Consider the following 135,116-nt stretch of genomic DNA (forward strand, 5'->3'; position numbering starts at 1 on the left):
ACCCTGGCCACAGGTGGTTTCAACAAGTTCCAGACAGAGTACTCAGAGCATTGCGAGACCAATGTGGACAGCTCGTCCTCACCAAGTGGCTCACCACCCACCTCAGTGCTGGGCCTGGGGGGCCTACGGATCAGCTCCGACTGCTCAGATGGGGAGTCAGACCGGGAGCTGCCCAGCAGTGCTACTGAGTCGGACGGCAGCCCCGTGCCATCCAGCCAACCGGCCTTCCCCGTCCAGATCCTGCCCTACCTCTACCTCGGCTGCGCCAAGGACTCCACGAACCTGGACGTGCTCGGCAAGTATGGCATCAAGTATATCCTCAATGTCACGCCTAACCTGCCCAACGCCTTCGAGCACGGCGGCGAGTTCACCTACAAGCAGATCCCCATCTCTGACCACTGGAGCCAGAACCTCTCCCAGTTCTTCCCCGAGGCCATCAGCTTCATTGGTAGGTGCTGCTGCGCTCTGGGCGGGGTGGGCGGGCAGGTGCGTCGAGGTGTGTGTGGGACTTGGGTGTCACTGGCGCCCGACTGGGTACCTCTGGGCCTGTCGAAGCCTGTGTGTGCCCTGCGTGTACCAGCATGTGCCCGGGGCCGAACCCATGCCTGCTCTGAGTCACCAAGGCCCTCAGGACCCGAGCGGTCCCCTGAGCCCTGGACTCCCCCCAACTGTTGGCACTCCACGGACTCTACTGTCCAGCTTGTGTTTTTCTGGCTCTGCTGTTTTGGGCTCAGCAAGCTGAAACATCACAGCTCTTAGACCTCCCACAGGTCTTGCTTGCTCTGCATCACGCCTCGGCACACATGTTTTCCGGGAGGGGGCTGCCACCGTGCCTCTTTGGGCTTTATTTTATACCTGAGGGGGCTGAAGGGTGGCCCTGGAGCCAAAGGCCGACCCCGAATGGGCAGCTATTGGAATGTTGTGAGCCAGAGTGACTTGGTAGGGCCCTAGGTGCTCCCGGCAGCCTGTGGGGCTTGCTTGGAGTATAGAAGGCCTCCCCCGGAGCAGTATGTTCTGCTGTTCGGCTTAGAGCCCTCAGCCCCCGACATCCCCAGCTGACTCAAGATCCACGAGTTGCCTTATCTTTAACCTCCCCATCCTGCTTCCTCTGTGGCCAGCTGGAGGCTGTTAGACTGCAGGTCATCTTCCTGGCCCCAGCTCTTACCCAGGGTGCAGGGAAGGGATACAAGATCAGGGTGAATGTAAACCCTTGGCTCTCTGAGCCTGGTGACCCTGTGTTTCTGCCCAGCCTCCAGTGGCAGAGAGGAGGTGGCCTGGGCAGTCCTCTCCTGCTGGCGGGCCGTGTCCAGTGGAGGGCGTTTTGGTGTCAGCTGGGCCGGGCTAGCTTTAATAACAGGAAGTGGGAGGCTTCCCCGCCTCATCCGCTTACTGGGAACCAAAACTAGGTGCCTGGCTGGGAGGAAGGAAGGAAGCTGAGGCCTGGGGGAGGGGCTGTGACCAGGGCTGTCGGGAGCTTCCCAGCTCTGCCCAGGAGGACAAGGCCAGGAGGTCTCTGGGTCCTGCCTGAGCATTCACTCTGTCCCCCAAACAAGACAGGGGAGCAGAGAGGGGGATCCCAGGCTCCCAGGGCTGAGCCTGGCTCATGGGTGCCTTTATGCTTTTTGAAGGCCCCTCTGCATCTGGGGAGGGGGACAGAACAGGGTGTAGGGGTGGGTGGGGGGGACAAGTGAAGGAATAGAGGCCCAAGCATCCCCTAGGACTCAGTGGGACAGGATCAAGCCCTAGCCCGTGCGCTGCTCAGCCACACCCTGAGAAAGCTAAAAATAAAGCCAGCGGAAGCAGTTTCACTTTGGATCACCCGGGAGTGGGTTTGGGGGCCAGGCGTTCCCCATACTCTGGTGTGTCACCACTGGAGGCTCATCTCCACCATGCCGTTAGCCCCAAGTCTCAAGGTCAGACCGCACGACTCTGCACCAAGCTGCGGCTACTCTCTCTTCCCCTGCTAGTCTTGCCTCCAGGCAGTCCCTGGATCTGGATTAAGTACCTACTGCATGCTTAGCCCTGGGCACCCTCGTGGGGGTGAGGAGGGAAGCTCTGCCAGGCCCGAGGGAATGAGCACCGGAGACGGAACAACTTGTGAACCTGTGCGTCATCTTGTGGGAGTGCACTGATTGAGCGCCAGCTGTGTGCCTGGCTCCCAGTGGGCTCAGAATCAGAGAGGTGGGCACCTTGAGGGCCCCAGAGAGCTGCCTCTTGAGGGCACAGCTGTGGCACAGAGAGAGGCGGCGGCCCCGCGCCCAGGGGAGGAGCGCTTACGGGGCCGATTGTTCAGTGGCTCAGCCATGTTTATTGAGCTCCTACTGTGTGCAGGCCAAGGAGCCTGAGAGCGGCACTGGGAGAAGCTGGGACAGTGGGCAGAGCCTGGTTGGTGGTGGTGGGAGATGTCACTGGTGCATGGGCCTGCCGGGGGGAGTCTAGTAAGCCGGGGGGGGCCACCTAAGCAAGCCTCCCTTGCGAAATCTCAGGTGTGGCCTTCCTCCCAGTCCCTGGATGTTGAGTAAAGCTAAGGGGCGGGGGACAGGGCAGAGTTGGCTGTAGGGCCAGGCCCCCCATTTCCTTTCAAGCGCTCCCCTCAGGCCTGTTTCCCAGGAGGCCCTCAGGGGGTCCCCCCGGGAGCCGCACCAGGAGAATGAGCTCACTCCCCCCGGCCAGGTCGTGGGCTGACAGTGGTGTGTGCTAGGAGTTAGGAGGAGCCTCTCTGTGGCCTTGGGCTTGTCGCTCTGTCTTTGCACCTGTGACCTCATTTATAAAATGAACTTGCTGACCGTGGTGCAGATGGCCTGAGAGGACACGGGTGACACCCTCAGCACAGGCTGGGCATTCGGCTGTCGCGGCAGCCGGCCGGGCAGTGACTGGTGGCCATCACTGGTGCCAGGGTTTGGAGAGCCCTCTCTTGGCTCAGGTCCTTATAAGGGTGCTGTGAACACGGGGGCCCATTTTATGGATGAGGAGACCGAGGCACAGGGACGCCCAGTGACCTGAAGCGAACGCGTGGCAGAGCCCTCTCCGCAGTCATGCTCTTGCCCTCCACCCCCAGTGGCCGTGCCACCCGTGTGGGCCTTCACCAGGTCCCCCAAGAGTCGGGCAGCACCAGCCAGTGACCCTGCCGCCCTCTGTGCCCCAGCCCCACCTCCGGCTCCCTGGAGGAGGTGCCCTCCTGACCCATGCCCGTGTGTTTCAGACGAGGCCCGCTCCAAGAAGTGTGGTGTCCTGGTGCACTGCCTGGCAGGGATCAGCCGCTCGGTGACGGTCACCGTGGCCTACCTGATGCAGAAGATGAACCTGTCGCTCAACGACGCCTACGACTTCGTCAAGAGGAAAAAGTCCAACATCTCGCCCAACTTCAACTTTATGGGGCAGCTGCTGGATTTCGAGCGGACGCTGGGGCTGAGCAGCCCGTGTGACAACCACACCCCCAGCGAGCAGCTCTACTTCTCCACGCCCACCAACCACAACCTGTTCCCACTCAACACCCTTGAGTCCACGTGAGGCTGGGGCACAGGTGGCGGGGGCCGGCCCCTCCCGACCACCCCCCCCCAACCCCCTCGGGCCAGGTGGGCGGCCCGCTCCTGCTACGTCCAGCCGGAACCCAGACAGCCTCGGACATGGCCGGTGCCCGGAGGCCCCGGGTGGGCAGGCGGCCGAGCTGCCCTCGCTGCCCTCACCGCCCTGGGGCGGGCGGACCCCACAGCAAGGCCTCCCTCTGCAGGACTTTCTGGAGAGGCCCTGAGCTCTGGGACACATGGCCTCGGGAGGCCAGCAGGGCCTCATCCTTGTCCCAGGACACTCCATCGGCAGATGGGCCAGCCAGTTTGGCTGTTTTTTAAAGACACATCCACGGACCTGAGTTTACTTTTTACTTTTGGCAGGTGAATCCAAGCTCGCTGGAGCACGGCAAGTGTTCAAGCTCTTCTTGATTTTTCTTTTTTAATGAAAAGTGTTATTATCAGGCTACATGCAACAGTGGATTGTATAAACCAGTATTTCATCCCTTCCTTGATCCTGTGAGAGAGAAAGAGAAGTGTTCTCAGTTTTGTTTTTCTTCCTATTTCAAAAAGCAATTATTGGTTTTTTGGTTTTTGTTTTTAATGGAAAAGACAAACCCCGTGTTGATCTTGACCAAATGCGTTTTGCACATGTGTGAAGCCTCCCGTTTCTGCAGCAGCAGGCCCTTCTCGAAGGGGTGGCTTGCTGCTCCCTTGGCATCAGACCCCCCAGTCGTGCCCACGTCTCTTGGCCCAGCCCCCATGGCACTGCACTCGCCCGTGATGACCTCTGCAAGTCATGATGGGTGGGCTGACGGGTGGCCTTTGCATTCTCAGCCCTCCGGCAGCCCCTGCAGACTCCCGGAGGCAGGAGATGGGAGGCCCTGCGGCAGGCCGGCTGGAGGTGGGGCTGCAGGGGACTGTCAAGCAGTAGCATTAGCCCTCTGGGTTCAGCCCGTAGGAGGGTCTGAGCCCGGGCCCTCTCTATAGTACCCACTACTTCTGTCTGTCTCTTTCTCTCTCTCCCCGCCGTTTGTTTGTGACTGAGAGTGGAGGCCCAGCGGATGGGGGAAGCCTAGGTGGTGGAGGCCCAGCCCCGCCTCCTAGTTTCTGTCCCTCACCCTGGCTGTTGCTTCGGTCCAGCTGCCACCCCGAGCCCCCGTGTCCCGTGGAAGCTGGCCCTGCGCTCATCTTGCCCACGCCTTTTACTACCAGGAAACTCGCACCCGTCTCAATCCCAGGGCAGGGGCGGAAGGGGCGAGGATGGACAAGAGAAAGGGGCGTGGGGCTCTGTCCACCCCCCTCCCAGGATCCACAGAACAAAGCCACGGATTCCGTTATCCTCCTCCAGTTTTGTTCCTTCTCCAGCCTCAGTACCACCAGGTGTCACGACTGCACAGGGGCCCAGGGAGAGGTGAGTGGTCAGGCCGGGGTCCCTGAGCGAGTCCGCACTTGGCATGCGAGCGAGGCTACGGAAACTCTGCCCCACCGCGTCTTACCTCACGGGGCGGTTTTCAGGGATTCTTAAAGGCAGCGGATTAAAATCTTGCCACAGTCGAGAAATTGACAAAAAGCTTCCATGCCGTACATGGTTCTTTCTCTTTTTTACTTTTAAAAAGAAAAACCCGGAAAGATGCATCAGATTTGTGTAAATGAGAGTATGCCAAGAGGGTGGCCAGTTTTGCTTTATGATCTTATGAAGGAAAATTTGTGACCCTACATATATATACCACACACATATATATATCCCGAACCAGCAACGGGACTTTGTTTATATTGCAAATAAATATTATTTTTTCTTTAAAACAAGTTGTGGTGTCCAGTAAGGGCCTGGGCCAGCCAGGCGGGGGTAGGGGGGAGTTGGGGGTGGGAGGCGTCCCAGCACCTGTCCTGTGTGAAGGCAGCTAAGCCAGGAGGAGGAGGAGGAGAGGCAGGGCCTGGCGGGGAGGGAGCTGATGTGTGGCATTTCCCCAGCCTTCGGGCACTGCAGGCAGGGATCTCAGGACTTTCTCTGGGGGATTTTAAAGGCTGGTTGGTTGGCAGGAGATGGAAGCTTGGAGAGGTTTTGGGCCAAGGTCACACAGCTGAGCCCCTGCTCACCCTGAATGGCTCAGGGCTGTCCACTCGGGCATTGGCCAGATTTGCCCCAGGGCCCCGGGCTATGGACCGGGCCCTGGGGCCCCGACCTTTCCTCTTGCTGCTCTTGTGGGTGGAATAGGGGGTGTGCGCGTATCACCTCATCCTCCCAACCCCCACAGTCCCTGGGAAGTCAGCGGGATGTGAAACCTGGCTGGTGATGGGTCAGCCCTGCTTTGCTCCTTAGGAGCTGGACGGCCTCAGGTCCCTCAAGCCTCCCTAAGCCTCCGTTTCCATCTCTAAAGTGAAACCAATGACACCCAGATACCCAGTGCTTTTTGTGTTCGGGGCACGATGAGCATGTTCTATTCGTTTCCTGGTCTGGGCCTACAGGGGGGCCCTGGGGTCCATGCCTGGCTTCTCCAGAGCAAGTGAGTGCCCACCCACCATGCCGGGACCCCCTGGGTGGAAGCAGGGAGCAAGAAAGAGGGAAGGGGCCTGGAGAAGGATGGTGGCCATGGCCTGGGGGTGTGAGGCCCTCTGTAGGCGGCCTAGCTCCATGTGGAACGGGGCTCCAGAGCGGGGAACGGAGGCTCCGGAGCGGTTTATGTTTCCTTTGCCTCCGGCTGGATTGAGTGAGCCCCAGTCAGGGACCAGGTGCTGACTCAGTTTCCTCATCTCTGCCTCTCATCTAGCTTTACCCCTTCCGCCGTGACCACACTGGGCTGGCCGCCGGTAGGCAGCTGCAGTGGGTAAGGGCAACCCGGCCCCTTTCCAAAGACTCCCAGCTGGGCTGTCCAGACTACTTTTTGGTCCCTGCCCCGTCTCTGCCCAGGAGTCCGTTCAACCGGAGCACAGTGATGCCTTCAGGCATCTGATGAGGGGTAGAGGGCAGGTCCTTCAAGCAGAGGGACCTCAGTTCTAATCCCAGACGTGTGGCTACCAGCTCCTCGCCCCCTCAGCTTGCCCATCTTTAGAATGGGGGAACGCTTGTGCAGCCAGCAGGCCCGTGGCAGGGGGAAGGGGGCTTCTCACAGCCTCGGCGAAGGGGCGGGTGCTGCTTTTGCACTTGGGCTGCCTCTGGGCCCTGGCCCTTCTGTGCCAGGGGCAGGCAAGGGGGTGGGGGCCTGCGCAGGCAGAGACTGGGCCTTTGTTCCCTCTTGCTGCCCTTGGCCGGGGCTGGGGAAGCCCGCGGGGGCCGGGCTGGGGGCTGGGCCCTCGACAGGCCGAATGAGCGCCTGGCAGTACCAGCATGCCCAAGCACAGGCTGGGGCGTGGGAGCGGCATTGCCTCCCGAGCCAGCTCCTCGAATGGAGGACGAGGGGGCTTGACCTCCTGTGCAACCTCAGGCCCGGCGGCCTCGCCGACCCTCCGTGTCCTCATCTGAGGAAGTTCACACCTCAGCACCATGCCTGGCTGCGGGTTCCCTTCAGCTTCTCTCTGGTGGGGACAGAGGACCAGGTCATGGCTGGGCCATGCTTACTCTGGCTGGCTGTCTCTACCCCGGCTCCCAGGTTCCCACCTCACGGCCCACTCTGAGCTCCTGTGACTCCGCCCTGTTTCTACTGTGCTCCTCCCCCGTGGGCTCTGGCTCGCCCAGGCCATCTCTGGCGGAAGCCCTTGATGCCCATGTCCGCTGAGCTCCAGGACGCTGGCTCTCTGAGAGGGATCTGTTTAGTCCATGTGCTCTCAGTCCCAACTCTCCTCCTGACCCCCTCTTTGCCTCCCTTTGGATTCCTGTCTCTGTCTCTGTCTCAGCCCAGGCCCCAGGAGCGCCCCCCTCCCTCCTCGTCTTAGCCACTTCCCAGCCTTCTCATGGGAGGAAGATCTGAGCCACTCACTCACAGGCACATTCATCCAGCAGCCATTTCCTGTGTCGGCTGGGCTGCCCCAGGAGTGGGAACATGCCTGAGGGAAGTTTGGTGATGTCAGGCTGGGTGGCGGGATAATGGGGCCCTCAGCTTGTCCTCTGATAAATAAATCAGGCGCAACAGCAGGAGTGACTAAGGCTGGACACGAGAAAGAACTTGCAGCACTACGGAGCAGTCCCCCTGCAGGGCGTCTGACAAGTTGACCGCAAAAGAGATGAACATTTTCCTAGGGTAGTCCCGCTCTGAGCTTGGGGGAGGGGCAGGCAGCACTCAGGAGAGGGGTTGCCCCCCCCCACCCAGGGCCTCTCCCCAGGGTGCAAACACAGTCATCCCTCATGAATGGGGCAGGGTGGAGGTGTGCAGCGAACCCGTGCTGGGACCTGCCCCTCCCCTACCACCACGGCTGCCTGGCATACCCAGGCCTGCCTCCAAACACCAGGTCTACACTGGGCTGTCTTCTGCGTCAGTCTGGACGTGGCGGGGACACCAGCACCCACACCAAACTCTTAGCAGAAGCTGGAAAGCCTGATGTGGGAGCCAGGCGTCCCTGGAGCCTGGGCACCCCAGGAGCCTGGGTCCTGATCTTTGATCTATTCCCCCTGCTTGTTCTGGACCCCACCTGAGCACAGCCCTCTCACCTCCTCCCAGAGTTCTTCTGGGATTGGTCCCATCTGACTCCTGATACCCAGCAGACCTGAGAGCCTGGAGACGGTTCAGAATTGTCCTGTCCCCCCCCCAACCCTATGCAGATAGGGAAAGCGAGGCTCAGATGGGGTCATGGAGTGAGTCAGGGAAGAAGCTAGGCCTCCCCACGCTGCTGCCCTGAGTCTTTCACCCACATCCGGCCTCCCCAGTCGGGCTGGGAGCCTTCTCTATCCGGCCCTGTGAAGGACCAAGGACATATGCATGCGTGCACATGCGCGCGCTCACACACACACACACACACACACACACACACGGCCCCCTCATTTCTCAGACAGGACAAGCCCAAGCAGGTCCCACAGTGACAGAGGAGCCGCCTGCCTCTCACTCCAGCCTCCTCTCATTAGGGCGCGGGTGGGGTGAGGTCATCCCTTCCCAGGCATGGCCATTAAAGACCGTCATTAGCAACTCTCAAGAGGTAAGATGAGGCCTCAGCCCCATTGTCTCTGGCTGGGTCAGATTAGCCTCCACAGGCGACATGGGACAACAGTGCCTGCTGGAACACCCTTTGCTCAGGCAGCCAACCCCTTTCCCCAGGGCTGCCCCATCACACACCTCCAGGAGCATCGGCTACCTTGTGGCTTCTGTGCATCTGTAGGCTCTCCATCAGCCCTTCCATACCCGCACCTCCTCTGGCCCCAGGGTCCTTCCACCCCTGCTGCAGGCAAAGGAGAAGCTGCAGCCCCTTCTCCAGGGCTGGATGGGCCAGGGAGGACCAGGTGTGGTCCAGAGAACCAGGGAGCCCCTAACGAGCTTTAATCCTAAGCCTGATAGGGTCTGGTTGTCACTAGAAAGATCCCCCAGCTACTAAGTGGAGAACAGCCTGAAGGGAAACGTGCAGGACAGGGGACAGTGAGGAGGCTGAGCTGGTCACTCAGGGTGGTGGGGGGCTGGGCCGCTGTGGACAAGGAGAGGGTGAACCACACCGGCAGGACAAGCAGCGTGGGAGGCAGCTCATGGGAGGCAGGACCCGTTGTGTGGACAGAGGTCCCAGCCTGTCTGACTCCACGTCCATGGCCTGAATGGCAGCCGCCACGCCACGTCCAAGGATGGGCCTTAGCCAGGACAAGCGTGGGTCCACTGGAACCCTGGCCACGGGGTCTGAGTTCCCACTCACCTGCCCCCACCCCTCATCGTGTACTCACACATTGAACACCCAGAGAGAGGCAGGGGTCACCAAGTTCCCCCCCTCCTACTGAAGACTTTTCTGGGACAGAGCCTTGCTCTTCTGTACAGCAGAGATATGAATCGTGGGTCCTAGGGCGCCTGGCTGGCTCAGTTGATGGAGCATGCAACTCTTGATCTCGGGGTTGTGGGTTCAAGTCCCCTGTTGAGTGTAGAAATTACTTAAAAATAAAATCTTAAAAAAAAAAAAAAAGAACTGTGGGTCTAAGAGGAGAAAACAGGATGAAGGGCCTTCCTTCCAATGAGGCCTTGGGAAAGTGAGTCATGATGATGCCAGTTTACCTATGACGACCCCCGAGGGCCACCTCCCAGGGCCAGCCGTCACTGATGGCTGTGTGATCTCGGACAGGCGTCCTCCTTATCCAGTCCTCAGGTTCTCTGTTTGCACAGGTGAGAAATGAGAATGACTCCGAGGGACCCAGCCTTCAGACCCGGGACTTAGGGATTATGGCCCAGACCTTGCCTTCTCTCCCAAGGGCTGGACAGCCTGGCATCAGGAGTAACCTAGGAACCAGTACCCAGCCTAAAAGGAGAAGGCTGGAGTTCAGGGCTGGGGGGCCTTGGGCAGGGGGCCTGCCTGGGGAGGGGAGGGCCAGGCCCGGTGCTTGTCTGCTCCAGTAGACTCCTTTGCTACAGCCCCTTGAGGACACTTGCTCCTTCCATCTACCTGCCTAGAGCACTCTCTCACAGTGTCCCCTGGTCCTGAGGGCCTGAGAAATTTAGAGTGTTGCTCCCAGATGAGCCCTGGTCCCTGGTCCTAGCTCTATGGCCTGCGCCTCCCTGCTCCCAGCCTGCCCGAGGATGGTTTGATCAGGGATTCTACGTGTCTTCCTGGGGATGTCAGAAAGGGCCTTGAGCTCAGTCCCTCCCTCTCACTCTATTTCTTTGCTCAGCCTGTTACCCTATATTGCTTGTCCAAAGCCCCTCCTCACCAGCCCCCCAAATTCCCAAGTCCTGCTCATCCTCAGCACCTCACCTGGGCGCCTGGCTGGCTGGAGTCGCTTCTCTTCCCTCCTCTACAGAGCATAGTGTGGGGGGCTTGGGATGGTGCTCCAGGTCGGGGCACAAGCGGGAGCAGAGGCCTGGTTCACACTTTCCCCAGATCCCTGGAGCCAGGCGTCTGTGGCCCTCTCGCCTGCCCCTGAGAAAGAGAGAGGCTGGACACCACTGCCCCTCCCTGGCCGCTGGGCACTCAGGTGGCCTCTGGTCTTCATTGTCGCATCAGGACCTCTGGGCCAGGACTCTGGGTGTAGTGTTTTCTGCATCTCAGGCTCTTTCTCTGGGCCTCGTGCCCAGGAGTGGCATTTCCGGGGCAAACACCTGTGCTCCATTTTTCCAATTGGTTTCCGAAAGGAAAGCAGGATCATTTATCTTTTATGTTTGGCTATTATTGTAGCTGATTTGGAGAAGCCGAGTGTCAGTGGCGCCAGGCACCCAGCAGGGGCCCAGCAAAGCACTGGGGACTGGACCATTCCTCAGCTGGAGCCCCTGCCCGGGTCAGCAGCCCCAGCTGGCCCTCACGGCCGCCCTGCCTGGGAGTTTTGCTGAGTATCTGGTCCTCAGGCAGTAACAGTACTAATACCAACGCAGGTACATGGCCCTCGCTCTGGGCCAGGGGGCCCTGCCGGCTTTACGTGATCAACTCAACTGATCCTCCCAGCAGCCCTCAGAGGGAGGCGCTGGATTATCCCCGATGAACAGAGGAAGAAGCCAGGACAGAGCAGCGAAGCCTGGAAGGTGCCCCGCTGGGGTCGGGGTGCAGGTCTGGCTGGATCGGGAGTCCCTCCTCTCAACTGACCCATCTGTGGGTTCCCCAGGACGGGGCAGGGGAGGTAGAGGAGGAGAGCTGGTAATGGGTCAGGAGGCTTTGGGAGGAGGGTTGAGTCCGGGCTGTCCTGGAGTATGCAGGCTGGAGGGGCAGAGTCTCAGGGACACCAATTCTACCAGGTAAGGCCATCTGGGAGGCTTCCCAGAGAAGGCAACGTCTTGTGGTGGAGAACCTCCTGTGTTCCTGCCTCCGGGCCTTTGCGTATGCTATTTCCTCCTCCTGGAATACTCTGCGTCACCTACAGCCCCTCCAGTTGGCTACCCCTCCCTACTCTTTCCCTGAGCCAAGCTCAAATACCTCCTCCTCCAGAAAGCCTTCCCAACCTCTTCCCCCAGCCGGGGTTCTGTGGCCTTCTGTGCAGCCCCATCCCCTGGAGGCCTTGCTAGCCACGGTGCTGGGTCCAGCTGGGCATCATCAGCCCTCTGGCCATTGTCTGGGGGCACTTCTGGAAACTTGCCTACCTCCGGATGTCAGTCCTGCGTGACTTGTGCCCATGGAGGTGGACCTGGAGTACACGCCTCACTGTGGAGCCTCACGTGCCCAGCTGTTGTGATTCTGCACCTGCTCAGGGCTTTGGTGGCGCCCAGGAGGTGGCACTGGGCCCCTCTGCGCCACCGGCTGGGTCTCCTGCTTCTGCAGCCCCTGCTCTTGCTGCCTCGGCGCCCACCGTGATCGCCTGCTTTCCCCTTCAGTTCCAGCCAGCCAGAGAAGGGTCTGGCAGCTCCTGTTTATAAATATCCGTCACTACCACGGCTAAGTGGAGGGGTCTGGAGGCCACGCTAATTGATTAATTAAACCCTCTCGGTTCATTAGCTCCATCCCTCCAGGGAAAAAAGTCTAGAGCTGGAGCCAGAGCTTCGCCTGGGCTGAGGGAGGGTTTAATTAGCCTGGGTCAGGCTGAGCCTGATGCTAGCTGCTGGGGGCAGTGGCGAGTCGGGGAGGAGAAGAGTTCTAGGCCGTGGAGCCAGCTGGGCCACCTGGGCGGAGGAGAAGGGGCTCCAACTTGGGCCTGCACCAACCCCTCCTGACCACCGCTGCCTAGCGTCCTGGCTCTTCACCTGAACCCCAGAGGCTGGAGGCAGCAGGACCTGGAGGAGCAGCGGAGAAGAGGATCCCTCGAGGGGGCAGGACCCGTGGGAGCAAGGAGTGAAGGCTGGATCTGGAGAGAGAAAGTAGTCTTTGCTGTGGTCAGTGCTCCCACACAGGGGCTGAGGGACACTCGGCACTGTAGACAGGGCCTCTCCCCGCTGACTGCTCCGGCACGGTGAAGGCCTTGAAGGCCAGCACCGAAGCTTGAACTTTCTCTGGATGTGGGAGGCCATGACAGGGTGGAAGCCAAGGAGGGACCCGATCAGGTTTGGGTTTTGGAAAGATCTCAGGGCCGGCTGCTCAGGGGAGAATGGATTGGAGGGGGCGGGAGAAGAGGACTGGCAAGGAGGGGGCTTCAAGGGTCCAGAGGGAACGGAGGTCCATCAGCCAACTGCCTCGTGCTTTGTGACCCGGGGCCACCCAGTTCCCTTCTCTGGGCCTCTTTCCCATCACCTTGAAGGTTGGGACAGGGGTTCCCTGAAGCCACAGCCTCCGGATGTAAATGTCACTGGCAGGTTTCCTGCCCCAGGACCCAATACCTTCTTTACTCCCCAAGCCTGCAGGCGTCCGGCCTCACAGGTTGACATGTACGCAAAGAGCAGAGCCTAGCCCCCAACACTGCAGGTGCATCGCATTTGTGACCCGCAATATCATTCCGGATGGAGAGAGCATGGAGAGTGCAGCGGAGGGAGGGGGACACTGTGGTGGGCGGACACCTGTGCTCGGGCTGGCCCTGCGGGGCGGTGGCCACGGGTGGGAGTCGGAGAGCCCAGGACACTCCGACAGCCGCAGGCCACAGGCGGGGCTGCAACCTTGGCATGGAGCCCGCTCTGGGTCGGTCCTCCAGCTCCCTGAGTGGCCGCCCAAGTGGGAACAATGACCCTTTCACGTCACGCCTCCTCCAGTCACAGTAACTTTGGCGCCGCAGGACAAAGGGGCCATTTCATCATTGTTGGGCTGGATCAACAGCCCACCAGCCTGAGCCCCGCTGCCCCCGCCTAGCCTAGGCCCCGGGCAGGGAGGCCGACTACCCAGCCTGGCCAGAGCCCGACACCTTCGCTCCATCTGGCCCAGTCCCATCTGTCCCGGAGACCCTCCTGGCCTTCCTTACCTTTCCCTTTCGGCTCAGTCGGAGCTGGGGCAGAGCCAGCCACTATGAGGGCACCAGGCCGTGCCCCTGGTTCTTTCCCTCCTGGAGCCTCACGGGAAGGGTGCTGGGTGTCTGGGAGCCTGAGGGGTGAGACTTCCCACCTGTATCCCTGCTCCAGCCAGTGCTGGCCCCAGTGAGAGCAGAGGCAGGGAGGGGCCCCCAGCCCAGGGAGAAAACAGAGGAGGTCTCCCCAGTTCAGTCTTCACCAGGCCCCTGCCCAACCTCTGCTCCAAGGGACCTTCCGTAGTGTGAGCTAGCTCAAGGCCACCTTTGCTTGTCCTTGAGCTAGTCTCAGACCCTCAAGAGCACCTGTTGGTACAGAGGCCAAGAGGATTAGGGCTCTCGGCACACACAGCCTCACCTCCTGCCTCCCTTTGTTAGGGACTGGAGGTTGGAGCCCTGAGCCCCCAGGCTTCCTCTCTTTTCTATTTGGCCAGGGTTTGCTAGGCTTCTCCAGTGGGAGAGGGGTGGGACCTTGGGGAAGAGGTCCCTGACCAAGGGCCAAAACAGAAACTGCTTCTTCTATCCACTGTGGTCAGAGCTGGGTCATAGAAAAGCCTGAGAATCCAGACATCAGGGGCCCAAGGCACACTCAGAAGCAGGGGCTGTGGGATGGGGAGTGGTCCTGTGGCAGGTGCCCACCGCCTGAGCCTGCAGGCAGCCATGTTTTTGATAAATCACCAGCCCGTGGAGGGCCCGGAGGCTCATTGGCCTGGGCCCCAGCCAAGGGTGGGGATGCGGATAGCTTGGCCAAAGCCGAGGGCTGGGGGATCACCGCTGGGCACATCTACACTGTGGGAGCAGCCAGTTCTTGAGAGGGCTCTGCCCTCTGGGCCTGGACTGCCCCTTCTGCTCAAGGTGGGCATAGACTCTACCCTGCTCGACTCTTTCCCCAGGACCTGGGGATGGGCCAAACCGGGAGGGTGGGCTCCTGATGTTGGGGCAGGGGAAAGCCAGGGGCGTGTGGGTTCCCCAACTTTCCCACTTCACAGATGAGAACCCCAAGGCTCAGAGGGTTGAAGTGACATGTCTAAGCCACACGGCAGGTGAGCAACAGAGCAGAGACTCAGCAACTGGGTAAGAGGGAGCCGGAGTCAGGGGCCGGTCATGGCTGGGGCCTGGTCTCTGGGGAGCTGCCTGGGTGTGGGGCAGTCGGCTGGCTGTTTGGGGCAGACCTGGTGTGCACGGCTATCGGGGAGGTGCCGGGCCCGGGCTGCCCCCTGCTCCTACTGCTGCTGTCCTCCCAGCCGGGCGGCACCGCACACACATCGCCCATTTGCCCTGCCTCACTTCCTCTGACTAAGACTAAAGAATCATGCCTTCAGGGGACTGGAGCCTGGCACCCGTCGGCAGGAAATGCCCGGCCCAGCCCTCCCTGGAGCCTGCCTGCCTTGGCACCCCTTCTGGGCTCCCAGGAGCATGTGGTGGGGGTGGGGCTGCTGCTTCAGCTAGAGGGTGCTGGGTTCAGCCTGGGCCACATCAGGCAGCCGGGGATAGAGGTGGGTGCTCTCCCATCCAAGGCCGGCCAAGGGCACCTTCTCTCCCAGCTACCCATCTTGCCGATCTCCAGCCTCAGAATCCCTCGTGCCTAAGGCCTCCCCCAGCCTCCTCAGGCCCAGGACCCTGGGAGGACTTAAGGGCTGAGCCCCTGCTATAATTCCAGCCGAAAAAGGCCAAGACCTGGACTCTGAGCACAGTTTGACAGTCTTCGGTTCCAAGGCAGCCCCTGAGCTGTGTCTCTTCAGGGAACAGAGAGCTTGAAGCTGCCTCAAGATACCTTCAGGTCTGAGCCTGAACTCTGCGTTGGGGTAGTCTTGGGGCCTCAGCCAGTGGCCAGTGGGCTCAGCCACCCTCCCATTCCCAGGAACATTCTGCTTGCTGGGTGTCTGAGGCCAGTAGTGACTCTTGCTCAGAGATGGAAACTTCACATAAGTTCTCCAAACTCCTCCTTCGGGTCCCTGTTTTACTATATGGGTGGAAACTGAGGTCCAGGGAAGTTTGGTCCAGGGAAGGGGCCGGGTGAGGCTGTGGGTCTGGAAGTCCGTAAGTCCTTCTACCACAGGGTGGGGAGCCCAGGTGACTCTATCCCAGGCCACAGGTAAAACGGAGCTGCCAGAGTGGGGTGGGGTAGCGCCTCCCCTTCGGAACTGCCTCGCAGCCCACCAGGGGCAGGGGACCCGGAGATACGTTCTGGAGGCCATTTGACAACTTAAGTCTAAAGGCCTAAAAATACACATAACCTTTAACCTAGCAGTCCCGTTCCTGGGAATCTGTCCTAAGAAAATCCGCACTTGAAGGAAAGTAGGAGCAGTTAGCCCCTAACTTGCTCTGTGGTCTTTGGAGAGTTCCTCTTTGGACCTGAGTTTCCCGTCTGTATGAAGAAGGGCTGGGAAAAAAAAAAAAAAGAAGGGCTGCAAACATAGAGCTGTCAGACCTCATCTGGTCCACGGGCCACCTTTGGCAGACATGGCTAATCAATCACAGACTCCTTCAGGGACCTGACTTCTGTGTCTTCTAATGGGCTCCAGATGCCCTCGACCAATGAAGCAGAATCCCCCCTTTATTCACAGGATGGTCCTTCCAGTGCCCTCCAGCTGGGGTGCTCTGTGGGGTCTAGAAGCCTCTGGGGGACTCAGCAGACCAGGCCCTCTCTGGGGCTACAGGTGGGTGGGGCATGGCAGTTCTGCAAGCTGTGGGGAAGAAGACTGTCCTTCCACAAGTACCCTTCTCATGGTGGGGGGTGTCAGGGCACCATGTCTAGAAGCAGGACCTGGGTCTCATGACCCTTGAAGCCACCCACCCTTGCTCACATCAGCCCCAGAGGCTGGTGTCCAGAGTCCCCTGAGTGGATCGTTCCCTCCCACAGGAAGCTGTCCTCTAGTCACACCCACCAACTCCCCACTGCTTGGGCCTATGTCCCACATCCGTGTCCTTCCCGGTCCTCCTCTTTCCTCTCTGGGACTCAAGCCTCCTGTCTCCCCAGTCACGGGGCTTTCAGAGCTCCCCTCCTCTAGGGAGCCAGCTCACACTTCACCCTGAGTCTTCTACCCTGTTGCCCACCCCCCACCCAGTGGAGGCCATTGGGGGACCGTGCTGGGCCTGTGGGTCTTGACTGGGGCTGCGGTGGGAGGGGGGGCGTGGGCTCTGCTCTCCACAGAGCTGTTGTGCCACTTCCCTGCTTATTTCCAAGAATTTCTGGAAAGGGGTGAGACTGATGTCCCTTTCCAAGAGGGCCTGGTGGCCACTTTGACAGCACTCCCCACAGGGACACATTCCGTGGTCACCGGGACCTGCCCTCACATTCCCTGTCTTTGGCCATTCCCCAGCCTCCACATGGCATTAGCCCACGGCTTGCCCTGCCTGTCTAGGTCCTGAGAAGGTTAGGTCTGGACAGGCCCTCCCGAGGACATTTGTCCCTCCCTTGCCTCCGGGCCCTGCTGCCCGCAAACCTTTTGTTTTCCCAACAGGAGGGGAGTGGAGCTTCTGGCCTATGTGCTCTGGTGGGTCTGTGGGACAGAAGTACAAGCTGATGGATGAGGAGGACAACCCAGCGATTAGGTGATTAATCCCCCGGCACCATAGGCTCCCCTGGAATGGTTAAGCCACGACACCTGCTCCCAGGGCTCCCAGGCCACCCGAGTCAGGGAGGAGGAAACTACATGGATTCACCTCCCTGTGTGCCAGGCTCTGTTCCAGGCACACATCACCTCATTTCATCCTCATGACGAGGGATTCTTTTCCCCCATCTTTTGAGCAACAGAAGGGAGGCTGAGGCACTGAGCCACGGAACTGAGCTGTGATCCCGCAGGTAGTCGGGAGGGGGCCCCAGGAGTTACGAGAGCAGGCGTAAAGGCCAGGTAGGGGTCCCGTAGGCACCCACCGCACCCACCCTGCTGACGGTGCTGCCGCAGGTGCTGGGGGGTGGGTGTCTCCTCTGGCCTCTCTCCACCATGCAGCCCGGGCCCTGGCTTCCCCCCCAAGCAGCCTCTGCTGCAGCCTCTGGATGTGCCTGGAATTCCAAAGTGGAGCCGCAGAGTCCGCTTGCCCAGCGCCTCGGCGGCTCCAGGCCAGGTGCCGGCTGCTGCAGCCCCCGCCCCGACCTCAGGGATCCCCGCCTGGAGAGAAGGGGAATGAATTCAGCTGCAGCCCACCCGTTCTCCCCACCTGGGAGAAGGGTGCGGGGGCAAAGAGGGCTCCTGCAGAGCCCTTTCTGGAGGGCCACACAGAACCACACAGCTTCGCATCCGTGGGTTCAGACACTCTGAGATGCAGCCCTGAAAACCCAGGGCAAAATAGGCGACCCTCTGCTGAGGACCACGGGTGCCCTCCCTGTGTGGGTTGAGCAGGTCATGGGAATGGAGCTGTGGCCGCAGGTGACCTCGGGCCCGTTGCTAACCTGGCAAAGTCCCAGATTCCTCATCGGGAAAATGGGGAATGTCACACCAATACTTCTGAGGTTTCCATGGGCCGTGCAGGGCCTGGTGTGATCAGGAGAGCACTCCCCTGGAGCGTGGTTTTGCTTTAAACAGGCCCTGCTCCAAGCATGATGTATGCTCCACCTCACTTCAGCATCACAAAAATCCCATGAGATGGGCGTCATCCTCCCCATCTTACAGATGAGGAAACCGAGGCTCAGCAAGGCTGAGACACACTCTGTTCTCGGGGAGTGATGGGAGTAGGGATATGAGGCAGTGTTGTCTTGAGGGGGCAGGCTGTTGCAGCCACAGGCTGAGGGCAGGGATGGGGCGGGGGTAGGAGCATGGGGTCTGTTCAGGTTATAGGAACAGGGAGGAGGCAGACCAAGCAAGGGCCAGTATTAGACTAGCTTGTTGAGAGTCCAGGGTAGGACTGGTCCCAGACAACCTGCCACACTGCTGAGGAGGAAGGTGGTGTAGGCAGGGGCCGAGGTCCTGGGTCTAGGCTTAGCGGACGTCTCCCCTGAGACCCCAGCCCCTCAGGTCTCCCTTTGAGCCCCCAGGCCCCCAGGAGATCCTCATCCTCACTGCTCATTAGTGCAGCTCAGCCTGACCAAGCACAGACAGGCATGATCATGGCAAGGGAGGAGGCAAGCAGACCCCAGGAGGCCAGGGATGGGGCCTGGTCCAGACCGAGGCTGCCCCTGGGGCATCATTGCAGCCCCTCCCTCACCCCCGAGTTTCAGCCCAGGAAGACCGACAACTCTCCAGCCTGCCCATGGGAGCTGGCCAAGCTCTCAGGGAAGTCATGGAGAGAGAAGGGACCGCTCACGCCACCCCCCAGCAAGGGGAGAAACAGCCAACACTGGGGATCTGGGCAACTGCCGTGAACAGGCACCAACTCCAGGCTGGAGACCCCAAGCTAAGCGCCAGCCTCGCCTTCTCGTCCCAAAACCCTGCCGAGTGAGTGTTCTGAGTTAGGCTTAGAGCAGGCCCACAGAAGCACCTGCCTCCAGCCCTTCTGCTCCCCCCACAGTGTGGCATCCTCCCTGGTCCCTTGGGCAGTCACGGCCGGGTAGGGGTCCCGTAGGCACCCACCGCACCCACCCTGCTGACGGTGCTGCCGCTCTGAGAGGTTCTGAGTTCTCCTCGGTGGCACCAGCCCCACGGGTGACACGTCACGCTGCCTCAGGCGCACACAGTCCTACCTCCCATCCTGGAGTCCCACACTGCCTCCGGGGGAGCTCCTAGGAGGAGGGCCTGGAAGGAGGTGACACACTTCCACTAGAGAAAGGGGGCAGGAGGGCACCACACCAAGAAAAGGCACGGAAGGGACATGCCTGGGTGTTGGGGCCTCGGGCCGCGGGGGCTGCTGCTAGGACAGAGAGGTGGCTGGGTTCCTAGCCAGTTCTTGGCAGGCTCCAGGGAGGTGCAGGATTTCCTGGCACCTTGTCGAAATCAGCACTGCTCTGAGAGGGGTGGGTGGGTGGACGCGCAGGCCGGACACGTGGGGCCTCCTCTGGCCAGCACAGGTTCGGGCAGCCCTGATCCTGGGCTGGTGCCTGGTAGCCCCTGGCTCCACTCAGACTACAGGTTGCCTGAGAGAGGTAAATGGTTCCAACCCCGGCACCAGCACGTTCTAGCTGGGTGGCCTTGGGCGAGTCGGTTTCCCAGCGGAAGAGAGTGATAGTACTGAAGCAAAGGAGCTGGAGACAGGGAGGGAAAGGGCCTGGCTCTGGATAAGCCTGCGGTTGGTGGTCGTTGTCCCCCTGGTTCCTGGTGGGCATCCCCAGGGCCTGTGCATTCTCCTTAGTCCATCATCACCTTGCTCCACTTAACAGATGGGAACACTGAGCCTGCCGTGGTGCCCTGACTGGCCCAAGACCACAGGAAGTCTGCACCAGAAACTGCCTAGCTTCCTACCCATCTATGTCCTAGGGCCGCAGGGAACGACCGGACAGGCATTGGGCTAGGGGCAGAGATGGAGAAGCACAGGGGGCCATGACCTGCCCCCCAGGAGGCCTATCTGCAAGGGCACAACCCTGCCCCTGCCTCACCCCAACCTTCATTTCACCCCTCCACCCTCACACCTTCTCCATCCTCCATGCCCACCCTGGACACTGCCACTCCCCGGGAAGCTTCCATCCTCCGACAACTCCCCTGGGCCCAGGGCTGCCACAGGAGGATGGGAACATCAAGGCCAGCCAGGCCAAAGTGCAGCTTGAGTGAGGCTGCAATCACCACAGGTCAGCCTGACCCCAGATGGATGCCCGGAGGCAGTGTGGGACTCCAGGATGGGAGGTAGGACTGTGTGCGCCTGAGGCAGCGTGACGTGTCACCCGTGGGGCTGGTGCCACCGAGGAGAACTCAGAACCTTTCAGAGGAGAGAGGGCGGTGGGAACAGGCAAGAGAGAAGCAGAGGAGGAGAGGGGGCAGGAAGCTGCTGGGCAGGGGCAAAGCCACGGCCAGACCTCCACTGTCTGGGCCAGCTCTCCAGCCCCAGCCCGGACTCCACACCCTGGACCTGGACCCAGAATGAGAGGGGAGGGGAGGCGGGAGAGGAGAGAGGGAGAGAGAGAGCATGCAAGAGCACTCTGGCGGGATCCTTGTGAGTGGTCCTTGTGTGCACAGGCATGCTGAGGCGCCGGGAGGTGTGGGCCTTGGGCCCTGTCTTGGTGCCCCGCAGCATGCATGTAGGAAGGTGTCCCAGGGCCAGCCTGGGGCTTATAACACATACATCAATGGGGTCCGTCTGGGCCACCTGCAACTACCTTCCCCCGATGATAGGCTCGGACTGCTTTCCGCACCGGCTTCCATGTCCCCCTCATTGAGGTCTTGTCCTGTGTATAAGCCTGATCGGTGGACATTTCACGTTACCCAGGGATCGCCCCCTCCCCCACCCATTAAGGATTCCACGATCACAGACACCCTTGTCAGGAGTGTGCTTATGAGCAATGGGACATACCCTGGAAAAGTGTCATGGCCCCTTTGAGTGTGTACACATGTGCCTTTAGGATTACTGATGCTCTGTGACTCTGGGCCAGGATTTTAACCCCTCTAGACCTTGGCTTTTCATCTGTAAAACAGGGATGAGTCATTGTGCAAAGCTCAAGAGCGCAGGTCTTGAGATTTAAATGAGAGTGGCATGGGAACTCAGCTCAGCTGTGATTGGGGCACATGGAGAGCTCAGCAGTGCTACTCCCCAGCGTTTTTATTATGGTCAATATTATTGTCGTATGCCTGTCCTGTCCCCCGAGGGGCTGGCCCAGCTCAGCGTGGGGCTGGCCAACCCCTGCCCCTCTTCCCACACACCACCACTGGGGCTACTTCCAAAGATGGGAAATTTTCTGGAGAAGGCCTCCCAGGGCTGGTCTCTGCTGGTTCAGGGGACAGCCTGGTGCTTATCTCCTGAGGACTGGAGGCCTCTATCTCCCCTTGGGTTGACATGAGGTGACCCAATCAGTGTCAGAGGGGAAAAAGCCCTTCCACACCTGGAGATCCAATGCCCCCAGCCAGACTGAAGGAAGGGGAGGACCTGGATGTAGGGGACCCCTGAAGGGCTGGGGGATGAAGCTGGCAGTGCTGCACCTTCCTGTCTTCCTCCCCTCCCCAACACAGTCCCCTATGACCTCCTTTTTGTGCAACTGTCATGTTCACAGCCTACCTCCCCAGCCCCCAGGGCCCTCCCTTGCACCATATGTGGCCTAGGCTAAAGGGTACCCAGAACCCCGCCCCATGAGAGGTGGTCATGGGCCACAGGGCCCCCATCTTCTCAAAGCCACCCTCCACCCCAGGGCCTGCCAGATGAATTCCAAGGCTCCCTAGCATGCCCCCTTCAACCCTTCATGTAGAAAATACTTTCCAGAAAAGCCTCTGCAGTTCTGGATCAGATCACTGCCTGGGACACTAGGGCCGAGAAAGGAGAGCCAGGGTTCATCCCCAGACCAGCCCTGGTCCCCCCAACACGCTGAAAACACCAGCCCATAGAGCCCCCGCTGACGAGGGCTGCAGAGGTGCCCACATGGGGCATGATGATGAGTCTAACCCCTAGCCCAGGAGAAAGGCCTTCTCCTTCTTCCTCCTCTTCCTCCTTCCCCTCCCCATCTCTACAATCCAAGGCCTGGGCTTGTCTTGGTTCCCAAGAGTGACCCCATGTTTTCTGATCCAGCAGGTAATGGATAGGCATGTCCCAAGCAGAGAGATATCGAGACCAGTGAGTACGGCCCCCAGTATGGGCCTGACCAACTCCAGGAGCTCACGAAGGGGGGAAACATCATTATTGATGCTCCTGCGCAGCTCGTTTTTGACTTGTTGATTTCAGAAATATTTACTGAGCCCTACTGAGTGCCAAGGTAGGGAGTTGGGGTGAGCAGAGCAGCCTCGGAAAATTCTGACAGTTTGGGGGTATCAGATTTTAGCTAGGCAGAGGGATCCCAGAACTGTTCTCCACCCAGTGGGTTGGTTCTGGCCTCTGCCAGGCACCCAAGGCCCCTCCGGGCAGACAGTGCTGTTCACTGGCCACAGCTCAGGCTCTGGAAGCAGCTCTGAGAGCCCCAGGTTTAAACCCTAGTCGAGCCACTTCCCAGTGGCTCAGCCTTAGGTTGGTGACGTCTGGAAAAGGCAGGCGAGGCAATGCCTGGTCCACAGCGGGGAGGGGACAGGACAGAGGCCACGCATGAAGGCATCTGGGACATAGGAAGGGCTCACTAACACAGTGCCGTGCGGATTTCCCCTCCCACCCTGTGCAGGAGGGCTGAGGGCCAGGGCGGGACAAGAGCAGCCCAAAGCCCACCCCTCAGGGCCTCAGTTTCCCCATCTGTAAATTAGGTGAGGCAGAATCATAGGGGCCCTGCAGTGGTTCCGAATATTAAGAGGAGTCCTACTCTATGCCTGACAGAAGCATGAGCTCCTTGTTCTTGGAGGCCAGCAGCTTTTTCCATGAGGCAAGACAGTCAGATGTCCGAGGTCAGCAGGTTTAGGGGCAGGTGTTGAGCAGGGTCTGGGGCAGGGCCTGGCTGGCCTGAGGTTGGGGACAGAAGCCCTCCCATGCCCTCTGAGTGACCGCAGGTTATCTCCTGCAGACAGCTCCTTCCGCCAACTCTGCCCTCTGGCTACTGCTTATCTCCCTGATAAATGGCCCACTGTCCTGACAGGAAGAGCCCTCTCTGTCCTTCAGAGCCCTCGCTGCTTGGGCAGGGCACAGCTGGGTGAGGACAGGAGCCTCAGCACGTTAGCACGGTGGCTGACGAGTCCAGGCCACTGACCCAAGAGTCTTGCGAGGTAGGGATGGGGGCTCTGGTCCCGTTTTCAGTCATCTCCCTGGTTAAGGCCCTTGGGGCCTTTGGTTGGAAGCAGAAGACAAGGCCCTGTCTGGGGGAGTGTGAGGGGAAGGCAAGGCCTTGTTCTTCCAGAGCCCCCTCTGTCTCCTGCGTGTCCCCTACCCAGATACACACATACACAGCAGGACTCACTGAGCCATGACCCGGCAGCAGGGAGGGGCTGCTTTGAGCCGTGACCTGCACATGTCCCTTATGTGACCCTTGGCAGAAGCTGATCGAGGGGCTGGATCCCGCGTACAGGCCTTGGAGTGGTGTCCTGGGGAAGGGGAAGGAGGTGAGCCTGCCTCTGTGGGGTCCATTGGCCCATCCCAGCTCTCACTGCTGCTTGAACACTGGCCCCAGAGCATGAGGGCACCTGGCCCAGGCCCCCAGCAAAATGACTGGAGTCTCCAGGGTCCCAGGGTGGCCTGGGCCTTTCAAGGCCCCGCAGGACAAGGGTCAGTCTGTGCCTCTTGGCAGACAGAAGCTATGCTCAGAGATGGCACATCCCGTGGGAGGAAATGTCTTCCCTTCCCTTGGTCAGAGGACCAAAGGTGAGGTCCACTGATCCTGCTTTTGTTCCTGGCTTCAGGCTGACGCAAAGGCAGGTCTGTCTGCCCACCGCCAAATCCTCAGTGCTCAGCCAACCCTTGGCACGTAGTGGGTGCTGAAGAAATATCTGTTGATGAATGAATCTTGGCTTCACATGAATCTTTGATACCCTGGGTTCTTGCATCCAAATATAATGTTTCATTGAAAAAACATTCTGTACTTACTTGGTGCTGAGGCAGCTCCCAGCACATGGCCAATGTCACCGCTGTCTGTTAACTTCAGGGCTGCCTGGAACCAGCCGCGCGGGTGACGCTGGGGCAGGCCAGGGCTCGGTGATGCTTTAGGAGCCAGTGTAACCATCTGTGCAAAGTCCAGCACATGCATTTTCAATCTTACCAGCCCCTGTCCCTGAACTTGAATTTCTATTAATAGAAACACTGGTTTTTACATCCATTTACTCATCACTCAACATGTATTGATTAAGCATGAGGTCCGGGCTCAGCTGGGGATGAGACAAACCGGCCCCTCTTGCTCTCCGAGGTGGGGGCAGATGCCAATCGAATGAGCACAGGATTAAAGATCTGATGGAAAGTTCCATGAGTGCTCCAAGGGCAATGCAGGGGGTTGCAGGGACAGGAACTAGGGGGCTGTCATGGTCTGGAAGGCCGGAAAGCTGCCCAGGAAGAGGGCTGGGAAGCTGAGTCTGGAGAGTGAGTAGGAGTTAGCAAGGGAAAGGGAGAGGACATTTTCCAGGCAGACAGAACAACCTGGGCAAAGGCCAGAGGACTAGAGAGACCATTAAAACCTGAGAGTGCTCAGTGCTTGAGAGGGGTTGAGTTCCAGGAGAGGCTGGGGGGTGGAGGGAGCAGAGAGCACACAGGGCCTCGGGGGCCCGGCGACTGGGAGCCATGGCCCCTCAAGCACAGGGAGCAGGAGGCCAGAGGTGACTTAGAGGTCCCTCTCTAGCTGCTGGGTGCAAGCTGGATTATGTAGGATTTTGCTCCCAAAACTCTGAGCTGATTTTGCTGGTAGAGCCGGTGATGGAGGCTTTTTCCTGTGGTCTGTTGTCTCTCCCATGCCTGTCCAGGCCATGGGCTTCTGAGGGCAGGGCTCAGGTTTGTGACTAATTCATTTCTGAGGGCTCAGCAGCCATCCCAGGACGAGACGCAGAAGCCCGCCGAGTAAGGCAGTGCAGGGATCTGGTGCCTGGCCCGTCTGGTCATCTGTGCCCCTGGAATGGTCTGTCAGGGCCGTCCTCTACACACTGGCCCACGTCCTCAGCCAGGCCAAGTTGGGCCATTCAGAATGTGCTGGACAACAGGCCAGGCATCCAGGAAGCTGACCGTGTGCCTCTCTTCATGTTCCCATGCCGGCCGCAGCTAGGGAGGCTCTGGGCCGGAAGCCCTCCCCGACACCAGGCCCAGAATTGCAGGTACCACCCACTCAGGACGGAATACTGACTACAGACTACAGACTACAGATCCAGTGCCATGCAGCCTACAGAAGCCCAGGGCCCTGCCCATGGAGTCTACCCTGGCCCCAGCCTCACCCCAGGCAGGGGTGAAGATGAGAGGGCGAGGGCCGGGCAGAGGTTAGGATGCAGAGAACCTTGAGTGGGAGCTGGAAGCTACTCAGGAAGGATGGCCAAAGAGCTGCAGCTGGCCAAATTCACCACAGGCAGCCGGGAGGCAGTGAGCTCTCCGTCCCAAGAGCTATGCAAGCAAGACCAGAAGCTGGAGGAACTCTCAGGTCCTCGCCTCCTCTCCTGCTGTGAGAAACCCCCACCAAGCATCCTCTGCTCTACTGAACCCTGGAAGCCACCCCACCCCCTCCTGCTCTCGGGGGACAAGAGCTGAGGTGGGGTGACTGTGTGGCCTGGTCCTGCCGTCCCTCCGTGTCCCCGCCTCACTTGCCTCTTCTGCCACACAAAAGTGGGCGAGCTCAAGGAGGTGTTCCTTTTACTCTGTGCACTCAGCACCACACAATAATTGCATTTATTCTCAGCATCTACAGTAATTTTCTTCTAAAACAAAAACATGAAAAATCCCACACCAATTAGCAAAAACATGGAACGTCACCCTAATTTCAGGACACAAAGAAATACAGTCATGCTCCCATGTTTTCCTTGCAGCAAACTGGATTATTTCTCCACAGGTCTGAGGCCGTCTGGAAGGGGTTTGAGGGAGGCCAGTGTGGGAGGTTCCAGAGACCCTCCAGTTCCCTTTCTACCTACCAGGAGCCCTCAGGCTGGGACTATGGGGCCAGCTCTGGTCTGCGCACACACACCCATCCTCCTCCTAACCCCTGCTCCCAGCCTTCCTCCTCCCTCGTGCTGCTGATGAAAACCACTTGCCCAACATGGCTGACAAGACACTGGAATCGGAACAGACCAGGGCCTCCACCCACTTCTTGAGGCCACCCCTCACTCTGCTCTGGGCCTTTGCACTTACTTGATGTTCTTCCTCCTGAAACTGTACCCCATCTTTTCTCCTGGCTAAGGAGAGATTCAGCTTATATACCCCTTTCCTCTAGGAAGCTCTCCCTGACCCCACGAGGGGTTCCCACAGCCACTGTGTACCCCCCCACCACAAGCCTGTTCATTCTGTCCCATACCTGCCTGGTCACATGTCTGTCAGTGCCATGCCACTCAGCATCTCAGGGCCCAGCACAAGGCCTAGCAGAGAGAATGTTTCCAGAAAGTGTTGAATGAATGAGTAACCCCCAAAATGTCCTCAGGACTCTGAACTGGCCTTGACGAGATGTCCTGGTTCCAGGCTCATTGTCAAACCCCAGGAGAGGACAGGCTTGTCCTGAGCCTGGATGTTGGTCTGGGGCCTAGAACCTGGGGATCCCTGTACCCTGGGATGGGAGAGTGTGCGCGCCCAGAATTGTTTCCCAACGTGGTCCTGTTATTTGTGGACGGACCAACTGAGAGTCCTCGGTGAGCAGGAAGAGGAAAGGAGAGCTGGGCCTCTGTTCTCCCACCCAATCCTCAATTTGGAGGATGTGCAGCCTGTAATTTGGAAGGCTAATTTGGTCTGGGGTTAGGAAGGAGCTCTGTGTGTGCTGGATGATGCCATACTCTCCCAGGGGAGGAAGTGTCCTCTCGCTAGAGACCTGGGGCCTCTGCTCTCAGGCACAGGCCACATGGCTCTAGTGTACCTCCCCCCCGAGGCCTGGTCTGAGGCCCCCTAGAGAACTGGGTAGCCAGCCCTCAGCCGGGGGAGATGGAGGGAGAGAACTGGATCCCATCTCCTTGGCCATTGACTGCTCAGACACGGTTTACCTTGGGTCAGTGGGTCCCAGATATCAAAAAGAGCTAGCAGAGGGCCTCCAAGGACCAGGGCCACGTGGTACACAGCGCCTTAGGGGCACCCAGCAGGTCATGCCCCTTCTTGGCCTGCTCAGAAGAAACATGGGGGGATGGGCACCATAATGACCTGGCCCAGAAGCCGTGCTCTCCAGCAGCCCCTCCCCACCTGCTGCTCCCTGAGCCCAGCCACAGAGTCACCTATGGTCCCTCCAGGCATGATGGGCCACAGTGCCATTTGCAGCCTTTGAACACCTTTCGCTTCCTCCCGTGTGAAGCCCTCTGTGACCACCAGCCTGAATCAGGAGCCCCCCCAAGCTCCTGCAGCCCGGGGCTTCCCACTTCATGGCACTGGGCGTCTGCCCTGCAGATGCCTGGTTGCCTCCCACATCGGCATATGGGCCCCAAGAGAGGAGGCCTGGTCATGGTCACCTCAGGGGCCCAGGGCCCTGCCCAGGGTCTGGCTTGGCATAGTTGGCGTGACAGGACAGGCGAAGAAGCTGCTCCACTCACAGCTTTGTAGCCTTGGGCCTCAGTTTGCTTGTCTGTAGGCCAGGCACAAGCAGTATTTCAGCATTTGATGAACCAGGGAATGAATGAATGAATGAATGAATGAGAAGTTGGACTAGATGGTTTCCAAACCCCGGGCAGCTCAGACCCTCTACAGTGTCTCCCTCCTCACCCGAGCTGCAGGGTCTCTGCCCAGGTCCACGTCAGCAGGGACTGGCAGTGGTGTTGGGGTGAGGGGGCAGAAGCCCCGGGGACGGGCAGACGGGAGCTGCAGGGGAGCCGAGAAGCTGGGACTCGCAGGAGGCACTGGGTTGACAAGTCTGGGAGGGGAGAGAGCAGAAAGACTTTGGGGTGACAGGTGAGGACCCCAGCCGGCCCGCACCCCGTCCCCAGCTCACCCACACCCCAGCGGCTTCTCCCAAAACTTCTGCTCAGCTCTAACAGTCTGTCACTGAAGCTGGTGATTCACACGCGCCGCTCTTCTTTCCTTTTCCCGACTAATTATAGCTCCTGCGTGTTTCTCCCCCTGGAAAATGTCTTCTTAAAAAAGTATATCCCCAAGCCGGCAGTAATTAATTTGGTGAGCACCATGGTGTGCAATTCAGACCGACTCTGAGGATAGGAAGGTCCCAGGTGTGGGGGGATGTCTTCTGTCCCCCAGAGGAAGGGACGGGCGTGGGACTCGGGATGGACATGGGACACTTCAAGCAGCAGAGGTTCAGCCCATCCCCCACTCCACCCATCATTGGCTCTGGGGACCCTGGGGAATTACAGTCTCAGTAACAGTAACGGGGACTCTATTAAGTACTACTACGTGCCGGGCACAGTGCCAAGTACCTGCTAAGTGTGCTGTCATTTCATCGTGTGGCACCTGCCGCAGCCGGCCCCGTCGGCCCTGGGAAAGAGGAAACTGAAGCTCAGAGCGCACCCAGGGTCACGCAGCCCTAAGTGGTGCGGGAAGTCGGGATCCTTGGCACAGCTCATGGCGGGTGGTCTGAACAGAGGGAGGCCCTCTGAGGGACAGGCAAGCACACGGCCCTCTGGTCTATCTTTCCCTCCTGCCTTCTGGGAATCACAGCCACTCCCCTGGAGCTGGGCCAGAGCTGAGACCACAGGGGTCACCTGAGATCTTCCTGGGGTCCAGCAAGTGGATGTCAGAGCATCCCGGCCAGGTGGGCAGAGGAGACACCACCAGGACAGGGTCTCAGAGCAACAGTGACAGGAAAGCTGAGCTATCTGAGACTGGATGGGAGAGAGCCAGACAGGGAGAGAGGGCCGGAGATGGACACTGAGACGGAGTCACATCTGAGTCAGCAAAGGACAAAGAGAAATGCAGACAGAAGGGACAGAGACACAGGGGAGGAGACTGAGCAAAGAGGGGGCAGTCGGCGCCCAGGCCGAGCAGCAAGGACAGCTGAGATGGCAGCAAACCCCAGAGCTGGTGTGGTCAGCGAACCAGAGGCCTGGGGTCCAGGAGAGAGCCGGGAGGGAAGGAGCATTGAGAGGAAAATGGGAGAGGAGAAATGGAGGCCCAAAGCCTTCATAAGGTCAGGGTCTGCTGGCTGGGGCTCCCAAGGAAACAGGGCGGGCAGAGCAGGGCCACTCCAGGCCTGGTGTGGGAGTCATCTCTATTAATCCAGGAAGACTGCCTGGGGAGGCAGTTCCAGACAAGTGAGCACGTGGGCGTTAGGAGAGCTGAGGGTGCATGAAGATGAGCGAGGGGTGTGGCCCATTCTGGGAAAGACTCCCCCAGAACCAGTTTTCTAAACCTGGGCTAACACTCAGGACAGAGGCAGAGACCCTCCCTCAGGACAGGAAAGTCCAGGCAGGGCTAGTCCATCTCCTTTCTTTCTTGGATGGTGAAGGGAGGCCCTGGGGCTGTCGGTATGGTCAGCCCGAGGCAAGAGGGCCCCTGCCTTGTCCTGCAGAGCCATGCCCTTTCAGCTGCTTAGGAGAAACACTGGGGAAATGCAGAGCCACCTGCCAGCCGAGTGGGGACAGCGGGGAGGCAGGTGCAGAGCTTCCCCTGTCAGCCCAGATGGCAGACAGCCTTCCCTGTTGTGAGACTGGGACAACCCCCTGTACCCCAGTCCCTATCAGCCGCTGGGAAATATGTCCCCTCTACTAGACCCCAAGACTAGAGGTCTCCCCCCTCCTCAGATTTCTCAGGCAAGGGCGGGTCTCTTTCAGCCTAGGATAGGACTGTTGCTTCCTTTCCCAGACCCTCAGGACGGGGCCTGCCTCCGCCCTCAGACAGGGCCCATCTCCCCTCCTCAAACCCTCCAGGCCAGGGCAGGACGCCTCCCCCCACCCCTGGCCCCTCTCTGCCTTGGCAGCCCAGGAGGTGTCAACAGCTTCCATAACCACAGGCAGACTGCCCCTGGCTCTAGCCATCACCTCCCCCAACTCCTCTGGACACCTGACACGGCCACGGCCAGCCTGGGGTCAGGGCCCAGTGCCCAGGTCCTGCGACCCAAGCAGCTGTCAGGATTTCTGGCGGGGGGCCTCTGGGGCTGACGCCTCTCAGCCACTTTCTCATCTGGACTCTCCCCCGGCCAAGTCTGTACTCTGCTGGGGTCTGCGTCTGGATCCTGGAGCATCTCCCTTGGGAAAGGAGGGGGACACAGCAGGGAGAAGGTGGCCTTGGGAGGCCTGGAGTCCAGAAAACCAGCACAGGACCCAGGATGTGCCCTTGGGACCCAGGAATGAAGGCGTGACTGTCGATCCCCGGGAGGGGTTTCACCAGTGCAGGAGAAAGGACCCTGTGCATGCTCCTGGGCTTGGTCCAGCCACCCCAGTGGGCCTGGAACTCTGTGGCAACTGGGGCATTTTGAAGGAAACGGCTGTTTCATGAGTCCCCAAAACAAACCAGAAACCTCCTTTTATAATAATGTAACAGGAGGCAACACAGGGTAGGATTTGGAGTCTGACAAACCAGGTCTATGCAGCTCAGGCTCTGGGGAAATGACTGAGCCTCAGTTTCTTCATCTATAAAATGGGGCTGTCAGTAATTCCCGCCTCAGAGAATGCTGTGAATAACTGAGACTTCACACACGAAGTTGAAACATGAATGGCTATGCTTTAGGGGGCCCGGCTCCCACCAGAGGCTCCAAACTTTTCCCCCCACCCCCCAGAGTCCCCTTTCTCCTCCAGGCCCCTCCTGGCAGAAGCAGACAGGCAGCCCTCAGCCCCACTGCAGCCTGGGGCAGACCAAGCTGAGGTTTGGGGGGAAGGAGGAGGCCTGGGTGGGGGCAAGGAGCCAGGACAGTTAGGTGGCGGTCACCTCGCAGGTGGGACCAGTGGCAAGCCCCCGTCCTAGGTCTCCGAGCAAGGCCTTCGGGGGACTGGCCTGGCCAAGCACTTTCCCGCTCCAAGCTGGAATCCTCAGGCCATCCCCAGGGCTCTGTCACCCTCTGCAGCCCCACCCTGGCCCCACCCCCCTTCCAGGCCAGCCTGGCCTTTGGCCCCATCTCCTCCGACAAGAAGAGAGGGAGAAGGCCTGGCTCACCCCCATCTCAGACCGTTTTTAGCCCCCGAGGAACTCGGCGTCCTCCCAACAAGGGTGCGTGGGTCGTAGTTGGGTATTAATAGCTCAGCTGGAGGAGGTGACCGGGACTTTCACAGCCAAACCCTGAAGGCCTCGCATCCTGGGTGGGCAGGGCAGCCCTCTAGTTGTCCACATGGCCTTTGTGGGATCTCCACCGCTCCTATCTCCCAGGGTTTCTCTCAACTCCCTCCAGCTCCCTCCCCTTCCCACATGCTCATGCCCCCCCCAACCTTGGTTGAATCTCCCTGTGGTGCCCTGGGGTGGGGGGACCTCGGGGGTCAGGGCCCCAGTGCCGGGTGAACAGCCTGAGACGGGTCCGTGCCCAGGCCTCGTGGGAGATGAGAACAGAGAGGCCTGTGATAAGGCTTCCTCCTTGGCACCCTTCTCCTCTGCCCGCTGGCCTCTCATTCCTGCTTGCCCGCTCCACCCCCAGATTCCCCGCTGGCTGCTGTGTGGGCTTGTCCCCAAATATCTGTCCATGCTGGGCCCAGAACAGGGAAGAGGCGGGAAAACCCAGCTGGCGGAATGGAGGCCTGGAAAAACTGCCTGCACGCGGCTCGGGTGGGGCAGGCGGGGAAGCCACGGGGCCCTGGGCCACGGCCCTTGGCGCACTTCTGCCCGCGAGGGCCCCCTGCCACGGAGGCAGGGAAGGGACATACATCCACAGCAGGCATGCCACCTGGATGCCTCGACAACGCATCCTCACCGGCAGCTCCCCCACGCGCCACCGGGGCCACAGTCGTGAGGATAGAAACAGGCCGCACCATCCGCTGGGGCAGGTGGCGACGGACAGCTGAGGCTCCCATCCTGGGAGCAGGGACGGCCCTGCCCTAGCAGCTTTGGACACTAGATCCGCTCCCAGTCCTGTTCAGAGTCTCGTTCAATCCCTGGAGCACCCCCCCACACCAGTCTTGCTCATCATAGGCATCCCTCTGTCACCAGTCCTGTCCAGCTCATTTCCAGGAAATCGGAAGGCTTCTCTGGGTCTTTGGGGACCTCCTCCTCAGTCAGCTGTGGCCCTCAGCACCAGGCTGATCCTGACCTCTGACCTCTGAACTTATATCAGCCTGAGTCTTGACCCTGACCTCAGACCGCTCTTGGCTCTCCAGCCTCATCAAGTTCTGAGCAATGGCTCCTGCCCTCTGACCCCACGACTCCAAGGTAGTCTGGACCTTTGGCTGCTAAGACTGAGGCCCAACCCTCTGATCTCTGACCTCAGCTCCAGTTCGTCCGAACCCTTAGGCCCAGGTTGAATCTGGGCCACCAGCCCCTGACTCCCACCCCAGGCTGAGCCCCCAGGCCAGCCCCAGGCCTGGTGAGGACTGGCCCCCCACTTCCCTCCCTGAGCCTCCGTCCTGGGCTCACCCCAGCTCCCAGCTTTGTCTCTCAGCGTGGAGGAGGCCCTGTATGCTCCTTACACTCACTCAGCCACCCCCACCCTGAGTTTTGAAGCAAGCTGACGCAAGGAGCACATCACACCCGGCGATTTATGACTCGGATGAGCAGAAGCTGGAAACATATGCTATTTCGGGGCTGGATCCTGGTGGTTTGGACCGCAGGGAAAGCAGAGCCCACAGCAGAGGGAAGGGCAGCATCCAGGCAGACGGACCCTCACGCACACAGACACCACATGGTGGGGTGCAGGGGCCCTGGGTAACCTGGGCTGGGACCACGCCCCCCGGGGGGGGCCCAGAGGCAAGCATGCCTGCACACCCTGACCTGGAGGAAACTAATTGTGATAAATGCGACACCCCTCCAACCCTTACACCTCGTTTTCTTTCCAGTGTGGAACCCATATCGTGGGTGGCTCGCGCTAGAAACTGGGTCCGGGTCCTGGCCCTCCTTCCCATAAGCTCTGAGACCTAGGACATGCTGCTCAGCCTCCAATAGTCTCAGCATCCTCATCTGTAAAATGGGAATGTGATGCTACCTTCTTCACAGGCTTTTATGAAGAGGAAATGCCATCCCTGGGTATGCCTGGCACGTGGCAGGAGCAGCTACTAACTTTCCGTCAGAGATAAAGCCCATGCTCCAGTGGGAGGGTGGGTAGCTTCTCCCTCTGCTTCCACCTGAGGGCCCCTGGGGGACACAGTTTGGAAACCCTTGACCTAGATTCTAGGCTGGCAGTAGGACCAAAAGTAGCATTAGCTGATGATTACAGGAGCCGGGAGAGCATGGAATTTGTCAGCATGGAATTAGGTCACAGAATTCTTAAAAACAGAGGAGCCACAGAAGCCAAAGTCTCCACATCTGAAGGCGCAGTGCTCTCCTAGTTCAAGAATGGAGTGCCCCAACCAGGAAAGGATGGCCTCCTGCCTTGGATGGCACGTTGGGGCACTGGCGCGTGCCCGTCAACTTTTCCCTGGGTGTCCTGCAGCCTCCAGGGACTGGGGGCCCTTCAAAGCCCCCCATTTCCTGAGGATTTGGGGGATTTCCTTCTTCTCCACTTCTACTCGGCTCAGGTGCCTGGGAAGGTCCAGCCGCCTCTCTTGACCCCTCCCAGGACTGCCTGCCTACATGCTGAGTCCCTTGGGGTGAATCCCAGGCGGCCATCCCTGCCGCCTCCAGGAACCCTGCAGAGCGGGCTCTGGACACATCAGTGACCTCAGGCCCAACCCTCTCCGGGTTCCCTTTCCTTGAGAGTGAAAGTAAGGCAGTTGGCATCATTGGAAGAAGGTGGGTGCCCATGCACTGAGACCCTGCTGTGCACTCAACGCTGATTTGGGAAACGGAGTCAGACGGGGGTGACATGCCCGAGGCCACATTGCTGGGAAGCAGCGGGGGAGGATTTGACCGAAAGCTGCTGTCCCGAGAGGAGGGGCACAAGTGAGTTCCCAGGTGTGGGACGGGCTAGGGCTACCCTGCACGGGGCAGCAGCAGGGATCTACGGCCAGCGCGTCCTCACCCCGATCTCCAGGGGTGGCCCAGCCTCTGCCACGGCTGGCTGAGCCCCGCCCCCGGTGCCATTCCGCATGACCTTTCCAGGTGGCTAATGAGGGCCTGGGCACCACTCAGTAATTGGCCTCATTAGGCGGCTGGGGCTGCCCAGGGGATGGGGTGGCGGATGCTGGGCCCTGTGGGGACAGGCCAGACAGCCTCCCGTTAATTACCTGAAAAATCAGACAATTAGGCCTCCTGCCACCCGCCTGCCCACGTCCTGCTGGCCCCTAATTACCGACGGCTGCTGAGCGGGCCGGGAGTGACCTGGATTTGGACCAAGGAGCAGCCATTGCCGTGTCGCCCCTCCCCCAGCCCTCATCCATCACAGGCGGTGGACACGGGAGGGGGTGGTGGGAGGCAGGGGAGCTGTCTGTCAGGGATCCTCCGGTAGCCCCCTTCTCTAGCCCTGGACCCTTCCCACCCACAATCCTCCTGACAAGGGTGGTCCTGGAAGAAAAGGGATGGATGCCTATGCAGCCCTGGGGGTCCTCAGGGAAGATGGGTGGGCTGCTGGGGCAGGGCAAAGACTCAGAAAGGGGAGTCCAAGAGTTGGGGGGTGATGGCATGACTGACCTCCCCCTTCTGCCTGGTTCCTCTGGGGAAAATATACTGGACTGTGTTTGGGAATAGAAACGGCCAAGAAGACAAAGCTGAGAGCTCTCCTGGGAGCCCCGGCCCAGGCCGGGGGAGGCTGGGGGCCCAAAACTGCCCTTGGAGAGTCCCCCTTCTCAGAGGGGGAGATGGACTTGGACAAAGCACAAGCAGAGTAAAGCCCATGGTGTTGGGGGAGGTGTGGAGAAAGGGGACCTGGCTCGGTTGGGGCCTGGAGATCTTCCCGGAGGCAATGACCTTTAGGCTGAGCCAGGTGAGGGGTGCACTGTTCCCAGCAGAGAGAACAACAAGTGTGGGGGCCTGGGGTGGATGTCTCCCCACTGAAAGCCCTGGCATGCACCGGGCGGTGACAGCAGCCCAGCCCCGGGGGCCTGAGCAGGGGAGCAGGATGGACACAGTGGGGTTGGCTGAGGCAGGTGCATGCTGGGAGCCACCATCTTTGCAGCCAGGGCCTGAAGGAGGAAGCCTGAGTGTTCCTTGGTAGCACTGAGGCAGCTTACAGGAAGTGCCTGGCCTCCCTCCCTGACATAGTTCCTTTCCTGGTTTCTGTGCTAGGATTGAAAGTCCCCTCCCTTGTGTCCCTGGGGGCCTTGGAGGCCCAAAGATGCCGGCTGCACAGAGAACAAGTTACAGTCCAGAGAGGTCAAGAGGCTAAGCTGAGGTCACCCAGCCAGTTGGCTGGAGTGGGCCTCAGAGGTGTCCACCCTGGTCTTCCAGTAGAGATCTGGGCCCAGCTGGGGATGGAGCCACGGCAGCAGGGTAGGGGAGAGGCAGGAAGGAGGCAGGACCACACGGGGAGGCTGGACCCTGCATTTGGGAGCTCATTTCCCTGGCTGCCAAAAGTTATGCCAAACCCATCTCCCAGCCTAGCTCCACCTCCAGATTTTTCTTTCCCCAAAACCGTCCCTGAGAAGAAATGGGGGGAGGGTAGTGAGACCAGAATCCTAAAGAGACCCTGACCCTGCGTGTTTCCGGCAGTGGGACAGCCCAGGGGCCTGCCTCCTGTGGCGGTTATGAGATGGGAAGGGGACACGCTCAGAAAGGCCCGAAGGCAGACAGCCGGGAGAGGCTCAGAACATCCCAGCATTCCTCTGTAGGCAGAAGTTTCTGCTGTTGTTACTTTTGTAAAGTACAGACTCATTGGGTGTTTTTAGTGACTCCCTCACTAATTAGCTATGTGAGCTTCACCTCTGAGACCCTGACTTTCTTCATCTATGAAAGGGGGATATGGAGAAAGCCTCCCTTGCAAGTTGCCATGGGGAAAAAATGAGACAAAATGTGAGTCCCTGGAGGTAAGCCATGCGTACCTGCCCTCGAACCCTTCTGTCTCCCCATCTATGAAACGGGCCCCACAGCCCAGAAAGTCAGAGGCAATCCTCATTCCCCATGTTCTGTCTTTCTGTCCTTGGGCATCATTGAAATGTGCCAGAACTTCAGATGCTGGGCTTCTGAATGGCACCGCGCAGGCGGCCAGACACCCAGAAGGCAGCGGAAAGGCTCCGAGAGACGCGGGGCCTCAAGGATCTGTGGTTCAAGCAGAGCCTACTTGTAGCGGTAACGAGGGAGCAGAGTGGACTGGGGTGGGGAGGAACATGGTGTGGTCGCGCGCACGTGTGTGTGTGTGTGTGAGAGAGAGAGAGAGAGAGAGAGAGAGAGAGAGACTGACTTGGGGTGGGAGGTCAGCGGCAGCCAGGAAAGAAGAAGGCAGGGAGGGAGCCCTTGCAGAAAGCAAAAGGCAAAACAGGCTTTGGACGAGCACAGGGACAGAGGAAGGACATTCCTGGAAGGAAGCTTTGTGAGCTGAGTCATGAAGGCGGGAATGTAGGTAGTCTTGGTGGAGAAGGTGGCTCTGAGATTTGGGAAGAAAAGAGTGAACAGGTGTCAGGGTGGAGGAGCAGAATATATCTTCTTTTTTTTTAAAAAAAAGACTTATTTTTAAAGTACTCTCTACACCCAACGTGGGGCTCAAACTCACAAACCCGAGATCAAGAGTCGCACATTCCACTGACTGAGCCCGCCCGCCAGGGGCCCCAGGAGCAGAATATGTCATATAATCACAACGGCAGTGCACGTGGTGCGGTATGTGCTGGGGGCCTCACACACATGCTGAGTCCTCCCGAGAACTGATGTGATCATCCCCCTTTACAGATGCACTAACTGAGGCTCAGCCAGCCAGTCACCTCCCTGAGGCCCCACACGAGGAAGCAGCAGAGCTGGGCATTCAAGGAACAGTGTGTCCATCCAGCAGGCGCCGTGCTATGTGCCAGGGCCCAGGGGACAGAGAGCATCAGGATGGCCCTCAAGGAGCCACCCAGGACCAGGTCAGAGGTCTGGTCATAGGTGAAGCCCTGGCCTGGGGACTCCAGGTGTGGGCTTAACCTGGACTTGCCACCTTCACTTCGGCTTTGAAGCCAGGTCTCCTGACTCCCCGAGCCTTGCTCCTTCACTGGCCCCATTCTGAGTCTTGTGGGAAACCATCTTTCAAGCCAGGAAAATGGGGATGCACTCACTCTGCAGAGGACACCTGGAGCCAAACATGGGTGGGGGCCCAGCGGCCCCCATTCTAGGCATGTGCCCTAGACTGCCCTCCCCGAGCCTCAGTTTCCCCATCTGTCCCACGAGACCGAGATGGGAGCCACGGAGAAGCGGCCTGGAAGGCCTTGTGAGCTTCCCTGCCGTGACACTCGGTGTGGCTGGAGGTCGGAAGTGGCAGCACCGTCTAGAAGTAAAGTGGCCGAAGCCCCTTCCTCTCCATCCCTTTGCACGGGTCTGGGCTTGCTGACAGTCTCTGGTGTGACTGCTCCGTGCTCCACAACCCTAACTGCCACGGCTACCCAGGCATTTCCTGCTAAACCTTCATTTGCTGCGTGGCCACCGCTGTAGGGATGTGGGGCCTCCGGGCTCCTGCCAAGAGTCAGAGCACCATGACACACGCACATACACACGTGCGTGCACACAGATAAGCACCCACCCCTATGGACTCACGGTTGTCTTGCTGTGCTTCCTGTCCTGTTCCTGCTAGCACGAGTCCTCCCATAATCCTTCCCAAATGCTTTGTGTTCCACCGCCGTATACTGAGGATCGTCACCCTGTGTCTGTCTCCCTCAGTGGATGGGGACCTCCCAGGAGGTGGCCACTGTTCTTTTTCACAGTCTGGCGGCTGCCACAAAGGAGACACTCCTTTAATAGGAATATTTGTTAAAGAAATGGATGGTTGGTTGGATGGACAGACGGATGGCTAAATGGATGGATAGATGGTTGCCTGATGGATTGGATCATTGGATGATGTATCCGTTTCCTCTGGCCACTCTAACAAATTACCACAAACTTAGCGGCAGAAATCAACACAAATCTATTATCTTACAGTTCCGGAGGTTAGAAATCTGAAATGGCTCTCACTGCCTAGAGAAAATCAAGGCGTTGACAGGGCTGTATTCCTCCTGAAGTTTCTTTCTTTCTTTTTTTTTTAAAGATTTATTTATTTATTTATTTGACAAAGAGAAAGACAGCCAGAGAGGGAACACAAACAGGGGGACTGGTAGAGGGAGAAGCAGGCTTCCCTCGGAGCAGAGAGCCCAATGCGGGCTCCATCCCAGGACCCTGGGATCATGACCTGAGCCGAAGGCAGACGCTTAATGACTGAGCCACCCAGGCGCCTCTCCCTTTTCCACTCTTAAGGACCCTTGTAATTTCATTGGGTCCCCCCAGATAATCTAGGATAATCTCCCTATTTTAAGGTCAGCTGATTAGCCACCTTAATTCCATCCATAATCGTAATTCCCCTTTGCCATGTTAAGTAACATATTCACAGGCTCTGAAGATTAGAATGTAGGCATCTTTTGAGGGCCATTATTCTGCCTACCATAGATGGATAGATGTTTGTTTGGATGGATGTATAGATGTACGGATGGGTGGATGGACGAACAGACAGCAGACTCAGCCCTCCAAGTGGACATGAAGAGCTTGAGACAGAGCAAACATGTTAACCTCCCATCTTCTGCATCCTCTGCTTCTGTTAATGTAGTGCAAGAGCCCTGGGCCAAGGGAGGGATCTTTCCCAGGTTCTGCATTCCTCTCTATTGCATTTCATCTTCCCAACCGGCTCTGGCTCTCCCAGAGGTCAGGTATCCTGCCCCACCTACTGGTCTGAAACCCCAAGTCAAATTTGACCCTTGCCTGCCAATGAGTGAGAGAATGACTTTGTGGGATGTTCCACTGGGATTGGAGGTTGGAGGGGTGATAGGGGTGCAGGGGTTGGGACTCCTACTGGATGAATGTGATGGAATATCAGGGTGAGGAGACAGAGAGAGGAGGTCAGCCTCCTGAGCTCACCCACTTTGGGATTTTTTTTTTTTTTTTTGAGGGAGAAATCAACTCGATTTGTGTTTATTCCTTATCTATCTGTTTAAATACAATATTTGTTTAATGTAAAAGAATATCTGGAAGTGACAATGTATAATAATATAATGGCCACCGGTGACCGACCCCACAATACAGGCATAGGAATGAGCTCTGCCTTGCGAGACCTAAGCTCCCTGAGGCCTGGGCTTCCTGTCTGTCTCGCTCTGGCCGCGTCCCCTCCGGTATCAGTAGTGCCCAGTACCCTGTGGGCTCTTGAGAGTTGTTCACGGGTGGAATTTTCCCATGTGTGCCGCCCCCACCTGACTCCTGCCTACCTGAGTGTATCAAGAATCTTGCCTCCTGGACCCTGACACAGCCCCCACCTGCTCTGAGGACAGTCCCTGTCAGTCCTGCACCGAGGGGGTGAGAGGGAGCCCAGTCTCACCAGACTGATGGAGGAGGTGGATCGGGAGAGGCCTCAGCAGGCCCAGGAGTCAAGTGCTTCATCTTGCATTTGCACCCAGTTTTCAAATGAGGCTCATGGCAGGGAAGGGAGAAATTGGGGACAGGAGCCCCGATCCAAGCCCCTGTCTAGGCCGGAGTGAGTGGAGGGGGCTCCTGCCCTGAAAGTATGTGCAGGGGATCTCCTCCAACACAGACTCTGTGCCGGAAGGAGCCCACTGCGACCACCTCAGCCAGGCTGGTCCCCCTCCAGGATGCGAGCCCAGGGGTCAGGCCAGCCTCGGCCCCTAGCTCTGCTCCGTAAGCACTGTGCTCTGGGAGCAGGCGTCGGGGAAGGAGGTGAGAAAGGGCCACATTGCCTGCAATATCCTGCACCCCTGCCCACCTACCAGCACGGCTTTTCTCCATCTCCTCTCAGGGAACCCCCTCTCCGGGCTGCTGCCACATTCCCACCCCCGCAGCCCCCAGGCCCCTCCTCCCGCTAGGGTGGGAGCACAGCAATTCAAGTTATATTTAGCCAAGCCTCATCCTCCAGGAGCCGCAAGTCAAGGGGAAGCCGCCCCCACACCTCCAGGAGCTGCTTGTGGAAAACGATTAAAACCAGAGCTGCCAGGCCCGTGCCAGGCGGGCAGCCGTGCAGAGACAGGCCCATTCAGGCCCACCGGGCTCTCGCTGCTGGCTCCCAGAGCTGCGGCCTCATTGCCAGGAGTGACGGGGGTCTCCACACACCCCTCACGGCTACCACCACTCAGCAGCTGCTCCTCAGCCTGCCTACAGTGAGCAGGGCATCCCAGGGCAGCCCCGCTCTCCCATCTCTCTCCCCCTGGGCAGGGCACCTTGGGGGAGGGCAGCTTCCCTGTTTCCAGGGAAGGTTTGGGGGGTGGGGAAGGACCCCTCTGCTGCCTGCCTGGCCTTCTGGTTGCTTTAAGCCTGGTCCCAGGAGGGCTACTGAGTCAGACAGAGACCATGGGAGAGGCCCTGGTAAGTGCTTGGCTGGAACGGGTCCCTGAAGCCTCACCACAACCTGGCAAGTAGGTAGTGTCCTCATCCTAGTCTTACAGGAGGGGACACTGAGCCACAGGGGTTCAGTATTTGCTCCAGCTCACCCAGCTGCTAAGTGTCAGGCAGGATCTGGGTCGTACTCTCCAACCTTCCCCAGTGGATGGGCTGGGCCGGAATGTGATGGCCAGCTAATGAACAAGCGTGGGGCCGGCACAGAGAGGAAGGACTCACCAGTGTTGTCCTGGGGGGAAGAGGTAAGCCCCCCACTCTCGGCCACTTGCCGTGGGGTCCAGAGCACACTCTACCCCAGAGTCATTCCCTCAGGAGAGGCATCGCCCTCCTTTCCCCAAGCTGTCACCTGTTTGAGAGTCTCCGGTGGTATCCAAGCCCAGAAGAGCTTCCAGAAGCGGCTTTGACCGAGGAGAAGAAGCTGTGACCCTGGGCAAGTCATTTCATCTTTCTCAGCCTCGGCCTCCCCACCTGCAGCATGGGAGTAGCGAGAAGAGCCACTCTGAGGGTATGGCGAGGACCAGCGAGGACCAGGGATGAGCAAGGCAAAGCTCCTGGTTCCAGGCCCCAGCAGGGGGCCCCTTTCCCTGCTGGAGCCCTGGACTTAGGGCTGTGTGCTGGGGAGGTGGGGATAACCCCTGTGGGCCAGGCCTTGGGGCTCTGGGGGTACAGCTCAGGGAGGCCCTGATCAGCTGGGGTCTGGTGCCAGAGAGCCCCCTGCCTCCTCCCCACCTCTGCCTGTTCTCCCCGCCTTCAAGCCCAACAGCGTGCCTCCATTGCCAGGAAGACTTCCAGGTTCTTCCTCCAACCTCCAGAGGCTCCTGGCCTGGATGGACCCTCTCTGTTCCATATCTTGGTGTGCTAGGCCTACAGCTTCCTCTCCTCCCAGCCCTCCAGGCTCTGTGCACAGGAGATGCTCCTGGGGATTGTGGCCACAGCTCAGGTCCAGCAAACATAAGGGGTTTCAAGCTTGGGGTCCATCCACAGATCTCTTGGGTGGATCCCGAGGTCATCCTTTCTCTTTGCTGCATGGCAAGCATCTGCCCCAGCCTGAGTGGCTGAACCTATTACATGGAGGAGGGGTAGAAGGGGAGTGAGGGGCAGCCCCTGGGAAGTTGAAGGGTTTACCCAGTGCAGCTTGGATAGGGCAGTGCCTGGGCCAAAGCTCATTGCCTGTGGCCACAAGCCCTTCTTGCCCTTTAGGGTCCCCAGCCTTCCTGAGTGTGCCCCTCCTCAGATCCCCAGCTCCCCTCTGCTCTCTCTGGTGTCCCTTGTGCCTCCCTAAACAGGGCTGGGCCTCCTTCTCCCTCATTCCATCCATGATGTGCTGGGACCTCGGAGGGGGTTTTACTGAAGCACTAAATGGGGAGGAGACAACGGCAAGCCCAGAGCCTTCCCAAGACCTCCCCCACCCCACCCCCATGGGGTACGACCCTCCTGCGGCCCTCATGGCCTCTCTGTCCTTCAGTCTGACAGTAAGATCCTCCCCTCACCCCCGGCCTCTCTTTAGCCTGGACCCAGACGGTGGGCATCCAGGCAGGACGGGGTAAGGGGAGGTGGAAGGGCTGCGGGTGCCATGGCAATAACACCCTGGCTCCCTGGAAGCTGCTGGGGAGGGAAAGGAAAGGGTCCCTCCCAGCTCCCCGGCTTCATTCTTCCTTTTTAGACCCTCTTTGTTAAGAAGGAGTCCCCTTGGCTGTTTTGTGTTTTCCACCTCAGAGGCGGGGCGGGGGGGGGGGAGCGGGATGGCAGGGGGAGGCACTCAGGGTGCAGTCCTGCCCTGTCCAGCCCCCTCACATGCACCTACTCCACCCCCCCCCCACCCCGCAAGTCAGTTCTCTGAGCCGCTGAGCCTCTCCTCCACTCCCATCCTGCCAGTCCCTGCCCGCCCGAGGCCAACTGACCCCTGCCTCCTCCCAGGGTCACTGCCACCCCCCCACCCCCCCTTTCTAGGCCTGTCCTGGGTGAGTGGGTCTGAGCTGAGGCAGGGGGTAGCCCAGAGGATGCCCCCACTTGGGACATCTGTTGACCGTAGAGGCCATAGGCTTCTCCCAGGTCCCCTGTGGGGAGGGGGGTCAGTGTCACAGGGCTCCCTCTATGGCCTCACGGGGCATACACCATCCCATGCTCCTCTGGGTCCTGGTGGGCATCTGGACCACAGCAGTTCTCCATGTGGCTGTGGGACCTCTAGCAAGTCATGCCCAAGGACTCTTGTCTCTCCATCTGCGAACTACATAATGAGAACCCCATCACCCCCGCCCCTCCAAGGCTGCTGTGAGGTCCGCGAATGCGCAGCCAGGCTCTGGGATGCTTCCCGCCTGCTCAACACTGGGTGCTGCTCTCCCTCTCTGTTACAGATGAGGAGACTGAGGCTCAGAGCTGTGAAGTCACTCTGCAGGTGGGTGGCAGTCAGCTTTGAACCCAAGCCCACCTGATGTCAAAACCACGTCCTCCAGTCACTCTGAAGTGGGCCAGCAGGGGCGGTACCCACAGGCTTCGCTTTCTCTGCCCTGAGCTCTCTTTGGGGAAAACACCCCACCCCCACCCCCATCACCACCAGGAGCTTGGAGCCAGGGGGACCCAACTTACCCCGGAGCACCTGCCAAGAATGGGCAGACCGAGGCTTGATCCATAGGTGGGGTGGGGGGGCGGGTGGAGAAGCAGGTGTATGTGTGTGTGTGTGTGAAAAGAGGGAGAGAGAGAGAGACTGGGGAGGCTCAGAGGGTTCCCAGGAGAGGGGCACTCCAGCCTGCCAGCAGCCGCATCATTCCATCCACGGGCCTGTGCTGCCCCCGTGTGGCCAACAGGCTCACATTCCCGGCTGCCCACACCGCATCCCTCCCCGGCCAGAGGCCCCCCCAGAGGGAAAATCAGTGGCCTGGGGCTGTTGAAGGCATACCCGGTGACCTGAGGGATGGGCCACGCCTCTAAGCCTCTACCTGAACTGTGCTCTCTTCCTGCCAGGTCCTGAGCCCCAGCCTGGCGTCAAACCCTGCCCACCACCTTTCCTTCTCCAGGAGCTTTGAATCCCAGACTCCCAGAGTTAAGCGAACTTAAGAGTTCTATTCCCCATCCTTCTATCCCATACTTCATCCTCCATCCCCAGTAATTAAACCAGTGCTGACACACCTCTTGTATCAGGGAACTCACTGCTTCTGGAAACTCGCTGCTTCGTGGTTTGGGGGAAATTTTGATTGCATAAATGATCCTCATCCATGGAGCTGGTATTTGCCTCCCTCAGTCACAACTCGGCCTTCTGGAGCCACCCAGTGCCAGGTGGCCTCTCACTTGGGCATTTCTAATCCAGTGGTTAGGGGCTCCTCTTCTCTGTCCCCCAGTCTTCTACAAAGAAAGCATCCCGGTTCTGATAATCCACTCACAGTCCCTCTTATTTGGGCACACTGGGGGTCCCTGTCTCTCTGGAACTGCAGGACTGGGGGGACCCAGGACCCCTGAGGACTGTCACTTCCCCCCATCCTGGCCCTCCCTTGGATCCTGTCCTCATTTCTAGCACTCACTTGCCACTGACACTTTCCCTCAGCCTTGTCCCCCTCTCCAGAGGCCCTGTAGGGAAAAAGCATGGATGGGACTGACAATGATTGAGCACCTAATGTGTACTGAGCCCAGTGTCCAGTGCTTTGCTCCAAGTATCCAGTTTCACCCCGTGAGGCAATTTTTTTTTTTTTAAAGGTTTTATTTATTTGACAGAGAGAAAGACAGCCAGAGAGGGAACACAAGCAGGGGGAGTGGGAGAGGGAGAAGCAGGCTTCCCGCGGAGCAGGGAGCCTGATGCGGGGCTCGATCCCAGGACCCCGGGATCATGACCTGAGCCGAAGGCAGACGCTTAACGACTGAGCCACTCAGGCGCCCCCCGTGAGGCAATTATCGTGTTTGTCCCCAGGTTACGCTCAGACTGAGGCTTAGAGAGCAGACTCTTATCTCTGTGAAATCCCTCCAGGCTGACTGGCTTCCTGCCTCATGATTCTGCCATCTGCCTGGATTTGTGAAATGTGTACATTTAATTCCTCAAATATTTATCAGGTCCCTGCATGTACCTGGGGCTGTGCTAGGCGCAGCAGAAACAACCCCGGATGTCTCTGGCCCTGGTACTTTGCTGAGTGGGCCCCACTGGATCCTACTTGGGCTGCGGTTGGGCTGTTGCTCTGGACAAGGCCTGGATGGGTGGGTCACATACTGCCCGGTGGAAGGCTCATCTGGTCTCCAAGCCTCACCTCTCCATCTTGTGCCCAAGACACTGGCAAGGGGCCTGGTGGATAGACACTCTGCCGAGTCCAGCGAGTGGCTCTGCGCACGGCGAGGCCACAGAGGTTGGCAAGTGGACCCAGGCCTCCACATGGACCTGAGATGGGGCAAGAGCTGCTCGCTCACAGAGGGTAGAAGTGTGTGAACCCGGGAGGAAGGGTTAAGTTTTTCACCTTTTTTGTGTCAGAGACTACTTTGACATCTGGTGATGTTTCTACTGACCTCTTTCAGAAAAATGTATGTGGGGGGGGAGCTTGTTTGTTTGTTTATTTAAAGTAATCTTACACTGAATGTGGGGCTCGAACTCACGACCCCAAGATCAAGAGTCTCATGCTCTTCCAACTGAGCCAGCTAGGTGCTCCCAGAATAATGTTTTTAAATGTGTAAAATAAAATAGGATTACCAAGGATTTTCATGAACAAGGAAGGATGTCCACGAATTATGACTGAATGAATAGAATCAGGTTACAACAGAGCTTTTTTTTTTTTTTTTAAGATTTTATTTATTTATTTGAGAGAGAGAGCTCAAGGGAGAAAGAGCACAAATGGGGCAGGGGTGGATGTGGTGGGCAGAGGGAGAAGCAGACCCCCGCTGAGCAGGGAGCCTGATGCGGGGCTCGATCCCAGGATCCCAAGATCATGACCTGAGCCGAAGGCAGACGCTTAACCGACTGAGCCACCCACGTGCCCCAAAAGAGCTTTTATGGAAGGAAGGAAGGAAGGAAGGAAGGAAGGAAGGAAGGAAGGAAGGAAGGAAGGAAGGAAAGGGAGAGAGGAAACTATCCCTATACATAGGGCAGGCCCTACCATCTTTCCTACCTTGAAAAGCATGGCAGGCCAGTGGCTCCAAGGTCATGCTCCCCTTTGGCCCCTGAACAAGTCCCCTCAGATCACCGTCAAAGCTCCTGGCTCTTGTCACTGCTCCCCCTTTGCCTGGCAGCCAGGATTTCACCCTGGGCCAATCCCTCTAGCAGCTCCAACGTCAATGTGTGACCATCACCTGTCTCTGAATCTGCCTCCGCCGTTGGACTATGGCTCTCTGCTCACTGCTTGCTCTGCCACTGTCGTACGAGCCCGGCAAGACTGAGTTCCAAGCAGGTGTCACTGCTCACTTTTTAGGAGCTCACTGTGGGAGCTACTGCTCAGCCGGAAGGCCATGCGGTGGAGCCACCTGCTTCCTTTAAAGTCATTCCAGCCCCCTCTGCTGGCCCCTACCCTGCCTGCTCCTCTTTCTCAAGGGTGCGGCAGTGAAACTTTCTTCTCCCTGTCCGACCCTCCCGGCCCACCTCTCCCACTCCCTGAGCCGAGGCCCTGACTCCCCGACAGAGACTGTGCCACCCCTACTTCCCATAGCCCCCACCTCTGCCCACTGGCACCCCCTCCTGTTCTCAGCAGCCCTCAGGACTGCTCCTCTGGACCCCTTCCCTCTGGCCTCAACCGTTTCTTGGCACTAGGTCCCCCTGCCAGCGTCTAAGCGTGCTCTTCCTTCTCCTGACTCACACTTACCAGATTTCTCTCCCCCTTCTCAGGAATGCTTTGGTAAGGCGTCACTGCCATGTCTGGCCTCCACATCCTTCTTTCCCCCCTTCACTCCCCAACTCTCTGCAATATGCTCCTGTCACTCCATGAATCCACCTTGCCAAAGAAATGTCCATGCGGCCGGTGTCTACTAAGTTCCTGTTCAGCATCAAGTGCTATGTCAAGCAATGGGAAAGGAAAAGTGACCAAAGCATCCTGAACTCATGGCTTTTGTGTCAATGGACACATACACAAGTAAATAAAGAACAGAATTAGAGTCTGGAAAGTTCCAGAAGGAAGAGTCTGGAGAGTGAAGGAAGCAAAGAGAATGATAGGACAGAAAACAACTGGGGAGATGGAGTGGAGTGTATCTATTTTAGATAGGGCATCCTAGGGAGGCCTCTCCAAGAAAGCATGCCATCCAAAGAGCAGGGAGAAGGTAGTCCAGAGGGAGGGGATAGCAAGTGCAAAGGCCCTGAAGTCAGAACAAGCATTCATGGGCGCCTGGGTGGCTCAGTCAGTTAAGCGTCTGCCTCCGGCTCAGGTCGTGATCCCAGGGTCCTGGAATGGAGCCCCCCATCACATTGTATCAGGCTCCCTTGGATTGAGCCCTGCGTCGGGCTCCCTGCTCCCCAGAAAGCCTGCTTTTCCCTCTCCCACTTCCCCCTGCTTGTGCTCCTTCTCTCGCTGTGTCTCTCTCTGTCAAATAAATAAACAAAAATCTTACAAAACAAACAAACAAGAAAAAGAAAGAAAGAAAAGAAAAGAAAAAAGAAAAGTACCCCTGGCTACTGTGCAGAGAATGGACTGTAGGGGGCAGAGGTGAGGCGAGGGAGCTGTGAGCAGGCTGGGGGAACCTGGAACCGAACCGGGGCAGTGGGTGTGGAAAAGAGTGGATAGGTACTGGACTTGGGATGCAGCTGATCAGGGAGAGGATGGAGGCCAGAGTAGCCCTGAGTTTTGGGCTTGAACATCTGGGTGAATGCTGGTACTGTTCACAGAAATGGGGAAGGTTGGGAGGGACAGGGCTTTTATTGCTTTGTTTTGAGGAGGCCAGTGATCCAGATGTTTCTGTTTAGATGCATTAAATGTGATACGCCTATTGGACATCCAAAATGAGTTAGACCTTGCCCCCCCACCCCCCCCACCCCCCACAGTTCAGTCTCCACACAGCAGTGGGGGCTGAGGGCATTGTTAAAGACACAAGGCAGATCTTGTCATTGAAAGTCTTCAAAGGCCTTCCCTTCCTTTGGAAATAAACTCTGCCTCCCCTAGCCCTGGCAACTCCCTCCCTATCATTCACTTCTCTCCAAACCCATGGGCTTTTTTCTTTCCTGCCAAGCATGAATGCTTGTTTTGTTTTGTTTTTAAGATTTTATTTATTTGAGAGAGAGATCACGAGCAGGGGGGAGGGGTAGACGGAGAAGCAGGCTCCCTGCTGAGCAGGGAGCGCGATGCGGGGCTCGATCCCAGGATCCAGGATCATGCCCTGAGCCCAAGGCAGATGCTTAACGACTGAGCCCCCCAGGTGCCCCCAAGGGTACTTTTCAAAAACACGAGTCTGTCACTCCTTGCCTAGCATGCATCCCTCAAAGACTCCCTTCGTCTTCGGGACCTTTCACGAGAACTGGGTCCCAAGAGCTTGGTCCGGGAGGAATAAGCTACGTAAAACCTGAAGAAAGCAGGGCCAGGCTCATAGTACCGCCTTCGCGTCTGGCTTATACCCTCCGGGGCTTCGGAACCTTTCTTCCCGGCGCTGGGGGAAGCTTTTCCAGAAGTACCTTCCGGCCTCGACGACCCTCTTTCCCGTGCTGCACCGCGGCTTTCCTCTTTCTCTTTCTCTTCCGGTCCGAGGTGCTTCGGGAGCCGCGGTCTTCGGTGAGAATCGGCCGCGCGGTATCGGGAACCATCCGCGGCTCCTAGCCGGCGGCCGGACGCAAAACCGGGAAGGACAGGGAGGCCGGCTGCATGGCTCTGGGGAGCGGAGGGCGCGGGTGGTGCTTGTGGGTTCTCAAGGAGTGGATGGGAGAGGGAGAACGCGGATTTGGGGGAGAGCGCAGTCTGGTGAGGGAGGGTTGGTTTCAGGGCCCTCTTACCCGAGTTCGGGAGGCCGGGACCGGCGCCGGGTCGTGCTGAGTAAGTGGAGGCCGGGGGAGGCCGCAGATGCGGGGCCCCTGTGCTGCAGCTTCATTCTGGCTTCTGGCCTCACGTCCTTCCTGATCGGGGCGGCAGTGGGAGGCCCAGCCAGCCTGGCGAGCCCCCAGCCCTCATCGCCGCTCTCCTTCCCCAGGTGCAGACATGGCCAAGTCCAAGAACCACACCACGCACAACCAGTGTAAGTTCCCCCGGCCCCGCCTCCGTCTCACTTCGGACCCTGGCAAGGACTGGGGACGCTCTGGGCCTGGGGCTGGCTTTGTTTTCGGCCAGGATGACCTCTGGGTTGTAGTTTAAGAAGCCAGGGGTCCTCCTGAGATGCCCACAGTGCTTTGCATTCAGGGATAGGGGCTATTCCCGCTCTCGAGAAGACCTGCTCTGGGAAGTAATGGTTTTCCCAGGCTGGCCCGCTGTGATGTTGTGTGGTCTTATTAGAGCAAGTCTTGTTTGGTCTAATACCTTTGCTTCCCCGCAGCACGAAAATGGCACAGAAATGGCATCAAGAAACCCCGGTCACAAAGATACGAATCTCTTAAGGGGGTGAGTGAGAAAGGTGTCCGTTTGGCCCCCATCGCACAGCTAGAGCGCCTCCTTATCTCTTTCCGGCTTCAGCATCTGCCTGAGCAGCGACTGTTAATGACTGTCCCTCGTCTTGCCTGGACTACCAAAGCCCACAGTTTTTCTCTCCAGCCAGCTTTTGCCTGGACTTCAAGTTCTGCCAAAGCCATAATAAACCTTTGCTTGGCTTTTCCCGGCCCAGATTGTAACTCCCTAGTCAGGTGTAACCTGCCTCCGGAGGGTAGTTTGTCCCCCTTGCTTATCCAGAACACTTCAAGGAGAGAAAGGGCCTTACCTTTGTGTACCAGGTACGCTGTGAGAGCCTTGCATTCCACCAGCCTGTGGCCTTGAACTGACCTCATGCAGGGCTTGGGGGCAGCTTTCCTTGCTGTGCCAAGGAGTTCTCAGCTGAGAAGGCTGAGGCCGGAGGGTCTAAGCAAGAGAACGGGGTCCTGTCTGTCCCCTGTGCCCTTGGTCTCTGGTCTGTGGAATGAACCATTAAATCTCTGAACCTCGGTTTCCCCATCTTGGTCTCTTTTTCAACCTCATTTGCTGTGTATCTGTTGGACCAGGCTTGGTGCTTAACTGACACCTTCCTTTAAAGAGGTGGGGCTGGCCCTGAGGGATTTCAGGAAAACCTCAGCCCTGCAAGCCTGGCTGATGGGGCAGCCTTCATTTGTTCTTTCCTTCTGCGCTTGGCCTTTGAGCTCAGTTGGGCTCTGGGCATGTAGCCCTGAAAATATGGTCTGTATGTAGCATTAGCAGGGTGGAGTGGTGGCTTTGGGGGTTGTACATGTTTCTCTGCAGGTAGTTTGTAAGGGGTGTGTATTTCAGCATTTAAGTTTGACTTGATGTTGTCTACGCCCCCAGTAGGCCTTGGCTGGAGCCCAGTAGTCTCCTGGTACAGCTATGGAGAGGCCACCAGCGGTGGCTTGAGGCCCCACATGCTGCACTTAGAGCCTGTACCTTTCCTTGCCTTCCAGGTAGACCCCAAGTTCTTGAGGAACATGCGCTTTGCCAAGAAGCACAACAAGAAGGGCCTGAAGAAGATGCAGGCCAACAACGCCAAGGCCATTAGTGCACGTGCCGAGGCTATCAAGGCCCTTGTCAAGCCCAAGGAGGTCAAGCCCAAGATCCCAAAGGGCGGCAGCCGCAAGCTCAATCGACTTGCCTACATCGCTCACCCCAAGCTCGGGAAACGTGCTCGTGCCCGCATTGCCAAGGGTCTGAGGCTCTGCCGGCCAAAGTCCAAGGCCAAGGCTCAAACCAAGGCCCAGGCTGCGGCTCCGGCTCCGGCTCCAGCTCCTGTTCCTGCTGCAGCTCAGGCTCCCAAAGGTGCCCAGGCCCCCACAAAGGCTCCAGTGTAGAGGCTTGTGTCTGCCAGTGTGGACAGGACTGGTGTGACCCCTGGGCTTCTATCTGCATGGGGCTGGTGTCCTCCTTTGCTCTTTGTACAAATAAACCTGCGGCAGGCTCTGTCACTTGGCCTGTGTCTGTGGTCCAGAGACGGGTATGGGTGGGAGTCGGGGGAAATGGGGCCCTGGAGTACGAGAAAGGGACCTAGTGAAAGACATGGTGGAGGGCCTCAGGGAGGCTGGGGCACGTAGCCTGCTGGATTGGTCGGTCTGGTGAGGAAGGAGAATTCCCAAATATCCTGATAAGTCTTGAAGTTTACCCCGGGGATAAAGAGAAGGACGCTGCTGAGTTCTACGCTCCGGCCCGAGGCGGTCCAGCGTACACAGCCAGCGTCCACCACTCTGGGTTGTGCTCGGGCCCCGGGACGCAGGGCAGTGGGGGCACTGCCTTGTTAATACAGCTGGGCCGGACCTGACTGTGCCTCCCGGATCAGCTGCTTCCTCTGCAAAGTTACAGCAGCCAGTGAGGCGAGTGGTATAGTGGTCCTAGGCATTGTGGAGGCTTTCTGTAGGAGCTGCCAAGCATGTCACCGTTCCTGGGCATGCAGTCCTCGAACTAGTCTTTTGAGTATGGTTGTCGTGTAATTTGTGGACCAACCTTGGCACATGGGAGGTTCCAAAAGGGTTGCACTTCCTAGAGCACCTGGGTGGCTCAGTTGGTTAAGCATCCGGACTCTTGGTTCTGACTCTTGATTTCAGGCTCTGGTCATGATCTCAGGGTTGTGGGATCAAGCCCTGAGTTGGTCTCCCTGCTCAGGAGGGAGTTTGCTTCTCTCTGTCCCTCTGCCCCTTGCCGCCCCCTGCACATGGCACACACACGCTCGCTCTCAAATCTTAAAGAGGCAACAGGTGCATCCCATGATAAATGGTCCCTCTTCCTCTGAAGTAGGTATTATTCTCTTTGTTTCACAGGGAAGGATTGTTTGAGATCATGGAGCTCTGGGATGTAAGTAGCATTGGGACCCAGGCAGCCCATGCAGGACCCCAGAAAGTTTGCCCAACCAGGGCTGGGCTGCTAGCTCATGACGGTCATCCTGGCATGCTCTGGGGGGCCAACTGCCCATTACCAGGGGATGTCGGATAGGTGGGGTCTTGAAATGGACCAGGAACAGGTTTTATGTCCTGAAGGTACTTTGGCCCAGCCTGAGGTCATCAGGTCAGGTGGCTTCCAGTGAGGCCTGTGTTCTAGTCCAGGACAGGGCATGAAGGCTCCTTTCCCATCATCCTGCTGCAATCTGAAGGGGGAGGCCAGACCCCAGGTCAGGGGCTTCAACTAGGCTTACTTAAGGTCACAACCAGGTTGCTGTCAGCTTCCAGCTCCCACACAGAGCCTCCCTTGTTCCCTAGTTCTTGAGTCTCAAATCTTGACTCCCATTACTTACAAGCTATGTGGTTTTGGGCAAGCTGTTCTAGCAGAGCTGCTAAAGGGGCTCAGTGAAACCTGCATCCAGGGGCTTCTGGGAGGGCTCAAAGCAGATGGAGCTGGCCAAAGTCCTGGCTCCTCGGCAGAACTGCACGAGCAGGGGTTGGTACTATCAGGACTAAGCCTGCAGGCCACAGAACCAGGCTGTGGACTTCCCTCTGGCCACAACAAGAACTTCAAAACCCAGCCCTCCCTGTCTCTCACCCCATGCCCGTGGGGGTCCAAACAGGACTAGATCAGATCAGCTAGAGGAGCAAGCTCAGCAATCAGGCCATAGTGACTCTTGGTCCTGCCTGGAGCCCCCTACCTAGCAGGGCTGACAGACTGAAGCCTCACTCAGCACACACTGATCCCTGCCCCGGGTGTAGGGACCCTAAGATGAACATGCTAGCAGCCGTGGCTTGCAAGCTCTCCTACCTGCCCCACATCTGGCAGGGCCCAGCTGGCCTCCGGCTCTAGTCCTGTCTCAGGATCCTGAGTGTGTCCCCAGAAGTGTTTCCCTGAGATCTTTGCTTTGGTTTCCTCCTCAGAGTGGTGTCCCCGACCTTATAAGTCAGATAAGGGCTTAGTGGCCACTGAGAAGAGGAACTATGGTCCCTTGGCACTGGGCACAGACATGGCCGGGTGGTACTGGATGAGTGTGCTGTGTCGAGGGACACAGAGCAGCATGGGGCAGTGGGGAGGCACCCAGAGCCAGGCTCAGTTTTCTCATCTGTGAAACGGGGATGGGAATCGCATGTCCCCAGAGAAATGACAGAATCCCCGCTCCATGAACAGAATCCCTGCTCTTAGAACTTCAGAACTGGCCTCTGTCCACACACAGACTTTATTGTTGGGCGGGGGGCAGAGGGGTCCTTGACACTGGTCCGGTGGATGCTCCTGGGACTCAGCCGTCACTGGGCAGGGCAGGCACGCTGGCCAGGGCAGGCAGCAGCCGTGTGTATATGTCAACCCCACGGAGGAACACGGCCTCATGCAACCGCTCATCGTGGTCGTGCAGCAGCACAGGCGTGCGGTTCATGGGTGAGAAGCCCAGCGCGGGGACCCCCACCTGCAGGGGGCAAGGAGAAGCCATCAGGAGGAAAGCCAGCATCCAGGACCGCCCACCCCCCTGCCCACCCACTGCAAGCCCCTCACCAAACGGAGGTAGCGGCTATCCGTGGCAGCAGGGAAGATCTCTGGCTCCAGCGTGAGGTTCCTGCGGAGGCAAGAGCCTGGTGAATGAGGAGGCAGGGAGGGGAGAGCGCAAGGGGAGCATGGAAAGGGTGAAGGAAGATGGAAGGGAGGTAGGAGAGAGGAAAGGGGAAGAGAAAGGCAGGCCAGTGTGCTCACATGTCCTTGCAGACCCCGCTAAATGCCGCCCACCAGGGGTCTGAGTCATCAATAGATGTCATTCGGGACTCCGTCCACTTCTGGAAGGAGGGGAAGGATAGCAGGATCAAGACAGGGCCTGGACAGCTTGCCCTCTTCTTCACAGGCCTGTCCGTGCCTGCCACAGGCACCCATTCCCCCCACCCGCCACCCCAGCTTCCACCCACCTACCCAGATAGCCAGCTGGCCAGTCCAGCCGCAGGCCCTCTTTCAGTCCCTTACAGGCCACAGGTCTGGGACTTCGCCCTGCCCTTCATCTACTTACTTCCTGTCCAGCTTTCACATCCTAGGCCTCTTCCTCAAAATGGCTCTCCCAGACCTCTCAGACTGGCCAACTACTTGTTACAGGTTCTCAGAGTGCAGGGTCCCACCTTTTCCTGAACCAAGTGTGTTCATACTTATATAAAAGTAATACATTAATGTTTAATTCAGGTCTATTTGTCTCTTCATGCCGTAAGGACTATGAGGCCATGAACTGTGTCACTTTACTCCTACGGCATCCCCAGCACCCAACAGTGGCCTCCACAACGAACGCCTGTTGGTGAATCAAATGTGTCCCTCGTAGCTAAAGAAGCGCCCAGACGTATGCAGGCACGCTGAGCACCCACTGCCACGGTGGCACACGCCTGGCAAGCCCAGTCTCCCTGCTCCCACAGCTCCCGACCGTAGGTCCCGGCTGATACCTGAGCAAACTCGAAGGTGACCCCCTCACCAGCTGCCCGGCACCAGCCCTGCAGCTGCTCCTCGAAAGCCTGTGAGAAGGGAGACGAGCTGACCTCTCAGGCTCTCCCTGAGCCTCCAGCCTAGGACTGAGAAGCCGGCTCCCTGCTCCAAACCCAGGTGGAGCTGGCACCTTCAGGTCCACATCCGGTGCCACACGGAAGTCAAAGCTGGCGCTCAGAGTAGCAGGTACCACGTTATAGGCCACGCCGCCCTCTAGCTTGGTCAGGTTCACGGAGGTCACAGCTCCTGCCTTCAGTTGGGGATTTGACCGCAGCCTGCGGTGGGGAGATGGGGCAGGGGCAGCAGGGGGAGCAACAGATAAAGAGCCTCCCTTCTCTCTTGCAGGGCCGGCCGCCCAGACCCCCATCCTCTTTCCCGGGCTGCCTCACCTCTGCCTCTCCTTCTCCCGGAAAGCCAGGATTGAGCTCACGACCTTGTGCTAGGAGAGTGCGAGGTGGGATGTGAGAGTGGCCCCAGGATAGAGCCCCGGGAATTCCCAAACTCCCTCCCTGTGTGCCACGCACCAGCTTCTCTGCTGCTGTGTCCTCGATGAAGCATGAGCTGTGGCCTGGCTTCCCGGTGCTCGAGATCTGCACCCCTGGGAGATGAGGGAGAAGGGGGTGTCTTCAGCATGGGAGGGGCTGGAAAAGTGATCAGCCTGGGGGTGGGCCCCAGTCTTCGCCTCATCCCAAGCTCCTCCGGCAGGGTGGTCTCCCTTAGAACGCACGGTGGAGAGCTGGTTTCTGCCCATGGGGGGCTACCCTCAGAAGCTCAGGAAGGAGAAGCCCGGGTAGGAAGGGGCTGGGAGGCGGAGGCTCTGGGTTCAAGGCCTACTCAGGCCCTGACCTGCTGCATGACTCTTGGTAGGCTGCCCCTTCTGGCCTAGCACCCCACCACACAGTGACACCCTCCCTCCAAGCCCATACTCACACCAGGGGCTCCGCTCACTGTAAAAGACAGTGAAGGCATCAGTGGGGTTGGCCAGGCCTGGGGAGGGAAAGGGGATTCAGAGGGTAGAGTGGCCCAGCCACTAGCAGCCTCCATATCCCCTCCTCGCCGCTCAGGGGCCTGCCACCCTGCTCACCTTCATCCAGGGCGAAGCCAGCCTTCAGGGCCTGGAACTCGGGCCGCTGCACAAACAGCTCCATGCCTTGGTGACCTCCAACCTCCTCATCTGTAAAAGCAGCAGGGACATGAGATGAAGGAGCTGCCCCTGCCACCACATCCTCCCCCTCCCTGAAAGTGTCCCTCCCCAAGCCACTCCTACCTGGCACAAAGGTCATGTGGATGGTTCTGGGGAAATGGTGGCCCTCAGCCTTCAGCCTCCTCACAGCCTCCAGGTACCTGAGGGGCAATGACAGGGTGTAAGCCAGGGCTGGGGGAGCCACCAGATGCTTGGGCGGGCAGGCTGGAGCCCTGGGCCCCTGCAGCCTGCTCTGCCACAGCCTGGCAGGGGACTCTGGGAAGTCTCTGTCCTTCACTCTCCCTATCCATGTGATGGTGATAATTCCTGTCCAAGATAAAGGGTCAAGATGTTCCTTGGCCTTGAGGCTCTCCAATGACACCCACCCCAGGCCCTGGGTCAATTCAGTGGGCCAGTAGGGACATTGTGGGGGACAGGAGATGGAGGACACTCACTGGATGCTGACACACTTCATGTCCTGGGCACCCCTGGCGTAGATGTAACCCTCAGCATCCTTGAAGGCCTCAAAGGGGTCATGACTCCAGTGCTCCTGGGGCAGAGAGGAGAAGAGGGACCCAAGCCCCAAATTTAGTCATTAAGCTACTCTGCTTAACTGTGGCCCTGCTCTAGAAGCCTACCCTAGGGTTGGGGTGACAAGTGCGGTGGTGAAGAGGGCTGAAGAGGGCAGCTGACTGCAATCCCTCATCTCTGCTCCCACCTCCACCCCCACCCTGGGCACAGAATGGACCACTGGGCAAAGGCTGCTTGAACGGAGTAGTGTCCTAAGAGATCGGGAGTCAGTTTCAGGACAAGCCCCCGAGGCTCCCTGGGGTCCAATGGGGGGTCTGCATCATCTTTGCGTACCCCAAGGCCTGCGCCGCTCCCCGCGCCCCACACACCTTAAAGACAGGCACCACATCGGTGTGGGAGTTGAGTAAGATGGAGGAGAGCCTGGGGTTGGTGCCTGGCCACGTCAGAATGGTCACCACATGGCCAGGTGCCACCTGGAGAGGACCAGGAGGTGAGGAGGTGCCCCGGGGCCACCTCCCCTCCCCATGCCGGGCCCCAGGCTCACCTCCACTTTCTGACAGCCCAGGCCCAGCTGGCGGGCTCTCTCCTCAAGGAAGGCCACGGCAGCGCCTGGGGACACGGAGAGTCTTGGGGCTACTTCTGCCTACCCACCCCTCCCACCGGCCCAGGCAGAGCTGGGGGTACATCCAGAGAGGAAAGCCGACCCTGAAAGGGGCTGCTGCCTCCTCAGTGCAATTCCACATTGCTCGAGGACACCTGCATTTCTGTCTCCAAGGAAGAATGTTCTCTCTGGCCAGTCAGTGACCCTTTGTGGAAGGTCAGGTGGAAAGTCCACAGTTAGAAACAGGAGTGATGGCTCTCTTCCTCAGGGATGGGAAAACTGGCGCAGAGGCATGAGATTCACCTGATGTCTCCCAGCTGGTAAATCAGGGCAGGGGTTTGCACCCATGTCCACCATTCCCAGCCACCAAGGTTGATTCCCTAAGGGCTGTGGTCTTTGTCCTGCCCCGGTAGGCTTCTGGAGCTTCTTCCTTGAGGCTGTCCGGTCTCCCCTCCCCTCCCCCTCCTCAAACCCCGGGGCAGTGAGGTGAAGTTGTTCCTTAACCAGCCACCAGAAGTAACTCTGGGTGCAACACAGCCTGGAGGGGCTGCTGAGCAGTCGGCTGGCCTGGGGAATGGCTAGAGGCGTGGAGGTGCCCGTTTGGTGGGAGTCTGGTGTAGAGCAGTCCCCGCCCCGGGACCCCACCGCAGGCCCTGGAACGGCCGCGTTCTCACCGTAGTCGGGCTTGGGCTGGACGGTGCGGATGCGCAGGTACTGGCGGAAGAGTGTCACGGACGGGTGCTCGCCCTCGCGACCTTCGCTGGCCATGGCGCTGCGCGTGGTGATCTAGGGGCAAAGCGAGTGGCTACCTACCCCTCCCAGCCGCTAGGGCCCAGTGGACTCCACCTACCCACGGCCCTTCCTCAGGGCGGTTCCCCGTACGTCCCACAGGGAGAAGACACCCCGTTTCGGAGCCCCCATTCTGTTTCAGGGGCTGGGCTGGCCGCTTTCAACACATTTCCGTACTGAATCGGCCAAAGAGCCCCAGGAAGTTCGTGCCTCTGTATGCCTAGTTTCCAGACGAGAAAGCTGAGGCTGAGAGGTTCAGAGACAGCTAGAGAGTAGCTGAGCCGGGCCTGAACCCTGACATTGACTCTCCCTACCCTCCTCAAAAAAATTCTCCCAACTGCCCGGATTTTATGCCATGTAACCCCAGATCCCTTTACCCCTCTCCGGGGTCCCACCTCGCTCTCCGCCGGTCTTGGGCCCGCGCTTGCCTCTCAGCTCCCGCCCGGAACTGTGGCCGGGGCTCAGGGTCCTGCGAGGTCGAGGGCTCAGAACCGCCCCGGTCCGCCCACCACGTGGCCGGACCGGATCGCGGGGCGGGGCGAGTTAGGGCCAGCCACCCATCGTCTCTGCTGCGGCGACGGCGAGGGAGTCTCCGCCCGCCCCAGGTTCCAGCCTCCTCTGGGGTTACGGGATCCCTCTCGGGCACCGCCCCCGCCGCCGCCTGCTCCGCCCCGGCGGCCGGCCCCGCCCCCGCCCCCGCCCCCTCAGGCCGCGCCCCGCAGGCCTGGGCTGCGAACTCCGGGTGGTCCCGCCTCCGGAGGGCTCTACCTCCTGCAACCTCCAGATTGGGCGGGAAGAGAGGAGAGCAGACCCTTGACACGAGAGGCTGCGTCTGCCCCCTCGGGCGCCCTTCACTCTTGGGGTACAGCGCTGCAAAGTCCTGCCAGAGCTGGCCCCTGCCTGCTCCCGCACCCCCTCCCGCGAGTCTCTGACTTCTCCCCTTTCCGTGTCTCAGCTCCTCAGGGAGGTCCTCCCTGACCGCCTCAACCCCCCGTGTGGAGAGGTTATTGGTCAGTATCTGTCCCCTCAGACTGCAAGTTCTAGGAGGCTGGCTGGTCCATGTACCCACAGGATTCTGTCGCTGGCCGGGCACAGAGCGGTGTCAGAGCGGACGCCTGGACACGTGCCAGGAGCGGAGGATAAATGGGCAGAGGGGCACATGGTGACTTCGTGTGAGATCGTGCAAATGTGCCGCTGTGGGAGCTAATCCAACAGCGTGTATCAGCATGTATGACCGCGTGTGTGACAATACGAGTGTGAGATGGTGGCCGGGTGTGGCAGCGTCTGCGTGACAGAGGATGACACAGTGAAGGTCACCGTGAGGCTGTATGACCGTGTCAGAGGGGGGGATGGCACAAAAGCACACATGTGGCATACTCTTGGCTGACCCTGTGCCAGGCTCCCTGGCTCTCCCGCGGCCACCGGAGAGGGGGGATAAAGAGGCACAGGTGTCCCACTGGCCACCCCCAGGCTGCACACGGTTGTAGCTGCCCACTTGTGTGCCTGGTTGCGCTTTGTACTCTCGGCCAGTTCTGGCCCCCGCTACAGGGGCTGAGTCGGCGTGGGGAGAGGCAGAGCTGAAAACTTCAACCTCTGTGCCCAGAGGAGGCAGGCTGGGGGGGGAGGGGAGGGGAGGGGAAGGGGGGGGTCCGTCCAACCCTCCTGGGGTTTAAGTCTGATCTGCTTGCTGACCCACACATTCCCAGGGGCAAGCAGGCTTGACAGTTCAGCACCAATGCTATGTTAATTGTTAAATCACATAACCACTTCCGTCCCTACACATCCTGATCCCTTAGGCCATAGGTCCTGCATTCCTGACTCACTGGCTCAACTGCCAGACCCTGGATTTCCCACCAACCCCAGGGATCACACAGCAGTAGTAACACCTGCTCGCCCTGACCCCCCTCAAGCCCTGTGAGGCCAAGCGCTCCATTTACCCAGACTGAGTCAATTCTAAAACCACGTTTTGAGCCAGGTATTACCATCATGCCCATTTTACAGGTGAGGAAACTGAGCCACAGAGTGGTGAGGGCAGCCAGCTAGGAAGTAGACCATCCCAGGCTGCTGAAGCCTCCCTCCAGCTCCCAGCCCCAAAGCAGCCCCGGACTTGCCTCTCACTCCCACCCCACCTGCTGCAATGCCAGGAAACAGGACCTGACACTCCCCGAGCATGACAAAAATGTGTTTCTTTATTGTGCCTGTGAGATGAAATGAGAGGTCCCGACTGGGCCTGGCCCTCTGGCCTCCACCCTCCAATCCCAGGGGCTGCCTCCCTGGTGGGGCGCTGGTCCAGACTCTCCAAGCTCAGGCCAGGCCTGGCGCCTGGTCAGTGGGTGAACTCAAGGCAGGTGGTCAAGGAAGGCGAGGAGGACAAGGTGGAAGTCTTGCGGCTTGTGGAGGTAGCAGGCGTGGCCTGCATCTCGCAGCTTCACCACAGAGTGGTTGGGCAGGTGGCGGAGCTGCCGCAGCGACTCCCGGGCCAGGATACGGTCCAGCTCCCCATACAGGATGAGAGTCGGGGTCTGCAGGGCAAGGCAAGGGGCTGTGATCCTGGGGTCTGACGGGGACTGACCCTCTAGCTACCTCCGTAGGGAATCTTTCCCAAACACCCCATCTCTTTCTATCCAGATGAGGCCATGTGTCCTCCAAGTGAGACCTGAGTCCTTTCCCCCCATGACTCGAGCCAGGGATAGGAAGCCGGACCTTTGGAAACCCTCCTTCCAGTACCTTCACGGCCCAGAATTGTTCCTGGGTGTAGTTCTGGGTGGAGGCGGGTGCAATGGGCACAAATCCACGCAGCTGGTGGTGGCCTCGGATCAAGAAGGGCAGGGCGTAGTGGCCACTCAGAGAGGGGCTCACCAATACAGCATTGTGCACCTCCAGGTCTCGCAGCACTCGCTCCAGCAGCTCCGCCCGCCCTGCCTCTGTGCTTGCCTCCTTGGAAGGTGCCGAGTTCCCAAAACCTGGGAACAGCAGGAGGCACCAGCTGAGGGAGGCTGGAAAGGAACCCAGGACTTCCTGACCACCACAGTGGGGGAAATGGCAGAGGCACATGGCAGCGCTACCCCCAAACTTCCCAGAAGCTGTTTTTTGTAATGGGATAGGTCTGCTAGAAAAGCATCTTTCAAAACTAAAAAGATTGACAATATGCAGTGTTGGGGAAGATGTGGGGAAATGGGCACTTTCATCCATGACTGATGGGAGTATAAATCCATGTGGCATTTTTGGAGGGTAAGGTAATATTTGTCAACATTTAAAAAATGTGCATCCTTTGACCCATCAATTATCCTTGGTAGCTACCCTACAGAAATTATTGCCTCCATGCTCAAAGAAACATGTCCAAGGTTGCTTCAGCTTCATGCCTCAAGCATTTCCACAGATGCTGAAAACTCAACTTACATATCCATCAGTGAAGGTATGGGCAGATCAAACCTGTCCATCCTTCTGACAGCACACAGTACAGAGAGGGAGATTCATATTGACTGGCCCGCTCTATGAGATGTGGTATAGGGGGAGAAAAACCAAGCTGCAGAGAGATCTGCTAAGCAGACGGCACACCAGTCATGTTTCTAACCTCACCACACAATCCCGCGTATTGTCTGTCTTTCTATATATGGAAATGCCCCGAGGGGGTCGGGCACCCCCAAACTGCTGGGAGAGAAATGCGGCATGGGTCTCTGAGGGCGTCACTCTTGCTTGATTTTTAAAGACAAGAATGATAGCATAAATCATTTGCATAGCTACAAAACCGAAAAGCTACCTAGTTTGTCATAAAATGTCCAGTGAGATCTCTCCGTGCAAGCACTTGTGAAGTGAGTCACGTTTCTATTTGCTCTGTGACATGCAACAGTCCACATTCTAGTTTTCAAGGCAGAAAATAAAGACACAGACCTTTTAGTATTGCCATCTTGTGTTGCGACCTACCACGGCTTGTCCAGACATTGCGGTCCGATCCCCACCCCCCAACCCAGCCATACCTTAAGGGTTTTCTACCCCTCCAAGTCCTTCCCTGGGAAGCTGCCCCTTGTACCTGCTGGATGTTGCCTCCCTAGACCCCGGAGTGGGGGCTCTCACCTGGGAGGTCAAGGGCCACGGCCCGGTAGCCCCTCTGCGCCAGCAGCTGCAGTGTGCCCAGCTGCTCCCACGTGTGGGAGTTAAAGGCCTTTCCGTGGAGTAGCACCACCTCCACCCTGTGGGCACACAGGGGAGTGTGTGTCCTCGGGGTCTGGAAGGGGGCCGCCATTCTTTCTTTCTGGGCTTCTCCCACTGCCCTCCCAGGCCCTGAGCACCCTGAGTTGAGCTGGGGTCCCACACAGGGACTCCCCTTGGACCTAGGCCTTCCACTACGCCCTGAGGTCAGCACCCACCTGCGTGCCCGGTGGAGCGGCAGCACCTCGCGGTAAAAGATGGGGGAGTTGCCAGGGGTGAGACCAGCCAGGACTGTGACATTGGGGCCTCCCCAGAGCCAGGAGGTCTGCTCAGGGGGGCCTGGCAGCCCCACGTACAGTAGCAGCATGAGCAGCAGGCCCAGGCCCAGCAGGGCTACCTGGGACCGGCTCATGGAGGTCTGTACCACAGTCTGGAGGAGAGGAGAGGAAGAAGAGGCTGGGGCTGTGTCCCCACCAGGTCCCCTGGACCCCATCCCCAAACCCCACCCCCAGAAGCCCCCAGCAGAGGAACAGCTCAGCCCTTGCCCTTTCTCCTGCTCTGAGCAGGGGTCTGAGGGTTCACATCCACTGCTCCACGCATGCTGGGGTGGGGGCTCAGATACCCTGCAGCCTGAGAAGGAGCGTCTGAGATGTCCCTGGAGACACAGCATGCTCATCATTGTGCCAGCTAAAACCACTTCCGTTCATCAGGTGCTTATGAGAGCCAGACCCTGTGTTTGGCCCTTCACATACGAGGGCTCACGAATCCACACAGGAACACTGGGGAGCAGATATGAATATAGTTCTCTTGCAGATGAGGAAATAGGCTCAGAGAGGTAAATTCTTTTGCCCAAAATGCAGAATAGCAAGTAAAGGAACTGGGATTTGAACCCAGAGCTGGGCTGCTAACCACCAGGCTACGCTGAGCTTGCCAAGGAAGAAACCATGGGGCTGGGAGGTGAGGGACGAACCGGAGCCTTGCTGGTGGACAGAGTAGTGAGAAGCATCAAAAGTGAAAGACTATGTATAAAGCCCCATCCCACTGACAGCATGTTTGGAAATGGTTCTTCTTTTTTAATCACATTGCATGTAATAGTGCTTAAATCAGAATGTGTTTTCCAATTGATGGAAATAGTCAATGCTCTATCTCAGCTGATATTAAGCGGGAGGAGGGCTCGTGGAGAGTATCCGGGATGGAGAAAGGCTGAGGGGAATGAATGGGGCCAGGGAGGGGCATGGTATACCTAGAAATGGAGGCTGGAGAGATGAATGCTCCCCCCACCCCCTCAGCTTCATGACCTGCTTCACGGACTCCTGCAGTCTGGGTCCTTTGCCTGTCCAGACAACAGACATCAGGACCCAGGACCCAGTTAGCCCTGGCTTGGAGACTCTGCTTTGCCACTTCCTGGCTGTGTGTCTTCAGCTTGTCAGTAAAATGCGGGAAAGGATCACTTTGCATCAGCCCTCTCAAGTTTCCTGTGATATTTCAGGAATACTGTGGACTTGACCCAGGGCTGTCCTGTGATCATTTCTTGGGCCTAGAATGAGTACACCTGCCTTATTCTCAGATTCCAGTAAACACATCTTTATGGAGTGCCAACTGGGTGCTGGCCCAGCTGGAAACCCATATTGGGCACCACCCTCCTCTCCTGGGAGCTTTAGGGGATGTTTCCCAAGCCCCCACCCCCAGGCTCCCAGTCCTGGGGTGGGTGGGCGGTGGCAGCCCCTCTGATGCTGATGGAGAGCCAGGAGCTGAAGGGAGGAAGAGGCCGCTCTTCTCTTCCTTCTGACCACGAACAGCAACCTCCCACTGGGCATAAGCCTAGGCTCCCAACAGTGGCAGAATCCCTGCGGACCTCTTCCTTGTGGGGAGCCTGCTGCAAGGGAGAGGCGGGACTTTGGCCGTTGCCTTGGCAACCTAGGCAGCTGGTGCACTAGACCATGGTGGTGGGCAGCAAGCCAGCAACCCGGCATTCGCTACAGATACGAGAAAAGGCGTGCGGTCAGGGAAGCTGTACCCAACTTAGGTCCTTGGCATACGTGTGGACAATGACACACAGGTGTACACACGTGCACACAAACATCGAGTCTCGTCCCCACATACTTTTCTTTTGCACAAGCTATTCCTGGCACGGCGGGTACAGGCAGCCCTGCTTGGCCTGTGAGCAATGGATCCCTTGAAATGCGTACCCTCAAAATCAGGCACACAGTCAGCCATCAGGAAGGCAGACGGACAGACACATACACGCTTTCAAAATCATGCTGACCCTCAAATTTCCAGCACACAGTCATATACACAATCCTAAAACACACACGTACAGGCAAACAGACACACATAGCCTCAGAAATACACACGCACAGGTAGATACACACCCTCAAAATCACATGTACACAGAAACGCACATAGCATACAGACACAAGCGTACAGACAGACCGACACCCCCCCCCAACGTAGGCGCGTAGAAACAGACAGACACCACATCGACACACATCCAGATCCCGCAGAACGCACGCAAACGCCTGAGCGCACACACAACACACCAACACATGCACACTCGCGCCTGCCACTCCCGCAGGACTCTGCCCCAGGGCTCCGGGGGCAAGGGGCGGAGCCAGGATGGCCCGCCCCCGGGCACCCTGCAGTCTTCACTCCCCGGGGACACTCACCGGGCCGACCGGGATGACCGGGCCGGACACCCCAGGGCGGGCCCCGCCCACGCGGAACCAGCAGCCAAACAGCGCCGCGACCATTGCGCTGCCTCCGCCGCTCTGCAGGCTGCTGCGGGGACCAGGCGGCGGGGCGCGCAGCCAAGGAGGCGCGCTTGCGCAGTCCGCAGTCGCAGGCCCCGCGCCTCCTAAACCCACGCAGGGGGGACTCCAGGCGGCGCCCGAAAGCACGTAGGCCCGGCCCACTATCCAGATTTTCCGGATTGTTCTCAGCCCGAGGGCCAGGGGAGAGCCACCGGCTTCTCCCCACCAGACCATCTCTACGGTGGGTCAGTCCCTCGTCTGTACAGAGGGTTAAGGATAAGGATTGTCTTAAGGACCACAAAAGATGGGTCAAGCCTTAGCACAGTGTCTGGAGAGGAGGCGTCGCTGTTTAATGTCGGATATTATTGTCACTTGGCAACTCCAGGTCTCAGTCCAACCGCTTCCCCAACCCCTACAAATACACAGGCGCACACACTCGGTCACAGCCCAGGGTGGCCTGTGCCTCTTTCACTGCTCTTTATGGCACCTAGCCTGGTCGGCGATGTGTGGCCAAGGCCAGGCGTGGCAGCCAGGCCGGGTACAGGAAGGCAGCGCAGGGCACGCAGGACTCACTCCGTTATAGACACCCTGCCAAATAGGCAACATCACACCCATTCTACAGGCCAGGAAATAGGCTCGGAGACGCTGTGAAAACGGTCGAGGTCACCTGGCTGGACTTGGGCAGAACCTCGCACTCAAAGCTGTCTGGCTTCACTGCGTGCCTGCGCACAACCCTGGGCCTGGGCAGGGTCGGGAGGAGGAGGGAGCAGCAGGGATGAGACCCTACGAGCCCTTCTCCGCAAGCCGCATCATGTGCATCTGGGGCAGGCTGCTGCGGCCGCACCCAGCCGGGTGCTTGGAGCACATGGGGCCGAGGGGCTTGGGGAAACCGAGGCCGCTGTGACAAGAAAGATCTAGCGGCAGCGACCGGCCCTGCGACAGCTTGTGGCCACAAGAGGGCGTCCCGTAGCACGGCCTGGTCTCCGCCCTCGGCCGGGCCACTTCCCCGCTTCCCTGCCCCGGCCCCAGTCGCCGCCAGCACTCGCCTGCCTCTTATCTGCGCAAGCCTACGCAGCTCCCCAGGTACCGGCCCTGCGCCCCCAGACCCTCTCGTCTTCTGTCCAGTGAGATCCCACCCCCACCCAGCCCAAGTTCCTCCCCTTCCCATCTCGGCTCCCCAGGTCCCCTCCTCGGGTCTGCCCCCCCCCCGCCCCCACTTTCCGTGTGCGCCTTACCGGGCCCAGCGAGCCAGAACCGAAGTCGGCGGAGGGGACCGAGCGAGCCGCCGCGGCGCCGATGACCGTGCGTCAGAGCGTTGGGGCCCAGCGGGCAGCGCGCTGGGTACTCCGCATTCCTTGCGGGCCGGAACTCCAAAGCCTTTCCCAGCTCTGCGTTCCGGCTTCCGCCTCCGGAAAATGGGTTTTTAACTCCAACCCCGACCCCCTCCGGCCTGCGGGGCCAACCTACAAACTGTAACAGTGCCTTGAAGAGAACGAGGTCGATAAGCAAAAGAGCTGCTTACTGTCGACTGAGCACTTATTATGCTCACTATGTGCTAGGAGCGGTGTCCAGCGTGGTACGTGCGTGAGCTCATTTAATCCCATCCACCACCTAGGAGCTGAGTACTATTGTATTATCCCCATTTGTAGAAAAGAAGAATTAACAGTGAGGACAATAATCATAATGGGAGCTGCATGTATTGAGTTCTAAGGGCAGGCACCCTCACTTGTCAATTCTTTTTTTTTTTTTTTAACTCATTAATTCTTGAGGTAGGTTTTATTGCCCCTTATTCCAGAAGAGGAAACTGAGGCCCAATGCCACACAGTTGAGTGGCAGAGGCATAAATAACACCTCTGCCTTCCTCATCTGAAAGCACGTGGAGAGTTCTGGTAGCCTCCTGGAGGCCTCCTTGCTGCTCCCGGAGGGACACCTGCCCTCTCTGTGGCAGCCTCTCCGTCCCATCTGGGCAGGGGGTTCTGTGGCTCCTTATCAGTCTGGCCTTGAACCACAGGTGCTTCACCAGTACAGCGGCAGGGATGGCAGGAGTGGAGCTTCACGAGGGCACCATCCAGGTGCAGGGCCAGAGCCTCTTCTTCCGAGAGGCTCGGCCAGGCGGTGGGCAGGCTGCCTGCTTCTCAGTTCTGCTGTTGCATGGCATCCGCTTCTCCTCCGAGACCTGGCAGAACCTGGGCACGCTGCACAGGCTGGCTCAGGCTGGCTACCGGGCTGTGGCCGTGGACCTGCCAGGTACTTCCGGCGCAGGCTTCTGGACCGGGGTTGTGGGGGCCTCACTGGGGGACTGGGCACTGGGGCACTGGGAGGACCTAGCCAGGCTAGGCCCCCCCAAGCTTGACAGGGTGCAGTGCCCTTGGCAAGGGCCTTCCAGGTTCTCTGGTCTCGATCTGGTTGTGGTCTGGACACCGTCCAGCTGCTTCTAACCAGGCTGCCCAGGGCAGTGTCTCAGCGCCTCTGAGCCTCTGTTTCCTCATCTGTGATGGGAGGTACAGATTTCGGGGGTTGGCTCTAGTGAGAATGGACTGATATTACGTGCACATGTGGCCGGTACCCAACACCTAAGACTCGGTGCTCAGCCAAGGGGAATTAAAATCTTTTGACAGAGCCATAACCATAGGCTCTGCGGGAAGCCCGAGGAGTGAGACTGAGTCTCCTGACACATGTGGGGGCGGGGCAGGGCCTGGTGGGTGGCTGAGCCCCCAGGCATGATCCCAGATACAAAGCCCTGAACTGGGTTCTGGAGTAGGGGAGGGGCAGCCCCAGCCCACGGAGCCAAGTATGACCCTGTAACTGACCTGCTACCCCTCCCAGGCCGTGGCTGACATGGTTTCAGTGCCCAAGTGTGGGCCTCCAGGCCCAGATGGGATTGGTTCGGACAGTGGGTTGGACTGATCTTCCAGGTGAAGGTCTTGATCTTTTGGGGGAAGGTGGGGCCTGACTAATTGGAGGGGAGGTACATGTGCAGAGCCAGCTCCTCGGCCACTGTCCACCTTGCCAGCCCTGGAACAGGTGCCTCTTAAGCAGTTAATTCACTTCATTTTCACCACAATCTGAAATGGCAGATACTTTTTTGTCTCATTTAACAGATGGGGAAACTGAGCAGCTGAGAGAGGGGTGAGGAGACTTTCCTAAGGTCGTGCAGATAGTTAAGTGGAAAATTGAGACTTGGCCCCAGCTGTGTTGGACTTCAGAGCCTGATCCTTTCCAGGACACTCTACGGCTGGGAGAGATGGGCACAGACATAGAGGGAAATGCCTCATGCTTGCCAAAGATATGACAGATCTAGGCTGCTGTAGGAATAAACTTAGGCACGCTGTGTGCTGCTGGAACCTGGCACAGAGAGATTGAGCTAGGAGGGCTTCCTGGAGGAAGGGACTGTCTCTTCCATTTTCCCACTCAGTGCCCTTGTCTTTCTCACACCTGAATCCCTGCAGGCCTGGGGCGCTCCAAGGAAGCAGCAGCCCCTGCCCCTATTGGGGAGCTGGTCCCCAGCAGCTTCCTGGCAGCTGTGGTGGATGCGTTGGACCTGGGCTCTCCAGTTGTGATCAGCCCATCGTTGAGTGGCATGTACTCCCTGCCCTTCCTCACGGCCCCTGGCTCCCAGCTCCGGGGCTATGTGCCAGTGGCCCCCATCTGCACGGACAAGCTCAGCGCTGCGGACTATGCCAGTGTGAAGGTATCCCTGTGTGGGAGGCTGAGATGCCCCTGCCACGAGCAAGAAAGCGTCCATCCTGGGGCCTTTCCTCAACTCAGGGCAGGGTAACCAAGGGGTGGCTTCCGGGGGGAGCTAAACTACCAAACGCTGCCCTGTTGGTTTACTTAGCAGCAGATTACTGTGCCTTGGCCCGCGCTAAACCATGTGCTGGGGCAGACAAAAATCCATGCCTCTGTCCCTCAGGAGCTGGGGCCTCTTCGATCACCCACTGGGCCAGCTTGTCTCTCCCCCTCATTTGGGGTGGCCCCAGGGAGAGACTGAAGTGGTGGTGGGGCTAGACCTGACCTCTAGGAGGTTGGGGCTGGTGTGGCAGATCCCTGTTTACTGTTTCCCTTTTGTTTCTCTAGACCTCAACTCTTATAGTATATGGAGACCAGGACTCCATGGGTCTGACCAGCTTTGAGCACCTGAAGCAGCTGCCCAACCACCAGGTGTTGGTCATGGAGGGGGCAGGGCACCCCTGCTACCTCGACAAACCTGAGGAGTGGCACACAGGGCTGTTGGATTTCCTGCAGGGGCTAGCATGAGACCCAGCCCTGCTGATGGGGTGGCTGCTGGCCTGCCTTGGGCTCTCTCTGTCTCCTTCCTCCCTCCATGGGTTCCTGCTCATCATGTACATGCAACAGGTGTGTCTCTGTCTATCTGGGTTCTTGTCTCTGGGGTCTGTCTTTTCCTCTTCCTCTTTCTCTTGCAGTGACAGACTAAGGAGGTGAAATCAAGAGGAAAAACCTCAGGAAGCAAGAGACGTAATCTGGTGGAGGGTAATCCATTAGATGAGCTTCTCCTATAAGCTTTCCTGTTCGCTCGCACCCCTTACTCTGCTCTGTGCAGCCTCCCAGCCTGCCTCCAGCCTTTTCCTTCAGCTGCCCTCCAAGGCACTCACACCTCCTACTCCTGCTTCTTAGACCACAGATACATCCATGCCCACACGCATGCTTACACATTTAGAGCCATCCATGTTCCCAGATGTGACCCTTCACTTGGGAGCAACCACACAGGTGCGGGCAACTCTGGACTGACATGCACAGTCACCTACAGCTTTGCATTGCATGCATTCACACACATGCATTCTTGCGCTCTCACACAAGCATTCACATGGGCACATGCACCCTCCCAACCATGCAGAACCCCACTGTCCAGGGAGGTGGGGACCCTAGGGGCCAGCCCTTGCAGGAGGCCCTCTGCCAGGTTTAGGAGTGGCCAGCCCTGAACTCCATTCACCCACAGGTTGCAGCTGGCCCCAGACCAGAATTGCCACCCAAAAGGTGAGGGCCACCCTTTGGAACCTCCGATCTCCCTGCTTTTCCCCCTCTTTCTGCGTGCTCCACACCTCCCCAGGTTATTAGGCCTGGATCTGCTCAGCCAAGCTTGTTTCCTGTTCTGAGGTTTGGGGGTTGGGGAGACAGAGACTGGAGAGTGGAGGTCGGTGAAATAAAGTGATGCAATTAGACCCCGCAGGCTCTCACTGTCTCTGGAGCGCCGCCCCTCCCCCCGCCCCCTGGGGACCGGCACTGTGGGCCCTTCCCCCACCCTGGCGGGACCAGATGGTCCCCCTGCCCTTTGTCCACCCGGCCAGATGGAGGGGAAGGGAGATTGGATTCCCCTCCCCACCCACACACACACACCCAGGTGCCAAGAGACTCAGCTGTGGGGGGAGGTGGAGGTCAGTGGGACCAGGCTGAGCCGATTACGGGGCGAGGGGGGGAGAGGGGGAGGTAGATCGGCTCCCCAGGGGGTACGGTGGGGGAAGGAGAGGGCTTGGGGACCGTCCAACTCCTCCCATTCTCTAGCAGAGTACACAACTGCGCCGCGGCCCTTGCGACCCTAGCCCCAAAAAGGCATTCTGGGGGTAGCTTTGGGGGGAATGGCGGGGCGGGGTGCACGGGATCACACCGCTCTCAGGCCCCTCCTCCAGCCGGTCCGGTAACCTGTCCGGGGCGGACAAGGGCCGGGCCTCGCGGAAGCTGTGGGTGGCTGAGGGGCGCGGGTCTTGGTGGACGAAAGCCCAGCGCGGGGATGGATGGCGCAGAAGCGAGGAGAGCCGGGAACTGGGCCGGGCGGAGGGTCGAAGCCCGCGCTCCGAGAGATCCGAGCCGGAGCCGGGCAGCGCGGGGACTGGGGTGGAGCGGGGGGCTCGGCGGAGGCGCCGGGCAAGCGGCCCTGGCGGGCAGAGAGCGCAGGGGCTCGGGGCCCGGCGAGGCGCGGGGGGAGCGCGGCTGGGCTGGCGCTCGCGGCGCGACCCCCCCCTCCCTCCGGCCCCCCGCTCCCGGCGCCGGGACGAGCTGCCGAGGGAGGGTCGCCCCAGCCCTCCCGGAAGCGGCCGCCGCTCGGGGCGCACCGCGGCGCGCGGGGCGGGGCGGGCGGCTGCGGCACTGGGGCGGCTGGGGCGGGCCCGCCGCGCTGTAATCGGATCCGGGGAGGGGGCGGGGAGGGGCCGGGCCGGGCGGGCCGGGGGGTGGGGGGGGGGCGCGGAGCCGGGCTCCGGGCCGGCCGGGCTCCGCGCCTGTCAAACCCCTCATTGTTCGCAGCTGATGTCACTCGCAGTTGTGAGCGGCCGCCTCTCCCGGGGACAATGTGGGACTGAGCGGCCCAGCCGCCGCGCCGCCGCCGCCGCCGCCGCAGGACAGCCCCAGCGAGGTAGGGCGCGGGCCGGGCGGGGCACCGCGGGCCGCGAAGTTTGGGGGTTCGGCCGGGGGGCGGGGAGCCCGCGCCGGAGTCTACAGGCCAGGGTCCCGGTTTGGGAGACTGGGAGACTGAGAGGAACACGCTTCCCTGTCCCACACGGGCCCAGGCCTGCACAGGTTGGGGGCGCTGCTCTGCCAGAGGAGCCCCCAGCACCAGGGAGGGCCTTCCTGGACCCGAGACCCCAGATTTGAGGCCCACATCCCACCTGCTGTTTCTGTTCTTTGGACCCGCTCTTCTCTCGACCTCCTGCCTTGGGTTCTGGTTCTGCTCCATGTCTATCCCCATCTGCCATTCCCCTGCAGTTCCTGGCTCAGCACACACCCCTTCCCATTCTCTGCAGTCCTTGGTTGGGGGTGGGGGGGGGAGACAGACAGACCTCCAGACCAGGGGTGTGTGGAGATGACAGTTGGGGGCTCAGAGTGGTCCCTCATGCTCTGTGGCTCTTAAGCCCCTCAGTTCTGACCTAGCTTCTAGCTGAAGTCCTGGGGGGGCAAGGGGTGTCTGGATATTCACTTCAGCCTGGCCCTCATGCCTGCCTGGCCAGGAGAGGGAGGTGCCCACCTCCTCACTCCCCTGTCCCAGGCCCGCCATCTTGAGACCTGTGGCACCCAGTGCTCCGCCCGGCTCCAGCACCCTGGGGAGTGGTCTTCAAGGGGATGCACCCAGGGCCAGCTGCATTTCCTCCTCCCAGAATGTGGGCTCTTGGTCCCCACCAAACCCACAATGTTTACCTTCATGCTGGACCAACAGGGCATGTGTCCCTAGGGGCCCCACTTCTCCTACAAAGAGCTCTTAGACCCCAGGGACTCTCCAGGAGCTTAAATCTTAGCTCCAGCCTTCACTCTTTCCTGAGGTTACCCTCATTGCTTCAGGGCCGGCACCTGGGACCCTATCCTTTTCCCATCTGAAGGTCCCCTACTCCCTCTGGGCCCTGGAACCCCGTCAACCTCCAAAGCACCCCCATCCCAGCCCCCACCCCCCAGCCTTCATCAGCATGCAGGCTCAGGCTGCCCAAACACAAGGGGATTGTTCTTCTTGCATGCTCAGGGTGGGGGGCTGGGAGCAGGCGGCCCACACACCCTGGCAGGCCCAGGCCACAGGGAGGCTGGCTATGCCCCGCCCTGTGTCCCCAGACAGGCTCTATCCACCCTCCCTACTCCCATCCCTGCCCCCCTCCAGCCTCCATCACCATTGCCCGGTGGCATTGACCTCTTGAGGAAAGAGCTCTGAGCGGCACAGGTGGACCCCTGGTTCTCCCAGCTCTGCCAGTTGCCTTTCATGTAGCCTTATAAACAAGCGCCTCCCTCTCTGGGCCTTGGGTTCCGACTTTGCGAAACCTATGCCACTCCCCAGCTCTTCTTCCAGCCTCGCTTCCACATGGGGAAACCCATTCCGGGCCCCTAGGAGTCTCAAAGGACAACACTAATCCCCTACCCCAGTGACATGCCCAGGGAGCCCCTAGACCCAAAGAAACAGCAGGAGGAGAGGCTGAGGGTGCTGAGGAATGGAAACTGGGAATTCTGTCCAGGTAGATCCTGGCTCTCCCATGTGGCTGGTCCCCCGTGCCCTGGATCTTCTCACCCCATCCTCACTGCTTCTCTGGGACCCCATCCTCAGCCCCATCTCTGGTCCCTAATGCCTCTAGGCCCTTCTCCCTGCACACGGAGCCTGGTCCTGGCTCCTGCCCTCCTGAAGGAACTCCTACCCTCCTGGGTAGTAGAAAGATAGGCTTGAAAATGCCCATTAGGGCTCCTTTGAGCTGAGTTGGGGCACAGAGGCCTGCGTGATTATATCTGACTTGGAAGGTTGGGGACGACTTCACAGAGGAGGTGGCATTTGAGAAGGATTTTGACAGAGTGAGGATGGGCATTTCAAGCTGGGATCAGCCCGGGCAAAGGCCCAGAGGCCTGGAGGTACTAGGCATGTTTTGCAGCCTGGTGTGTAGAGGGGGGGAAGGAGTGGAGATGAGACAGGAAAAGCTGACAGGGGCCAGATCATAAAGGGCCTTGAGTGCCTGTCTGTGGTGATCAAGCTTTATTCCTTGGGTACTAGGGAGCCAAAGATGGCTGTTGAGCAGCAGAATGAGCCAGTCTCCAGCATGGAAAATGGAAGCTAGAGACCTTTCTCAATTTGGGTGAAGCAGTGAGGGGATGGGTACCAGTCAGTGGGTGGGGCTGTACCAAGAAGTTGTGTCCTTTCTCTTGGAGCCCAGTCTGGCCTGGGCCTGCCTCAGTTTCCCTTGGCTGTGAGGACTCTTGAGGGGGTTGCCAAATGATGCTCTAAGGAGGCTGTGGCATTTCTGGCACCAGCCAACTTGTGAGAGAGAGCTTCCCTTTGCTGCTTAGCTCAGTCTCCAGGACAGCCTTGGGCCAGGAAACCAGAGGGTGGAATTCATGGACCCCACGCTGCTCCCCTGAAGGCCTCTCCTCCTCCGACTCTCCCAAGAGGTGGTATGAATGGCCATCCTGGGAGGCTGTAAGGCTGAGAGGCTAGTTGCGCGGGTCAGAGGATACTAGGGCATGTCCTGTGGAGGCCTGGGTAATCAGGAAGGGGGAGCATACCCCGAGAAGGGAACAGGCAAGGGAGTCAGGATCCCTCACTGCTGATCTCCCCAAGTCCGGTGTCCACCTCCTGCCACACCCTGCTTCGTCTGATGTCCTGAGCCATTCCCCAGCATCACTGGGTGTGGCCAGCATGGCTGCTTTTGGATTAGGAGTAGGAGGCTGCTAGGCTGGAGCCTGATGGTGCTGAGGGGGATGTCAGGGGATATGAGGTGGGGGATGAACTTGGAGACTGCCCCCCCCAACCTTCTCCCTAGCCCAGGTGGGTCTGTAAGCCCTGGTTGGTCCAGACACTGGCTGACAGAGCCAAGGGAATCCCCCAAGGGGCGGGCCAGTCCACTTGAGTTGCCTGGCCCCAGGAGCCCTCCCCTCCCCCGGATTGTTCTTGCTCCAGAACAAAGCCAGGGTGGACACTTGATCCCTGCATGTGGGGGGGAGCTGGCTAAGCCCCCGGCCCTTTGATTGGGCAGCTGTCATGAGAGAGAGACAGCTGGGGGGGAGGGGCAGGAAGGGGCAGCCGCCATCGCTTACACAGCTGTCACCCCCCCCCCGCCCCCTCCAGCCTGAGTGGCAGGAAGCCAGGGACAGAAGGAGTGGGCACTGGGTCTGGGAAGGGGGCTTGGGGAGCAGGAGGGAACACCCGAGGTCAGAGGCAGAGGCCTGGTCTGAGCTTGGTATGTTCTGCCAGGGAGCCCTGCTGACCAGAGGGGGCTGGGCACCCCCAGAGGTGAGCTGGAGGTCAGTGTGGCATGACGTGTGGCTGCCGTGTGGGTGGCCCAGCAGGGACCCAGGGCCCACCAGCAAATGATTCCCTGAGAACTCTGGTGAGGGTAGAAGGGGAGCCAGCATGCCAAATAGGGCTGCTTATTCTTAGGGCCCCTAGGAGAATAATTTGGGAGCCCTGTGTCAGGAACTGCTGTTCTCTCCTAAAAACAGGAGAGATCTTGAGGGTCCCTCCCACAGAGAGACCAGCACTAGCACCGCCCCCTCCAGTCCCACACACACACATATAGCACAGGTGGGTAAACTGAGGTCTGGGTCAGGTGAAGGCCTGGCCAAGGTCACCCATGAAATTTGGGGCAGTGGACTCTGCTGCAGACCCAGGCATCTTTTTCAGGGCAGGAACTCTAGTTCGGGCCACATTCGAGCCCTTTTTCCCTTTTTCCCTCAAGCCTTATGACCCCCAAGGTGATGTGGCCATGGTATGGGGACAGTGTCAGATCTTCCACTGGTTCCCACTCCAGAGGGCTCCCTGAGCCTCAGAATATTCTGGAGTTTAAGACCGTGGCTTTGGACAAGTTATCAGTCCTTTCCAAACATGACCCACATGTACTAGCCAGGCAGGGGTCTCCGGAGCTACTAAAGCCTGCCCCCCACCTTTGAAGAAACTCCCTCCAGGAAGAGGACTGACAGACCCAGCCAGACAGCCAGAAAGGGGAGGCCGACGGGGCCTGTGATAGAGAGCCCCATGCTAGCAGGTACGACCATGCTGGCCCCACCATTCCCCACCTCTCTATGACCTTGGGCAGGTTATAGACCGTCTGTTGGCATCAGGTTCCCTTCTGTTTGGTGAATTCATCTGTTCAGCTAACCATTATGTTCTGAGCACCTTCTCCAGTCCGGCTCTGGCCTGAGCTCTGGGGACACAAGGAGAAGGTGGCAGCCTTGGCTCCTGCTCTAAGGGGCTCCCAGGCTTGGCTGTCCAGGCAGACAGAACTAAGCACGTCACAAGTGCTTTGCTGGAGGAAGTGCACGCAGCTGGGGAATGTTAGCAAGGGCAGCCAGCATGAGGCTGGCCAGGATGCTCAGAGAGCACAGTCCCTGTGTCCACTGGTGACCTCTGACCTCTGGAGAGCCTACGGGCAGAATTCAAGCAGAGGGAGGAGCAGGTGCTGGGGATACAAGTTACCGAGGGCTTGAGGGGACAGCGTTGTCACCCAATGGTACAGATGAAGGAGCAGGCTTCATGCCATACAGTGGCTTCCTTGGGCTTCCTGAGAAAGCCAGCCCGGGAGCACCCCCTTCCTACTCCATGCCCAAGCTGTGGCTAGCAAGGGGCTTCCAAAGAGGGGATTGGACAGTGCTCCACGCCCTTGACCTTCATTTCAGGATAGGGCAGGGGGCTGAGGAAGAAGGTGCCCAGAGGTCCCCAGAGTGCTCTAGGCAGGCACACACATCCTTGGCTCCCACACCTTCCTGGGCAGAAGGAATTTGCAGGATTAGGGCTTGGCCTTGGCTTGGTTTTGGCACCAGTTGGTCCCACTCCATTTTCCTTCTTGGGTTCTGGTCCCCCAGTTAGCTCCCCATCAAAGCTGAGCCTTGGTGGGAGACAGCCGCTGGAGGAGAGGGATTTCCAAGCAGGATTAAGGTTCAGGATTAAGTTGGGGCATGAAAAGGGGTCGGGTAGGGAGGGCTGGCTGGCGGCCGGGCTAATCCCAGAAGCTAATCTCTGGCTCCTCCTTCCTCTGTCAGTTAACGGCCTTGACATTTCCCAGCCCCCAAATCCCTTTCTTACCCATCACCCAGTCCCTAGGGGAAGCATTCTCTCCATTTTATAGGTGAGGAAATTGAGACTGGGGGCCCAGTGACTTGTTTCTGGTACAGTAGAAAGCGTTCCAGGCTGGGAGTGTGGCCACTTCTTACCTCCGCAGCACACAGGAGAGCAGACTGCTGGTCTCCCGACACCACCCCCCTCGCCCCACGTGCTGAATGAACACTGCTCAGAGCCGTCTGCAGGGAGCCTCTGCTTTAGTGACCTCTGGACATGGGGCTCCCAGCCCATGTGCCGCCCCATCCCCACAAGCCTTTGCCAGGCAGGGGGAAGGCTGGGGCAAGAGGACCCTTGCTATTTTCACTGCTACCCTCCTTTCGAGGCCTCCCCACGGCTCCCCATGGCTGCTCCAGCCTCCGCTCCAGCTGCAACCCCATGCTCTCGTCAGCAGGGTAGGGCGGGGGGTGCGGGGGTGGGGAGACTCTGGTCCCTGAATGCAAGTGCTTCTCATTTGAAGTAACTTTTCAACCTTAACCACGCTTTCAAGGCCCAATCCCCAGGGGTCCCCTCTTCTAAGAGGCCAGAGAGGAGGCTCCCCCTCTCTGGACTCCCATAGGTCTCCTGGTTAATTCTTCTAATGTACGCAGGAAAGGGAAAGATGTCCATGGAGACTGGCTGCCTACCACATATGTGCTTAGCTCATTCTAATTCTCATAACTCTTTGGGGGTAGGACCTGGTAGTCTCTTCTTACCGATGGGGAAGGAGAGGCTCCGATGGGTGAAATGAGCTGTCCAGGGTCACACAGCAAGTGAGTGGCACACAAGCATACCCATCAGTGTGGCACTTGAACCTGGGGGTCTACGCTGTCTCTCTTCTGTGGGAATTTGGTCAGTCTGACTCTGAGGTCCCCATGTAAGGGCAGGGGACCCAAAAGAGACGGGAGGGAGCTCCCCTCTAATCCCCCTTTTGCTGCCCCCGCCAGAGCCGCCAGGCACCGTGGACGCACTCCTAGGCCGCTGTGGCCCCAGCCCCGCTTGACAGGATGAGCGGCTCAGACGCGGGGCTGGAGGAGGAGCCGGAGCTCAGCATCACCCTCACACTGCGGATGCTGATGCATGGGAAGGTGAGTGGGTGGGGGGCACGGTCTGGTGTGGCCGGCCAGGAGTTTGAGCTCCTGTGTCCTGTCTCTGTTAGATCCCCTGTCCTGGTGGACGGGCTGGGCCTGGGGCATTGGTCCCCCCTGACTCCCTACTCTTGTCTTGTTTGCAGGAGGTTGGCAGCATAATTGGGAAGGTAGGTGCCCAGTTCTGTTCCGTGTGGACCTCAACCTGAGGCCTCAGGCCAGGTCAGGAGGTAGTGACGGCTCAGGCTAAGAGCCATTCCATATTTTTTGTCCCACAGAAAGGAGAGACTGTAAAGCGAATCCGGGAGCAGGTGAGGATGGAGTTTGGGAGAGCTGCCCAGGGCATCTGGTTTGGAGGGGAGGGGAGATCCCTGCCCCACCTTTTCCCTGAACCCCACCATTTGGGATGACCAATGAGTGCCCTTGGAAGGTAGCTGTTTCTGGCGGTGGGCTGGGGCCTGGTGGGTGGGTAGGCAGACAGGTTCCTGGCAAGGAAGTGGAGAAGGAGCCCCACTGCCCGGCCTTGTGTGTCCCCGCAGAGCAGTGCCCGGATCACCATCTCTGAGGGCTCCTGCCCTGAGCGCATCACCACCATCACCGGGTCTACAGCTGCTGTCTTCCATGCGGTCTCCATGATTGCCTTCAAGCTGGATGAGGTCCGTGGCTGGCTGGGCTGGGAGGCCCGGGGTGGTTCCCCGGGCCGGGGGAACAGGGCTCTGACTCCACACAGTGGCTGCAGGTGGCAAGGAAGGCCAAGCCTGGCGGGGCAGGGTTCTTTCATTAGGGTAGGACCTGGGGAGGGCTTCTTTCCTTCAAACCCCAGCAGGAAGGTGCTCCCAGGGGAGGGGGAGCAGCAGGGGCATGCACAGCCAAACCACGGTCTTCCTGCCCAGGACCTTTGCGCTGCTCCTGCAAATGGTGGAAATGTCTCCAGGCCCCCGGTGACCCTGCGCCTTGTCATCCCTGCAAGCCAGTGTGGCTCACTGATTGGGAAGGCCGGCACCAAGATCAAGGAGATTCGAGAGGTGAGGAGAAGGGGGATATCACCCTCAGGGAGTCCTACCCTTCACTTTAGAGAGGGGACCTGGGCTTATGGCTTCCTGTCCCCCTGGGGAGCTTGGAGTCTGGGCAGCTCTAGTCTGGGTTATGAGGGCAGCCAGAAGTGGCCCCTGTTCTCTGCTTGCAGACCACGGGTGCCCAGGTGCAGGTGGCAGGAGACCTGCTCCCCAACTCTACAGAGCGTGCTGTCACCGTGTCCGGGGTACCCGATGCCATCATCCTGTGTGTGCGCCAGATCTGCGCTGTTATCCTGGAGGTGATGCCTTGGTGCAGGGAGAAGGGATGGGGATGGGCCCTGGGCCTCCTTGTCAGGCCCCCTGACCCTATGCATGTGGCACCAGGTGGACGCAGGGCAGGGCCACAGGGATGGACTGGGAGCTCTGGATGCTGGGATGCATTTACCTGCGGGTCATAGGGAGGGCCTTGGGAACACAGGGCCCTTGGGGAGGTCAGAGGGGCCTAGAGGGGTCTGATAGAGCCTCCCCCACTTGTGCCTTCCAGTCCCCACCTAAAGGAGCTACTATCCCATATCACCCGAGCCTCTCCTTAGGTACCGTCCTTCTCTCTGCCAACCAGGTGAGGTGAAACAGTAGGAGGGGTAAGAAGCATTCCTGGAGAAGGGGGATTGAGATGGGGGACGGATGGAAGAAGGACTTGGGGGCTGGCAGGGGGGACGACTGGCCAAATTGCTCTGACTTGTCACAGTAGCCCCCTTTCCCCCCACTTTGTCCCCACAGGGTTTTTCTGTCCAGGGTCAGTATGGGGCTGTGACCCCCGCCGAGGTGAGTGACCATAGCCTCAGGGACCCCTTTCTAAAACCAGGCCTCCTCTGACTTCTGACCCCTCTTCTTTGGCACAGGTCACCAAGCTCCAGCAGCTTTCAGGCCACGCGGTCCCCTTCGCCTCCCCCAGCATGGTGCCAGGTGAGCGGCCCTGCAAAAGGAGGCAGGGGCGACACCCCTGGGGGGCCAGGTAGCACCCCTCTGGAATGTACATGGGGAGGCAGGAAAGGCCTGGAACCATGTCCAATCCCTCTTCTCCTCCTTCCCAGGACTGGATCCTGGCTCGCAGACCAGCTCACAGGAGTTCTTGGTTCCCAATGACGTGAGCAGAGGATGGGGTGGTTTGAGGGTGGGGGGGTGCTTCCTGGGGTCTGGGCCTGGCCCAGGGTTGAATTCCACTCTCCCTGCAGCTGATCGGCTGCGTGATCGGGCGCCAGGGCAGCAAGATCAGTGAGATCCGGCAGATGTCAGGGGCACATATCAAGATTGGGAACCAAGCAGAAGGTGCTGGCGAGAGGCACGTGACCATCACTGGTTCCCCTGTCTCCATCGCCCTGGCCCAGTACCTCATCACTGCCTGGTGAGTGTGGGGTGGGGGTGGCCCAGGTCACAGGGCTTACGTGCCTGTGAAAGGCACACTTGGGGTGGGGAGAGCTGATCTCCCTTCTCTGTCTCTGTCTGGGTGTGTCCTCTGCCTTCCCGAACCCTGCCTTACTCACTCCATGTGGCCCCATCTTCCCCTCCACATCCATCCCTCGTGTCCTCTTTTCCCTTATCCCTTCCCTGTCTCTTTCCCCCCGGGTTTCGGCCTCCCCGTACCTCCCCTCACCGAGTACCATACCTGCTTATCTATTCTTCCCCTGTTTATCCCCACTCTTCTGCCATTCCCATCCTCTCCCCAATATCCACCTCATGTCATTATTCTCGATTCCTCTTTCATCTAATCTCCCCTCCCCGTATTTGCCCTCACTTCCCCTTCTCTTACCTGCACCGTTCCCTTCATCTCCCCCCATATCCCTCTCTCCAGTCTAGAAACGGCCAAGTCTACCTCTGGGGGGACGCCCGGCTCGGCCCCCACAGACCTGCCTGCCCCCTTCTCGCCGCCCCTGACGGCCCTGCCCACAGCTCCCCCAGGCCTGCTGGGTACACCCTATGCCATCTCCCTCTCCAACTTCATCGGCCTCAAGCCTGTGCCCTTCTTGGCCCTACCACCTGCCTCCCCAGGGCCGCCGCCGGGTTTGGCAGCCTACACTGCCAAGATGGCAGCAGCCAATGGGAGCAAGAAAGCTGAGCGGCAGAAATTCTCCCCCTACTGAGGCCGGCTGAGGCACAAGCGCAGGGGCAGGCAGGACCGCCGGTAGGGGGCTGCCTCTGCACCCTACCTGCCCAAGGAGGCTCCACCCTGGGCTCCCAAACGCCACTAATGCCCAGACGCATGGATGCACCACCCCCCCCACCCAACCCGGGTCTGTGGGAGTTCCTCCTCTCGGAGTGGGAGCAGTTTCTGGCCCAGGGACTGGGAGCCGCAGCTGCCCCAGGGTAGGGGGCTCCACCCCCTCTAGCTCTATGCTTGGATGCAGGGAGCATCCTTAGTGCCCCCACTTCAGAGGGTCACTCATGTACTCCCCATCCCCTAGGGCTTTGCAGCCTACTGCCTCCCCCCCCGCCATGGGGATCAGGGAGAAGGGCTGGGGGGTGGCTGGGGGCCATGCTTCTCTCCCCACCTCCCTGCAGATTCCCGCTGCTTCCACTGATACCCTTTTGACTGGAATGGACTGGCTGGGCTTGGCAGAGGGCAACCCAAAGAGGGGACCCTGCTGGGCACCTGGGGGAGTGGCATGGAGGCAGGGGCCGAATTCTCAGCAGCAGACACTCTGTACAGTTTTTTCAATCCCTGTTTTTGAATAAATATTCTCAGAGACCAGGAAGCTGTGAAACATTGTGGGTGTTGGCAAAACCTCCGGAGAACGGGTGTGGCCAAGTCCCCGCAGGACCCCATCTGCGAATCCACACAGTCCCCATTGGGTCTTGGGCCCTTCCACACGCCAGTTCTGGGGCTCCAGGACCCTTTGGGGTCATGTTGTTGAGCCTCCTGCCTCCGGCACCACACTGATCCAGTTGCTTTCTGGGCATTTTAGAAGCTGGCAGAGGAGTTCCAGTAGGTTGTTCCACCTCCAGTAGGTTGTTCCGTATTGGTGCAGATATCAGGGAAGTCCTTCTGAGTGTCTCTCCGCTGGTTCCTCCTGCTGTGGCTGTTACCTAGGCCTTGCCCTGCTTGGTCCATTCCTTTGGCTGTAAGCCCTTAGGGCCCTCTTCTTGGTGATCTGGGCCACCTCCTTGCCTTCTTTGGCCTGGGGACTATCCGTGAGTGTCCAAGGAACCCTTAGAGATGGTCCAGGATACAGATGGGAAAACGGGCCTAGGGAAGGGTAGGTCTGTACACAAGACTATGCAGGGTAGGACCCAGAACCCAAGATTCCTAGCTCCCAGAATCCTCTTGGTCTCACTAGCCTGCAGGCCCCCCTTCTCCTGTCCCAGGGCCAGAAATCCAGGCAGGGCACCTGCCCGGAACTGTGTAGGAGGTTGGATGGGCTCCTGATACCACCATCCCTTCTCCAGCCGCAGCTCAGCATGGGCCACAGCTCTCCTCTCAGGTGGCCCCTGGCATACTCAGGCTCTGCCTTCTTGGCAAATCTGGGGCTTGTTCTGGTGCCTCGGAAGGGCCTAGGGCAGGGCTCTCTGAACGTCCCTGGAGGTGCCGCAGAAGTGCCGGCACGTGCCAGGCCCGTGGAGCGCACGCCCTCGGGGGCCGGGGCAGCGCCTGGCGGGCGAGGCGACCCAGTGCCCGGCGCACGGGGCGCTGCAGCAGGCCATACAGGAAGGGGTGAGCCGCGAAGGCCGAGTAGGCCACCCAGGTGACCGGCGCCTCGGCCAGTGCAGCCTGCGCGGCGGGCGCCAGGCACGCGCAACCGTAAGGCAGCCAGCAGGCAGCAAACTGGCCCACGGCCAGCGCTGGGGCCAGGGCTGCTTTGCCCCCAGGCAGGCGAGGCCGGAGGGGCGGCAAGATGGAGAGGCGGCTGTCCAGAGAGTCGGAGCGCGGCCGGGAGCCGCGCGCGGGCCGCGGGGGCCGCAGGGCCGCGCGGCGCGCCACGAGGAAGATGCCGCTGTAGGCGCCGAGCAGCAGGAGGGCGGGCAGCGCGAAGGCCAGCAGCGCCCAGAGCGGCCGGAAGGGCCCGAGGCCGCCGGCCAGGACGGAGCAGCGCGCGGGGGCAGGCGGCGGCGCGGGCGGCGGCCCGAGCAGGGAGAGCGCGCCCAGCAGCCCCGCGGCGGCCCACACGGCCGTGAGCACCAGGCCGGGCGGAGGCCGCGCGCCGGGCCGCAGCGGGTGCACTATGAGGCGGTAGCGCGCCAGGCCGAGCGCGGCCACCCCGAGCGTGCAGGCGGGCAGCAGCGCCGCCGAGAGGAAGCGCGCCGCGCGGCACGGTGCGGGGCCCAGGCGCACGCGGCCCAGGCCCGGCGGCGGCGCGGCCAGCAGGCCCAGCGGCATGATGGAGGCGGCCGCCAGCAGGTCCACGACGCACAGGTGCACCAGGTAGAGCGCGTCGCGCAGTCCCGGCGTGCGCAGCACCACGACCAGCAGCGCGCCGTTGCCCAGCAGGGCTGCTGCCTCCACGATGGCCGCCAGGATCAACCCCACCGAGCCCGCGACTTCTGAGGTGTTCGGCCCTGTGGTGTTGGCCATTCGAGCGCTTCAGGCCTCACCCTGTGCTGGGCTGCAGAGAGCGGAACGGAGCATCTCTCCCCACCCCCCACCCCCCCTTCCCATCACCTGTCCCTTGCTCCTCTGGCTCTTCGCCTCCGAGGCTGCCCTGGCGCCGGCTCCGTTGCCCAGGCTGCCATCCTGTCACAGGGGCTTGGCCGGCCCCATGGAGAGGTGCAAGGCTGCGACCTCAGCTCTCTCCTCTGCCCCGGCAACTCAGCCTCTGCTGGAGATGGTACCGGCTGACACTCTGATGTTGCCCTTTAGAGACACACAGAGCTGGCAAGGGAGGAGCAGGGCCTGGCACCAGCCCCCTGGGTCCTAGCAGCTGCCGGCTGCCGGCTGGAGGCTGTGCTGGGGACGTGCCGCGGGTGCCTCTGGAGGGAGGCCCAGAGCAGGCGCAGGCTGGAGTCTAGACTGAGGACGTCAGAATGTGGGCTTTGGAGTCAGCCCGACCCTGCTCTGCCTTTCCCTGGGGCGGGAAGTAGCCCCCCACATGCTCTCCCCTCTCATCTCCATTAGTGGGGGTAATCAGATCATTCAGCCTTTGTCCTGAGGGGAAACTGAGGTACCAGTGATACAAGAGCTGGAGCAGTGAGGGCTCCAGCAGGGCTAGTTCTCTCAGACGAGGCTAGGTAAGGTGAGGGGAAAATCATAGGACTTGGCGCTTAGTAGGCTCTCAACCGGGCTTAGCTTGGCACAGAATAGGTGCTTCATGATAGTGTGCAGAATTAATGAGAGGAGGCCTTGGGGAAACTGCTGTTTTTGTTTGATTTTGTTAAAGATGTTATTGATTTATTTGAGGGAGAGCTTGAACATGAGGTGGGGGGGCGGTGAGGGGCAGAGGCAGAGGGAGAAGCAGACTCCCCGCTGAGCAGGGAGCCCGACGCGGGGCTCCATCCCAGGACCCCGGGACCATGGCCTGAGTTGAAGGCAGACGCTTAACTGACTGAGCCACCCAGACATGCCACTGTTTTTGTTTTAATTGAAGTAGAGTTGACATACAATATTACAGAACTTCAGGTGTACAACATAGTGATTCGACAATTCTGTACATTACAAAATGCTCCCCGCCCTATGTGTAGTTGCCATCTCACCTGCTGTTTTTTTTTTTAATGTCTTGCTGAGTACTTTTTATCTATCTATCTATCTATCATCTATCATCTATCATCTATCTACCTATCTATCTATCTAAAGTGGGCTCTATACCCAACATGGGGCTTGATCTCATAACCCCGAGGACGAGAGTCACATGCTCTACCTACTGAACCAGCCAGGTTCCCCTCAACTGTTGTTTTTTGTTTGGTTTTCTTTCTCTCTCTCTCTCTTTCCTTCTTTCTTTTTAAGATTTTATTTCTTTATTTGACAGAGAGAGACACAGTGAGAGAGGGAACACAAGCAGGAGGAGTGGGAGAGGGAGAAGCAGGCTTCCCGCGGAGCAGGGAGCCTGATGCGGGGCTCGATCCCAGGACCCAGGGATCATGACCTGAGCCGAAGGCAGATGCTTAACCAACTGAGCCACCCAGGCACCCCCTTGTTTGGTTTTCTTTTTGCTGTTAGCAAACAAGTCCCTTTCTCCTAGGAGCACACTGAGTTTTCTTTAGGAAACCACCCCTCCCCAACTCTCAGGGCTTATGGTTTGGGTGAGCAAGATCCCTACCCTCTGTTTTCCTGATAAGGCACAAAACCCAGTCCCTGCCAGTGTATGGCATCCTCCACACCCAACGTGGTTGGCTCAGGGAAAACCATGTGACTCCGATGGGGCATATGCTCCCAGGTGAAGTCACCCAGTCCCCAGTCAAAGCCCCATCTATACCCTGATGGCTTGACTTGTGTCTGAAACTCCTTCCTCTCCCCAGCCTCTCCGACATCTCCCCTAGTACTTTGACTGTTGGGCACCTTAAATGTCCTATGTCCAAAACAGAACCGTGACTCTTGAGCCCTCCCCGACGTGCTCCTGGCCGAGTCTTCCCCAGCTCAGGAAACTCCATCTCAGAAGTTTTTACTGATACCTCCCTTCCCCCAGGCCCCACCTCCAGCCCATCAATTTCTGTGAATCCAGCCATTTCTCACCACCACCACTCCCATGGTCCCAGCCGCCGCCACCTCAGCATCCTCCCAATTGGTCTCCCAGCCTCTGCTCCTGCACCTTGTGCTGGTCATTTGCCTGTTTGTCCCCAGATCCATTCCCCAGTCTTCCCCAGTGCTCCGTCTTCCAGGGAACTGTACTTCCCAGACTCCTTTGCCAGTTGGTTTTGGGGTATATTCAGCTAAAAGAAGTCAGCAGCGGAAGACTGGAGGGTGGAGGGAGGGAGGAAGCTGAAGGTATTTTCTCTCTCATGCTCAGCCTGGGGCTCTGGGTCTACCTCTGTGGAGGACAGCCCCCTCTGTGGTTGGGTGCCTGCAGGGAGATCGTGGCCTCTACGCAGTGGAATACTATTTCCTTCCATTATCCCTCCGGCCCAACGGTGGTAGCAACTTCCTACTGTTGCTAATCTTTGGATTGCCTCACTATCCCCTTTGATAGTTCAGTTTCTCTCCTCTATAAAATTTTCCTTGTCTGGAATCCTGAGGGTGATTTCAGCTTTGCTGGCTGGATTTTTTTTTTTAAATGTACTTTATTTAGATTCAATTAATTAACATATAGTGTATTATTAATTTCAGAGGTAGAATTCAGTGATTCATCATTTGCATATAACACCCAGTGCTATTACATCACGTGCCCTCCTTCATGCCCATCATCCAGTTACCCCATCACCCCACCCACCTCCCCACTGACTGGATCTTGATTGACACACCCTCCAGTCCACTCTCTACACAGCAGCTGAAGTGGTCTAAAAACAAATCCCATCATGTCATGACCCTGCTGTCACCCCTCTAAGAGCTTCCCATCATCAGATTAGACTCTCAGCTCCTTGGTGCCCAGGTGGCCTTCTCTCTACCTCTCTGACCTCACACTCCTTGCTGACCGTACTTCCAGCCATAGCCGTCCTCTTGCTGGTCCTCCAACACGTCAAACTGGTTTCCACTTCAAGATCTTTTCATGTGCTGTTTCCTCTGTCAGAACACACTTCCCTCGGATCTGTCCAGGACTTGGTCCCTCACCTAAGTCTGGGCACTGCTTGAGAGAGGCCTTTGGTGACCATTTTTCCTAAAATCCCCTCCCCCCCATCACTAATTCTTTACCCTGCCTTCTTTTTCTTCCTGGCACTTTTCCTACTCGATATATTTCAGATCTCTGCACATGCTTGTTCAGAGCCTGTTGTCCTAGCCTGTAAGCTCCACGAGACCCGGGATTTTGTCTTCGTCTGGGCCCCTAGAACCCACCCCAGGCACATGATCAGCATTGTACAGAACTAGGTGGTAGCCACAACAGCATGAGCTTCCAGATTTGACTCATTTCCTGCTGGAATTTGAAGAGCCTGGTCCAATTCTCCATTATTCACGTGAGAAAACTGGTGCCCAGAGAAGTAAGGAATGTGTCCCAGATCACACAGCTGAATTGTGCCTGGAACCCAGGTCTACACAGGCACCACTTCCTGTGCTTGGCCACAGCTTAAACGTGGGCCTTTGCCTCTAGGAGGTGAAGCTGGATTTTTGAGGTCTTAGTTCAGAATAAGAGGAAGTCCAATGCCTTCCCTTCTCCTCTTCTCTCTGCCCAGCTGTGCCTGCACGCCAGGGGCAGTGCCTGAGCCACCTGGGCCTGAGGAAGGCTCAGCAGGGCCAAGTGGGAATAGCAAATGAGAAAAGTGGACTGGGGGGAAGGCGATAGGCAGGGATGGAGATGATAACATCACCGAGAGTGCACGCTCCCTCCAAAGTAGTCCAACTAAATTAAAAATGGAGGGATAATGGAACACTTTGTAGCTTATCTTTTTTGGGTTTTTGTTTTTGTTTGGTTTGGTGTCTTGTTTTGTCTTAATTTGCACAAAGAAATACAGGAAGGATAAAGCAGAAACTACAGCAAATGGGTGGGAATGGAGTGAAAGGCTCTTCTGAGCACACATTTCTGTCCAAAAGACTGGACTTTTTGGAACTATGTCAGTGTTCTACGTATTGAAAAAATCAACCAACGAAGATGAGGAAAACCCCCTAAAAGTTAAACAGAAACAAATGAACCTCCCTATACTTCAAGTGTATAACAACCATGCTGAAGAGAAATAAATAGCTCAACCAAGTGATATTTGAACCTTTGTCCAAACTGCTCCTTTGACCATTGACCCTCAGCCTAAAAGATAAGTCTTGAAAAAGATTCAGTACATCTTGAGCTCAACTTACAAAGTTTGATTTTCACAATGGTATGGGTGTAGCAACTCTGAAACTCCTTTGTGTGTGGGATTAAGCAGTAAGTAAATATATTAAGGTTGATGGAAACCAAGCTTCTTCCTGTTAGAGAAAGGAGGCATTTTAACTATACTTTTGGGGGAGAATGGAAGAACCCTGTGGTGTTGGATTGGAATTGGAGAAATAGACATGGATAGATGTGTTCATTTATTTACATATACATATTTCCTGGCTCTCTTTGCTATAAGGACTTAAAAACAATGGTACCCCGGTACCAAGGAGCACACCTACTGCCCAAATCTTGGATGTTAAATACCATTTCCTGCTCTACGGAACCAGGGCTCCTTGGAGAAATGGCTGATTCCAGGTTTGCACGAGATGAGCTTGGAACATTTTGTGATGCCAGAAAGGAAAGAAGTGCTCAAAAAATGATGTAGATCTGAGAGTTGGCTTGAAAGACCTTCTGCTGGCAAAATCTGGGACATTTTGAAGATCAGAATAATTACAGTAATGGATTACAACCCATCACATAAGATAAGAATCTATAAGTCCATATGGATAATAAAGAAAGGGGACTAGTGATTAATAAATATAAAAGAAATGAGAGGATTAGGTAACTATCGTTTGCAACCGTCTTAGCAAAAATTGATTTAAGTCGTTGATTTCAGGTAAAAATCATCAATGAATATTAAAGCTAGTGGGTAAAAGTCCAGGAAGGATGGGACGCTTACACCTCAAGATATTTTCCCACAGTTCGCTGATTAATTACAAACAGGAAAAATGGTGACTTTCAGGTGGAGACCCCTGGTGGACACAAGAGATTGAAATGAACATCACCGAGAATGAGACAGATCCCTGTGGATATAATGCACGGAGGACACATCACGGAGGTCATATTCCTGCCCAAACTGCAATGCCTGAGGCTGATCATGACACAACATCAGACAAACCCAAATCGAGATATTCTGTACAACAACTGGCCTGTCCCCTCCCATATCAAGAATGTCAAAGTTATGAAGGGAAAAGAAGGGCCGAGGAATGGGTGCAGACTGAAGGAGGCACATGAGGCATGACAACTAAATGCAATGTGTGACCCTGGACCGGACCCCGACCTGCTCTCTAGAACCCGCACCCCCATTTGGGGACAGGGTTACCTGGGGGGGGTGGCTGGCATGCCTGTCATGATTATAGAACAGTACCCCTTGGCTATATGCTGAACTTATTAATAATAGTCACATATAAGATACATGTGGATGTTTGGTGCCGAGACATGAGAAATGCTTGAATTGCCGGGCTGTGTCTGGGCTAAAAGGCAGAATCACTACATGGGTCCCCAAATGGCGAGAGTCCCCTTTGAAGGCTCAATGATCAGGAGGCCAGGTGTTGCAGACATGGATGTAGATCGACAGTGTGTGTGTGTGTGTGTGTGTGTCCCACATCACCCTTGTGAGTGCTCACTCCCTAGAGCAGGGCTGGGGCTGCTGTGTGGTGTGGCGGGTCCCCGACGAGAGAGAAGGAGGCCCACGCTTAGTGCAGCTGCAGCACAGACAAGCGGAGGCCAGGGAGTGAGTGGATACAATATTTCATAAACTTGCTATATATGCTTGAAGTTCAGCCTGCCCTGGTACTCACACCTCTTGGGCAGATGGTCTGGGTCAGGGTGGACAGCCCGGGTGGATGTGGGACTCCACCCACTCTCAGCCTGTGCTCCTCTAACTTGAACGGCGGCTGTATGTGTCTGTGCCCCAGTAATAATGGCAGTCCATCATGCCCGTCACCGTAGGAGGTGAGACTCTGGGGCCATGGCCATGCCAGGGCTAGCAAAGATTGGAGCGGGGGGGATCATTGCCTGGGACACAAGAGCGAGATTTGGGGGCACCAGGGATGGGCAGGGAGGTTAAGGCTGATGGTCTAGCTGCCAGCAAGCCCCAGGGGTGGGGGTAGGCAGATAGCTCAGAGGTGAACCTCCAGCAGGTAGCGCAGGCTCTCCTGGTAGATGAGATACTCGCTCTGGGAGAATTGGGAGCTGCAGAACTCTGCACAGAGCACAGGCCGGCCCTGGGGCACCGCCACTCGCTGGCCATCCAGCTCCAGCTCAGTGTCCTGGGTTGGATCTGCAGGGCACAGCAAGGGCCATGGGTGAATCAAGGGTCACTGATCCTTGGCTTTACCAATAAGTTCTGCCACCTATACTGTCCACTTCTGCCACGGGGAACACCTGCTCATTCCCAGCTTGCAATCTCCAAACCACCGCACAGGCTGGGCCTTCTGCCTGGAATATCCATCCCATTTCTCTGCCTGGGAAATGCCTACTTATCTTTTAATGCTCAGTCATTGACACCTTTTCTTTGAAGCCCTCCTGGATGCCCAGGAGTGATATTGAACCAGGAAATGTTTGTCGAACGACAAAGTAAATGACTAGTAAGGAGGGCTGCTTCTTTCTGTCCCTCTCCACAGCCCCTTCCCTGCCCACCTCCTCCCTGAAACCATCCTGGTCCCCTAGCTCAGCCCCAGGCCTTTATCCTCAGGCCTGTCCAGCTTTTCGGGACTCACCAGGCTCTGTGTGGCCTCGGGCAATGACACTGTCGGAGCCAGAGGGCGGCTGTTTCAAGCTGGCCTCATCGATGGTGATGTGGTGCTCTCTGCCCAGTGCCACCTCCCCCAGGAACATCTAGCCAATTTGGTGGGCTCCGCAGGACATGCCAGTAACTGGGGGACCCAGGGAAGCTCAGCATGGGCAGCCTGGCCCTCCTACCTGACTCCCTGGCCCCTGCTCTGCTGCACTATTATCTCCTCTGGCTTTGTTGACCCAGCCCAGAAAAGTGCCCCCTCTTCCTGCATCCTTAAAAACACCCCCTTGTCCTAGCTGTGCTCCCTCCCACCCCTCCCCTATTCCTTGGACCCCAGAGAGCAGGCCTCTGCACCCCTGCCCCCCACTCCAAGGTCAGCAATGGGCTCCCAATGACCAAATCCAGGGTAGACGCCTTTTCTCTCTGGCCTGTTCTGCTGATTTTGCCAGTGGCATTCTTCACCCCCTACCCTGGGACCCCCTTGCACTGGCTCTCCCGAAGCCACCGTCTACTCCTTCTTAGGCTCCTCTTCCCTCCTGGTGGACCCCTTGACCTTGGGCAACTTCAGATATCCTAGAACATCAGTCCCATCCAGCCTCTCTTGGCTTGGTGGGTGGTGTGGGTCTCCAGCGATGGGCTGGCTGAGAACCCAGTCTGGGGAGGTCTCCTCAGTGAGGACACCTGTGGACAGAAACTTGGGGGTCATCAGAGATACCTCTGACCCTATCACACAAGCTGCCCATCCCACCTCTCAAACATCCCTCTCATGGATTCTCTCTTCCCCCACCTCCACTGCCTGGGCTGGGTGCCCATCACCTCTGGCCTGGGTGAGAGCACGGCTTCCCTGTGCCTCTGGCCTCAGCTGCCCTCCCCATGGTTGCAGAAGCTGCTGTATACAAGTCTGGTTAGGGGCCCCATCACCGTCTGGATAAACTCCCTTGATGCTCCAGGCCCCAGTCCCCGCCCAGAACGGGCATTTGCTCAGATCTTTATCATCAGGCTGTGTGCAGAGGTCCTGACCTGCTGCAGCCTCCCAGGCTTCGTGCCACCTCCTAGCTTCTTGACCTCCAAGCCTCCTCTTTCACCACCCCTCCTCCCCCCACCCCTGGCTGGCACGCTCATCCTATCTGCATCACCTTCTCCGGGAAGGGAAGTTGCCTGGGGCTTCTGACCTGTCCCTGACCAGCTGCGCTTCCTCTGAGTCCCCGCCCCCCCCCCCCCCAGGGTGCCCCGCTGAGTGCTCTGGTCAGTAGCCACTCAAGGATTCCTCTCCTGGATCCACCGCGAGTTGGGCAAACACTAGGCCCAGTCCTCCCTCGTGTCCCGTGCCGGCCCCGGGCTGGCCCCGCGGGGTACCTCACCATAGCCAGCTGACCTGCTGTTCTCTGAGGCGAAGCAGGTGCCCTTGCCAGCGCGGCCGCCGGAAGGGGGCAGGACGCGGAGCCCACTGGTGAGGGTGGCGGCCACCACCGCCACGTTGATGCCATGCCACAGTAGCTTCCGGTTCCCCAGCTTGGAGTGGGCCTGGAACCTGTCTCCCTGGGGGGAAGGGGGTGGGGGCAGGGAGGGTCATGCTATCCAAGCTCAGGTGTTTCTCCCTGCTGTTCAGAGCATGCGACCAAGGCCAAAGGCCCCTCTGGCCAGTCACACACACTCACGCACATGTGCCCAAGACCTGGGCCTGGGGGAGGCTGAGGAGTTGTTAAACCGACTCGCTGATAGGCACATAAGCCAAGGTCATCTCCGTAAGGGGCAGGTAGTGAGGGGAACGGGTTGGGGAGACCCTCCCTCGCCTCCCCTTCTCGGTTCACTTCCCAAACATGGTGAAGAGCCGGGCACCTGTAGCCGTGGCCAGTCTGTTCTAGGTAGGCGTGTATCCCCTGCAGGAAAAACAGAAGCTGGCTGCCGAGGGCGAGAGACGTGTGCACAGAACCCCACTGCGGCCTCCAGTCCCAGAGCTCTGCTCAGGCCCTACGGACACAGGGAGAGAAGGCCAAGGGCAGGCGATTCCTCCGCACGCCAGGAGGGCAGGTGGGCAGAGGCACAGTGCTCCTGTCAGCCCGGTTCCTCTGCGGGACCGGCCCACCTCACACTCGGGCGCCTCTGGGTGCAGCAGCTGGAGCTGACACTTAAGGAGCCGGTAGTCTCGGTCCAGTGGGTGTGGCACCCCCTCCGCCTTCTCCTCCTCGGGGGCTGCCTGCAGGGTCTGGGCCAGCTCGATGTCGGCCAGCACCTACGGTGATGGGCATGGGCGGCTTGTGTGGCCGCTTGACTCCCAGCCTCCTCCCTCCCATATGACTGGGGCCATGGCCACCCCACCTGTCTGTCCGCCTCTGCACCCCCACCCCATCCACTGGTCTGGCCTTCCCCTCCCCTGTCCTTCCGGCTACCCATTCCGTCCACCTCTCTGGGCCTTCTTGACCATCTGTCCCCCATCTCCCTTGCCCCGTCTGGCCATCTGCCCGCTGCCTGCCCCCCTGCCGAACCTCACCAGCAGCATGTCCTTCTTGGCCTGCAGGAGCTCGGGGGATTTGATGGGCGGGGGCTGGTTGCAGTCGAAGTTGTGGGGAATGACAGTGTAGAAGTGGGAGGACAGTGCCTCCAGGCTGAGGCCACCGTCCATGGGGGCTCTCAGCACCACCTCCAGGGCCTCCAAAGCCTCGAAGCCCCATGCAATCTGCTGCTTGCTCAGCTTCCCTAGGGGCATCTTCTTCACATCTGGGGAGGGGGGTGGGGAGAGTGGGGGAGACTCAGCCCTGCAGCCCTGCACCCCACCCCGGGGCCCCCACCACCCTGCCTGGCCCCTCTCCCCTCACCCAGGTTCATGAGGGTCATGGCATTCTTGAACATGTCCTTGCTGAAGATGTTGGTGATGAGCTTCCATGTGGCTGCGTCCAGGGAGCAGGGCCACATGTGCTGTACCACGGCCCTCACGGGGTCTCCATCCACCAAGGGGTAGAGGGCACGTGGGCGGGAGCAGCTGGGCACAGCCAGAGCAGAGCCTGGCCTTAGACAAAGATTGGCCAGATTGAGGCCAGAGAGGGGAGGCCCGTGCCTGAGGTCACACAGCTTGGTAGTGGCAGAAGCCAACTGGCTGGGTCTCTCCTTCCAGTCCCCCTTGTCCCAGGCCCCACCACCCTCCCGGCCACGTCACCTTCACCACGGCTTCCTGGGCCTCGTTGTCTCCCTGCACTTCAATAAGCGTGTACTTGCCCGGGTGGGCCACAAAGTGGTCCCGCTCCACCCAGCTGTTCTTGGTCTTGTCCCGAAATTTCTTCTCAAAGTCCTTCTTTGCATCCTCCAGTAGCTTGAAGTAGCTGAGCTTCGACTGGCCCACCTCTCCCTACAACCGACAGCCTTCCGGGGTGTGCCCGCCACCGGCCGCCTGTGAGCATTTGCGGGCCTCTGCTCTGCCAGGCCCTGTGCCGAGAGCCCCCGGGCAGTCAGAGGCAGAGAGGGGGTGCAGCCACCAGCCGAATAAGCTGTGGGGACCCTGGGGAGCAGGGCGCATGTGTCGAGCAGGGAGAGGCGGGGAGGAGGTGGGCACAGGGTGGGAAGGCGGTGGCACTTACCACACGGCCCCAGCGGTTCCAGCAGGCGAAGCGGTCACCCTCTTCCAGCAGCTGGTTGATGTAGAACTTGTTGTTGTTGCTTCTGATGTTGGTCTGGTTCAGGGTGCATGCATAGTCTTCATGCACCTAGGGCCAGAGGGGGCGTGGGGAGGGCAGGCCCGCTTGGGCTGCCCCTGGGGGGGACGGAGTACCCGCCTGCACACGGACAGCGGTCTGATGCGGACAGGAGTCAGGCTGTACTGGGGGCATCGGAGGAAGCTCTGTCAGGGAAGACTTGAGGAGGTCATGGTTCTGCCCTGCGGGACACAATCTGAGGGGACATGACTCAACTCAGGCAGTTGGGGGAAGTTCTGGAAGGACATGGCTGTGCCCTGTGTCAGGGAATCAGAGGGAGACATTCATTCTGCCCTGGGGATCTCACAGGGACACAACCCTGCCATGCAAGGGATCTCAGGGGGACATGGCCCTGTGGGGCTGCTTTAGGGGATACAGCTGAGCCCTAGGGAGGCTGAGGGCGTCAAAGTCCTGCCCTAAGTGTGGCAGGGGGAGGCCTGAGAAGCTCAGGGGCTTGCCCTGGGGTCTGAAGAGCAGACATGACCTGCCTGGATCTGATGGGATATAACCCTACCTGACCTTTGGGGTCTTGGGGGGACATAGCTTCCTTGGGACTCTGAGCTACCTGTCCAGAGCCAAGCCCTGGTGAGGTAGTGAGCAGGTCTGAGTGTATTTGTTTGTTTGTTTGTTTAAAGATTTTGTTTATTTATTTGACAGAGAGAGGCACAGTGAGAGAGGGAACACAAGCAGGGGGAGTGGGGGAGGGAGAAGCAGGCTTCCTGCGGAGCAGGGAGCCCGATGTGGGGCTCGATCCCAGGACCCTGGGACCACGACCTGAGCCAAAGGCAGACGCTTAACGACTGAGCCACCCAGGCGCCACCAGGTCTGAGTGTATTTGTACCTGGGAAGGAGTAGGCTCCAAGTCAGGATTGGGACTACAGCTTACCTGAGTCCCAGGGCTGTGGCTGAGTGGGCTGGATCCACTCGGACTACGTGCTTGTCTGTGGGTGCAGCTCTGAGGGCCTCGGCGGTGGAGCGGAAGCTGTCCTCCTCCTCTGCCCCCTGCCGCCCCTTCTTTTTTTCAGGGCCCTCACACTGCACCTGGGGCTTGTGCTTTGGAGCCATGGCTCTTCTGGGGCACAGAGGGGGCCCTCAGGCTTCATGGCCTTTGCATCCCACCTGACTGGTACAGCATCAACTTGCCCCACTCTGGGTTTGCCCTTTGGTGACACCCGCCCCCGACACACTGCCTCCCCTTGCCTCCATTTCCCCATTCCCTGACCCAGACCAAAACCAGCTCTCTGCACCAGTCCCCTTTCCCTTTTCCCATTCACGGGGGCCAGGCCAGGACCCTGTCCAGTCTGCCCTCGGGGCAAGGAAGAATGATTCCCCACCCTCTCTAGCAATCCAGGGTCCTGAAGAGGGAGGGAAAGTGAGAAGAGAATCTCTTCCTGCTTCTGGGCTCCTCCTCCCTGTGGGTACTGCTTGCTCCTCCCCGTCTCAGCTGACTCAGATGGACCTGGCATGGTTGCTGGGCTGAGTCACCCCAACTATGGAGGAGAGTGGGCAGCAGCTCCCAAGAGCCACACTCCTGGGACAGATCTGTCTCTCCAGAACTTGGCACCCAGAGGCCCAGAAACCCTTCCCGAGGGGTTCAAAAGTTCTGGGGTGCCAGTCAGGGTCTGAGACCTGTGGCCTTGAACTGCCAGAGGGCAAGCTCCAGTCACATCCCGTCCTGCCCTGCCCTGCAGAGGGCTGTGGGCAGGACCATAGGGCAGTCACCTAAGAGACGTAGGGACCTGAGAGAGATGGCAGTCACGGGTCTAGTATCAGGACCCCCACAGCAGTTCCAGTTCTAGGGCCTTCTCTAGCAACCCTCTGTAACCTTAGGCGGGAATTGGGCAGTGATTTCCCTACAAACGCCAGAGATGGGAGCAGGGGCAGCGCGGGGTGGGGGTGTGGTTTTCCAGCTATCTGGCCACCAGTCAAGTGAGTCAGAGGCTGGACAGGCGGAGGCCAACAGCCTGTCCCATGGACCGGTGGACACTTGATTGGGATACAGCCAGTGCAGCCCCGGGGACTGACGCGTCCTTAGCGCCGCTTGTCTGGCCTGAGGCACGCAATACGTGTCAGCCGGTTGCCCAGTGACCTTGGGCCCTGGGGCAGACACTGCCTCCCCTCCTCGGGGCTGCCTAGATTCCTCCCGGTTACCTCGTGCCAGGATGGTTCACCCTGGCTCCAGCCCCCGACGGGGAGGAGTCACGCTCCGAGATACGGAACCCTGCATCTCTGACGCCTCCCAGCGTCCAAGGACCGCAAACACAGAGAAGGCCCTTCTGAGCCGACCCGCCCCCGGACGTCAGCCCGCAGCAGGACGCATGCGCCCTAGCCTTGGGCCGGAAGCGCGGGGAGAGGCTTGCTTCCTACTGGAGCCTGGCGCCCGAGCCAGTAGGAACTCTTGGAGGCGTGGCCACGAGCGTTTACCCTATGGGCGCTTGAGGGGCGTGACAGAGCTTGCAGAAGGACCCAATGGAGCTGTGGGAGGCGGGACCCGCGGGGCACTGGGAGCCTACCGGGGCGCGGAGTCTTGGCCAGACCTCAGGGGTTTAGCAGCCACGTGAGTTCTCCGTGGTGGCTGCTACGCTCACGGTGGGCAGCATGTCGGCGGCAGCGGCGGCTCGAAAGCGGGGAAGGTCGGCATCGGGGCCCGGGGCCGGTGCAGGGTCCGGCAAGCGGCGGCGAAAGGTGAGCCTGGCGCTTCTGCGGAGTCCCGCTACTGGGACCACCGTCATCCCATACGGGACACCAGGGCCCCGGGCCCCTCCGCGGCTCTTTTTTCGGGACCCCAGCTGGAGTCAGCTTCGTCCCTCTCTCTGTGGGCCAAATCCTGAAAGACCTTGCATTTGAGCCGGGGGGCCATCGCCTTTCCTGGTCCCGCGACCCTCGAGAGATCGGAAGGGGCGCTTGGTCAGTGCCGGGATGGTTGGGACCCCTGACCAACGAAAGGATTATTTAATTCTCAGGCCGACTCTGCCGGGGACCGGGGCAAGTCCAAGGGAGGCGGCAAGATGGATGAGGAGATCTCCAGCGACTCTGAAAGTGAGAGGTGAGTTCTCTTCCACCTAGGGGAAGGGAACAGTGAGGCCCAGTGAGTCGGGACAGAGCTGGGACTAGAACCCAGGTCTCTGGCCTTTTTGGCTCTTAGATCTTGGCACTTTCCTCCAGTTCTGACCCTGATGAGTAGGACTCGTCTTGAGGAGATTGAGAAGTCTCATCTCCTCTGCAGGGTCTCTGTGTGGGGAGAACCCCCAGTCCCAATGGGAGACCAGTGAGACCTCCCTGGGTCATGGCAGGGACCTGAGCACAGGCTGGATCGGCTGGTAAGGATAGAGGAATACATGAAGTGCTTGCTAGTTCTTCATCTGTTTTCCCGCAATTTCACAGTTGTCGCTCTCAATACATGCCAAGCACTGGCTTTACTGTTGAGAATACAGAGATGAGCAGTCAGGTGAAGACAAAATGTGTTGCAATGGGATGTGTATTCTACAGCTCTGTGTTCTGGAGACAGGGGAGGGGACATTTAAATAGGGCTTGGAGAGATGAGGAGGAATCCCTCAGGTAGAGGCAGGGAGGACATTCAGGGAGCAGAGAAAAGTCTAGGGCTTTACATGTGTGGGAGTGGGAAATGGCGAGGACGGAAAGGCAGGTGTTGGCCGCTTTGGTGGAGGGCTTTGAATGCCTCCCTCATTCTGCAGGTGCCGAGGGTGGGGCATGTTGCAGGGTTTCAAAGAAGGCTAACAGGCTGTCAGGCCTGAGCCTGTAGAAAGGAGGCTGTCATACCGGGGATTCCTGGGGTCTTCCCTAAGAGTTGGCTTTAGAAATTCAGCTTCTAACACTGAGCACATGCTGGTCTTGACCTGCTCACAGAAAGACTTAATATACTTACTTTTAAGGTCACTCTGGTGGGTGTGTGCCTGGCCCTGTGCTGAATACTTTTAAATGTTTAAAAAATGTGTTGTGAGTGTGGGAGATACCGAGGGGGTCAGCGAAATGTGTCTGGACTCTAGGGAGCAATGGTGAAATGATGAAGCTCTGCGTGCCTAGCACCTAGGTTAGGAACTAGACCATTTGCAGAAACTTAGAAGCCCCAGCTCTGCATTCTGACTTCAGTTAATCATTTCTCTGGTTTCCTTCCTTCCTTCCCTTCTCCTTCAGCCCCCACCCCGCCCCCGGTCCTCCTTTTTTTCATTTTCTCATTCAGGTATAATCTGTTTGTGAGTTTTGACAAACACATACAGTTGTGTAACTGCCGCCACTCTGAAGGTGTAGAAAGGTTTCATCACGCTCCAGAATTCTCCCTGCTCCTTTGTAGTCAGTGCCTCTCCACCTCCAGCCCCTGCTAACTACTGTCCCTAGCGTTTTCCCTTTTCCAGAACGTCATATGAGTGGAATCATACAGCGTATGCTTCCTTTGCTTTTCTTTAGAGTTCCATTTCCCATGTGTGAACCCCTCAACAATTGATTAGTGTAGGTAAACTGAGAAGTTCTAACCTTAGCTGGATAAAGGAAGGGCAGCACCAACCCTGCCGGCCGAAGGGGGGCTGGGCACTGGGTACTAAGTGGTCTCTGGGCCCTGGTTTAGCCTTGGCTTCCTTGAGAGTTTCCAAGGTTCCTTCTGGGGACATTGTGGGCAAAGTCATAAATGAGTCTTGGGAAACAATTGGAGCACTTGACCGGGACTAGGTATCTTCAGGCACGTGATCAGGGTACGGTTCTGTGACCTACCTGTAGCTCCCAAGAGCAAGTCCCGGTCGGATGTGTCTTGAGTGAAGTGAGTGCTCCCAGCCGGTCCAGGGATGGGGCGTGGAAGGGAGAGCAGCACCTTCACCAGCACAAGGTCGAGCCAAGACCCAGTTAAGTTTCACCTGGAATCGCGTCCTCAAGGTAGAGGCCAGTGCTGTGGTAATGACGGTGAGGCGGTGATGCCTCTTGGGTCCTTCTATCGGATCTAGGCTGGTGGCTGCTCCCCTGTTGGGGGCGGGGAGGGGGGAGGTCTGGGATCTACCTTTTCAGCTTTCCATGTTGGATCTCCTATTCCCTTTCTCATTCTTAGCTCACCCTCTTGTGTGGGGAGCACACCCTCCATCCTTTAGTGAGGTTTAGAAAAGACCAGTCCTGTGGCGCCTTGTACATCTGACAGGATCTTCACCGGTTGTCGATGGTTTAACTGGCGTGGCCTTCCAGGGGTTCACATTGCCCTTGAGGATTTTGTGTGTGTGGCTCTTTGGCCGGCCTGCTTTCAGTGTTGCTGTTGATTCCAGACCCTGCGTATGTGACCTTTTCTCAGCAGTCTGTAGAACCTGCTCTTTCCCCCTAGAGTTGAGAGATTTCACAGTGATCGTTTTGGGTTTGGGGTCTCTTTTCACCCTCATGTCGGGCACTGGGTGGGTCCTTTCAGTTTGGTAGGTCACGTCTTCCGGTTGTGTGCATGGGTAATCGTTGGCGCCGAGGGCCGGCAGGGACGCGGGCGGTGAGTGGCAGGGGCAGCAGCGGGGAGGCACGGTCCCAGTGGCCGGAGGAGCGGGCTGAGCCCTCTCAGAGCCAGCCCCTTCCCGCCCACAGCCTGCCTCCCAGGAGGACTGAGGAGGAGGAGGAGGAGGAACAGGAGGAGACAGCCCAGGAGAAGAAGCTGCGCTTGGCCAAGCTCTACCTGGAGCAGCTCAGGCAGCAAGGTGAGCCCGTGCACTGGGCAGGAGAGGGGCAGGGCCTGTGCCCACGAGTGCCTGCTGCGGCCCCAGCCGCCTGACGGGTGACTGATGCAGGGGCCTGGTGGGCTGCCGGAGCCGCTGGTGCTGGCCGCCCTGGGGAAGGGTGGCCAGGAGACTAACGGGCCTCCTGGGGCGGGGGGCAGACCTTCAGGGGGCTTTAGCCTGATCTCTAAGTAAAGACTGGGGTTAGGCAGGAGGAGACCTCTCCTTTGCCCGAGGTAGCCCGAACTTCCCAGGGGGACGCAGCCTGAGTGTTTGGGGCCCAGGACCCAGGGGGTGGTGGGGTGGGGTGGGAAGGGAGAGGTGGAGGCTTGGCCTGGGTTGACCTGCTCTGGTCTGTGCTTGCACAGAGGAGGAGAAGGCTGAGGCTCGGGCGTTTGAGGAGGACCAGGTGGCCGGACGCCTGAAGGAGGACATGGTGAGTTGTGGAGGGAAGGTGGTGGGAGAGAAGGGTGGGGCTGGCCCTGCTCCTGGGAGCTCACCCCTGTCCTCTCTGTGCAGCTGGAGCAGCGGGGCAGGCTGCAGAAGTCGGTGGCAAAGGAGGTAAGCGGGCAGGGCACTTTGGTGTGAGATGGGAGTGAGTCATGGGTCCCACGTGGGTTGGGGAGCACATGGCCTGACTGGGGACTCAGGCTGTGGGGTATTTGCTCTGGAACATGGTGGGCACTTGGGCAGACAGGGTCACGTGAGGGTCTGGTCAGGGTGGTGGGAAAGGATGGTGTGCGCCTGCGTGTGCGTGTGCGTGTGCGTGTGCGTGTGTGTGTGTGTGTGTCTAGGGGCCTTCTTGCCCCCTGTGGCAGTGACCCAGCCCTGCCTGCCCAGATCCAGGCCCCAGCCCCGGCCGACATCCGAGTCTTACGGGGGCACCAGCTCTCCATCACGTGCGTGGTCATCACCCCCGATGACGCGGCCATCTTCTCTGCTGCCAAAGACTGCAGCATTATCAAGTGTGAGTGAGCGCCTGGGTGGGGGTCCGCAGCCTGGGGGTCTTTCGGGAGGGCTGGTCTGTGGCGGAGGGAGTCGTCAGGGCAGACGGAGGCCCGATGAGGGAAGCTTCTGGAGGTAAGTTTGCTCCTAAGGAGGTGTTTTCTGGGTGCCAGTGGAAGCTTCTGGCTAGGAGTGGGGCTGTGAGCTCCCTGAGGCTCTGTGCAGCCCCAGGATTGCATTCCTGGTCTTCCTGGGTCCTCCCTTCGACGGCTGAGTGCTGTCTTCATCCACGCTGAGGAGAAACTGGAAGAACTCATAGCCTTGGTCCTGAAGCACCTTCCTGTCCTTCTCCCTGGGGCTTCGCGGCTGCCCCTTGGGGTTACCATCGCCGTGTAACGGATGAGGAGCCTGAGGGGGTTGTACAGGGGCTCACAGTGGCTGTGCCCGATCTTCAGCCCCGAGGCCACCACTTCTCCCACAGCCCCGTGCTGCCCTTGGTGGGGGCTTGCCAGCCGGTCCTAGCCTCCCTCCCAGTAGCCTCTCTCTTCCCCGGTGTCAGGGAGTGTGGAGAGTGGACGGAAGCTTCATGTGATCCCACGGGCCAAGAAGGGTGCCGAGGGGCAGCCCCCCGGCCACAGCAGCCCCATCCTCTGCATGGCCATCTCCTCCGACGGCAAGTACCTTGTAAGGCAGGGTTGGCCCCGGGGGCGGGTGAGAGGCCGGGGCACACGCTGGCTGCCTGTAGCCATTGTCCCCTTGCCCGCAGGCCTCGGGTGACCGCGGCAAGCTCATTCTCGTCTGGGAGGCCCAGAGCTGCGGGTACCTGTACACGTTCACGGGGCACCGGGACGCCGTGTCGGTAGGAGCTGTGGACGCTTGTCAAGCGACGAAGTGGGCCGGGCTGGGGCGACGGGGTGAACGAGGCAGAGGGCCGCCATCGTCGGGGAGCCTGTGCTCCGGTGCGGGGCGTGGCGCTGTGAAGGACACAAGGGGCTGGAGGGGCCGGGGAGAGCTGGGAGGGTCTGAGCTCACAAGGCTGCAGCTGCTACGCCGTGAGCGGATGTCAGGAGGTCCGCCCTGGGCCTCACGTCTGTCTCGCCTGCCGTAGTCCAGGTCCCCTTTTGCCCCCCTCCGTGTACCGCCAGGGCCTGGCTTTCCGCAGAGGCACCCACCAGCTCTACAGCACGTCCCACGACCGCTCCGTGAAGGTGTGGAACGTGGCGGAGAACTCCTACGTGGAGACGCTGTGAGTGTGCGCGGGGAGGGGGTGTGGGGATGTGCGCGCCAGTGCACGGGTGACCCCGTCCTCCCCGCCCCCCCCCCAGCTTTGGGCACCAGGATGCCGTGGCTGCGCTGGACGCCCTGAGCCGGGAGTGCTGCGTGACGGCCGGGGGCCGGGACGGCACGGTGCGCGTGTGGAAGATCCCCGAGGAGTCCCAGCTTGTCTTCTATGGCCACCAGTAAGGCTATCTGTCGGGCCGGTGTGGGGAGGGGGCTGGGGGGGGGCGCCATGCCCCTCACTGCTCCTTTCGCCAGGGGCTCCATCGACAGCATCCAGCTTATCAATGAGGAGCACATGGTGTCGGGCGCCGATGATGGGTAAGAGCTGCCTTTTGGAGGCCTCGCACCACGGCCGCCGCTCCCAGCCTCACCTCCCGGAACCTCCCCGTGCAGCGCTGTGGTTCCTTTCCCCCGAGTGGCCTTTCTGCCCTACCCGGCCCCTCGCTGATGATCTCCTCTGTCTACAGCTCCGTGGCCTTGTGGGGCCTCTCCAAGAAGCGGCCACTTGCCCTGCAGCGTGAGGCCCATGGGCTGCGAGGGGAGCCGGGCCTGGAGCAGCCCTTCTGGGTGTCGTCGGTGGCGGCCCTACTCAACACAGACCTTGTGGCCACAGGTGGGTGCCCTTGGAGGCCGAGAGCAGGGGGTGGCGGGAGGGCTGGGGCGGGGGTGCTCACTGTCTCCCTGCCCGCCCCAGGCTCCCACAGCTCCTGTGTGCGGCTCTGGCAGTGTGGGGAGGGCTTCCGGCGGCTTGACCCTCTCTGTGACATTCCCCTGGTAAGTGGGGCTTGAACACCCAGCCCGCTTTTGCCACATTCCCGAGGCCCTGGAGCTCGTGGCCCCTGGACTTAGCCCCTTACTGTTTTTTCCTGCCAGAAGGGAGGCTCCTCAGGGTAGGGCCAGCTAGGACTTCTCTTTTTTGTAGTCCCAGCTCCTAGCACAGGGCCTGACTGGAACCCTTACTCCTTCCTCTCCCTTCTTCCCCCATCTCCCCTTTTCTCTCCTCCACTCCCCACCCTGTCCTGGGTGCGGGGGAACAAGGCTGGGACAAGGCGGGGAACAGCATGTGCAGACGCATGGAGGTGATGGGCAGCCTGGTGCTGTGATGGGTTCTGCATGGCTGGTGCCAGATTGACCCCAGGCTAGGGCATGTGGACATGGGGCACCCTAAGGGAGAGTGGTAGGATGGTCAGTGGCATCTGGTGACAGTGCAGGACTTGGAAATAGTCATGGAGTCTCCAGGACCCCACAGCCAGGAGCTAGGCCCTGGGCCACCCCTGATACACGGGACGTACTTGGCGTACACTGTCTCCTTAAATCCTCACCAGCTCACTATGAGGCTGGCGCTCTATTTCCCTCCATCTCACAGGTATGGAGGGTGAAGCCCTGAGGGGTCAGGGGCTGATCCAGGTGGCAGGAGGCAGAGCAGGGATTTAAGCCGGGCCTGCTGAGGCCAAGCCCTTGGCTGTGAAGCTGGGGCTGTGGTGTTGGGGGAGGGGGGATCTGTTCTCATGTCTTCCCACGTCTCTCCCTCTTCTCAGGTGGGCTTTATCAATAGCCTCAAGTTCTCCAGCTCCGGGGATTTCCTGGTGGCTGGGGTGGGGCAGGAGCACAGGTAGGAGGCACCCTTGGAGGGGTGAGGTGGAAAGTGGCGCTGGCTGGGCCACCGGGTGGGGTGCTGGGGGCTGGGCGTGGTCTCCGCTGCTCCTTTTGTTCTGTCCCCTGCAGGCTCGGCCGCTGGTGGCGCATCAAAGAGGCTCGGAACTCCATCTGCATCATCCCGCTCCACAGGACCTCCAGGCCCGCCACTGCTGGCTCCTGACTCTTCTCCCCTTTATTTAAGTCCTTCCCAGACCAGGCCCTGCCCTCTTTGTATTAAAAGCCTCCTTTTTTGGGCCTTGTCTCTTGCAGCTTCTTGGGTAGGGAAGGAGGGTGATGGCGGAACTCTGGGTTAGAAAAGGCCAGGGAGGGACAGGGCTCCCACAGTCTGGATCGCTGAGGGCTTTTTTTTTTTAAGGTTTTATTTATTTATCAGAGAGCGAGAGAGAACACAAGCAGGGGGAGTGGCAGGCAGAGGGAGAAGCAGGCTTTCCGCGGAGCAGGGAGCCCGATGCGGGACTTGATCCCAGGACCCTGGGACCATGACCTAGGCTGAAGGTAGACGCTTAACGACTGAGCTACCCAGGCGCCCTGGCTGAGGGCTTTCTGTCCTTTTCCATGGAACTTGGGGATGGAGACCTCAGCCAGCTCCCATGTCCTGAGTATCTTCTATGACCTTATTAGTCCAGCTCCCTGCCCACGGCTCTGGGCTGCTAGGGGTCGGAAGCTGCTGACCCCCCAACTACGAAGCCATGGCTGTCCAGTTATGTGTCCGGGCTGGCTGTGGAGTCTGAGAACTGAAATGAAGACAGCTAGGCCTGCAAGTCAGGCCAACCTGCCCCACCCAGGCCAGGTCAGCTGGGGGTGGGTGGGGTGGGACACTGCACTGCCAACCACCTGGGGACAAGTGTCCGACTTGGGAATAGCTCTGTCCTTGGTCTGACTGACAGCCTGGCTGTCACAGGAATGTTCTTTCTGCTGATTTTACCCACTGGATAATTCACTCCTGCCACCAGCGAAGCCAGAGGAGGCAGACTGGAGGTGTTGAGGTGCAGTAAAATCTCCTCTTAATGGGAAATGAGAAGAGAATGTAATGGATTCTGCTCTAACCTTTTCTTAACCCATTGGGCTCAACCACTGAGTCTGTGGTTCCCAAGGGGCAGCGTGGTCCCTTCAGGGGAGGAAGCCACAGGGCTTCCCTCCTGTTCCCCTGCTCAGGAGGCCTCCCCTCAGACAGACCTGCTCCTGCCTGCCTGCATCCTTCGGGGCCCAGGGGGGGTCAGGTTCAGATCGAACCCCCAAAAATCCTGTTCTGGATCGGAAGGTGGTGATAGAATTCGCTTCCTGCGTCCTGCCTCAAATTGAGCTCAATCATGGCATAAGCATACTTCCTGAAAGACACGGCAAAGCAACATTGAAGTGCACCTTCATATACGAACCCCTTTCCTATGGGCACATTCCTACTGGGAGAAATCCACAGTCTTGAATTGTTGGTCCTCTATAAGTAATGCATCATTTTTCTTCTGGCTGCTTTTATGATTTTTTTTATCTTTGATTTTCAGCAGTTTGATTGTGATATGTCTGGGCATGGTTTTCTTGAATACATCTTTTTCTTTGTTTCTTATTGTGGTTAAAATACACGTAACAGAATTTACCATTGTCACCATTTTTTTATGCTGATGCCGTAATTTTATTATCAATTAGGAGAGGTTCTTTTTTTCTTTTTTTTTTTAAGAGAGATTGCTCACGAGCCAAGAGGAGTGTAGTTAGAGAATCTTAAGCAGACTCCATGCGCAGCATGGAGCCCAACACAGGACTTGATCCCATGACCCTGAGATCATGACCCAAGCCACACCGTGCCCCACTTTCTACCTCAATTTCTTCTTTCTGGGACTCTAATAACATAAGTGTTAGACCTTCTAATATTGTTCCACAGGCTGCTGAGCCTCTTTTAATTTTTTTCTCAATATTTTTTCTCTCTGGATTCTCTCATTTTTATTGCTCTGTATTCAAGCTTACTGATTGATTTCTCTGTCATCTGCATTCTGCTGAGAGCCTATCAGTGAGTTCTTTATTTCAGATATTGTATTTTACAGTTATAAAGTTTCCACATGATTCCTCTTTCTTTATTTTTATTTATATTTCATTATTAATCATATTTATAAAACATTTTACAAACTTTTTTTTTTTTTTTTTTTTTTTAAATATATTTTTTTTATTTATTTGACAGAGAGATAGAGAGCACAGGTAGGCAGAGAGGCAGGCAGAGGGAGAGGGAGAAGCAGGCTCCCTGCCGAGCAGGGAGCCTGATGCGGGGCTCGATCCCAGGACCCTGGGATCATGACCTGAGCTGAAGGCAGCCGCTTAACCAGCTGAGCCACCCAGGTGCCCTTTACAAACATTTTTAACTCACACTTCCGAGGTAGATTTACTATGGTACCCAAAGGTATTATTTTCTTTATTATGTTAATCACCATACATTACATCATTAGTTTTTGATGTAGTGTTCCATGATTCATTGTTTGCGTATAACACCCCGTGCTCCATTCAGTATGTGCCCTCTTTAATACCCAACATCTCTACACCCAACATGGGGCTTGAACTCACAACCCCAAGATCAAGAGTCATAAGGTCTACCAACTGAGCCAGCCAGGTACCCCACTTTTGTTTTAGTTTTTTTTTTTTTTTAAAGATGTTATTTATTTATTTGTCAGAGAGAGAGCACAAGGAGAGGGAGTGGTAGGCAGGGGGAGAGGGAGAAGCAGGCTCCCCGCTGAGCAAGGAGCCCAATGTGGGTCTCAATCCCAGGACCCTGGGATCATGACCTGAGCTGAAGGCAGATGCTTAACTGACTGAGCCACCCAGGTGTCCCATTTTTGTTTTAGTTTTGATGTCTCTTCTGAGAACTACATTTCCATTCATTTAGAAAGGGTTCACCTTTACCAGCATGGATGATGGTTATAATAACTATTTAAACATTGTTGTCTGATACTTCTAACATTAAATGATGGTCTTTTTCCTTAAGAATTAATCAGAAGGGGCTGTCTTTTAGATTATTTGCCATCCACACTAGTGCAGTTCTGCATTTTGGGCTGCCTTCAATTATGACATGGAAACCAGAACTGATTGTTCTTCAAGATTTTCTTCCCCAATCCACCTACTATTGTCCACTATCCAGAGTCCAGTTGCTTTCTGTATTCTTTCCAGACTTTTTAGTTGTCATCATTGGGAAAGATCAGCTGTAGTACTCTTGCTCCATCTTGCTGGCACTGGACTCCATGGTATTTTAAAGAAATTTTAAGAGATGGTCTTTTCTAGACATCCAGATGGCCAACACACACATGAAAAGATGCTCAACATCACTCATCATCAGGTAAACATAAAACAACAATGAGATTATCACTTCATACCTGTCAGAATGGCTAAAATAAAAAACGCAAGAAACAACAAATGTTGGCAAGGATGTGGAGAAAAAGGAACCCTTGTGCACTGTTGGCAGGAATGCAGACTGGTGCAGCCACTCTGGAAAACAGTATGGATTTCCTCAAAAATTTAAAAAGAGAACTACTTTATGATCCAGTAGTCACACTACTGGGTATTTACCCAAAGAATACAAAAATACTAGCGGTAAAGGATCTGTACTCTGAAAACCATAGAACACTTATGAAAGAAATTGAGGAAGACATAAAGAAATGGAAAAACATTCCATGCTCATGGATTGAAAGAACAAATATTGTTAAAATGTCTATACTACGCAAAGCAATCTACATATTCAATGCAATCCCTACCAAAATACCATCAACATTTTTCACAGAGCTGGAACAAACAATCTTAAAATTTGCGTGGAACCAGAAAAGACCCCGATTAGCCAAAGTAATGTTGAAAAAGAAAACCAAAGCTGGAGGCATCACAATTCCAGATTTCAAGCTGTATTACAAAGTTGTAATCATCAAGACAGTATGGTACTGGCACAAAAACAGACACAAAGATCAATGGAACAGGATGGAGAACCCAGAAATGGACCCCAACAAAGCAGGAAAGAATATCCGATGGAAAATCTCTTCAACAAATGGTATTGGAAAAATTGGACAGCCCTATGCAGAAGAATGAAACTGGACCACTTTCTTACACCATACACAAAAATAAACTCAAAATGGATGAAAGACCTAAATGTGAGACAGGAGTCCATCAAAATCCTAGAGGAGAACACAGGCAGCAAACTCTTTGATCTCAGCCACAGCAACTTCTTGCTAGACATGTTCCAGAGGCAAGGGAAGCAAAAGCAAAAATGAACTATTGGGACTTCATCAGGATAAAAAGCTGTTGCGCAGCCAAGGAAACAACAAAACTAAAAGGCAGGGGCGCCTGGGTGGCTCAGTCAGTTAAGTGTCTGCCTTCAGCTCAGGTGGTGATCTTGGCATGGAGCCCATGTTGGACTCCTTGCTCAATGGGGAGTCTGCTTCTCCCTCTCCCTCTGCCCTCCCCCCCCCAGCTGCTTGTGCTCTCTCTCTCTCAAATAAATAAATAAAATCTTAAGGAAAAAAAAAAACCTAAAAGGCAACCTATGGAATGGGAGAAGATATTCGCAAATGACATATCAGATAAAGGGCTAGTATCCAAAATCTATAAAGAACTTACAAACTCAACACCCAAAAGCAAAAAATCTAGTCAAGAAATGGGCAGAAGACATGAGCAGACAATTCTCCAATGAAGACATACAAATGGCCAACAGACACATGAAAAAATGCTCAACATCCCTTGGCATCAGGGAAATACAAATCCAAACCACAGTGAGACACCACTTCACACAGGTCAGAACGGCTAAAATTAACAAATCAGGAAACAACAGAGGTTGGCGAGGATGCGGAGAGAGGGGAACCCTCTTACACTGTTGGTGGGAATGCAAACTGGTGCAGCCACTCTGGAAAACAGTATGGAGGTTCCTCAAAAAGTTGAAAATAGAACTACCTTATGACCCAGCAATTGCACTAGTATGTATTTACCCAAAGGATATAAACCTAGTGATTTGAAGGGGCACATGCACCCCAATGTTTATAGTAGCAATGTCCACAATAGCCAAACTATGGAAAGAGCCCAGATGTCCATTGACAGATGAATGGATGAAGACGATGTGGTATAGGGGCACCTGGGTGGCTTCGTCGGTTAAGCATCTGCCTTTGGCTTGGGTCATGATCCCGGGATCCTGGGATTGAGCCCAACATTGAGCTCCCTGCTCAGTGGGGAATCTGCTCCTCTGCCCCCGCCCCCGCTTGTGCTCTTGTTCTGTCTCTCTCAAGTAAATAAATAAAATCTTAAAAAAAAAAAAGATGTGAGGGGTGCCTGGGTGGCTCAGTCAGGCATCTGCCTTCAGTTCAGGTTATGATCCCGGGGTCCTGGGATCGAGCCCCACATTGGGCTCCCTGTTCAGTGCGGAGTCTGCTTCTCCCTCTCCCTCTGCCCCTCCCCCTGCTTGTGCTCTCTCTCTCAAATAAATGGGTGAAATCTTTAAAAAAATAAAATAAAATAAAAGATGTGATACACACACATGCGCATGCACGTGTGCGCACAATGGAATATTACTCAAGCATCACAAATAACTAAATCTTGCCATTTGCAACGACGTGGATGGAACTAGAGGGTATTATGCTAATAATACCCTCTGAGCATTTTTTCATTTTTAGAGGGTGAAATAAGTCAGTCAGAGAAAGACAAATACCATATGATTTCACTCATATGTGGAATTTAAGAAACAAAACAGTTGAACATAGGGGAAGGGAAGGAAAAATAAAATAAGATGAAAACAGAGAAGGAGACAAACCATAAGAGATGCTGAACTCTAGGAAACAAACTGAAGGTTGTTGGGGAAGTAGGTGGGGGGATGGGGTAATTGGGTGGTGGGCGTTAAGGAGGGCACTTAATATAATGAGCACTAGGTGTTATATGCAACTGATGAATCACTAAATTCCACCCCTAAAACTAATAATACACTATATGTTAACTAAATTGAATTTAAGTAATGGATTTTTAAAAAGAATACAAAAGCACTTATTTTAAAGGATATATGCACCCTTATGGTTATTGCAGCATTATTTACAATAGACAAATTATGGAAGCAGCCCAAAGTGTCCACCAATAGATGAATGAATAAAGAAGATGTGGGGTGCTGGGTGACACAGTTGGTTAAATGTCCGACTCTTGGTTTCAGCATAAGTTGTGATCTCAGGGTCCTGAGATTGAGCCCTGCATCAGCTCCATTCTGCTTGAGACTCTCTCTCCCTCTCCCTCTGCCTCTCCCACTCATGCTCTCTCTCAAATAAATAAATAAATAAATAAATAAATCTGTCTTTTAAAAAAAGATGTGGTGTATATATATATATTATTCAGCCATAAAATCATGAAATCTTGCCATTTACAACAACATGGATTTATCTAGAGACTATAATGCTAAGTGAAATGTCAGAGAAAGACAAATACCACATGATTTCACTCCCATGTGGAATATAAGACACAAAACAAACAAAGGGGAAAAAAAGAGAGAGAGAAAAAAACCAAGAAACAAACTTTTAACTATGGAGAACAAACTGATGGTTACCAGAGGGCAGGTGGGTAGAGGGATGGGTGAAATAGATGACAGGGATTAAGGAGTGTACTTGTTGTGATGAGCACTGAGCAATGTATAAAATTATTGAATGACTATATTGTACACCTGAAACTAATATAACATGGTATATTAACTATACTGGAATTAAAATAAAAAAAAATTTTTTTAAAAGATGGTCTTTTCTATTTATTCAGTATTACTACTTCTGGACTATTATTTCCACCTGCTGATGCGAGCTTCCATTTGGGATCTTCCTTTAGCATTTCTTGTAGAGTGAATCTGCTAGCAATTTTGTTTTCTGAACTCTTATTTTTCTGAAAATGGCTTTATTTTAACTTCATTTTAAAAAATCAAGGTATAATTTATGTATAATGAAATGAAGAAATTCTAAATGTTCAGTTAAATGAGTCTTGACAAACGCATATATCCCATAAATCTATACCTCATCAAGATATAAGACAGTTCTATCACCCCAGAAAGTCCCTTTGTGCCTCTTTCTAATCCATCCCAATTCTCAGAGGTAACCATGGTTCTGATTTCTATCATTATGTATTAGTTTTGCATGTTATCAAACTTCATACATGGAATTATACAATGTATTCTGTTTTGTGTTTGGCTTTTTTGCCCCTCAACATGATGTCTGTAAGATTTGTCAGTGTCATTGTATGTATCATTAGTTCTTTCCTTTTTATGGTTTAATAGTATTTTATGAGTATACTCATAACACTTATTTATCCATTCTCCTTTTCACAGACATTTGACTTGTCTCCAGTATTTAACTGTTATGAATTTAATGCTACAAACATTCCTGTACAAGTCTTTCTGTGAACGTACATTTTCATTTCTCTTGAGTAAGTACCTAGGAGTGGAATTGCTGAGTCACAGAGTAGGTGTAGGTGTATGCTTAATTTTATCAGGAGCAGCCAAACTAATTTCCAAATTGGTAGTTCCATTTTGCCAATGTTTGGTTCTCAGTTTCTAAAAATTTTTAAAAATTTAGCCATTTTAATAGATAAGTAGTGGTAACCCATTGTGGTTTAAGTTTTGCCTCTCCCTTATCCATTCAGCTGTTGAAGGGCATCTCAGCTCTTTCCACAGTTTGCAGACATTGCTGCTATGAACATTGGGGTGCATATGGCCCTTCTTTTCACTACATCTATGTCTTCGGGGTAAATACCCAGTAGTGCAATTGCTGGGTCATAGAGTAGCTCTATTTTTAATTTTTTAATAACTGTTTTCCAAAGTGGTCCATATATACAAAGGAATAGTACTCAGCCATCAGAAAGGATGAATACCCAACTTTTACATCAACATGGATGGGACTGGAGGAGATTATGCTAAGTGAAATAAGTCAAGCAGAGAAAGTCAATTATCATATGGTTTCACTTATTTGTGGAACATAAGGAATAGCATGGAGGGCATTAGGAGAAGGAAGGGGAAAATGAAGGGGGGAAATCGGAGGGGGAGATGAACCGTGAGAGACTATGGACTTCGAGAAACAAACTGAAGGTTTTAGAGGGGAGGAGCGTGGGGGGATGGGTTAGCCCGGTGATGGGTATTGAGGAGGGCACATACTGCATGGAGCACTGGGTGTTATATGAAAACAATGAATCATGGATCACTACATCAAAAACAAATGATGTATTGTACCATGACTAACATAACCTAATAAAATTAAATTAAATTAAAAAAAGATTTTAAAAGAGGGGAAAAAAAAGTTTTGCCTCTCCCTAATCAGTAATGATGTTGAGAAATTGTTCATGTGTGTTTGTGTGTGGGGGTGGGGGGTGGGGCAGAGAGAGAGGGAGAGAGAATCTTAAGCAGGTTCCATGCCCAGTGTGGAGCCTGATGTGGGGCTTGATCTGAGATCATAACCTGAGCTGAAATCAAGAGTCAGATGTTTAACTGACTGAGACACCCAGGTGCCCCTAAAGATTTTATTTTTAAATTATCTCTACACCCAATGTGAAGCTCAAACTCACAACCCCAAGATCAAGAGTCACATGCTCTACTGACTGAGCCAGCCAGGCACCCGTGTATATCTTCTTTTATGAAGTATTGATTAACTCTTTTGCCCATTTTTATTGGGTTGCTTATCTTTGTTCTCAAGTTGCAGAAGTTCTTCTATCCTGGATATGAGATCTTTGTCAAATATATATATACACACACAATATATATGTATATATACACATTTACTTATATATATATGCACATGTCATTTATATATATATGCACACAATATATACATTCTCTCTCTCTCCATACGCGTATGTATATATGCACACACATATATATAGTAAATGTTCTTTTCCTCGGTCTGTGACTTTTTTTAAAAACTGAGGTATAATTGACATACAAGATTATATTAGTTTCAGGTGTATGGCATAATGATTTGATATTTGTATATACTGCAAAATGCTTACCACAATAAGTCTAGTTAACATCTATCACCACAGCGTTACAGGTTTTTTTTCTTGTTAAGATAACTTTTTTTTTTTTTTAAGATTTTATTTATTCATTTGAGAGAGAAAAAGCAAGGGAGAGCAGAGGGAGAGGGACAAACAGACTCCCTGCTGAGTGTGGAGCCTGACACGGGGCTCAATCCCAGGACCCAGAGATCATGACCTGAGCTGGTCAGATCCTTAACCAACTGGCCCCCTAGGGAACACTTGTTAAGAGAACTTTTAAGATTTACTCTCTTAGCAACTTTCAAACACACTGTACAGTATTGTTGACTATGGTCACCACGCTGGAAAATATGGAACAATTCATGTATTTGTGTGTCATGTTGGTAAGGGGGCCATGCTAATCTTTTCTGTATTGTTCCATTTTAGTATATGTGCTGCCGAAGTGAGCAGCCCAGCTGACTTTTAAAAATGCTGTCTTTTGATGAACAGACGGTTTTAATTTGGATGAAATCCATTGTATCAAACTTTTATACTTAGTGTTTTCTCTGTCCTAAGAAATCTTTGTCAACTCCAAGGTCACAAAATAATTCTCATGGGTTTTCTTCTACAAGCTTTACAGTTTTAGCTTTAGTTTTTGTTTAGGTCTGTGATCCATCCTGTGTGGGTGTGTGTTGTCTATAATTTTAGATAAGGGTCAAGTTCTTTTTTTTTCCCCATTGAAGATGCATTTCCTTTCTGCACTGAATTATTTTGTACATTAAAAAAATCAATACCTTGTGTAAACGTGTGTCTATTTCTGGCTTCTTTATTATCCGGTTTCATTGATCTATTTGTCTCTTCTTAACTAAAACCACATTGTCTTGATTACCGTAACTTTATAGTCTTTAAGTCTTGAAATCAAATAATGTAAGCCTATTTTGTCTAAGTGTGTACCTCTGCTCCCTTTTGGTTCCATTTGTATGGAATATCTTTTTCCTTCACTTTTAGCTTATGTGTATCCTTAAAGTAGAAGTGAGTCTCTGTTAAGCAGCATATACTTGGGTCGGTTGTTGTTGTTGTTGTTTTGGTCCATTTAGTCAATGTCTTTTGATTGGAGAATTTAACCCATTTACATTTAAAGTACTTACTGATAGGTAAGGATTTACTAATGTCATCTTATTAATTGTTTTCTGGTTCTTTTGTAGTTCTTTTGTTCCTTTCTTCTCTTGCTGTCTTTCTTTGATGTTTTGGATGTTTTTCCATAGGGTTATGCTTTTTTTTAAAAATTTTTTTAGGGATGCCTGGGTGGCTCAGTCAGTTAAGCATCTGCCTTTGGCTCAGGTCATGGTCCCAGGGTCCTGGGATCAAGTCCTGCATCGGGCTCCTTGCTCAGCAAGAGCCTGCTTCTTCCTCTGCCTGCTCTGCCTGCCACTCTCCCTGCTTGTGCTCTCTCTCTCTGACAAATAAATTAATAAAATCTTTTTTTAAAAAAAGATTTTTTAAAAGTAATCTCTATACCTGATGTGGGGCTCAAATTTACAACCCCGAGATTAAGAGTCCCACATTCTACTGACTGAGCCAGCCAAATGCCCCTACAGTGGTATTCTTTGATTTCCTTTTTTTTTTTCTTTTGTGTATTTACTGTAGGTTTGTGCCTTGTGGTTATCATGAGGCTTACATAAAACATCTTATAGTCTATTTTAAGTTGATAACTTCAATTGCATACACAACCTACCCTTTTCTCTTCCCCCCAATTTTGTTTTTGATGTCATAATTTACATCTTTTTATATTGTGTATCCATTGACAGGTTATTGTAGCTATAGTGATTTTTTAAAAAAGATTCATCTATTTATTTTATTTTATTTATTTATTTTTAAAGATTTTATTTATTTATTTGACAGAGAGAGACAGCGAGAGAGGGAACACAAGCAGGGGGAGTGGGAGAGGGAGAAGCAGGCTTCCTGCCGAGCAGGGAGCCTGATGCGGGGCTCGATCCCAGGACCCTGAGATCATGACCTGAGCCGAAGGCAGACGCTTAACTGACTGAGCCACCCAGGCGCCCCAAGATTTATCTATTTATTTTAGAAAGAGAGGGAGGATGCGCACGAGTGGGGAGAGGGGCAGAGGGAGAGAATCTTCAAGCAGACTCTGTGCTGAGCACAGAGCCCAAGGTGGGGCTTGATCTCACAACCTATGAGATCATGACCCAAGCCAAAACCAAGAGTCTGACACTCAACTGACTGAGCCACCCAGGTGCCCCACTATAGTGATTTTTAATACTTTTGTCCTTTAATCTTTGTACTAGAGTTAAGTGATTAACACACCACCAGATTACAATATTAGAGTATTCTGAATTTGATTATATACTTACCTTTACCAGTGTGCTTTATATTTTCATATGTTTTCTGTTATTAATTAGCCTCATTTCATTTCAGCTTGAAGAACCCCTTTTGGCATTTCTTGTAAGGCAGGTCTAATGGTAAGAGAGATGAACTGTCAGCTTTTGTCTGGGAAAGTCTTTTTCTCCTCTTCATTTCTAAAGGACAGCTTTATTCCTGGTTGGCTGTTTTTTTCTTTCGGCACTTTGAATATATCATCCCTTTGAATATATCACTTTCTCATGGCCTGTTCTGCTGAGAAATTTACTGATAGCCTTATGGGGATTCCCTTGTATGTGAGAAAATTTTGCTCTTATTGCTTTTAAAAGTCTTTATCTTTTTTTTTTTAAAGATTTTATTTATTTGAGAGAGAGAGACAGAAATAGTGACAGAGAGCATGAGTGGGGAGGAGAGGGAGAAGCAGGCTCCCCGCTGAGCAAGGAGCTAAATATGGGGCTTGATCCCAGGACCCTGGGATCAAGACCTGAGCCAAAGGCAGATGCCAACCGACTGAGCCACCCAGGTGCCCCTAAAAGTCTTTATCTTTGATTTTAGACAGTTTTACTATAATATGTCTTTGATAAAATTTCTTTGGATTGAATCTGGGGACTTATGAGTGTCATGAACTGGATGTCCAAATTTTTTCCCATGTTTGTATATTCTCAGCTATTCTTTCTTCCTTTTTTTTTTATTATTGAAGTATAGTTGGCATACAATTTACATTAGTTTCAGGTATTCAGCTAATATTTCTTTAAATAAGCTTTCTGCCCCTTTTTCTCTCTGTCAGCCCTGCTAAGGATTCTGAGGATTTCTTGGAGCTTTTCTATATATACACCAGCTCCATACTTCTTGTTCCTTCTTGAGGGGATCCTTAAGATTGTATGTCTTCTCTCAATCTTGCAAAGCCAGGCTGGATTCTGATAGCCAACCATTTGTTTCCCCTGAGGGCAATGCTGAACGCTCAAATTTGTGTTCTTTCTCAGTTCCACAGAGTCAGCTGGCTTTCTATGCATACTCACTAGCCATCTGCAAAGTCTCCTACTTGCCACCCTCAGGGGCCTACACAGGGAGTCAGCCATAGATAAGGGATTATGTGGGTGATTAGCACAGAGTACTAGGGATGTCCATATGCCAGTTGGGAAATCTGCAGGTGAGGCATCCTCAGTGGCTGGCTTCCTGATGGAGTCTGGTTAGAAGGACTCACGTTCCTTTGATACATTTTGAGCCCTACCTGCTATTCTGTTAGCCCCTCCCCACTCCTCAGTCATGAGGCTTACCTCAGTGTTCTGGAAGGTGTGACAAATGCACTCTCAGTGACACCTGGAGCTGTGACTCTAATTGGCTACTCACATTAACCAGGTGGGTTTTCAGAAGACAGGAGCAGGCAGAGGTAGGGAGGGTCCCACCTAGTGTCCAGGGTCTTGGGTCAAGTGTCTTTTGCATGGTTCAGAAATAAGAACAGAGCTAAGAACTTCTGTAGTGGCCACTCCTCAGCCATATGATGTGGCCTTGAGTCTCTCAGGGGCAGAAGACAGGAGAGCACTTGAGCCCATTATAGTCTGAGATGGGGGCCCCAGCTGGTCCTGGGAGCCTCATGGAGTTCCCTGGGCATTGTATAGATGGGTCAGCAATTCAACTCTTCTAATATTATCATTGGTAGCAATTTGGTGGATATAACTTTCTCCCCCTTTATGTGCATTTACAATATATATGTATAATTATGTATCTTGATGGTTTTATTTACATGAATGGGATCATAAAGATCTTTAACTTTTTCACTTATAAATATATCTTGGATACACTGCTTCATCAGTACCTATAGATCAAATTCATTATTTAAAAAAAAATTTATTTTTAAATTTACTTACAAGTAAATTCTATGCCCAACATGGGGCTTGAACTCATGACCCTGAGATCAAGAGTCACATGCTCTACGGACAGAGCCAGCCAGGTGTCCCTAAATTAATTATTTTTTAACAGTTGTAATTTGTTAGTATTCTCTGAGTATTAATAGACTGCTAACCATTAAATCAATCCTCAATTTTACCAAGTGGTGATATTACCAATGACTGGTTATCTTTATACACCTTTACATCAATGGGCCAGTATTTCTGGTGTTTTTTATTTGTATTGGCTTTTGTATTCAGGGCTTTGACCATTTCCAGCAGAAAAGAATGGCCAACACTTTTGTCTTTTCCTTGGAGGGAGTTCGACTCTTGGGAGCCATCCTTGTGCCTGAGTCATAACTGCCCTTATGACATCATAGGTCTCCCTATCCACTCTATCTACGCATCCATGGCTAAAGGAACACAGACATGAGGGGATTTGAACCATCTACACCCAATCCATGTGGGACCAATGGTGAGTAAGCAAGAGACAGACAAACCAGGCTTTTTAGGGATGTCCCCATAGATATCTTAGGATGAGGGGATCCCCTGGCATATGAATACTCTGGGAAGCCCCAGAAGCTGGGGATGTGTGGGATACTGAACAGACAGAGAGGGAGGGCAACTTCACTCTTGCCTTTTCCCTAACTGCTGATTTCAGGAGAAGGAGCAGCCTGAACAAATTAATGATCAAACTGAAGATGAGCCTCAGCAGAAAGAGGAACCGACTGGTTTATCCCCAGAATTACTGACCTCAGAGAAGAAGGTGGAGGTAGGAGGAACCCTGACTTGGATGCCTCTGGTCTTTGTGTCCTAGTGCTTGTGGCTAGTGTTTTTTGCATGATCCAGAGCTAAGAACAGGAATAAACTCATTCTTGTTTGTTCTCTTTCCCCATTTTTTTTCAGGCTGAAGATGTAGATACAGTCAAGACTGATAAAGTGGATGGTGCTAATAATGGAGATAGACAAGTATGAGCCCCTCCCCAAGGCCACACAGGGCTGGGGCTGGGAATATAGGGGCTGTGTTTGTGGAACAGAGTGGCTAACATATGGGAAGCTGGGCTTAATCAATAGTGTGGTGTGTATTTGAGCTTGTGCATGTATGTTTGCTTGTTAATTAAGACTTAAAATGTGAAAGTCAAGAGAAATAAGGATGGGGAAGAGATAAGAGGTAGAACTTTATGGGGTGGGGGAAACTTAATACTATAACATGACAGAGGAAGAGAAGAGGTTGTGGTTTGGAGCTGGAGTCAAGGATGAAAGGACAGGATTAGCAAAGGATGCTACTTCTCTAGCAAGGGGGTGGGGTCTGAAGGGAAGGATCATAGGTCCTGATCAGTTGGGCACATTCAGGTGGAATATGTAACTCTTTGACGCATAGATCTTGCCCTAGGCTGGCCAACTTGATCCATATAAAACTGGGTAGACAGGGCAGATGTACTCCCATTTTATAGATGGGGACTTTGAGATTCAGAGGTCAACATGTGTCCATGCCCATTAACCAGAGAGTGGCAGAGACAGGACACCTACCTGGTCTTCTGGTTCCAGCCAGTGCCGGTCCAGGGCTCCTGAGCTCCAGAAGAAGGGCTGATTGTTGATAGGGAATCAGGGTTCCTTTCTGGCATGCCCCAAGACTCAAGCAGGTGGGGAACATTCTCTGAATGACCCCTCTTTTTTCTTGCAAGATCCCAGGAAACCAAGATAAGCCCTCTACCAGTAATCCAGAAGTCATAAAGATCCAGGCCTGGTGGCGGGGCACCCTCGTGCGCCGGACACTGCTGCATGCAGTAATCAGAGCACTGGTCATTCAGCGCTGGTGGAAGAACATCCTGACAAAGCTGATGGAGAAGAGGCGGCGTGCAGCACTGGAGACGTTTACACGGAACGAGTGGGCGGCAGTCAAGCTGCAGTCCTGGGTCCGCATGTGGCGCATCCGTAGGCGCTATTGCCGTCTGCTCAATGCTGCCCTCATTATCCAGGCCTACTGGAGATGCCACTCCTGTGCTTCCCGGGGTTTCATCAAGGGCCATTACCGAGTCACGGCCAACCAGCTGCATCTCGAGCTAGAGATCTTGCTGGGCTCAGGGCCTTGCGTTGTGTCAGAGTGTATTCCCCTCCCAATAAAGCAGTGAAGTGGTCTTCCCCCAGCCTCTCTGTTTGACAAGTTCCAGGAGGTCAGGGTAAATGATGGCAGATATTGGCATCTCATATGCTAGCTCTGAGGAACGGGCAGGGGTTGTCCGAGGATTTTGGGAAGAATTCTGAGGCTTTGCCCAGACTGAGCAGAGACTGTGATTAATTTGCAAGGTCTGCCATAAGTTGAAAAGTTGGTGGAACAGAGGTGCCATGTTGGCCAACTCGGGGAGCATCCTTCATGTAAATTGGTGCCCCTCCCCAAGGTTGCATATAATGGAGTCCTGGAAGGTGGTGGTTGGTGATGGCAACGGCAGCACATTTGTCAGGAATTCACCCACCTAGGTCTAGTTGCTCAGGGCTTGTTCTCTTACCACCATGATTGAAAGGAACACACCCACCCCAAGCTCTGTGATCCTGGCTCCCATTGGTTCATAAACTGGCCCCTATACACAGAGGACAAGGAGAGATGGAAGGAGGAAGCAGGCCATTCCAGATTGGCAGGTGGCAAGCTTAATAAGCAAGTGAACTTGCATATGAGGCTTGTCTTGGGTGGTTGCTAGGTGAGTAGGTCTCACCCGCCAAAATCCTTTTTTTTTAAAGATTTATTCTTTTATTTTAGAGAGAGAGTGTGGGGGAGGGGCAGAGGGAGAGAATCTTCAAGCAGACTCCTTGCTGAGCACAGAGCCCAACTTGGGGCTCGATCCCACAACCCATGAAATCATGATCTGAGCTGAAACCAAGAGTCAGATGTTCAACAGATGGAGCCACCCAGGAGCCCACTGCCTGCCAGAATCTTAAAAATTTATATAGAGGCCTTAACAAGTTTCAGTCTCATATACTGTCCAGATGTTCTCAAAACCACATTGCTCTCTCAAGGTTGTGTCCTTGAAAATGGCTCTCACTGTGGGATGGTGGGTGGCATGCACATTCCAAGGACAAGGGAGGAGGCGAGGAACCTTTAGTTGCCTGGGTCCAGCTTGTGGGTCAATGGGCAGTCATGTCCTCTCAATGGCCTCCTTCAACAGCTCTCTGCCCAACTGGTGACTGTATAGCCTCCATGTCAGAATCTGAGACCCAAACTGGACACTGTCAGAGTGTATAGCCCAGTCCTCATTCCTACTTCAACCTCTGTCTTTCACCCTTCAGCCCCAAATGGAGGCTAGGATTCATTCCCCTTCAGATCTGGTGGGGTGCAGGAGGTTCCACAAGGGTGGAGATGGGAAAGAAGGCACTCCACTGCTAGCCAAAGCCTCTAGTGAGTGTCAGGTCACAGATCCAGCGTTGAGAAGGATAGGCCATGTCTCCCTCACCCTGACTCCAGGCCCAGGCTAAGCAGAGGCTGGTCCTGCTGGAGCTGGTGCCTCTGACAGTCACTTCCTACAAAAAGTTGCCACCTGGGGTGGAATTGGGGCCTAATGGTGATAAAAAGCCCATTAAGAGATCAAGGTTAGGCTGTCCCTCTGCCCATCTGGGCACAGCTATCCTGTGGTTTCCCATAGACAGAGAGGGTCCTGGAGTCTTGAGTTATTCTTCATCAAGACTGCAAGCTCAGAAGCCCTATGTCTGGTTCTGCTCCATTTACTCTGCCCTGACAAACTAGTCCTTCAGCTCACAGAGGTTCTGAGATGTTGCCTGGAGGTCTCAGGTTCCAGCTCTCTGTCTTGCCCTGGAGCATGAGCTCTGCATTTCTTGCTCTGTTCCTCCATGTCCTACTCCCGTGTTTCACACAGGTCCTGGTCTCTCACTCTTTGAAGGATTTCTGTCTCCTTTTTCCTTGCCTACCTTTCTCTCTTGTGTTCAGTGTCTCAGAGTAAAGACCAGGGACTTTGGAGTCAAACTGGCCTAGGTCAGATCCCTTGTTCCATCACTCGCTGCTGTGTCGCTGTGGACATGTCATTTTACCTCTCTGAGCCCCAGTTTCCTCAGCTGTAAAGTGGGACTGATTATCATCTTTCAGTGCAAATGTCAAGTGTCATAAAAATTCAGCATCAGCAACAAAACAAGGAAAGGGGTCACACCCACCTTAAAAACTGGCAGCCAGGAAAAACAGCAAATTTGGGGATGCAGTGGAGTGGCCCAGGAGAGCACAGCAAAGTATGCTCATCATTATTGGGGCGCTGCTGGTCCCAGCCTCTCAGTGTTCAGAGATAGGGAATATATGTTTGTGCACACACACCGCACACAACACTATCATCTGTATCATTTATCATCTATCTATATTGAAACGTATGAGTTCACATTGATATCTCTAATCCCAATCTAAAGTCAAAGAGTTCATTCTAGTTTTCTCCTTTCTATATTTCTACCTCTTGTTTCCAAAATTAAGATACCTGGCTCCCATTTTAATAAATTTTCTTTTATTTTTACTTTATTTTTTATTTTTAAATTTTTTATTTAAATTCAATTTAGTTAACATATAGTGTACTATTAGTTTTAGGGGTGGAATTTAGTGATTCATCAGTTGCATATAACACCCAGTGCTCATTATATCAAGTGCCCTCCTTATGCCCATCACCCAATTACCCCATCCCCCAGCCGCCTCCCCTCCAACAACCCTCAGTTTGTTTCCTAGAGTTTGGCATCTCTTATGGTTTGCCTCCCTCTCTGTTTTCACTTCATTTTATTTTTCCTTCCCCTCTCTTATGTTCATCTGTTTTGTTTCTTAAATTACACATATGAGTGAAATCATATGGATTTGTCTTTCTCTGACTTATTTCACTTAGCATAATACCTTCTAGTTCCATCCACGACATTGCAAATGGCAAGATTTCATTCTTTTTGATGGCTGAGTAATATTCCATTGTATATATATATACCACATCTTTATCCATTCATCTGTCAATGGACATCTGGGCTCTTTCCATAGTTTGGCTATTGTGGACATTGCTACTATAAACATTGGGGTGCATGTGCCCCTTCAAATCACTAGGTTTATATCCTTTGGGTAAATACCTACTAGTGCAATTGTTGGGTCATAAGGTAGTTCTATTTTCAACTTTTTGAGGAACCTCCATACTGTTTTCCAGAGTGGCTGCACCAGTTTGCATTCCCACCAACAGTGTAAGAGGGTTCCCCTCTCTCCGCATCCTCGCCAACCTCTGTTTCCTGATTTGTTAATTTTAGCCATTCTGACCTGTGTGAAGTGGTGTCTCACTGTGGTTTGGATTTGTATTTCCCTGATGCCAAGGGATGTTGAGCATTTTTTCATGTGTCTGTTGGCCATTTGTATGTCTTCATTGGAGAAATGTCTGCTCATGTCTTCTGCCCATTTCTTGACTAGATTTTTTGCTTTGGGGTGTTGAGTTTGTAAGTTCTTTATAGATTTTGGATACTAGCCCTTTATCTGATATGTCATTTGCGAATATCTTCTCCCATTCCATAGGTTGCCTTTTAGGTTTTTTTTTTCCTTAAGATTTTATTTATTTATTTGAGAGAGAGAGAGAGCACAAGCAGCGGGGGGGGGGGGGGGGGAGAAGGGCAGAGGGAGAGGGAGAAGCAGACTCCCCATTGAGCAAGGAGTCCAACATGGGCTCCATCCCAAGATCACCACCTGAGCTGAAAGCAGACACTTAACCGACTGAGCCACCCAGGCGCCCCTGCCTTTTAGTTTTGTTGATTGTTTCCTTGGCTGTGCAACAGCTTTTTATCCTGATTGAAGTCCCAATAGTTCATTTTTGCTTTTGCTTCCCTTGCCTCTGGAACATGTCTAGCAAGAAGTTGCTGTGGCTGAGGTCAAAGAGGTTGCTGCCTGTGTTCTCCTCTAGGATTTTGATGGACTCCTGTCTCACATTTAGGTCTTTCATCCATTTTGAGTCTATTTTTGTGTGTGGTTTAGGAAATGGTCCAGTTTCATTCTTCTGCATAGGGCTGTCCAACTTTCCCAATACCATTTGTTGAAGAGACTGTCTTTTTTCCATTTGACATTCTTTCCTGCTTTGTCAAAGATTAGTTGACTATAGAGTTGAGGGTCCATTTCTGGGTTCTCTGTTCTGTTCCATTGATCTATGTGTCTGTTTTTATGCCAGTACCATACTTAATAAACTTTTTTTCAAAGATTCCATCTATTTATTTGACAGAGAGAGCACACAAGCACAGGAAGCAGCAGGCAGAGAGAGAGGGAGAAGCAGGCTCCCCGCCGAGCAAGGAGCCCGATGTGGGGCTCGATCCCAGGACCCTGGGATCACGACCTGAGTCGAAGGTGGACACCCAACCAACTGAGCCACCCAGGCGCCCCCTTAGTAAATTTTCTTATCTGATTTCCCCTGTATGTAACCAATCTTCCATGGCTGCTGCTGGCTATGCAGACATTGTCCTCACCCTGCTTGAGCTCTGACACCCTGCTAGGCCATTACCCTCTTCATGTATCCCACATTAGTTGCTGTCCTGTGTGAATGCCCTTCTCACCCAACGTGGGCTGACATGAAATGTCAGGATACCCTCTGCACAGATATCCTCATTGCTGTGCTCAAGTTTTGGCTTCCTACACCACTAAAGATGCCTCACCCTGCCCATGGTATGGTACCCACTACTGCCATGACCTTGAACCCCCGTGTCCAAACCCCCCTCTACCTTGCCTGAGTTCCAAACTGGGGAGCCCTCTGATGCCAACACCTTCTTCACCCTCTTGGGATGCATACCCTGTCTTGTGTCACAGTATCTCTTGCCCTGGTATACCTATGTTGCACTGCCCAGCCTAATGAATTTCAGACTAAATTGTTCAGGAAGGGAAGAGAAGAAAATGAGGGAAAAGATGAGAAGAAACTAAAATTTCCATTTAAAAATAGAGATAAACTATCGGCAGAAGAAAATTGTCACTTACTAAAATCTGCTTCAACATTTTTACCTCAAACCTCAAGGAAACATGATCATAAAGAAAACTGAAAAAAAATGTCCCATGAGAAAATGGATCAAAATTTTTGAACACAGGCTCAGATATTCTTCTCTTGGTATAAATTCATAGGAATAATAGAAAAAGAATATATTTATTTAAAATATTTCTAATAGTACCTAAAAATTTAGGAAAGGAACTTCAATGGACAGAAACTATGTGGACTACTTAAAGGACACAAGGTAGATGTGAAAACACTGAAAGAAAATATATCAAAGCTCTAAAAAAGATCTCCTACAAAAGAAGAGAGTGGCCATGCAGTCCCTCCAAACTTGGCAGCAGCTGGTTCAGGAGGCAGCAGGGGCTGTTGGCTACCATGGCGGCTAGTTGGGGGGTTATAACCATAGGAGGAGTAGCCAACTCTAGCTGAGCCTGTGGTTGGCAAGAGAGGGCCTATCTCCAGGGAGGAGCTGTGATTGGTCTGGGGAGGTGTGGCAGGACCTGATGCCATGTGACACCCTTGCACAGCAAGACTCCTGCCCAGGAGATCATTGACTGTGAAAGCCTACTCCATACCTCCCTGTATGTCCCATGGACATGGTAATCATCAACAGGTGAAGAGGAAATCGCAAAACAAAGATGAGCATCTGAGCAAGAATCATCAAACTTTGGAGGAAACCAACTGCACGAAAAAGCATCCCTACACCCAACAATAAGAAACACAATGGCCAAGGGAAAGACTAAGAAGGCAACTTAAAGAAGTGAAATTAATATTCTCAGTGGATGGGAGGAGACATCTTAGCCGTAAAAGAATAAACCATTATTAAAAGGAGCTATTTCTGGATCTTAGAAAGGAACAGTATTAAAATTCTAACTTGAGAGATGGGATGAATAGCAGAATGGACATAACCAAAGTTAATGAGTGGAAACTTTGACAAAAGAACTCCTTTTGAAAGGCAGCAGAAAAGGGAAAGATGCAGAGAAATGAAAAGGTTAAAGAAAAGTAAATTTAAAAATGGAGCACCCATCCAGAAGTTCTAGACATGGTTAAATTAGTGTTCCCGAGAAAGGAAGCACAGATATGAAGAGTAGGAATCTTTGGGGCACCTGGGTGGCTCAGTTGGTTAAATGTCTGCCTTTAGCTCAGGTCATGATCACAAGGTCTTAGGATGGAGCCCCGCATGGTCTCCCTGCTCAGTGGGGAGTCTGCTTCTCCCTCTTTCTCTGCCCTTCTCCCAGTTAGTGCTCTCTCACTTTCAAATAAATAAAATCTTAAAAAAAAAAAAAAAAGGATGTTTGGGTGGCTCAGTCAGTTAAGCGTCTGCCTTCTGCTCAGGTCATGATCCTGGAGTCCTGGGACTGAGCCCCGCATCAGGCTGGAAGCCTGCTTCTCCCTCTGCCTGTGACTCCCTCTGCTTGTGCTCACTCTCTCTCTCTCATTCACTCTCTCTGACAAATAAATAAATAAAATCTTAAAAAAAAAAAGAGTAGGAACCTTCAAGGCATTAATCAGTTTCCCAGAACTCATTAAAGAGACTCAATTGCCCTAAAATAGGTGAAGGAAAACAGACGGAGCTCCAAACAGGTCGCAGCACAATCTCATAACTGATGAAGATAATATATGTAAACATTTGAAGAGGAAAAAAAAATCCACAAACTACCCACTAAGGAATAAGTTTCAGATTGACATCAGCCTTCTCAGCAGAAACCGTGGGTATGAAGAGAAAGTAGAGTGACATCTCAATGCTCTGAAAGAAAAGAAATGTAATAATCATTGAATGATATACCACCCACAACAGCATTCAAGTATAAGGCAAAATGAAAGACATTTTTGTCAATTCAAAGTTTACATCAGGGGCACCTGGGTGGCTCAGTCGGTTAAGCGTCTGACTCTTGATCTCAGGTCTTGATCTCAGGGTCATGAGTTCAAAAAATGTCTACATTGGAAGTCTCTGAAAGTACTTCTGGGAAATGAATTCCATGACAAAGAAAAATGAATACAGGAGAATGATGTAAGAGGTAGTGATGAGTACAGATGTCAGTAAAATTTATTGTGAGTGTGTGTGGTTTTTTTTTAAGATTTTATTTATTTGTCAGAGAAAGAGAGCACAATCGTGGGGAAGTGGCAGGCAGAGGGAGAAGCAGGCTCCCTGCTGAGCAGGGAGCCTGATGCGGGACTCAATCCCAGGACCCTGGGATCATAACCTGAGCTGAAGGCAGATGCTTAACTGACTGAGCCATCCAGGCGCCCCAATAAAATTTATTGTTACAAACAAGATTTTTCTATAAAAAATATGTGTACTATCTCAGATGACACCAACATGAGAGGATGCTGGAGGCACTGGGTGAAGTAAAGAAAATTGGGCTGAAGTTCTTGCCTGCTTTGGGGTAGAAGCGATAGATACTGATTTGCTCAGAATAGTCCACAATGTACTAATTTTTTTAAAAGATTTTATTTTTATATATTTGAGAGTGAGAATGAGAGATAGCACAGAGAGAAAGGGAGAGGGAGAAGCAGACTCCCTGCTGAGCAGAGAGCCTGACACGGGGCTCTATCCCAGGACCCTGAAATCATGACCTAAGCCAAAAGCAGACCCTTAACCAACTGAGCCACCCAGGTGCCCCCAATGTAAAATTTAAAGTGTAAGTGTTAAAATGAATCTAAGTGTAAGTACTAGAAGAAAAGGAATAAGGTGTATAGCTTCCATATAAATTATAAATTATGTTCAGCAAAAAACAAATCTAAAATATGACGAGATCAACAAACTAGAGGTATGTTTTTGCATCACATAAATCTGAGTGTGGACAGTCCAGGCCTGGTTGTGGCAGTTCATGGAACTAAGCTACTATGTTCTCATTTGCTCTTCCTCACTATCTTAGGGATGTGAGCCTTGTTCTCATGCTCTCAAAATGGTTACCAGAGTGCTGACTATCATATTTACTTTTCAGGGAAGAAGAGGGTGAAGGTAAAATGACAAAAAGGACCCACTTGCATTCTTACAGAGCTTTCCAAAAGAACCACCCAGAGACATCTCATTGGTCAGTGAGTATCACATGACCACTCGAGCGCAAGGGAGCCTGAGAAATGTCATTTACTTAAGTGAACATGTTAATGACCCAATGAAATCACAGTTCTGTAGGGTGTGGATATGGGTAAGCAACTCACAATTTCTGCTACAATTTCTAAAACAGTAGAAGGGAAAAAACTCACCAACCTCAAAATTCACTGAAAACTCAATCTGACAAAAATAGGAAATGAAAAACAGACCACGAGAAAAAAATGATAGATTTAAAGCACAAAATAAGATGGCAGTAAGTCCATACATATCAGGAATCAATAAATGTGAATTAGTGATATCCACCTATAAAAAGTGCTCTCCTGGGGTACCTGGGTGGCACAGTCAGTTAAGTGTCTGACTCTTGGTTTTGGCTCAGGTCATGATCTCAGGGTTGTAAGATCCAGCCCTGAGTTGGGTTCTGTGCTCAGTGCGGAGTCTGCTTGAGACTCTCTCTCTGTCTCTCTCTGCCCCTACCCTCCCCCACCATCTCTAAAATAAATAAATACATCTTTAAAAAATTTTTTTTAAATGTTCTCCTACTCCTAAAGCAATAGGTCTTGCTTTTGGTAGACATGGAGATGAACTACACAGACTCCCCTTTAAGGAAGAACCTGCCACCTCAGCTCCTGGGAGTCTGATAGCAGCTCTCAGCCCCTTCAGGGACTGCTCCAGCTGCAAAGAGCCTACCTTGCCCCAGAGTCAAGCCCTTCAGATACCACCTACAATGACTGATCCGAGTGGATGTATAAAGACCTGGCCATTTGGACTCAATGTGGGGCAATTTTGCTGGGCCATTTCAGCAACAGAACTTCCCGTGGTGTCTGCTCTGGGGCTGCCAGCTGAATTGCTGGATTTTCTCCCTCTACCCAATCCTGCTTCCTTCCCTTTCTTCCCATAGGTTTTGATCCCAAGGGCATTCCATAAAAACATCCTGGACACTAAACTCTATCTCCTTTACTGGAGAACCCAAACTGCAACAGTTGACGCCAGAGGTTGCCTGAGAAAGCAGGTAATAAGATGGGGTTCCGAAGTGGGATCTTCCACCTCATCATTGCCTGGCTGGCAATGAGGATCCCAAATACTAGTGGTTAAGTGCAACACAGATAGCCCCTGGCACAAGGTGGCGGTTTAAATGGTAACCCTTTCAAAGGTGAATGGGATCATTATAGGAGGCAGGAAATGCCCTAGCTGGTGTGACACAGCAGGCATTTGGAAAGTATGGAGGAACTGGGGCCGCTGTCTGGCTCAGTCGGCGGAGCATGTGACTCTTGATCTTGGGGTTGTGAGTTTGAGCCCCACGATGAGTGTAGAGATTACTTAAAAAAATCTTTTAAAAAAGTATAAGAAAAAAAGAGAAAAGTATGGAGGAATTAACTATAAAGGATTGGATGGCTATTCCTAGGCTTTGTGAAGCTCTGAAAAAAGATAACAAAGGCTGAGAACAAGTAACAGGCAATTAAAAGGTAAGTGTACAAGCCAGAGGGCTTTCTTGATGGCATATAAAGAACCCTCTCATCTGTAATAAAGGGCTGAAAAAGCTGAGGGCCAGGCCCAGGACTTAATCATTAGAGAGGCCACTCTCTTAAGAAGGTTAAATTCTCCATCAAGGTAGTGTGCTCTGCCAACATCAGGGCAGGAGAAACCCTGACACAAGGTATGGGATCATTTGGGTTGATGGCCCCCCAAATCTTGAATTCTTAAATTCCCCTGAACCCTTGAGACTGAAGACATGTGACATTCCTCCTTAACCTCACAGATAGCAATGATGACAGAAAATGGGAAACTGAAGGAGCAAACTACATGGGCAGGTAGCCTCAACTCTTGGGTAACCCACCACCATCCCCTCTCAGCTCATACTCATGTGGGGGTAATAAGGAACCCCTTGGGACCAGCTGACATAAGGAAAATGCCTGAGCCTGATTTATAGCTTGTTAAGCTTAATATATATATGTCATCCCAAAATAACAGCTGAGCTACAGCCTCATTCAAGGGTAGCCTCGAAAGACAGTGAGTGGTGAGGGAAAGTCCTCTCAATGGGCAGAGTTTCAGGCTGTACATCCACTTTGTGTGGCAAGAGAAGTAGCCTGAGATAGAATATATATGGACTTTTCAGCAGTGGTGAATGGCTTCCTGGTCAGTTTCCTGGCAACACAAAGACTGGAACATTGGAGACAAGGAAGTCTGGGCTGGAAGCAGATAGCTGGACATATGGGAGTGTGTACATAGTGAAAATCTTCGTATGGCACCAGGGAACATCCGTCACAGAAAAGTCACTAAACAGTGAAGGAGACAAAATGACTGGGCTGGTTGATGTCAGCCAGCTCCTGTCACTCACTCTAGTACTGGAACAATGGGATCTGGCCATGGGGGCAGAGACAGCGGCGGTATATGGACCCAACAGCACAGGCTCCAAGTTAGCAAGGCTTATGTAGCTGCTGCTACCGCTGTGTTCAACCCATGGAGCTGCTGTGTGCTTGGCAAGTCAGAATACTCCGCCTCTGTTTCTGATGAAAATTCACAGAACTGATGATAGTTAAGTCAACAACGGCAAGTGAAGCTTACCGTTGACATTACTGCTTTGGTAACACAATAGATTAAATATTTTCCATAAAATACTTATTGGTGAATAATATAATGAGTAACTAAAAGCTAGAAGCCCTTTATATTTTCATAAACTTTGTAAATTTGTCCAACTCAACCTTTTTTTTTTTTAGCTTTCTTCCTCATATTTTCACCATGTCAGTTTTATCACATCCTAGCAGATTCCACTTCAAATGGTATTCAATTAGTGTTTTTTCAACTTCTTCAACAAATATTCTCAACTGTATTTGTTTCATGCAGACTATTCATAAAGCTGAATTCTTCAGGCCCTTTCAAACCTGGCAGTAACCCCTTCAATGAACAACAGCTGAGCTGTATTGGTAACATCTGCCAATTCATCAAGAGCCAAGGCAAAACCACTTGATATCATTTGCTTTGTTTAAATTGACTATTGGTTTTGTTCCTAGTGTCTTAAACTCTTGGAGCAGCTATTCCCATTGAAAGGCTAATAGTGTTGTTTATTTTTATCCCTTTTTCTTTCAGCTGCTGCAATTAAACATGATCTAATTAGCTTACCACTAATAAACACCTTTTCTTGCTTGGCTAACAAATGAGCAATCTGCAAACTAATGTTGCTTGCAGCCTCATTTTTGTTTTTTATTTTTGTAAAGAAATTCTGCTCTGATTAGATACTCATTTAAAATTTCTAAATTTTATGATCATTGCTTTCTTGTGAGTTAGGAGTACTGTGGATTGCTTAGTCTGGTGATGTAGATATATAATACTGTATTCCTTTAGCACAGCTGTAATGCTTTGCTATTGTCTTAAAAATGTGACATTTACAGTCTACTTTCCCCCTTTTTTTGTTTGACATGATGGATATGTATGTATTGGTGATAAAAAAAAAGTAAATCACAGTGCAGCAATACGTGTGGCACTAAACACTGCTTGGTTATAACAGCACCTCTGCAGTTTGTTGTGTGTTGAGCAACAGTGGGAAGTGATGGGAAGGCCACATACTGTCCCTGTCACAACTACTCATATCTGTCATTACAGTGTAAACATGGCTATAGACAACATTTAAACAAATAAGCGTGGCTGTGTTCCAATATAATTTTATTTATGGACACTGAAATTTGAATTCATATGATTTTCATGTGTCATGAGCTTTTTTTTTTTTTTTTAGTTTTTTCGACCACTGAAAATGTAAAAACCATTCTTTGCAGGATGTATAAAAACAGGCAGTGGGGGGCACCTGGGTGGCTCAGTCGGTTAAGCATCTGCCTTCAGCTCAGGTCATGATCCTGGAGTCTTGGGATTGAGCCCCACGCTGGGCTCCCTGCTCAGTGGAGAGTCTGCTTCTCCCTCTACCCCTCACCCCGCTCGTGCTCTCGCTCTCTCACTCTCTCTCAAATACATAAATAAAATCTTAAAAAAAAACAACAACAGGCAGTGGGCTGGATTTAACCTACTGGCGTCCTTTGCTAACCCAAGCCCTGAATCAATGCCCATTATGTGGTGCTGGGTCCCTAATAGGTAGAATGTATATATCTCAGAATCAATGTTTCAGAATCAATGTGGCAGTGGTAATGCATCTGTGAGCACCCCTTCCAGTTATACATGTGGGAATTTGGGCTTTGTGTCCCTGCAGGCTCCATCTGACTGGAGGTTCTAGTTTCTAGGGGGGAAGGCAGTCATCAAGGGTCATAGTAAGAGTCCCATTAAACTTAAACTTATGGCTGAGACTCAGTCACTTTAGAATCCTTTGCCAAGAGACAACCAGGTAATGAAAGGAGTCACCATACTGGCAGGGATAATTAAGCCTGGCCATCAGGAGAAGGCGAGGGGGCTGCTGCCACACTATGTAGGCAGGGAAGACTATGGATACTGCTTGGGTGATTCATTGGAAGATCTGTTGGTGCTTTGCTGCCCAGGTGTGATGGTAGATGAACACAATCATGGCCTGAGAAGTATGGTAACTAGAGAATCAGATACCTCAGGGATGAGGGGCTGGATAATTGCTCCCCCTAGTCAAACTTCCTAGACCAGCAGAAATGCTAGTCAAAGGTGAGGGGAATCTAGACAGGGTGGTAGAGGATAGGGGAAAGGAGTGTGTATCTTCTCTACATCCCTCTAGATCCCCACACTGTCTCCACATATGTACTCTACATATTGCAAATGCACTCCTCAGTGACCTCTGGGGCTATGACCCTGAGAAGGAACCAGGTGCTCACAATGACCACACGGGTCTTCAGAGGCCAGGAGCAGGCAGAAGTGGGGCCCTTCTTGTGCAGTGGTTGTCCCTCACCCATCTCCTCGCTGTGACCTTGAGACTCTCAGAGGAAGAGGAAGGCGGGAGAGGACTTGCGGCCGCTCGAGACTGAGATGAAGGCCCTGGCTGGTCCTGGGGGCCTTATGAATTTTCTGGTCTGTATGGGTCCTGCTCTCCCAGAGGCCTGATAACTATATGACCTAGAGTTAGGCCAGACATAGGAGGTTTAGCCACAATGAAGGAGTTTATTCTGTTCTCCCAATTCTGCTGTCTTCATCAGAGATGATTATTGCTAATTTTTATGTATATCTTCCTATCTTCACCCCCTTTAAAAATAATGCTTTTACAATACATGTGTATAAATATATATTTATATTGAATTCATCTTGACTTGATGATTGCTAATCTGATACACCTTTCTATATCAGTACATAGCACACTGATTCTGTTCTTTGGAATATCATTCTTTAAATGAACAGAAATCCATTTAATAAATACTAGCCAGGCTTTAGTGAGTATCATTATACACTTTTGTGTCAATGGGTTAGTATTTGTGGTGTTCTTCTTTGTAGCCAGAACTCTGGCCATTCTGGTAGGAAGGAAAGGGCAGGTCTTCTAGGTTTTTCTCAGAAAGGGGCTCAACTGCTGGAAGCCATCCTGGTGCCTGAGTCATAGGTGCCCTTATGACATCATATCTCTTCCCCTTCCTCCACTTCTGCTGCCCATGTGTGGCTGGAGGAGTCCAGACCTGAGAGTGATGGGACCATCTTGCCCCTAACCATGGGTAATTTAGTAAAGTGCAGACCTGAGGGGGATTTGACCATCCAGCACAAGTCACAGGCATTTAATGTTTTACAAGAGATAGTCAGATCCACCCAAGCTTTCTGGGAGGGCAGTAAATTTCCCATAGATTCCTCTGGATGGGACTCCCCCACCCCCTTTTCATGTCTGAGGTCCCGGGAAATGCCAGGAACCTGTGTGGTTGACTTGACACCTAGTGATGAGGAGAGTACCCTTACTTTCTCCAATGTTTTTTTCTCTAAACTCTGATTACTGGACAGCAAATTTTCCAAGTTATAGTCAAAGATGATGAAGTCACATTGGTAGAACAGAGCTTGAAGGAGCAAAGGGGAGAAGGGGAAGTAACTCTGCCCCTGACAATCCCACCCATACCACTCCTACTACCCTCCCCACTCCTCCATGGTTGATGGTTCCAGGCTCTACTATGTTGGGGAAAGCCTTGACTTGTGACATCTCTGACCCTTGGGGTCTAGTGGAATACCCCAAACCAAAAGTCTGTGACCATGTAATTTATTGTCTAAAGAGAGATGCTTCAGTGAGTGAAAGGGGTACTTATCAACATTACTACGGACAACAGGCATAAACCCAGGGTGCCAGGCAAACTGAGTTGAATAGTCACCATACACAGAGCTAGAATGAACACAGATCGACTCCTCCTCGGCTATCCTTTCCCCCCTTTTCCTCCTTAGGCTGAGATGTGGGTCTGGCCAAAATGTGTGGATTGTGCCAAGGAAGTGGGAAAAGAGAATGAACTCAGACTACACAAGTTTGGGAGCTACAAGGTGGGGACTGTGTTTGGGGAATGCAAAGATAGAGCTACAGAAAGATTGGGTCTAGAAGTGTGTGCGTGCATGTGTATCTTTGTACTGATGAATGTGTTAACTGGTGTTTAAGCTCTTAATAAAGTGTATGAGGCAGACGAATCTTTTAATACTTTGGTGAGTCAGAGGGGAGATAGTAGGTTGTTGGTGTAACCTGAAGTCAGAGGTGAGAGGGCAGGAGGAGAAAAGATGCCACTTCTCCAGCAGATGGGAGGAGTCTGAGGGAAGAGACATGGATCTTAGATAAATGGTCATGTCCAGGTGAAACTTGAATCTCTTTCACCTCTAGATCATGGTGTTCTTGTTCTAGACTGGCCACCCAGGTCCATGCAAAACTGGGTGACATTGCAAGTGCAGATGGAGACCCTGAGATTCAGAGGGCAAGATGTTGTGTCCATGTCCGTTAATCAGAGAGTGGCAGATGCAGGACACCTACTTGGTCTCCTGGGTCCAGCTCTTGCCCAAAATGGCTCTGCTGAATGTCGGAGAAAGGGATGATTGTTGATAGAGATCAGGGCTTCTTCCTGGCAGATCTTAGGGCTGAAATGCATGAGTTTCTTAAGTGTCCCATTTTCTTTTGCAAGGCCCCCCAAAAAAGATCACCAGGAAAGAGGAAGCGGCCATGTTCATCCAGGCGTGGTGGCGGGGCACCCTGGTACGCCGTACACTGCTGCACGCAGCACTCAGAGCATGTATCATTCAGCGCTGGTGGAAGCAGATGCTGGTGAAGCTGCTGGAGAGGAAGAGGCACCTGGCCCTAGATTTCTATGTGCGGCAAGAACGGGCAGTGGTCAAGCTGCAATCCTGGGTCCGCATGTGGCGCATACGCCTTCGTTACTGCCGTTTGCTCCACGCTGCCCGCATCATCCAAATCTATTGGCGCTGGCATAATTGCCGTACCCGTGGCTTTATTCAGGGCCACTACCTTTTCAAAGAAAGTCATCTGAATCTTCAACTTGAAATGTCTTTAGGCGCACAGGCTTGTAGAGTGCAACGGTGCATACCCCTTCCAATAAAGGAATGATCAGGTCTGCTATATCTGTGTCCCCAGCTCTCTCCGTCAGATTTCAAAGATGTCATTGAGCTAATGATGGCATCTCATAAATCAGTTCTGAGGAAGTGGCAGGGTTTGTCTGGGGTCTAGCGTGGAGAATTCTGAGAGCCCAGTGCAGGATGAATAGGACCTTTGAACAGTTTGATTAGCAATGTCTGCCATGGGTAGGAGAGTTGGGGCTTCAGGGCCTCCAAGCTGACCAACTTCAGGGAGACTCCTTTACGGTGTGGTCCATGTAAATGGTGCCCTCTGTAGTTGTGCAACATGGAGGACTGTGTCATCTTTAAAAAATTGTGGTAAAATATACATAGCATAAAGTTAGTCATTTTAACAACGTTTAAGTAAACAGCTTAGTGGCATTAAGTATATTCATGTTGTGGTGCAACTATCACCACCATCCATCTCCAGAACTTTATTCATCGTGCAAAATTAAAACTCTGTACCCATTAAACAATTATTCTCCATTCTCCCTTTCCCCAGTCCCAGGCAACCACAACTCTACTTTCTGTCTCCATGAATTTGATCATTGTAAAAACATAATTTGAGTGGAATGATACGGTGTTATTATTTTTATTATTATTATTATTATTATTATTGGTGATGGGCTTTTTTCATTTAGCATGTCTACAAGGTTCACCCATGTTGTAGCATGTGTTAGAATTTCCTTCTTTTCTAAGGCTGAATAATATTCCACTGTATGTATATACCACATTTTGTTTATCCATTCATCCATGGATAGATACTTTGGTTGCTTCCACCTTTTGGCTATTGTGAATAATACTGCTGTGAAAAATGGGTGTACAGAGATCTCTTTGAGATTCTGCTTTTGATTCTTTTGGATATATACTCAAAAGTGGAATGGCTGGATCATACAGTAATTTTATTTTAAATTTTTGAGCAATTGCTAAGCTGTTTTCCATAGCATCTAGACCATTTTACATTCCCATCAGCAGTGCACAAGGGTTCTAATTTCCTTGCCAACACTTGTTACTCTCTCTCTTTTTTCTTTTCTTTTTTTTTTTTTTTTGATAGTAGCCATCCTATGGATGTGGGGTGGTAGCTCACAGTAGTTTTAATTTGCATTTCCCTAATTAGTAATGTTGAATATCTTTTCATATGCTTATTGATCATTTGTATATTTTCTTTGAAGAAATATTTATTAAATCCTTCGCCCATTTTTGTATCAGTTTTTTTTTGCTTATTGTTTTTGTTTATAGGTGTTCTTTATATATTCTGGATTTTAATACCTGAACAGATATATGATTTGCAAAGATTTGATCCTAATTTTTTTAAAGATTTTTTTTGAGGGAGAGAGCACAGAGGGAGAGTGAGAGGGAGAATCAGACTCCCCACTGAGCAGGGAGCCTGACATGGGGCTTGATCCCAGGACCCTGGGATTATGACCTGAGCTGAAGGCAGATGCTTAACTGACTGAGCCACCCAGGCACCCTGATCCTATTTTTTAATTACCTTTTCTTCTGTTTTTTTGTTTTGTTTTGTTTTTTGATGCACAGAAGTTTTTAATTTTGGTATAGTCCAATTTATATCTTTCTTTTGTGGTCTGTGCTTTTGGTGTCATTAAACACTAACAGAAAAAAAGACCAAAAAAAAAAAAAAAAACTAAGAAAATAATTTTGAGGGACGCATAGGTGGCTCAGTCGGTTAAGCATCTGCCTTCAGCTCAGGTCATGATCCTGGGGTCCTGGGATCAAGCCCCGCATCAGGCTCCCTGTTCAGTGGGGAGTCTGTTTCTCCCTCTCATTCCAAATCCAATGTCATGGAGGTTTCCCTTTATGTTTTCTTCTAAGAGTTTTAAAGTTTTAGGTCTTTGATTCATTTTTAGTCAGTTTGTTAATATGGTGTAAGGTAAAGGACCATCTTCTAGACACTTTTGTATGTGGATATCCAAATGTCCCAGTACCACTAGTTGAGAGACTGTCCTTTCCCTATTGAATGATCTTGGCACTCTTGTTGAAGATCATCTGACTATATATATGAAGGTGTATTTCTGGGCTCTCTATTCTATTCCATTGACCTATATGTCAGTCCTTATGCTGGTACTGCATTGTTTGGATACTGTAGCTTTGTAATAAGTTTTGAAATCAGGAAGTGGGAGACCTCCAACTTTGTTCTTTTTCAATATTGTTTTGGCTCTTCAGGGTCCCTTGAGGTTCCATATGAATTTTAGGATGGATTTTTCTCTTTCTGCAACAAATAACATTTGGATTTTGATAGGGATTGCACTGAATCTGTAT

The 135,116-nt window shown here is 54.9% G+C and overlaps 11 protein-coding genes and 1 non-coding gene across 17 annotated transcripts in view; 7 read left to right on the forward strand and 5 right to left on the reverse strand.

Moving 5' to 3' along the window:
* The window catches only part of DUSP7 (dual specificity phosphatase 7), a 7,017-nt gene extending 2,281 nt beyond the window's left edge, over positions 1-4,736 (forward strand). Inside the window, exons 2-3 of the mRNA XM_036074933.2 lie at positions 14-448; positions 3,203-4,736. Of these exons, the coding sequence (XP_035930826.1) occupies positions 14-448; positions 3,203-3,510 (743 nt within the window). The 3' untranslated portion in view covers positions 3,511-4,736. The remainder of the gene's footprint in view (positions 1-13; positions 449-3,202) is intronic.
* A 43,236-nt stretch (positions 4,737-47,972) lies between these two features.
* RPL29 (ribosomal protein L29) lies at positions 47,973-50,398 on the forward strand. 2 transcript variants are annotated; one of them, XM_036074929.2, is made up of 4 exons: positions 47,973-48,083; positions 48,496-48,540; positions 48,835-48,899; positions 49,901-50,398. In XM_036074929.2, the coding sequence occupies exons 2-4, from the start codon at positions 48,504-48,506 to the stop codon at positions 50,282-50,284; spliced, it is 486 nt and encodes a 161-aa protein (XP_035930822.1). In that variant the 5' UTR covers positions 47,973-48,083; positions 48,496-48,503; the 3' UTR covers positions 50,285-50,398. The 2 variants fall into 2 exon arrangements, with proteins under 2 accessions (XP_035930822.1, XP_035930823.1); XM_036074930.2 differs by lacking the exon at positions 47,973-48,083 and adding an exon at positions 48,259-48,341.
* A 2,164-nt stretch (positions 50,399-52,562) lies between these two features.
* ACY1 (aminoacylase 1) lies at positions 52,563-65,226 on the reverse strand. Of its 2 annotated transcripts, none has more exons than XM_036074918.2 (15): positions 65,088-65,226; positions 56,839-56,950; positions 56,108-56,172; positions 55,932-56,036; positions 55,488-55,582; positions 55,117-55,193; positions 54,934-55,023; positions 54,780-54,836; positions 54,374-54,447; positions 54,239-54,288; positions 53,980-54,124; positions 53,810-53,878; positions 53,088-53,167; positions 52,893-52,953; positions 52,563-52,806 (listed from the first exon to the last, which is right to left on the reverse strand). In XM_036074918.2, the coding sequence occupies exons 2-15, from the start codon at positions 56,930-56,932 to the stop codon at positions 52,642-52,644; spliced, it is 1,227 nt and encodes a 408-aa protein (XP_035930811.1). In that variant the 5' UTR covers positions 56,933-56,950; positions 65,088-65,226; the 3' UTR covers positions 52,563-52,641. The 2 variants fall into 2 exon arrangements, with proteins under 2 accessions (XP_035930811.1, XP_035930810.1); XM_036074917.2 differs by lacking the exon at positions 65,088-65,226 and adding an exon at positions 57,349-57,504.
* ABHD14A (abhydrolase domain containing 14A) lies at positions 59,122-63,927 on the reverse strand. Its single transcript, XM_036074921.2, has 5 exons — positions 63,769-63,927; positions 61,321-61,532; positions 61,028-61,143; positions 59,681-59,916; positions 59,122-59,475 (listed from the first exon to the last, which is right to left on the reverse strand). Exons 1-5 carry the CDS (start codon positions 63,850-63,852, stop codon positions 59,293-59,295), a joined length of 831 nt encoding a protein of 276 aa, XP_035930814.1. The 5' UTR covers positions 63,853-63,927; the 3' UTR covers positions 59,122-59,292.
* ABHD14B (abhydrolase domain containing 14B) lies at positions 64,630-69,032 on the forward strand. 3 transcript variants are annotated; one of them, XM_036074928.2, is made up of 4 exons: positions 64,630-64,935; positions 65,864-66,099; positions 67,302-67,543; positions 67,930-69,032. In XM_036074928.2, exons 2-4 carry the CDS (start codon positions 65,889-65,891, stop codon positions 68,107-68,109), a joined length of 633 nt encoding a protein of 210 aa, XP_035930821.1. In that variant the 5' UTR covers positions 64,630-64,935; positions 65,864-65,888; the 3' UTR covers positions 68,110-69,032. The 3 variants fall into 3 exon arrangements, with proteins under 3 accessions (XP_035930821.1, XP_077933746.1, XP_077933740.1); XM_078077620.1 differs by lacking the exon at positions 64,630-64,935 and adding an exon at positions 65,292-65,428; XM_078077614.1 differs by lacking the exon at positions 64,630-64,935 and having other exon boundaries at positions 65,435-66,099.
* Positions 69,033-70,030: 998 nt separating this feature from the next.
* PCBP4 (poly(rC) binding protein 4) lies at positions 70,031-80,212 on the forward strand. Of its 2 annotated transcripts, none has more exons than XM_036074924.2 (13): positions 70,031-70,219; positions 76,303-76,443; positions 76,590-76,613; positions 76,722-76,754; positions 76,983-77,099; positions 77,337-77,468; positions 77,630-77,758; positions 78,004-78,078; positions 78,240-78,284; positions 78,362-78,425; positions 78,554-78,606; positions 78,695-78,864; positions 79,312-80,212. In XM_036074924.2, exons 2-13 carry the CDS (start codon positions 76,363-76,365, stop codon positions 79,598-79,600), a joined length of 1,212 nt encoding a protein of 403 aa, XP_035930817.1. In that variant the 5' UTR covers positions 70,031-70,219; positions 76,303-76,362; the 3' UTR covers positions 79,601-80,212. The 2 variants fall into 2 exon arrangements, with proteins under 2 accessions (XP_035930817.1, XP_035930818.1); XM_036074925.2 differs by having other exon boundaries at positions 79,509-80,212.
* A 144-nt stretch (positions 80,213-80,356) lies between these two features.
* GPR62 (G protein-coupled receptor 62) lies at positions 80,357-82,080 on the reverse strand. The gene has a single exon (XM_036074926.2). It carries the CDS (start codon positions 82,024-82,026, stop codon positions 80,935-80,937), a length of 1,092 nt encoding a protein of 363 aa, XP_035930819.2. The 5' UTR covers positions 82,027-82,080; the 3' UTR covers positions 80,357-80,934.
* Positions 82,081-85,640: 3,560 nt separating this feature from the next.
* Positions 85,641-93,732, reverse strand: PARP3 (poly(ADP-ribose) polymerase family member 3). The gene is given in 11 exon segments (XM_036074932.2): positions 85,641-88,442; positions 88,882-89,037; positions 90,260-90,433; positions 90,682-90,778; positions 90,985-91,131; positions 91,390-91,616; positions 91,715-91,848; positions 92,054-92,241; positions 92,471-92,596; positions 93,471-93,499; positions 93,502-93,732. Coding segments are annotated over 11 exon segments (1,587 nt in total). The 5' UTR covers positions 93,650-93,732; the 3' UTR covers positions 85,641-88,281.
* A 1,364-nt stretch (positions 93,733-95,096) lies between these two features.
* On the forward strand, positions 95,097-102,393 carry RRP9 (ribosomal RNA processing 9, U3 small nucleolar RNA binding protein). Its single transcript, XM_078077625.1, has 15 exons — positions 95,097-95,269; positions 95,548-95,630; positions 98,147-98,256; positions 98,643-98,710; positions 98,794-98,835; positions 99,115-99,241; positions 99,779-99,903; positions 99,986-100,078; positions 100,365-100,465; positions 100,545-100,679; positions 100,756-100,818; positions 100,968-101,113; positions 101,195-101,274; positions 102,039-102,112; positions 102,226-102,393. The coding sequence occupies exons 1-15, from the start codon at positions 95,183-95,185 to the stop codon at positions 102,317-102,319; spliced, it is 1,428 nt and encodes a 475-aa protein (XP_077933751.1). The 5' UTR covers positions 95,097-95,182; the 3' UTR covers positions 102,320-102,393.
* Positions 102,394-111,449: 9,056 nt separating this feature from the next.
* Positions 111,450-111,556, reverse strand: LOC118524685 (U6 spliceosomal RNA). The gene has a single exon (XR_004911772.1). It is a non-coding gene; the product is annotated as a U6 spliceosomal RNA (small nuclear RNA).
* Positions 111,557-114,583: 3,027 nt separating this feature from the next.
* On the forward strand, positions 114,584-117,481 carry LOC118524638 (IQ domain-containing protein F1-like). The gene is made up of 3 exons (XM_078059273.1): positions 114,584-114,613; positions 116,011-116,121; positions 117,056-117,481. The coding sequence occupies exons 1-3, from the start codon at positions 114,584-114,586 to the stop codon at positions 117,479-117,481; spliced, it is 567 nt and encodes a 188-aa protein (XP_077915399.1).
* A 13,484-nt stretch (positions 117,482-130,965) lies between these two features.
* Positions 130,966-132,831, forward strand: LOC118524637 (IQ domain-containing protein F5-like). The gene is made up of 2 exons (XM_036074883.1): positions 130,966-130,969; positions 132,392-132,831. The coding sequence occupies exons 1-2, from the start codon at positions 130,966-130,968 to the stop codon at positions 132,829-132,831; spliced, it is 444 nt and encodes a 147-aa protein (XP_035930776.1).
* Positions 132,832-135,116: the final 2,285 nt, after the last annotated feature.

This window comes from Halichoerus grypus, chromosome 1 (assembly GCF_964656455.1).
Source record: "Halichoerus grypus chromosome 1, mHalGry1.hap1.1, whole genome shotgun sequence".
In the NCBI taxonomy this organism is placed as follows: Eukaryota; Metazoa; Chordata; class Mammalia; order Carnivora; family Phocidae; genus Halichoerus; species Halichoerus grypus.

What these genes read in the sequence shown, in the direction of transcription:
- ABHD14B (XM_036074928.2), top strand. Translation starts at nt 65,889, where the DNA reads ATGGCAGGAGTGGAGCTTCACGAGGGCACCATCCAGGTGCAGGGCCAG. An exon ending in TGTGGCCGTGGACCTGCCAG is followed by an intron (nt 66,100 to 67,301) that starts GTACTTCCGGCG and finishes GAATCCCTGCAG; the next exon opens with GCCTGGGGCGCTCCAAGGAA. An exon ending in CGGACTATGCCAGTGTGAAG is followed by an intron (nt 67,544 to 67,929) that starts GTATCCCTGTGT and finishes TTGTTTCTCTAG; the next exon opens with ACCTCAACTCTTATAGTATA.
- GPR62 (XM_036074926.2), bottom strand. Translation starts at nt 82,026, where the DNA reads ATGGCCAACACCACAGGGCCGAACACCTCAGAAGTCGCGGGCTCGGTG.
- RRP9 (XM_078077625.1), top strand. Translation starts at nt 95,183, where the DNA reads ATGTCGGCGGCAGCGGCGGCTCGAAAGCGGGGAAGGTCGGCATCGGGG. An exon ending in GACGCCTGAAGGAGGACATG is followed by an intron (nt 98,711 to 98,793) that starts GTGAGTTGTGGA and finishes CTCTCTGTGCAG; the next exon opens with CTGGAGCAGCGGGGCAGGCT. An exon ending in GGGGTGGGGCAGGAGCACAG is followed by an intron (nt 102,113 to 102,225) that starts GTAGGAGGCACC and finishes TGTCCCCTGCAG; the next exon opens with GCTCGGCCGCTGGTGGCGCA.
- LOC118524638 (XM_078059273.1), top strand. Translation starts at nt 114,584, where the DNA reads ATGTCCATATGCCAGTTGGGAAATCTGCAG. An exon ending in GCCAGTTGGGAAATCTGCAG is followed by an intron (nt 114,614 to 116,010) that starts GTGAGGCATCCT and finishes TGCTGATTTCAG; the next exon opens with GAGAAGGAGCAGCCTGAACA. An exon ending in CCTCAGAGAAGAAGGTGGAG is followed by an intron (nt 116,122 to 117,055) that starts GTAGGAGGAACC and finishes AACCAAGATAAG; the next exon opens with CCCTCTACCAGTAATCCAGA.
- PCBP4 (XM_036074924.2), top strand. Translation starts at nt 76,363, where the DNA reads ATGAGCGGCTCAGACGCGGGGCTGGAGGAGGAGCCGGAGCTCAGCATC. An exon ending in TTGCCTTCAAGCTGGATGAG is followed by an intron (nt 77,100 to 77,336) that starts GTCCGTGGCTGG and finishes CTTCCTGCCCAG; the next exon opens with GACCTTTGCGCTGCTCCTGC. An exon ending in GGGCTGTGACCCCCGCCGAG is followed by an intron (nt 78,285 to 78,361) that starts GTGAGTGACCAT and finishes TCTTTGGCACAG; the next exon opens with GTCACCAAGCTCCAGCAGCT.
- ABHD14A (XM_036074921.2), bottom strand. Translation starts at nt 63,852, where the DNA reads ATGGTCGCGGCGCTGTTTGGCTGCTGGTTCCGCGTGGGCGGGGCCCGC. An exon ending in CGGTCATCCCGGTCGGCCCG is followed by an intron (nt 61,533 to 63,768) that starts GTGAGTGTCCCC and finishes CCTCTCCTCCAG; the next exon opens with ACTGTGGTACAGACCTCCAT. An exon ending in CCGCTCCACCGGGCACGCAG is followed by an intron (nt 61,144 to 61,320) that starts GTGGGTGCTGAC and finishes GTGTGCCCACAG; the next exon opens with GGTGGAGGTGGTGCTACTCC.
- RPL29 (XM_036074929.2), top strand. Translation starts at nt 48,504, where the DNA reads ATGGCCAAGTCCAAGAACCACACCACGCACAACCAGT. An exon ending in CCACACCACGCACAACCAGT is followed by an intron (nt 48,541 to 48,834) that starts GTAAGTTCCCCC and finishes GCTTCCCCGCAG; the next exon opens with CACGAAAATGGCACAGAAAT. An exon ending in GATACGAATCTCTTAAGGGG is followed by an intron (nt 48,900 to 49,900) that starts GTGAGTGAGAAA and finishes CTTGCCTTCCAG; the next exon opens with GTAGACCCCAAGTTCTTGAG.
- ACY1 (XM_036074918.2), bottom strand. Translation starts at nt 56,932, where the DNA reads ATGGCCAGCGAAGGTCGCGAGGGCGAGCACCCGTCCGTGACACTCTTC. An exon ending in ATGAAGTGTGTCAGCATCCA is followed by an intron (nt 55,194 to 55,487) that starts GTGAGTGTCCTC and finishes ATTGCCCCTCAG; the next exon opens with GTACCTGGAGGCTGTGAGGA. An exon ending in CACCGGATGTGGACCTGAAG is followed by an intron (nt 53,879 to 53,979) that starts GTGCCAGCTCCA and finishes CCCTTCTCACAG; the next exon opens with GCTTTCGAGGAGCAGCTGCA.